The sequence below is a fragment of the Manacus candei genome, unplaced genomic scaffold (assembly GCF_025592945.1).
Source record: "Manacus candei isolate 608988 ecotype Guabito, Panama unplaced genomic scaffold, ASM2559294v1 h1tg000009l, whole genome shotgun sequence".
Classification (NCBI taxonomy): domain Eukaryota; kingdom Metazoa; phylum Chordata; class Aves; order Passeriformes; family Pipridae; genus Manacus; species Manacus candei.
In genome coordinates, this window is record NW_026138057.1 from 5292074 (window position 1) to 5436252 (window position 144179).

At 41.6% G+C, this 144179-nt stretch overlaps 2 protein-coding genes across 2 annotated transcripts in view; one reads left to right on the forward strand and one right to left on the reverse strand.

The window, feature by feature from the left end:
• Positions 1-2519: 2519 nt before the first annotated feature.
• ABTB2 (ankyrin repeat and BTB domain containing 2) lies at positions 2520-118737 on the reverse strand. Its single transcript, XM_051776621.1, has 17 exons — positions 117563-118737; positions 44672-44818; positions 41907-42117; positions 21636-21788; positions 18309-18474; positions 15096-15185; positions 14572-14673; positions 12890-12986; positions 12115-12250; positions 10386-10612; positions 9478-9656; positions 8798-8903; positions 8578-8680; positions 8029-8119; positions 6525-6593; positions 6014-6127; positions 2520-4729 (listed from the first exon to the last, which is right to left on the reverse strand). The coding sequence occupies exons 1-17, from the start codon at positions 118422-118424 to the stop codon at positions 4532-4534; spliced, it is 3051 nt and encodes a 1016-aa protein (XP_051632581.1). The 5' UTR covers positions 118425-118737; the 3' UTR covers positions 2520-4531.
• Positions 118738-133712: 14975 nt separating this feature from the next.
• The window catches only part of CAT (catalase), a 15623-nt gene continuing 5156 nt past the window's right edge, over positions 133713-144179 (forward strand). Inside the window, exons 1-8 of the mRNA XM_051776788.1 lie at positions 133713-134002; positions 138073-138244; positions 139158-139268; positions 140574-140704; positions 141351-141455; positions 141876-142001; positions 142454-142645; positions 143519-143671. Of these exons, the coding sequence (XP_051632748.1) occupies positions 133937-134002; positions 138073-138244; positions 139158-139268; positions 140574-140704; positions 141351-141455; positions 141876-142001; positions 142454-142645; positions 143519-143671 (1056 nt within the window). The 5' untranslated portion in view covers positions 133713-133936. The remainder of the gene's footprint in view (positions 134003-138072; positions 138245-139157; positions 139269-140573; positions 140705-141350; positions 141456-141875; positions 142002-142453; positions 142646-143518; positions 143672-144179) is intronic.

Consider the following 144179-nt stretch of genomic DNA (forward strand, 5'->3'; position numbering starts at 1 on the left):
CCCTTCGGGGGCTGCATTTTGCCAGTGCGATTTTCCCACTTTTCAGTAGACCAGGGATCACTTTCCAAGGTCCCCAGGACATTTCTGGAGCTGACCCATTACTGAGCACAGAGCACAGGACAAGGGAACCACAAAGTTTTTAGCACTTACCACATGACATTTTCTTTTCCCACAACAACTTGCTCCAGCTCTTCCCATCTCAGAAGATTGTCTTCGTTCAGCCTCCAAGGATTCTGTGAGGAGATTTCACACCCACAAATCAAGATCCCAAACCCAGAGGGCTGTCTGTGGAGGTGGAGCAGTGTTGGCTGCTCCAATGAACTTCCTCCACGGGCCCAACATAAAAATAATGACATCACTTCATAATCATCGTGGGCTGTACTGTAACAATGGAAAACTCCTTTTGCATGTCCACAGGCAGGAGATTGTCTTGGTACAGGCTGTGAGACCTTAAACTGCACATTTGTCTGGGGGGCTGTGACTGGGATTCCAGCAGAGAATGAACCTCCTTACACATAAAAACTCTTCCAGAGACCAGCACTGAAAAGGTTGGAAGCTGCTGCTTCACCCCATGGTGTCAGAAAAAGAGAGAAAACACAAAATGTGTTTCCCAAAATAATGATAAAATGATTCCTCCTGCTTTTAGTGGGACCAGGGATAACTGTGCTATGGAATGACAAAGAATTTCTCCCTCAGACCACCAGAGCCCCCTCCAAAAGCCAAACTGTAGCAGGTCAGGATGGCAGGGCACCTCTGCCTCATCTGTTAGGGACAGCACAGCTCCTGCTGGTCCCAAGGGCTGGGAATGTGGTGGGAGCCAAAAGCATCCTATCAGGCCAGAGGGTCTTTCCTAAAGCACCACCTCTGGGAAGCCAAGGGTTATGGAAGAAATGGAGTGGTGATTTACAACAAAACCAAGAAGAATAACAACAACAGTAATAATATTGGTGAACAGCAGCAAAGGGAGCAACTATAAGTCCAAGGGAGCAGGAGGGATGCTGAGCTTTAAATGGGGTTTGGGTGAGGCAGCATCTCCCAGGATTTCTGAAGCATAGCTCCAGCTCTGGAATTACATGATCAGTGCAAAGTCCTTCTGTCCACTCTCTGCATTTGCCTCCTGCCAGTGCTTGGCACCTCAGGCATGTTTTGGGTGAAAGTGCTCCAGTGCTGCTGCCTGAGGGACCAGGAAAATGGGCATTCAACCACTTCCCACAGGGCTGACTCTGAGCTCTGTGCCTTTGGCACCTCAGGCTTTTCAGTAAAACCAGTTTCCATCACTGTGAAAATACACTGAATAAACCCAGCATAGATAAATAACCTTTCTCCAGAAGGACAACCCCAGGGAATACACAACTATTCCTACACCTGGTCAAACACACCAGCAGCCAGTTCTTGGAGAGAGATTCCAGACTCTTGGCTCCCTCCCTGGCTGTAAAACACTTGCAGAAGCTTTGAAGTTCATACACGCATATCAGGATTTGGATACTTGGGCCTTAATTTAAATTCCATTGACACTGAGGAATTGGAAGTGTCCTAAAGGCACCTCCACTCATACTTTCCTTTTAAGCTTCTTTCTCCCACCCATGAATTTTGCTGTTCTTTTGTCAGGAACACTCCACCCTGCTTCTTTAGGCATCTCCATTTGGGAAATACAGTATATGTGGAAAAAGTTTGGAATGCTGCTTCCAACGACACCCTTTTATTTTAAGGCATCTCCAAGGGCTATTGCTTGGGATTTAATTCCTGTGAGGGAAGACTCCCTTGGCTTTAACACTGCTGCAGACCATGGAATGTTATTGTATTTTCCCCCAATATTTTGAGGTGCTGCCCTGAATTAGTTGATTTCTGCCTCCCTCCCAATGGTGTTTCCCAGCAGTCCCACGGCATCTCTTGGGCAATGCAGCTGCCAGAGGTCCCTCGGGACTGTGGGACAGGCAAAAACCCCACAGCAAAGGAGAACCTGGATTTGGGAGATAGAGAATTGAATGGCACCAGTTTGAGCTGTGCCAGTCCAGGGAATGCCAAAGGAAATAATTCCAAGACTCCTCCAGTGGGAGTGCTTTTCCTGGATGTGTGTAAACACAGGCACAGTTTTTTACTACAAAGTGAGTTACTGAGATTTGGGGTTGTTTTCTCAGTTCCTTCTGTAAGTTTTCCCTCTCTCAGCCCCACTGGCCAAACGGGAGGAGCAGCAGCAGCTCCAGGGCCGGAGCTGTTGGATGGGTTTGGGAGCCCAGATTCCCATCCTGGTGCAGATGTGTCCTGCAGCCTCCCGGGGGGATGTCCCTGCAGCAGCGCCCTGGGGAAGGGATGAGACATCTCCTGGCACTGCTGGTGCACAGGAACCCCACTGACTCCCACCTGGGGCACCCATTAATGATCATTAAACTTACTCCAGAAAGGGAAATGCAAGTTCAACCTATTACTTCAAAAAATGTTTGAGCCTAGAAGGGGGAAATGAATGACTCTTTATCCCTAAAATTAGGTGTATATAAACCAAAACAAATTTAAGATGCTTAAACTGCAACAGCCTTTTCCACTGAAGTGTGTATAAATACATGGGTTTTTTCTCATTGTTAGAAGAGCAGAATAAATAACAGCAACTGTGTATTTTAAAATTACATTGTTAATAAAATCCTGGTACATTTACATAAATGACAACATTAATGTACAATTAACAAAGCATTGTAATATTACAGCAACAAAAGAGGACCTACATATTTGTACAGGTAGCTGGAGCAGCTACTTGAAAATACTTTCCAAGATCAAGCCTTCTGTGGTATTTCTCAGGCAGACCAGTGATAATTTTGAACCCCCTGTATGGCTTTCTGCTAATAAATAGGGTTATTGGAGCTGGTGATGTTCAGAAGCAGATGTGTACCTAAAGCACAAAGGCAGTGTGCCCTGACCAACCTGTCAGCTGACTAAGCCTAGACTTATCCTTGCATGCAATTTGCCTCTTGTGTAAATCCTTTAGGACTGAGGCTGTGTCAGCTTTTGATGGATTTGTTGGGAGATGCTGTCGTTCCTTCTCCTTCCCTGCATCTACCTAAACAGTGTCTATACTGTGCTTTGGAGCTTGGGCCCAGCTGAGCTTCCTTCTTTTCCAGTGTGTTTAATTATAATATTGATTAATTGTTGAGTTTGTAAGAAGGAACAGTTCTCCACTGAAAACTTGGTTTCCTCCACCCATTTAAAATGAATGAAAGGGCCTTGGTGAATGCTTCTGGTGGGTGCAAGCAAAGCTCAGTGGGAATAGCTGGAGGTCTTTTCCTTAAATCTCTTGGTGAGAGTAAGGTCTGTGTTTTAACCTTCCTACAGTTGGGATTATTTAAAGTAAAAACACACACAAAAACCCATTGCTTTAGATTCAAAACTGTAGATTGAACTGTCTGCTTTTTCTTCTCCTAAGTCAGCTAGGATGAGGCCTTTTGGACCAGAAACATCTGTGAACAAAGGAAAAATGTGAATCTTGGGCATTTGAGTCGAGGCATCTTGTTTAAGGCTGCAGCCAACCCCCAGGTACCTGCCAGGTGTGCACTGTGCCCAGACCCCCTGAGGTAGCGTATCTGTGGAAACAGCAATCCAGGGATGAGGCTGTGGGAGTGGAGTATAGAGGTCAGAGCTGCTGATTCCAACTAGCTCCAGAAAGAGACCAAACCATGGAGCTCTGTGTTCCTCTTGGGTTCTTGGGGAGACTTTAATTGCTATTTATGCAACTGGGCAGTTTTTAGCATAGCTCCTATTACACCTGAGTCTTCTAGAAAGTGTCTTTTATGCTGTGAGGTCTCACAGATAATGTCCAGAAACAGGTTTTGAAGGTGAAAGCAACTGAGACTATCAGACCTTGACAAGTGAAAGGGCAGACAGTCTTTTTATATCTCCTCAAGATAAAACAAGATTAACAACTAGCACAGTGAAAACACACAACCCCCCAACTCTCCCCTCCCTGCCCCAGCTCGGTTCTTCATGTAAGGTTTAAAGAACGAGTAATTTCAGAGTTAATATTAGTTTCTACTCAGCTTTGAACATCCAAAATATCTCTTTCAAGGTGCAAACAGTTTTGGGGGAAAAGTTATGTGAGTCTCTTGCAGACACTGGTGGTGTTACTGAAGTAGTTTGTGGCACTGGCTCATCGGATGGGCAGTGGATCAGAAAACTCCTTCTATGCAGCCTTTTTACACGGAAAACATCTGTTTGTGTGTGAACTAGGTGGTGTGTAGACACTTAAACCTATGTATTAGGCATCAGGTCTAGGTAAAACTGCCTCTTTCTCTCCAGCCCTGCCTTGTGCTTGTGGAAAGGGCAGCGCTGATCTCTGCGGTTCAGGTTCTTCCCTTGCACCCTCAGCCCTTATTTGTGCTGTGCCAGGGGCGCTTCTGTGACAGCAGCAGCACAGAGAAGCCAAGCTCCCCCTCCCTCAGCACCCTGGCCTGGGGGTGGCTGCTGCAGGGGGCTTTCAGCGAGATCCAGGAGGCAAACAGGTCAGCCACAGCTTTCCTGGTGACGAATCCCAGTGCCTTGTCCCGCCTCACACCCTGGAGGTGACATACACGGAGTGCAGGCGCACAGCCAGGGCTGTCTGCAGGTCCCTCAGTGGGTCCAGGCCCTGCACTTTGCTGTTCCTGCTGTAGATGAGCTGTTTGAATGAGTCCTGCTCCAGGAGGGAGCTCATGTGCTTGAGGAAGAAGCCCTCGCAGAAAGAGGCCAGTTCGGGTGCGTTGTGAATCTGAGGGAGAGAGGATGATTTTTTTAGCCTTGAAGTCCTAAATTACATCCCTGAGTCTCTCTTTCTAATGCTTTTTCCTAAGACAGAAAAAGGACAGTGGGAAAGCACTGAAGGCAGGACCAGTGATGGCTGATAATTTCTCCTGGTGCTTTTTGTAGGCACAGGTGTGAGCAGGGAGGCATCCAGGCTTTTTTAATTCCTTCCCCTGCTGGCCTGCTGTTGGCAGAGCCCCTGGCCTGCACTCCAGCCTCCTGCTCTTCAAGGAGCAGAGCAGCTGGCTGATGAAGTGGCCAAGGTACCTGTTTAGCTGTGACACACAACACTGCACTGCCAGATGGTGAGCACAGCTCAGGGCAATCAGGATACGGTTCACAGGATGTGAGCCTTGCTCCTACAAAAAGGAGATGGATGTAGAAGAACAGGGATATTACACTTCTAAACCATACTGGGTGATTTCTGGCTGGGATCTTCCCTTTGCTTCAGAATCAGTCAGGTCAGTAATGAGAACAAAACTCAAGTTCAGCATTAAGAAGCTCTGTGCACATACAGCCTGTTCCTGGGAACTTTGTGCAAATACTATTTTAAGGAAAAGTACTAAAGGCCAGTAGGAAATGTTCTTTTTCCCCTCTCTACCACGGCATACTGTTAAATTTTAGATCCTGAAAGAAACCAGCCCAAGTTCCATGGGAAAAAAACCAGCCCAGTGTGAGAGTCAGGAATTGAAAAGCCTCAGTGTGACACACTGAACACAAAATAAAAAAGTCATGATCAGCTCTCTGTTTCTTTTGCTTAAGGGATTTGATCCTGCAAAATTCCAGGAATAGCAAAGTATTTATGATTTATTGATAACATGGGTTATTTGCTACAGAGGTGAATATCTGCCACACAACTGGGTTTATGTTAATTCTGGAACTGTAAGGAATATATTCCAGCAGTAGGGGTCCTAGGAAAGGGTTTATTTCGTAGCTGCTGTGCTGTGATCAATGGCCCCTGCTGCTCCCAGGATTTGAATCCCTTGGGCTTTGCTGATGTTTGCAGGATCAGCCTGCTCAGACAGCTCTCCCCTCCTCTGCAGGGATCCCCCCTCAATTTCCCACATGATTGCTTCAGACAGGAAAACACGTTTGGGCTGTGCAGGACTTTACAGACTCACTTTATGGTGGGGTAGAGTCACCTGCAGAGAGGTGCCCACCTGTGCCTGTGCTATTTACTTCCCAACAGGAGCCCATGGGAAGAATCCTGCTGTTTCATTGGGATTCTTAAACAAGGGGGGTTGGCATTTACCTTTGCATATTTATAGATGTTCACAGAGTTGTCCATGCTGATGGTCTGGGCACAGAGGATCTCACAGTGTCTCTGGAGGCCGTCCAGCTGGAACAGGCTGGCAGCCGACAGCAGCTATGGGGACAAGAGAGAAGCAGCTATTTGAGATCATGAGCCTTGAAAGGCCTAGGGAAGGCAAACAGAACGGATCATTTCCTCTCTGAACAGCCTCTGACTCCCTGTTTTAATGGCCAAGTCCTCATGAAAGAGCAGAAAGGCCACTCAATGCTAAAGTGATTGACAGACACACTTCCCGTCATAGCAAAGGCTCCTCACGCAGGAAATGTATTTGTGCTCCTTTCTGTCACAGAAGCACCAAGCAATGATGTTTTGAAACTTTTAAGCTCATTTCCAAGTGTTAAGTACACTCCTGGATTGGATGGGAGCTTGCTGTTAGCTCCCAGAGTTTGCCTTTCAGCTCTGTTTATGCCCCAGTGCACTTGGCAAGACTTAGAAGAAAATGCTCTCTCACCTCTAAGATATCAGTGGTGGGAATTTCCATAGATTCTGTTCCTCCATAGTATAAATACTGCATCAGCATCTAGAATTGGAAGAAGGCCAGGCATGAAGTTATCACTGAAGTCACAAGGGGCTGTTGATGGCTGTGCTCCCCTTCCTGAACAGACGGGAATCGTGTCCTATTCCAGCTCTCGCCTCCATTGGTGGCTTTTTTTTCCCCTAGCGTTGCAAATCTGCTGCTTTCTAACAGTCCTTTCTCTCTGGGGTTCTGAAACAAGGGCCCTGCTGAGGATTTTAGGCTGAGGGTGACAGTGTGTCTCTGGGCAACACCGCTGTCCTTGTAAAGCGGTGTCTCAGATCCGGCTTTGTAAAGCCTGGCCGGCTGGTCACGCGCGGAGCTGCCAGCGAGCCCAGCATGTGTGTCCCAGGGACCTCCCAGCCACTTGCCTTCCCTGCTGGGCTTCTAATCATCTTCCAGCCTCCCATCAGGGCCAGAGGAAAAGGCCTAATTGTTTTCAGAAAGAGCGAGAGGCAGCTTTTCTGTTCTTTGATGTGCATGCGCTCACCCCCAGCCCAAACGGTACCAGGGACAGGACTGGATTTGGTGTTGGGAGAGAAGTGTCCTGGGTACTGTGTAAGCAGGTGTGGGGCCTGCAAGCCATGCTTACCATGTCCCACAGGGATAGTAACAAACTAAGCTGCTATTTTTAAACATTTTCTAATTGTATATATTTGTATATATAACAATTACGGGAGAGCAAAGCTGCTTTCCAGTAGAACACTCAGATCTCTGGTGGCTCAGCATCCTCCACTGTAACTGAGATGGCATCTCCTTAACTCATCTGATTATATTTGCCATCAAATTGTTTAACTCTGTGAAGCATTTCACTGTTTCAATTCAATTCCCATCTCCCTGTTCTGTACCTTTCTTCCAAATCTGAAATGCAAGTCTGGAAATCTGGAATACCATAACTATCACATTTCACTGACTTGTTTTTTAACTTCGTTGTGTGTAACCCGCCTTCTCTCCATCATGAATAATCCTTCCTTAGGTCCATTAAATACATAAATGTCATAAAAGCAAAGTATAATTCTCAATTCTGACCCTTTCTTGACAGGAACGCCATTGATTTCTGATCACCTGATCTGAATGAATATGAAGCCTCGTAATCCACCTGCTATAAATAATTTACTTTTGTTTAGCACAGCATGAAAATGGTGCTTTAAAAAAGTATGAAAATGGTGTCTTAAAAGTATAAAATGACTTCAGTAGAAGGCTATTTTCTCCTGCTTAATGGAAGAGCCTACTAAGAAAATAAGACTACAGACTGGAGGATTCTGTTTTAAGGCTGGTCCTACCTGAGAACTTTGGAAAAAAGATCAGAATACTCCTGAAATTCAGATGTATTGAAAGGAACTCCATTTCTACTTGTAAATTACCTATGATATTACATCTTACCTTCCAAGTAGGTGAGAAGATGATAAAGAATAAAGCAAAAGTAAAATAAGTTACATACCTTGAAAATATTGTATTTCATATCACTGATTTCAACAGTCTTGCTGCCGTGGCTGTCGTGCTCTGTTTTATTGGTCATTAGTGTCTTAAACCTGGAAATTGTTTTAAAAGATTAAGTTTAATTACACTTTAGATTGCTGTGTTAGTGTGTCATATACTCATCAACTACTGACAAGCAGCCAAAGCAAGGGGAAAACAAAGATCCTTGTTCTTGTTTGCAAGTTGAAAATTGAAACATTTCTTTCAATTTAATGGTATTTAGTTAAGGGACAATTTAACCTACAAGTTGCTTGGGTCTGATCCAATCCCACCTTGTAATAGCTGGAAAAACCTGTTCCTATGCCAATAATAGAGAAAATAACTAATAAATCCAAGTGTACCAGGTCAGTGTACCAGGTGAGTGTGAGATTCCAGGAAAGCTGGAGCGAGTGTAGCTCTCACTGCAAACTCCGAGAGAAGGAAAGGGAATGGGTATGTAAAATCCCAACTACTGCACACATGTTTTAGGGATAATCAGGTTATTTAATTATATCCCTGGTTAGTGACTCACCTGTTAGATGCAGTAACCAGCAGGACTTTGTGTGCATAAAAGAGCTTTCCTTCTACTAAGAAAGTTACGTCGGACATTTCTTTGTTGTTCAGAAAGTGAGGATCTGTCGGGTGAGGGGAAAAAACAGGTGAATATTTTTTTTTAAACTGTGCATGTTTTTAAAAAATAAAAAAACCCAACCACAACCACAAGAACTTCCCTGTGTAGGTGAGCACCTTACCTAGGCGAGCTGGCAGTGTCTTCCGGATTTCAGGAATGCTGGGGATCGGGCTGCTCCCATAGCAGTGAGTGAAGATGGACGCAAGCTGCTGGTTGATGGAATCATTCTGTGAGGGGCATGGAACAGGTATTATCACTCTGTTTGAAGCAGGTTTCAAATGTGCTGTAACAGTTCACTTGAGGCTTAGAGCAACTGCGTAACAACAGGAATAACCTCCCCACAGAGGGACAAGGATCTGAGCAAGTGTGTTCTGACAGAATTCTCAGCAACAGAGAACAGCCTGTCAGCAGAAGCTCATGCCCTTCTCTGGAACAGATGAGCCCACAGGTGTGTCCTCAGCAAGGTCTGATTTACACTTAGCTCATGGTCAGATCCATTTGGTTCCCAGTCTGCAGTTGGTTTTAGTCAGCCAGTTACATCTCTTGCTTTTAATTTAAAGGAGAGTTACAACACATGTTGTAGTGACCAATTATGGAGGTATCAAGAGCTGGATCTGCTCCTCAGCTTCCCCCTGTCTGTGCATTTCAGGACTGCTTTGGGGGCTGTATATGCATTTAGATAAATGCTATCAGGGCTATTTCCATACCATAACTCCTTAGGGACTTTGCACTTGTTCTTGTGCACAACCTCGTACAACAACAAAAACACTGATTTTCACACTGTCACAAACTAATACTTACTTTGCTGGTTTTGAGGATATCAAACATGAGCTGCAAGCCTTCATTAACCAGTTCTTCATTGTAATCCTCCTCTTTAATAGTGACAAACTCCCTGAGGAGGGTCTGTACCACGGAGTAACGGGACTGGTAGAAGGTTGTCCGTAGGGATTCGATCCACACGTGGAGTTTCCAGGGAACCCCTGCAGCCACAGAAAAGGAACAGTGAAAGATGATTTGCTGAAGTACCTGTGAGTAATTGTCCTGCTGCTATTACTAACACTTGGCAGCACTGGAGTAGACCATTACATACAAGCCAACAGCACATACATTTTTGTTTGACATTGAAGGTGACTGAACTGGGTCACTGACAAATTGAGTTATCTACACAAGCAAAGGATTGGTACCAGGATCATAAATTGGAGCTTTATGCTGATTGTTAAGGACCACAGACTCCCTGTTTTGTTCTGAGCTTCATGATTAGTCAGAGCCACAAAATAAATTTGAACTGAACTTGTAAGAATACATAACCCTACGCAAACATGGTGTGAGGGGTCTTTTCTCCTGGTTACCTGTAATACGCAAGCTTTAAAACTTCTCTTTCCTACCTTTACATCAGGTTTGTTCTTTCACCTTTAACCATTTAATCTCTGATTTTATTTATGGTTTTGAGACCAGCCTGAATTTTAGATGTCAGTATCTGACAAAGGGATACGTCCCTTTGTTTTGATATGTGGGAACAGAGAATCCAGCCAAGAGTGAGGGACATCCCACATCAGGAATTTGTGAAGAGCCTTAAACACTTCTTTAATTTAAATTACACAGCCTGGGATAGCTTTGCAGTTGGAGTTAGTGCTCCTGCAAGTGGAAGGGGCAGAGGAAAGAGCTTTTTATGCCTTAAATTTGCACAATGGTTAAAAGGAAGAGCTTACCCAGTGCCCTGAGCTCCATGGTGATGTCCACGTAGCCGTGCTCAGCACTGTAGTACATGGCCTCCTGCAGAGCCTTCATCCTTGTCTTGCAGAGCTTGACCTGGCCCTCACTGGAGCTTCCCTGGCTGGAGGTGTCACTCTCCACCCCCTCAGCCAAAATCTCCTCCAGGGAGAGAACATCTCCCTTCACTTGCTGGGGCTGGGTCAGGAGCTTGCGCAGGACGTTCCTGAAGAGAAGGAGGAAGAGATTTCACTTATTAATAAGTGAAGTATCAATTCACACAGGACTGTGGTGATTTAGCTGTGGGGATTTGGCTTAGTAGATGATTTCCTTCCCAAAGACAGACAGCAGGCACTATGGAACAGCATTTAAACAACTTGTCTTTCCTTACCCCACATCCTCATGCCCTGTTTGTGCACATGGACCATACCCCTCATACGGTGGGTTTGTTTGGAATTTCACACAGCAGTTGCAAGTGAGAGACTTTCTTGTTTGTGTCCAGCCACTTTGGGAAGTTTGCATCATTGGTGTCCCTCAGCCAGCTGGAACCATCTGCTCTAGACATTCCCAATCCCAGCAAGGCCACCCAGCACTCGGCTGTGCTGCTGCATTGCCACTAGCTGGTGCTCTCCTTGCACCCACACCACTCCCTGTGGCTAAATCCAGTTAATTTGGGTCTTTAGGATGGGAGAACAAACCTTGAATTTCACAGTTTGCACGGTCAGAAAATGGTGGGAGGGGAACAGTGTTTGTGTAGTTTTACACTGTAAATAACTGCATTAGGCCATTCCAGCTTTGCAGAGTTTGAGCCTCATTTGATCTTGGAATACTTTTCTGGGTGTATCCAGATGTGAGATGTACCTGGAGGTGCAGTTTTGTCACTGTAAAGCTCAGCTGGGTTCAAGGGAGCTGTTATTTAACATGCCATGTTGTACAACCCTGTGGGTTTCTCTCAGCCCATCTCCATGGTTGTTCCAGGGTTGTTTTAATTGGCTTGTTACACTAACATTTTTCCCTGGGAACAGAAGGATTTCTGGAAGAGTTTGAAATTAATGACCTAGTTCTAAATAACTACCCTGCAAACAGGGTTGGAAAGCCCAGGCTGGCTGCTCAGCATCATAATGACTCATCTCTTGGTTGGCCATCCAAAAACCAGAGGTGCAGTCAACCAGATTCTGTTGCAGATTATTTTTGCCACCTTAACAAGATTAGATTCTGTCTCAGAACATGACCCAGGATCTCATAACCTCAATCTCATAACCTACCCTTAGGTGGAACTCAGTCTGCTCACACAGGCCCTACTACCAGCTCCTGCTCACTCCTAGTGCTGCAGAGCCAGACCAGCAAGTGACAGACTAAGAAAAAGCAAAGATCTCTGTTGTATTTTGTGCTTTTGACTAAAATATAATCCCTTTCTTTTATGAAAATTATAGTTGCTGAATAATGAAGTCTTGCATCAATTTTTTCTCATAGGGATGGAAAAAAGAGCAACAAGCAATTTAAAAATCATGCCTAAAAGGCATCAGAATAGATTGGGAAACTGTGGTTTCTCACCTCTAAAAATGGTTATCAGGAGTGTCCTAACACCATCTTCTGAGCCACACACCCTGCGATTTGGGTCACAAAGTCATGTATACCCATATATATATGGGTATATATATACACCATAGTGAAAAATACCCATAGTGCAAAAACCCCACCCTGTTCTGAACATAAACAGAGCCTTACCTGTGCCCGTGTGCTGCTGAGTGGCTGAAGCAATTCATGTCTTCGTGGAGAGATGAGGACATTCCATTGACTTCCAGCATGCTCAGGAGGGGATCTGCACCTCTGCTTAGCAGCAAACTGACCAACTCATAATTTCCTGGGGAAAAATGGACAGAAGCATTATGATGGTTCCTCTCTGGAAGCATAAAAATAGGAGTGGTAACAGGCAGGGCTCCTTTCTCTATCCTCATTAGATGGAGGAGTGAGTGGCAGGAGACTCAGCACAGTGAACATCAATATCCCTTCAATAAATGTTGGAGCAGAGCAAACCAGAGAGACTCATCATAAAAGCACAAAAATGAAGCGGAAACAAATCAAGGGAAAAAAAGTAAAACCAGTTAGAGGTGAAAAGTACTGAAAAACAACAACTAGCACAGACTTGTTCCCAGAATGCCCAACTCCTGACAGCCCTCTAGAAGAAATGCACAATTTTACTTGTACTTAATAAACTAATAAAACAAATTTCTTTACATAACAGTGATTTTTCCCCAGGCTGGATTTAAACTTGTTAATTTTTTTGCATCTGGATCTTACTTAGATCCATGACATGCCTGGACTAGGCAGGGCTGATTCATGTTTCTTGACAGTGCTTTGCAAAGGAGTTGGTGCCATCAGCTTTGCTGTGGTGGCCTCTGGGAGGAGGCAAGTGTGGGACTAATTGCAAAAGCAGATAATCAGGGCCCACCAGGCCTGTGGAAGCAAGAAATGGAGCATGCTGGGGTCACAAGGAGCTCACCTGCAGCCGAGGCAAGCTGGAGGGGTGTCTCGGCATAGTTGTCCTCTCCAGTGTTCACAGCAGAGCCCTCAACATGGGCACCAGCATCCAAGAGCAGCTGCAACAGGCACATGGAAGACAGGGAGGTGGGAAAAGAGCAATTCAGAAGGGCAAAACAGAAGGGGCTGTGTGTTAGGAAGGAAAACCAGTGGATTCACACTGAGAAGGGCACACACACAAAGGGCCTGCACACAAAGGCTACGGCAAAGTATTAGTTACGAAGCAAATTTCTCTTGCATTTCCTCACTCATTCCTCACCATGAATGGCAATTTACAGCTTTCTGTAAATTTTCTTTCGTTCACTGTGCTTTCAATATTTGAGTTTATTCTGGAAAGGGGCTCAGCTGGCAGCCTGGAGAACATCACCACCTATTTTTTATCTCCTTTATGGACGTGCCTTTGCAATTGTAATTTCCCAACTCCAAAGAGCTCTGCAATCAGAACTTCTCTTGAGCACAGGAAGTCCATCTTACTTAGTTTCATGCTGTGTGCAGGAAGCAGGGTTCCTCCAGGGAATTAGCCCTGGAGCTGGTCATGGCTCTCGATCTGTTGCCCTGTGGAGCCTGCTGAAAAAGGAGCTCTGGCAGCTGCAGTGATTTGTCACACAGAACTTGCTTTCATTGAACCACTGAGCTGCCTGTGAGGGAAGAACCCCCTCCCAGATGAAGGGGACAAGGTTACAAGGTGATGGGGATGTTTTATGGCCAGGTGGGGCTGGCAGATGGCACAGGGGGTGGGACAGGGCAGGGAGGACCAGCCTTGTCCATGTGTATCCACCAGGATATTCTAATTGTGGGTAGTGCAGTCCAGCAGGAGCTTTGATATACTTGGCTTCATGTCCTGGGAGAATCAAACTCATATCTTACATGTAAATTAAGGCTGCCCAGGCAATTTGCCAGGTGGAATCTAATCTTTATAATTATTTACAAATGTACACAAATGATGAGTGTGTGCAGCCTCCATTTACTTATATCTTTTTTTCTTTCCCTTTGAGCAGAAGGTAAATTAAATTCATCAGCAATTGACTATCTGCTGTGATCAGTTTGTAATTCCTATGGAAGTCTGTGTAGGATTTCCAGAACTCCACTCCATTTTGCTGCCCCTTAATTCCACAGAAAAGGGAGCAGGGAGGATGTGCAGGCTCAAATCCCACAACAGTGTAAGTCTTATTCATGCAATTTTCAAGGATTATAGAGAAAGTTACAGATGATTTGCTTCAATTAGAGCAGAAATCAGCACACACAGAATTTTTGCACATGTAAATTTATAAACCAATCAATATCTACTGTCAGAAAGCTCCTGATCAAGCAGTCAAGCTGTAACCACTCCACATGAAGCACTACTTTGTCTAATACTAAAGAAATGATTGTGCAACATTGTTCTTGAAGCAGTAAGACTTGGATCAATACTGAAACCAAAGAAAAATAAGGAAACACACTGTGTTTTGTTAGGAATTCCATCATCAATTTTCCTTCTCCTCATTTCCAAACATGCCGTTTTTCACTGTTTTTTTAGGAGGCTCCCACCAAACTGCAGGTGGAGCCTGGGCCAGATCTGTGCTCAGGAAGGCTGAGAGTCAGGGTCACAGTGCTGTACTTCAGCCCCTCCAGGCCTCCTGGAAGGATTCTCAACCAGAATCTTACCTGGACCACGGAGATGTGCCCATGTAGCACAGCAAAGGTGAGGGCAGTCCAGTGCCGGCTGTCAGGGTGCACCGAGGGGTAGCGTGGAGAGGTACTGGGAACCTGGCAGAAGGGAACCAGGCAGTCATTCCCCACTCTGTCTGTCTGCCACCATCTCTAGACTTGTACAGACCTGGCTTTTTCCTTTGTAAGTGACTTAGGCCACTTAGAGAACGCTGCTACCATCAGTCCCCTGAGCCTTTTTAATGGGCTTACTGGTTTCTCCTCATGGCAGCTCCTTCCCCTCCCCCCACCCCCGTGCCTATTAGACTTCCAATGCTAATCATAATTGTAGTCACTAAATTCTCCAAGAGGTTTGGAAGGTTTTCTCCCCCCTCCAAAATCCCTGAAGACATGGTTTCTGAAAGAAATTCCTTGCTTGAAGCTTCCAGATCTGAAGCCTTCAGTTTCTAGAAGGAATTTCATAGCTGCTCCTATTAGTTTACAGATGAATATTTATGGGGAGAGGGTCCTCTGTTACTCACTGGTATATCTAAATTTGCTCCAGCATCTATAAGCATTTGGACCATGGCTTCATCTCCAGCAGCACAGGCGTACATGAGGGGGGTCATACCCTTCAGAAAGAAAAAGAAAAGAAAAATCAAGTTATCTTTCTATATCTATCAACACTGACACTGTCACGGACACAGGGAGTTTGAATCTTGTGTGTAGGGACAGCATAACACGTTTTTAAAACAGTTTTCTATGCAGAGTGGGAACAACATACTGGTATTGGAAAGTGAGGTGGACAAAACACCAGGGGACAAGGCTGCAAGAATACAAAAGGCATCACTGAAAATCCTTGCTGTGTATTGCCCACAATTCTCGAGGTTTCTCAAGGCTGCCAACAAAGAAACAGCATTTCTTGGCTCATTTGTAGCCAAATGAACTGAAAGCAGAACACAACACAAAAATACAGAAGATGAATTTATTTGGCAACTTCTCCCCATTGCTAAAATCCTATTTGCCACAATATTTCAGAATTTCAATCCCATAAATCTCTCTCTCTCTACTTAACCAGCAAACCATGACGGCTCAGAGATGAATTATGAGAGAAATGAGCCTTACTTATGGAGTTCATTCCAGAAGTAGCTAGGACAGAAAGGAAATGGCCTAGTAAAATCCATTCCTGCTCAAATCCTATGACTTTCCTGCCCCCCCTTAATTATTGCAGGCATTTGAATTTTTCACAGGCAGTATCTCTGTTGCTTGGTGTGTAACAATAATACAGCTTCATCTTTACTGGGACCTGTATTGTAAAACAGAATTACATCTCTCACATAGGAGTTCTGCTCCTGAATTTGCAAGGCATCTTTTCCAAGATTCCAGGCACAATTCCAAGCTTCCTGCTTTGAGGTAGTTACATGTACAAGTCTTTAGAAAAAAATCTTCACAAAGGTATATCTGGGTGAGGGGGTTTGGGAGGATCCCCTCTCATGAGAGATAAGTAAACTGAGAATTCAAAACTCAGGTCTGCAGGTACAAGCCCATATTTACTGCTCCGGTCAGGGTTCTAAAATTATAGACTTACCTTTGCCTTTTTTTAAATTTTTAGTATTAGTTTTGCATTCCCTGCTTGTTCCTCACTATGCAAAGAGAAGGAGAGTGTTTTCCTAAAAATCTCAAATGCCATTAAACCAGAGTGCTGCTCAGTCCCCACTAGAAGGGAATAACAGGGTCCTGCTCCAAATTTGAGTTTCTGAGCACATGTTCTGAGTTCTTTCCAAAAATCTCCACACTCACAGATGGAGAATTGGGTCTGAACATGCTCACATTCTGGGAATGGTCAAAATTCAAACCTGGATCTAAAGCCTTCATGTTAAATTAGTCCAGCAGTCCTGTCTAAAGCTTTTGCTGCACATGGCAGGTGAGAGATGGTAACACCTGTCTGTGAGGCCTTGCAGGTGCTACCAACTGTGCAACCTGTTAAGGAGATGCATCCTGACCAAAAGAACCCAAATATATGAGCTTATACGGTCTATCTTATGACAGGACCTGTTTTATCTTGTCAGTTTTCCCAAGGCTGGGCATCTGCCTTTGACTTATTCCTTTCCAGGAAGGGCAAAACAAACTGGTGGCAAAATTCAGCTTTGGTTTCATACTCCAGCTGTGGCAGAGCTCGCTCCTAGAACTTGGATTTCACTCTGTCTGGGGTTGGCAGTGCCATGAAGGATCAAGTGGAGAATTTCCAGGCAACAATGTCTCCAGAGGGGGCCTGTCCTGCCCTCCTTGGCTGGTGTCAAAACACTCTCTGTGTGGCAAAGATGACAGAGCTGCCCCGCTCACAGTAGGGCTGGTGAGAGGATCCCATCAATAGGATGGCAATGAGACCATCAATCAGTGACAGCAGAAACTCCTCCAACTTCCAAGGAGCTGTTTACAAGGGTCTCCACACATACAAAAGCCAGACAGCTCCCAGTTTTCTGGCTGAATGAGAGGTAGGAAACACCCCCCAGCAAGAAGTGACAGCCTTGGCACCACTGTCTGTGGTGCTGGGGTAGTAAGGTTCACACAGCAAAATAATCTCTGAGAGAGTAAAAGGGCTACAGAAACAGGAACTGCAAAATTTATTTTAAAAAATTTAATACAGCAAGTGGAAAACCTTCATAATGTAAATCTGCCACCTTTGTCACTTTGACAGAGTGAATATAAGGTGCACCTATGAGGGGATACACACCTTTGTGACCACAAAGCTTGTGGTACTGGGTATGTAAATAAGGCAACTACATACCTAGATATATTTCTGCTCTATTTGTCTATACATCCACACTTCCTCTAAAACTGCAGAATGGTGGGAAGTACCAGAAAAGATGTGCCGGGTTCAGAATTCAGCAGTAAAATGCTGTCTGTAAGAAAACGTCTCTACCTGAACATAAACCCTTCCCACTGCTCAGTATCCTCTTGTTTCAGAGACATGACAGCTCATTCTCCTTGCTGTGACAGCTGTAACGAGTGTTTATTGGGGGGAAGTGTTTTTTTTTTTCCTTTTTAAATTAAAAGCTAATTCTATGCACTGAATGATGCCCCAGAGGACAGACTCTGCTGTTACTTGATGGGACTGACAGCATGAGCAAAAGCAGCCAGAGATTCCCAGGACTACCAAATCCCTATGGTTCAATGGAGCAGAGAACAGGTAAAAATGAATAAACAGACACATCAGCACGATGGACTTTGAGCAAATCTAGTACTGACTGATGACACCACTGGGGTTCTCAGTGCTGTTTCTTGTATTCCAAACTGTTCCGAGCCTGAAAACCATCAGACAGCAACACCTTTTGGTCACTCATCACTGCCCCAGGCTGGATTTGGGCTGTTGAAGCAGAAGAGAGTGTCAGTGGCAAAACCCACTTTGTCTTGACATCAGACTTTCCATTCACTGCCTGCGTATTAACCTGTCTGCCCTCAGTGCCTGAGACAGCCCATCCAAGGAACAGACCTACATTCCAGCTGATAAACGATTCATTCCAGCCTCTGATGGGCATTTTTGGAGGGGTGGCATGAGAATGGGGGGGGGAATTTGAGGGGTTATTTTTTTTATGGTTTCAGACTCCACTTTCAGACTAAAACATGCGGTAGAATTAGAAAAACCCTTGGAGAGGCAGCAAACACGACCTGGTGTATTGATTTGCCACATGGAAAGGAACATGGAAGTTGTTCATGCAGAGAATTTGTGGGTGTGTTTGTCTTCTGTGACATACCTGGTCATCCATGGTGTTAACCCCATCGGGTCCCAGTGCATCGATTGCTTGGTTGATCAGATCTGTCCTCCCGCAGTTCAGCATCCGGAAACCCAGATCCTGCTGGAATTTTTCAGTAGCAGCTTTAGCATCCAGTCTCCGGAAGGAACTAAAGCAGCATTCAGGTCTGTGGAAGACAAAATCATTCCTGGATGGTGCCCAAACCATGACAGGCACTGAGCAACCAGGGTTACTGCAGCAGGACTGAGGTTACTGTGCTGTGCAAACCTGCAACAACCAGGTCTCCTTAGTCCTACTTCTCAAAAAACCCTGTATTGTTTTAAATAATTATCTATATATTTTTTAAATATCGTATTTGTATTTTTCTACCTGTTATAGTCCATCAAACATACATAAAACATATTGCAAGGAGGAGAAAGAGGTGGAAAGTTTGTTTATTATACCAGTATCATTCTAGGATGAAATAATTTTGCTGCCTGCTTACCGGACTAGCTGTTATTTTGAAATAAAAGACATTTCTGAAAGAAAATAGATATCCCTTAGTCTTTTCTGGGGGGAAAAAAAATCAAAATTTTTTTAAAAATGAAATAAAAATGAAATTTAGACGGCAGAACACTCTCAACTCTTTTCCAACGAGGAAAGTGTGCTAACATTTCTACGAGGCTCTGCTAACTCCTTATCCTTCAGATGAGTATCAAACAACCTTTATCTCATCTGCATGGAGCCCAGGGATTACTGTAAAACCCTCTGGTTGTCTGCTCACAGACTCCTGAATCCAAACCTGGAAGTGTATCTCCTTCACTGAAGAAGCACTTTCGAACTGGAGATTTCCTATCTCAGCTGGGCACTGATATGGTCAGGCCTTTGATGTTATTTTGGGGTGATGCCTCCACCACACGCCTGGTTTCCAGCACAGCCTCTTGTGCAAGCTTTCAGTGAGTGAGATATCACCCTGCCAAGTTCCTCTGATAAATGAGATGCTTCCAGCACAGCTAAACCTCTTCTGGAAACTCTGGATGGCCTTGCCAGAGAAACAACACTCATCACTTCACATAGAAGATGCAGGATGAATCTTATTCACATTTTAGTTCAGCTGGTCATTTTTTTTCTGAGCTTGCATGGCTGGTGGATGACAAATGGTGAGCAGAAGCTGTGAGCAACGTGCTGAGCAGGCAAAGATCCCCCCACAGCCTGGGGACTGGTCACCCTTGTACCAGAGCAACCATCATCTCATCACAGCTGCTCTGAGAAAGGAACTGCAGCAGGGCACAATCTGGGGCAGAGTCAGCAGGGAACGGAGCCACTGGTTCTTTGGAGGTACAGCTGCAGTAAAACGTGCCTCTGTGGCAGCTGAGCTTTTGAAGGCAAGATCACTGAACTACTCAGATCCTAGATCAGGACACAGCACAGAGCAGAAGAGGACAGTGGGGTAAAAGGCCTAATATGCTGGACATATATAAGTCTTACAGCTGGGCTTTAATAACCCTGTTCTACTAAGGTGGTTGGTACAGTATCACGGTGCTACAATATTATGACTTTGTATAATAGTAAGAAGAAAGAGAAAAAGAAGAATTCTGTGAAAAAAGTGAAATAAAATGACACCTCTTGAAATCCAGTGAACTTCAGAAAATAAGAGTTTTTGAAGGGATGGCACTTGTCTTCACATATTTTTCCTGTTTTGCCAACAGGCATAATTCCACCCAGAGCTATTGTCAGGAGGAAGAACACTCACTGACAAGCCCTGCAGAGCCACCAGAGAAACAGAACAGAGGTGTCAGGGACCCTGGAAAAAAAGGGGGCTGTAGTTCTCAGTGTAGAGCTGCCAAGAGGCCAGTTGAGGCACAAGAATTTGAAGTTATAATGCGTGAGCTTTGCTGCTGGGGACCCACAGGCTCAGGCATGCAGAAGTTCCTGTTGTTCTAGAGCTGGACAGTGTGATTTTCTCTGATGGATGCAAAGGAATTTTTTTGGTTTAGAATGCGATAAAAAATCCTACAAGAGCTGGGGGGGAGAGCTCACTGCTCGCTGCTGAGCAGCAGCTGTAACCACAGCAGGATTTCCATGTGTGAGTTGTTATCCTGTGGAGAAGAGAGGGAAACCCTTGCACGCTTCCCAGAGTGAAGGCTGTGCTCCTGCAGCTGCCCAGAGAGCAGCTCCTGTGTCCAGGGAAGGGACTGAAGAACTGGAGGTGGGCTGGGAGGAATGAGGAAGGCAGAGCAGGGGATGGGATAGGGCTGAGGTGTCCTAGTTTGGGAAGGGATATTTTCAGAACAGAGCAGGAACCTGGTGTGCTCTTTGCATTCCATAAGCAGTAACTACTACTGGAACTACTGGAAACAAGTGGGTTAAACAACTACTAGAATTAGTGGTAGTAAGTGATTTAAACTACTACTAGAATTACTGGAAACAAGTGATTTAAATTTGCTCTACAGTGAGGAAAAATAATAATAAAAACATTGTGTGCTAATAATATTAACCTCCCCAACACTTATATTTAAGTAAGTGGAAGGGAAATACAGCTCTCTGAAATCTAACATTTCCCCACTTAGATTCTCATTTAACCAATAACAGGTGAGTGCTGAGGATGTTTATAAATAAATCATCTGGCAAACATAAAACAAGAGCATCCTATTAGAAGGCTTCATCCACTGAGACTCAGTTGTTGTGGAGGACTGTGGCAGAGAATAGATATTAGAGGTGTGAATTTTAGGTTATACTAATTATACTCTATTTTTCTGCACAACTTCTCTTTCAGGGATGTCAACATACCCTACCTGGTGCATCACCACTGCAAGGAACATCATTATTATTATTTAATAAACAGACTTTTAGCCTGTGCTTCATGAGGAAAAGGAAGTTTCAATTTGCCTACAGTCACGCAGCAAGCCAGGGATAAATCAATCAATCAATCAATCAATCAATCAGTTCTAAGATTTCCTTTCCCTCTAAATGTGCTGGATACAAAAGACTGCTTTAAAGGATCATATAAATGGCACTGGGAATGACGGATTCCTCTCTCTTTTTTCTGTTAGTTTAAATCTTTCATTCAAGGTATCCTAAAAAGCAAAGAATAATCTTGTAATTAAGGCATAAAAAAATCCCCCAAATCTTTGTTTTTCAGTCATTCTCTGTCTCATTCTTACTTTTGGCAAGACAAAAATCTCTGTTGAGTTTGGCCAAAGCTTCTTTACCTCTTGGAGTACCTAAAGGTTAAACAGGTGTCACCTGTGGAGTATCGTGAGCTCTGGCTCCCATGAAATGCAGTAAGAAGAATATTATAAGAGTCATACAATTACTGTAGGTGCTTATAAAGCTTAGGCCACGTACTTGAGCTGCCTGGGCTCACAGTCCAGCCCAGGTAGGAGCAGTCTGGCTGTCTGCCTGATGTCATCACTGTCCACGGTCAGGCTGCGCCGGTGCTCGGCGTAGGTGATGGCCACTCTCATCCACTCCATCAGCGGGGGCAGGAGCATGAAGGGGCTGTGAAAATGAGAAAAAGCCCATCATTTAACACTGCCTGATGCAGAAGGACACTTCATTGCCTGCAGGTCGGAGGCTGGCACGGGTAAAACCCACTTGTGGAGGCAAACTGTGCTCAGAGAGACTGGCAGGTCACAGCAGGAGGAAGGAGGTGGAACTGCTCAGCCTTGGTCATCTCAGCAGCTTCTTATCAAAACTAGGGCCATGATGGTCTCATTTTGTACTGAGCCTGAACAGAAGGGACCTCCTTCTGCTGTTCCTAGCTACAGGTCAGGCCCCTTTGAATCAGAGGGGTTCTCACCTCAGCATGCAGTTTATATAACAATTGTGTCCGCTCTAAATAATCCATACGTACAGGCTGCTCCACCACCAGGAACATGAAAAATATCCTTGATGGTTTGAAACTTCAGTTAAGCCAGGCTAATTCAGTCCTACCTCCATTAAGCTTTACATTACCACTATCTAATAGCTTTTCATATCCTACATTTCTCAGGACTCCATTTTTGCCCACCTGACCCTCTAGAGCACAGCAAAACTGGTGGAGCAGGGAGGTTTGACTCCATGTGAAGGGTTTCAAGGCAATAAAGGGATATAAATAAGGTAATAACAACAGCACTGGTGATGAGGCCCCCTCATTCCTACAAGAAGAATGAGCACAATACTGAGACTACACATTAATATATAGGTACCATAATACTCATACGCAACATATCTCATCCACCCTCTCAATAAACAGCCAGACCGATCTATTATTTGCTTGATTTTTCCCCAAGGATACCTGCCATCCCAGTGGAAGGCTTGGAAGTGCCAGCTCTCCCATTTCCAGTAATGACCTTATTAACGGTGTGAAAACAAAAAAGGCTTTTCCATTTAAGCATTCAAAAAAAATAGGGGAGAAAGTACCGATTTCTTTACAAAGTTCAGAGAGAAAAAAGATACAGATGAGGAAATATGAAGTGATTCGGGCATTAATGAGAGCAGCTGAAGCCATGAAAGGCATTTTCAAAGGTCTGTGTGTGTACATGTGCACTCTCATGTGAGAGCAGTTAAGAGTGAGCAGCACGGATCCCGTTAGAAACCATTTATCCATAATGGGATTTGCAAGCAGAACTCCCTTTGTTATGACTTTGAGCATCCTTGAAGGTGGAGTAACTCCACTCCGTAAAATAAGTGCGTTTTACCAGTTTCAGTGTGCACCCTAAAATGCTGCCATTGTCACTTTGCAAGCACATCCACTGTTTTTCCCCTCCTCTTCTTCTGAGTGGAGAAGCAGCATCTACAAAATCAAAGGTGTTTTAAGCACCTGATCCACCCTGGATTGCCAAGACAAAGGTGTTTTTAACAGGACTGTTGTTACCCTTCTATTTGATGTCAAAGAATGGGACTATCAGGGTTGCTACATTTATCACTTAGAAAATCACCCAGTAGCTCCTCTGAAAAGAACGGGATGGGATGAATCACTCCAGCCCAGCCAATTCAGAGCTGAATGACTTCCCTAAGCGAAGAGCAGCAATTGTCAATAGGCATTTGGGAGCTGCCTTTCAACAGCCTATTCCAGAGAACGTCGATCCTTATCAGGCCTGCAAATGAGGCATTTACACTTTTTAAATTCAGGTCCTTAAGGGAGGAGCCAAAACTAATTATTTGTACTTTCTATGTACTCTGAGAGTCCCTAGTATGGGATTCAAGCTCTGTAAAGGACAGAGAGGTAGGCAAGGGAGGCTAAAAGCACCAGAATTAAATACAGAATTAAATTAAAGTTAGATGGGGTGAAAAGCTCAGGAGCACTGGAAAAGCTCATCTTCCAAGCAATTATATCTGCCACTTTTTATGCTAGATAAAGATTTAGGCCACATCCCAGCGTCCCTGACACTCCCAATGATGGGAACACTGCTGGACAGAGAACCATGTGGATCCAGCCCTCATCATACCTTGGGAACTGTTACTCATGGCACTGGTCAGCCAACAGCAAATACCACGCAGTCTGCACCAGAAATAACACCTAAATTTCCATTCTGTAAAAAAATCCACATGTGCCAGGGTTATAAATGGCTTCCAAACAAGCCATTTGAATGTGGAAAAACCTGCTTGGGGAGGAATGGGAAAGAAAAAGGATTTCTTTTTTTGTTTCTTTTTTTAATCTCAACAGATTTTTCCAAAGGCTTTAAAAGTGACAGCTCAGACTGCCTGGTTACCCTGTGTCCAAAGGGAAACAGGCTTTGGATTGCAAAAGGCAGCGTCAGGAAGGATGTTCTCCTCATAATGCTCTTCTGATTTTCCAAACCCCACCACTGGTATTGCTGTGCAAGTTGGATAATTCATTCTTTATTATCCATTATTCTATCAGGGGTGACAATAATGATTCCAATTGCTATTTTGCTGTAAAAACTTTACTTCTCTCCCAAATTTCTAGCTTGAGGATGGGCTTTCTATTCCTCCCTCCACCCTTTTATCCAGCTATTTCCTTTCTCCATACTATAGGAACAGTTTTATCTTTGCTCACTGACACTCCACCAGCTAAGCAGCATTATCACAGGATCGAAGCAGAAAGAAGAAATACTGGATAAAACACCCGCACTGGGTCACATTGCACTAAGAAAATAAATGCAATTATTCATTTTTTAGAAAATAAAACACAATTCTCATCCCTGTGGCCCTTAACCTGGGCATCCATCTGCCTCCAGGGAATCACTGATCATTTCACAGTCTGAAAACACTGCAGGAGGGGAAGGGGAAAAACCTTCATGGAAAATTAACTGGGAGATGCTGCAAGCTAAAGAATTAATTTCTGTCTCTGCATTCCTGTCTGTGCCACATTCTGCAAAGTGCCATTTTCCTCTGGTCTTTCTGACATTTAGAAGCATTTGGCAGCTCATTAAATTCCACACATGAAGTGATCCAAGCCTTGGGAAACTGTCATATTCCAGCAGCAGCTCACTGGGGACACAGACTCCGTGATGTGTTACTGTCATGTGCTGTCAATATTCCATCCATAGGTTCTTTGAAATTCTCTCCATTTAGAACTGGACAGCCACTCCCTTCCCAAGGGGATCAGGCCAGAGCTGGGTGAGATGTGCTCTGAGAAAGGCTGGACTTCACTGTGGGCTTTTCCCCCTCATTTGAACTGAACCACACTGTTTTATTAGACATAACCAAGGAGGCCAAGCAGCACTTGGTAGAGATTTTATATCAATTTTATACTAGCTTTTTCCTGGAAAAAGGTACTGGCATGTGGAGATCACATGCAGCATCCTAGAGGAGAAGCTGTGGGATCACAGATCTCCTGGGTACCAGTTCCTCCTGGGGAGATTCTGCCTGGACACAAGAGGAAAACTTTCACAATGAGAACAGTCAGCCACTGGACCAATTTCCCAAGGGAAGTGGTGGATTCCTCAATATTGGACACTTTTAGATTTGTCTGGACGGGATGCTTGGCCAAGTTGCTTTTGCCAAAAAAGGTTGGACCAGGTGATCCTTGAGGTCCCTTCCAAGCTGGTGTTCTATGATTCATCCATCACAAGGAAACCAGCCCCCAAAGTGGGTTCTTCTGAAGGTTTTTAAGAGTGATGGGATCCAGGTATTTCTGGCAGAGGGAAGTTAATTGTATGCAAAAAGGAAAGAGCTCCAGAGGAGTCAGAAAATTATGTCATCCCTCCTCTGCACTGAATGCTGGGACAATGCTTTGGAGCTTCACTCTCAGAAGTGAGGAATATCTGCTACCTCAGGTGAAAACAGTCAGTTTTCCCAGAAAAAGCAGACATGCTGTCACATTCCTTCTTCCTCCCTGGGTCCCCAGGAGGGTCCTGTGATTAGGTTGCTGAAGAATCACAGAATAGTTTTGGGTTGGAAGGAACCTCAAAGATCATCTCATTCCAAATCCAGGAACACCTTCCACTAGACCAGGTGGCTCTAAGCCCCATCCAACCTGAAGGAAAAAAGAAGCAAGAAGGAGACATTTTCCCTGCAGCCACACCTCTTCTCTGTTGTTTTTCATTGCCTCCTGTTTTGCTCCAGCAAAACAAAGCAGGAGCCAACAGTGACAGCAACAGCAAGAGAGAAAAACCTTGTTCTTCTAAACAAAAGTCTCCTTCTTCTAAAGCAGGGAAGAAATGAGTGTCCTAATGGAAGCAGGTGAGAATGGCAAAATTCACCTCACTCTTGGCAGCCTGAGCAGGTCCTGAGTCACACATGCACAGTCTCCCATCCTGCCTGTCCTATGGTCTTCTAAATGCTCTGAGTGAAAACTTTCTCTTCCCTCCATCTGTAACTGCTGCTCTCTAAGTCCCTGATAACATTTTAAACACACACAAACTTTAGCATCACAAAACGTGTAAGCATCAGTACTTTCCAGAGTGGGGTAGTCCATGGTATATCCCCATATTTGATTTACTGGAAATATACAGATTCTACTGCAGAAAAGAACCCCAAATCTTTAAAGATCAGTGTGTGTTTTTGCAAGGGACTGAAAAAAAAAATAAAGAAAGGCTTTCAGTACACTAATGTTTGAGTTTAATGCTGGAACCAAGCTCTGTGGCTCAGTCCCACCTTGCCCTAAAATGAGAGAGCTCAAAGTGACTAAGACTTTGCACGAAGATGGAAAAATCCCCAGGATGGTAGCAGAGAGAAAAAGAAATCAGAGTGAAGTCTCATTAACTGGAGAAGGGAAAAGACTTTGAGGCAAGACAGAGTATCCAAAACCCAAACCAGGTCATGCTTATGTGGAAATCAGTGGCATATTTATAATTTGGAATCTCAAACACTTAAAACCCCTCTTCAGCCAGCAGGAAAAAAATAATATCTCAGAGTATATAATTACATGTGAATAGAACAACAACAGAAATGCTGATTTAGAAGAAACACAAAATCTTTGCTCCAAAATACAATCAGTCTCAGTCACAAGCCATTCCTCACAGATTTAAAAATATTTTACAGAATTTTAAAACTTCCCATATTTACAGAGAAAAGATAGGAATTACCATGCTGGATCCTACTCAAGGATCATCTCAACACATGCCACCACGTCTTTCAAAGCAGACAGTTTTCACATCTTCACAGAAAAGGAAGAAGAAATTCAATCACTTTCAACTGACCCAAAAGGTATTCTTCTGAATCCCCTTGAAACAATGGCTGGCTCCCATCTCAGAAGATAAGAGTTCTCAAATTTTAGTGGATCATTATCAAGTTACCAAGGTCTTGGCTTGGATATGCCATGAGTTTAGTGAGTCATCCTTCAGTCAGACACTGATGGAATGAAAACCATCTGGATAATATTATATTTATTTGGATCCTTTCTCCACTAAATCTGCATTCACAGCTTCCTCTGCTTAGAGAATATAAAATGGTACAAGAATAGTTTCAATCTAGAACCAGCAGCTCTGATCTCTTCTACCACTCCTCGTAACCACAGACAGAAATAACACCTTTTCCATCCTTTGCAAATCACACTTAAAAATAAGATGCAGCATCACACAGGTTTTACTTCATGCAAAACCAAGTCAAAACTAGATTTGAGCTCACTAAAAAAAGACATGAAGGGAATTCACTGGGAATCTTAAAAAAGACCCCCAAGTCTGTGGTTTATTTATTATAATCACATTTTACAAACTTTAACAACAGGGAAAAGATTCCATTTTCAGGCTGAAAACAAGCACTGGTGCTGCTCTGGAATGTACCATCAGGAAAACATGTTTGTAACATCTGTGTGCTGTGGCAGGAGGAAGGTTTCTAGAGGGATAGAAAATAATTAAAACCAACTTAAATTGTATATACTTGATGATCAGAGGCAGATATAGATACACATGATAGTTTAACTACAGCAATCTGGTCATAGTTATGTGGTCAAGGATGTGACTGACTCCCATCTGCCCCCCCAGCCCCACACGGAGCTGTTTGATCCCTGATGGACATTGTGAGTTGCCACCTCCTGCTCCTCTTGCTCCTCCCAACTCCTTGGTGTCCTAAAACTCTCCCTAAAGTGAAAACTACTGCAAACAGTTCAGGAGATGAACTGTTCTGAGTCTGGACCTAACTGCAGTCTTGACCTCAATTAACACAGAGCAATTCCAGAGATATGGAGGGAGTCCAGAGGAGGCCACGAAGATGTTCCACAGGCTGCAGCAGCTCTGCTCTGGAGGCAGGCTGGGAGAGCTCGGGGTGTTCAGCCTGCAGAAGAGAAGGATCCCAGGAGAACTTAAGAGCCCCTTCCAAAGCCTAAAGAGAGCTGGAGAAGGCCTGAAGTGACAGAACACAGGGAATGGCTTCCCACTGCCAGAGGGCAGGGTTAGATGGGATATTGGGAAGAAATTCCTGACTGTGAGGGTGGTGAGGCCCTGGCGCAGGTTGGCCAGAGAAGCTGTGGCTGCCCCATCCCTGGAAGTGTCTGAGGCTGGATGAGGTTTGGAGCAACCTGATCTAGTGGAAGGTGTCCCTGTCCATGGCAGGGGAGCTGAATGAGTTGGTCTTTAAGGTCCCTTCCAACACAAACCATTCCATGATGATTCCATGATTCTAACAGTGGCTCTGGCCAGGTCATCTACATCAGATCTATTAAGCCTCTCCCAGCTCTTACAAACAGGTGTCTACCCTGCTTTGCAAGCACAAAACACCCTCCCAGACAAGATCCAACAAGTCCAACACATGGAGTCCTGGTACTCAGGACCCATGCCAAGGAGACTGACCAAGGAAAACCTTGCCATGCACGACGATTCCTGCAGCAAAGGAAAACACTGGTCCATTTTGGAGCAGGACATGAATCCAAATGAGATGCATGACAGAAATGAGCTTGTAACAGCATGCTAGGTGATAGTCAGAGATAAACACGGGCACAGAGCCAGAGTGGGGTGTCTGCTATTCTTGGATTAGCCTTGATCCTGTGGGCAGAAAAACCAAGAGGTAACTCCTACAGTGAATTCCAGCAGCTCTGCTGGCAAACTAAAAAAACCAAAACCATTGGTCTCTCAAAGCAGATTATCAGGGGTCAGTGTGGTTCTTCACTATCCACTGCTGAGACTCCTTCCCCATTTTTTTTGCCCATTTTACTTAATTCCCAACAGCACGAGAAGGATTGAGATAACAGGCCTTTTAGTTATGACTTCAATCTGATTTGCCAACATGCATATGTTTAAAACATATGCTGATTCTCGAGCCAAGACCAATCTGCCAGATTCAATCACTGGACTCACTTTCAGGGCCCAGTTGTAAAATCCTGACACAGAGCGTTGCCACGCTCAGGAAAACTGCCTGAAGCTCCTGAGTTACAACTGTGGGAACAAAGAGCCAGAAAGATAAATATTTTTGTGTAGTTCTGGAAAACTGAAAGCTGTTTAATTAATTACAACTGAAAAAGTTTGCTCAGTCAAACACAAGACAATTCTCACCAAAGCAAAGGGTTTTCACAATGAATAGGGGAACGTTTCCCATTTACCTCCCAGCATAAGCCAAAACCTAATTAGTGTTTCAAAAGAGGAATTTTAAAACACAAAATACTGGTATCTAGAGGCAAAACATTTCAAGGTTAAAAAGATGATTCTTTCCTTTTCAGAACTGAGAAATAGTTGATCAAACTGTATTTTTTTAATAACTTTAATTGACATTACACTTGTGTGCCATGTCACGCTCCCATGAGCATGGACATTGTGTGGCGTCGCTCACCCCCTTGCTGATGTCAGTGCTTCCTTAATTAAAATCTAAGTAATCTTTTGGCTTTCCACATTCCCGCAATCCGAGATGTTCCAGAAACTAATTTAGCATGGAGGCACGAGGAACACACCAGTACATGCAGATGACAGGAATGGGTTTTGGAGCTCTCTTAGGTACAATTGTGCCATGTGTGCTCTGAAATCAGGTACCCACTCCACCCCCGCAGTGGAATTACACAACCCAATTTCTGGTTGCTCTCTTACAATCACAGAAGGTCTCACAAAAGAGCCAAAATTTAAGAGTCCACTTTCTTGAATAAAAGGCATTCAAGCCCACAGTGTGTGGCATTTGTGGATGAACAGGCAGAACTATACCAGTGCCAGGTAAGACACATCAAATCTGTCATAAATGAAAGTTCAGAAGGAGAAGTAACATCACTGCTGGATCAAATAATTTCTTAAATTATTATTTTTCAAGAAAGTAAGACTCTGTCCTAATGGCAAGCTGCTTAATGAACATATTTCACCTAAATCTTCAGGGAGTTTCTGTTCCTTAGTTCTTGTCTTAAAATATTGAAGAGTTGATGTGCAGGATGAAGAAGGTGCTCTGTTTGCTACCAGTGGTGAAGGGATTTGTTTCTGTTTTCTACCGGAAAGTATAATTAGATCAATGTTTGCATTTTGCCTTAGATAAATAAATAAATAGTGCCATGTAAAGGTACAGATATGAGAAATAAAAGCAACAGAAGTGTCCTGTTTAAAGAAAACTATCACTGCAGTGAAGTTCTTTTATGCCAGACTAGAAATCATCCCATCCTTCCCTTTTGTGTTTAATACTGTGAAATCTCCCAACTTCAAACTCTTTTTATGCTGCTATCCCTGTGATTTCCATGGTCCTATCAATGGGTATCGCAACCTAAATAACACTGGGAATGGCAGACACAACAGCTTAACTCTGGGATTCTGATAGGTGGATGGATTTAACTGGCCCAGCTCAAATTCCTTCTGTTTCCAAATATCCTAAATTTAGAGCACGCCTGCATTACATTTCAACATTTGGAGCTGCAGTGCTTCTCAGCAGATGCCACAAATTCCACTATTAAGTCTGCTTTCAGTACCAGCAGCGCTGCTGAGCAGTCTCTTGCTTTGCCTGTGTGTGAACTTTCACTGAATTTCAAATAAGAATAATTAAAGTAATAAAAATACCTCAATATATAGATCTTTCAGTAGATAAGTTTCGCCTAACATCTCATGTATTCTGAACAACAGAGTTGCAGATTTTATGCCAGGAGGGCAAATGATTGAATAAGACCCAGCAATGTTTGTTTATACCCAGGACACCTGCAGTCCAGGGAGATGAAAAAACCCGACTGTCCCACAAGTCTCCATATCAAGGTTATCTGTTACCCCATCTCTCTCTCTAAAAAGCCACACTTAAATAGCCTTATATTAACAGATTAGATAAAAATTCTAATGGGGGGTAAGAGAGTGAAGTTTTCTTATCCACACCCAAAACCTGTTCTTGCAACAAGCCCAACCTGGTTCATGCTGACCATTGCAGAGGGTGCAGCACTGTGGTTACCACAGGAACACAGAGGAGTTTCAAGCTCCAGCTGCCTCCTCAGCTAATGACCAGCATGACAAAATAATAACTTTTTGTTTCTAATACCAAATTACAAGGATTTTCTCTTTCTTTGCAGCCCCCTGCGGCCAGAAAGCAGATCTAAAACCACAGAAGCAGCAGTGATTGAGATGTTAAAAATGACAAAGCTGAAAGTGCATCAATTCTAATGCCAAGTACAATGTGCACAATTATTCTTTTCCAGCTTGTTGAGAAAAATATTTTCACTCAAAATCTTCATATGCTCTACACTTCAGCACCTGTTGCTTGAATAAACCTTTCTATCAGCACCCAGTGCTCTGCATTCCAAACACAAAAAAAAAGACGAGACATGGGAAACATCTTTCTTCCCAGAGTTTTTTCCTCAAAAAAACCTGAAGAAACAAAATTATTTGAGAAATAAATTGATTTTCATTTACCTTTCTTCACAGGAGGTACCTCTGAGCCCTGACTGTGTGGCTAAAGCTGTAAATAGCCAAAACTGTGCCACATCACTGTCCTGGGGCAAATGCCCTTTTGCTCTCAGATTAAGCCAGTTTGGCCACTTATCCTTAAGCATATTAAGTGTCTCAAAACAGACAGTTTAGCAGACTAAAAGTGGTCCCAAAGTGAGTTAATTAAACTATTGTAACTTCTTGTGTAAGGAAGAATGGCATGCCCAGATGGAAAGTCATTTAAAGGCACATATGTTTCTGTGATGTTCTAATGCACCAACTCTTCAGAGAGATCCTTCCTGAAGAATTTGGCAGCCCCAACAGAGAACTGAGCACTGACTACCTGGCACAGTGCAGAGCTGCACAGAGGGAACTCTTAATCACACAGTCTGGCTGCTCGGAGCAACGTAATTACAGCGAGATACAGGTTATGTTAGTTCCTGTTATAATTTCATGCTAATGTGCTCATGTTCCTCTCAACTAATTAACTATCCTGGACATGCATCATGGACAACTCATCCTTTCCTACTGAAAATGTCTATAGTTCTGCAGCACCTGTCTCAGAAGAGCCCCATGTTTCTCTGGCAGGATCTTTTCCATTTCTCAAGGAAGCCAAAGGGGTGAGGAATCATTAACTGAATTCCTTACAGTAGCAGAGAGTTTTCCAGGAATAAAACTTTCCAGCTCCTGTCTCCCCCTTCTATCCTCTAGCCATTATGATACACTTTCTAATCCATGGAAGAAAAACCTCCAGGTACAAACTCCTCAGTGGAACTCGTGTTGTCAGTGGTTTGGCTCCAGACTGAGAGTGCCCCTTTCAGCAGCATCACCCCAGATAAGCAGCAGCAAAGCACAGCTTGGTCTCTCCTCTCTCAGCAAACATGTCAGACCAGCACCCGTGGTATCAACACCAGGTGGTTTAGCCCCAGAAGAATCCATGAACCAGGGCTGAATCAGCTCAGACATGCAACTCATTTGAATAGGATTTGTCTTGCAGAGCAGACATGCTTTTTCAAACAGCCACTTCAGCAGTTACTGTAAAAACATGTGATTAAAACAGGGCAGTTGAGCTCCGTAAGTGACCGTAAGGTCATGGCAGCACAGGCACTCATAGGTATGGGACAGGGAACTGCAAATTGCCAGGGTCTCCTTTAAAAAGGAAACCAAGCAGAGACACACCAATCTAGGATTACCCCAGGGAAAGCTTAGTTCTAATCTCCACAAGGTCAGAGAAAAAGAATGATTGTTGCTATTATCATAAATTACACCCAGAAACATTTACTCTTCAGAGGAGCTTTGCTCTCAGCTCTGTGTTACAGAGATGTCAGGAACAATAACAGCAAAGCCACCAACAACCTGCCAGCCCTGGCTGCTGCACAGCAAAGACTCACAATTGTATTTATTTAGTGTGGCCTTTGTTAAAGCACCAGCTAACTCCTTCCTCAGGAAACAGGCAAGTTCTGCAAGGGAAGGGCTGTAATTTAGTCCAATAGGAAACAATATTAACTTCAATTAGAAACAGCAATTACTGAAAAAGGAGAAACTTGCTGGCTTGATACCATCATTGTTCTTTGCTACGTGCTCAGAACTTTTCATCCACTGAGTTGCTGCTTTTTAGATATATTAGTACAAAAGCATGATGTTGGTATCACAATACTGACAATTAAGGATCTATTCAAGGAAAAATGGAGACAGGCTCATAGGAAAACACAGCAAACCAGCAAGAATCAAGCAGAGAAATGTAGACTCTGTCAGTCCTCTACTCTATCAATAGGCACTCACTGTCCAAAAGGCGGAAAAAGAAGCCAGAAGACCTTGTCTTACTCATTTCTGTGTTTCTATAATGCTCAAACAGTTTCGTTTTAGGTTTCCCTGCATTATTTTCCCTTCATTTTTAATGCTGGGTTGCTGCTCATTCTTCTCATCATGAGCAGCAAACAACGAACAACACACAGCCCAGGGTGCCTGCAGGCACTGAGGATTCCTGGGTGCACCAGCCCTGAGAATCCAGGCAGCTGAATTGCCAGGCTCTCATTTTCTTACACCTTTTTTATCTGCACAGATGGAAACTCAAGAGCAGAAGCCAAGAGCTCGACGTGGGCATCTTTACAGTACAGTAATTACTGCAGCTGTAGTTACAGTAATTGCAGGGTGGTAGCACACACATACACAGTGGCTGTCATCTCTTCACTGCTAAACAAGACAGCCAGAGATCATCCATCCACTTTCCAAACACCTAGACAAACAGGGACTTTCAGCAGGAATGGCTTAGGTCGGTGCCAGTCTTTCTGGGGATTTCCACACACCACCGGAAAAATGTCAATGAAAGAAGAAAATGTTTTTTTCAAACAAATATTTGACTGAGAGGACAAAGGCTGTCAAATGCCTTATGCTTCTCTAGGTAGGTGGTGAGGACCAACAACTGCACTGTCTGTGAAGAACCAGTTTTAGGAAACAAGGTATTGATACCTGTGGATGAGAGGGAAGTTACCAAGAGGACAGAGGTACAACAACTTTAAGGACAAATATTGGAATTAGAACCACAGAAGTTGAGGTAGAAAGGCACTTCTGCAGATCATTCAGTCCAAACCCCTTGCTCAAAACCAAGGTCAGCTACAGCAGGTTGCCCAGGACCACGTGAAATGGGTAATCTTTCAGGTGACCTGTCCCACCTGCATCTGTGATACCTGAGACTTCTCAGACCATGAAAACCAGTGAATATGCAGCAGCAAGGTCCCAAGACAGCCCATTTTTGGCTCATGGCTCCACTACAGCCATTATCATCAAATTTTTGTTTCACTGTGCATTCTCTTTTTTACCTGTAATGCCTTCCCCATGTGTCAGGCCTGGTAGTGTCTTTATTCTCCACACACTCTGCTCTGTGCTGCTCCATTTCATACACAGAGAGATTCCTCTCCTTGCAGTTTTGCAGAGAATTTAAATAATCTGTGTTTGTACCCCACCCCTGCTCCAAAACAGCGAGATCAGAAGATATAGGAGCTACTTTGGAAACACAACAATAACACTACAAATTGCTTACAGCCAGTAATGTGGAAGAAAGGCTGGGCTGTCCCAGGTGTGAGATATGCAGAGTTAAAAAAAAATAAAATTGAGCAGTGTTTGTTTATACAAAAAACATAAAAGAGAAGGGGAAAATTATCTAATTCAGAGCATTGCCAGCTACAGCAGTTGCACTTGGATGAATTCGATCCTCAGGGTTTGCAATTAACTCCCTTCACTCCTGCCAAGGTCATCTCTCACATTCCAATTCTGCAATCTTTGAACTAGAAAGAAATAAACAATTAAAAAAATTATGAGCTGTAAAAATAGGTGATGCCAGGCAAAGGCAGGAATGTTCCAGGAACACAAACATAACTAGTGTCTGTCATCTACTGACTTCAGCCTGACTTGGTTTAATTCCATTCCCTTTAATATTCCATAAATACTTCATCCTGGATCTCTCTCCTCAGTCTTTCAGTTAAAATACCAGGAGCACATATAGAAGGAATCCCACTTGTGGGCTCTGTCAAGAAATCATTTTTTTCTATCTAAATGTTACTGAGATGTCCCATAAACAGCAGGAAGGTGAAAGTTGCTCATCAAAAATGTTGACAAATAAAGCTACTGACTCCTCTTTTTAAAATATGTTTCCGATTTTTAAAACTGTGGAAGATATTCAATGTATTGCAGCAATTTAGTACAGGTTCAGCAAACAGATTATCTCGTCTAAGGTCAGGAGCAGCACCGCCAATGAACAGTTAATTTCAGTCAATAGACACATGTTGATTGCAGCTTATTGGCCTCTGAAATAGGGCCATTCACTCCAACTTCCCTGTGAATGAGCATCTCAAAACCACAATTAAACCAGACATTAACTGGTCAAAGTCTGAAAAACACATGGTAACAGCTTCCCTCCTTAGTGCTGGTGGAGAAAGTTAACCTTATCTGTTTATAACTTTCTTATTCTTCTAATAAATCTACCAAGTTGATTTTTCATCAATAGCAAATAGTTGCTTTTTTTTGGTCCCCTCTGCACAACCAATGGTACAGTTCAATGTAAGGCTTCTGTTTCTCTATATTTAATCAGTATGTTTATATCAAAATAGCTTTGGGGGAAAAAAATAAAATCAATGGACTGTTGCATGGGGATGGGACTGGAATATGCTCATCACTGACACATCTTTCTGTAATCACCCTGTTGACTTCAGGGATATTCGGAGTGGATTTAAGTACTGTTAAATATGAGTGTATGATTGTGCTCTCTCAAGGCAAATAACTGGATCAGGGTTTACTTTTATTATTCCTATACACCTATTTTTGTCTGGTGAGGCAGCTGCAGACAGAATGGAAAGATACTCAGATCTCTCAGACAAGCGACCCCAGAACTTGTTTTATTGCAGACCTTTTCAAAGGCACAGCTCACTGAACTAAGTGTATCAAGTTCTGTCCCTGATACTGCATGGAAACAATAGGATATGGCTGTAAAATACAAGAATTCAGACATAAATACATTAAATTTGAATTAGGAAAGGCTAGGCCACAGATAAATCTAAAAGACAGACAATGATGTAGCTATTACACTTCATAAAATTCCATAAACCTGTAGTTAAAAAGAGTAGAGGGGGGAAAAAAACCTCATGACAGATCAGGGAGAGTCTGGAAACATCCAGCTGGAGAAGAGATTTGTCCTGGAAAGCCTTACCCAGTTCTGAAATCAGTGATACCTCTCGGTGATGTTGGCGATGAAGCTCAAACCCAGCCCTCAGCAGCAGGCTCTGCAGGTTATTCCTGATTTTCCTTCCTTTTCTGCCAGTTGGATGCCCGTGCAACACAGAGCAAGGCTTTTTGGAGGCAATTCACATTAATAACTGGGATATTAATATCCCTTTAATATGGATTAATACCGCTATATAAATTTGATCCATGTAGCCAAATCACTCCTGTCTCAAGCAATTCCAGAAGGAACATTTAGTTGTGCCAGGTATTTTCTGTACACAGGGGAAGAAGGCAGCAAAACATGAGGGAATGAGTTGAAGGCTCTAATTATTCCTAATGATGCACCTAGAAACCATCAAGTAAATAGGAACTAAGTAAGAACAAAGTAATGCTTTTTCAAAACATGAAATTTAGGAAATCTGATGAGATTCAGAAATAACCATAGCACAGGGGCTCTTTATTTGAATCAACCACTGCAAATCAATCAATTAATAAATAAATAAATCCTGCTTGGGCAGGATTTTGACAGAGAAGAATTAATTTAGGCCCAACTCTGGTTTCTGTGCCAGCCGAAGTAAGTTTAGATTTTACACAAGACAAAAAATATTAAGTGTTCCAGCCAATGATGATTTAAATCAAGAGCTCAAGTATTGGAAGAACAGAACATTTGAGCAGAGAGCACTCAAAAATTGCATGAAAGGGCTACAATCTTTTCTTCTTCCTTCAGAATCAGATGCATTTTTCATCCTTTCTCAATAAATAATGTCTCAGAGCTGACACTGCTGGAAATACTCCACAGAGAGAAAACCCAAGTAGATGGTTCAGCTCCTTCCTCCTCCTGCCCCAGAGGAGGAGGAGGCACAAGTCCATTTTTCCTGCTTGACTCTACTAAAAAATATGGTTTTCATGTTTATCCAAGGATCATGTGAGGTAACAGATGTAATGGGAAGACTCCTACTGGAAGTAGAAAAAAATTTAGGTCATTTTTCAACCTTGTAGGTAAGAGCAGGCATTGAGCTGAAAGCAGGATGAGCAGCAGCCTTCCAGCTAAAACCAGGATAAGCAGCAGCCTTCCTGAAGGATTATCTGTGGCAAGGAAGAAACTGAGTGAGCCCAGGTTTGTTTACAGTCACATCACAAAACAGACTTCTCCAAAAAAGCAGCAAATCTGGAGCCTGCACATGGCAAACAGCACGAGGTGGCCCCTGTGTGACTGCAGTTGGTTTCTTGCAGTGTCCACGGCTTTTCCAGCTGAAGAGCTGTGAATTTCCAGCAAATTGGCAAGCCTCAAATTTTACTGTTGTTGGCAGCTGACAAATCCTCCATCAGCTCTGGAATTTCCCTAGTGTTTTACTGGATTTTCACTGACAGAGTCAGATGGGTACAGTCTGGGTGCTTCTGCTGATGCAAATTGTTTTGTACTCACTGATGTTTGGAATAAAATAATGCCCCAGCAAACTCAGACAACATGTAGAACTTGGCACAGCTGCCACATGGATAGTCGGGAAAGGCCTGACATGGCTGGATCCACGAGCACTGATGGACAAGCCTGGAATTAGTTTTAGAATGTTCTGCAGACCAACAACAGAAAAACACAATTCAGAGTTTTTTTAAGGGGCAGCTGGAAGGGGAGGATAATCAGCTACACAAGGAAGCAGGATCCAACTTGTTTGCCTGTTCTTGAGTATTAGATCATGCTGACTTTCCTATAATAAATGCTGTAGGCACATGATAACCAAAAAGAGACAGGATGAGGACAGTCAGTGGTGTCTATTCCCAGCTTTAAGGCTGGACCACTATGCTGGCCAAGTCAATTTACCCAGGGCAGACAAGTCCACCCAGCTGTAAAATGAAACCATAATATTGACCTGGATTTGGGCTCTATGGGAGCAGACAAATACTCCCCAAGATAAGCATCACTGTGAGAGCATTCTTGCCTTGACATACCATTAAAAATAAAACAAAAGCTTTATGTTCCACTTAGGAAAAGTGAAAAAGGAGAAAGAAACTTTCTTTACCTTTGAATGGCTCTTGTCAAGTCACAGTATCTCAAACAATCCCAGTAAACATGATCTCAGGCTGTGGAGTGCTCCCAAGCTCAGCCAGCCTGACATAAGCAATGGGAAAAATCCCAGAGCAGGAACAGAGCAGAGAGTGGAGTGCCACGTGTCTGCTTGGTCCTTGTGCTCCAAAAACACATTGTTTGACCCCTGACACAACACAGACTAAGATTTCAGAGAAAATCAAAATATCTTATTGCCCAGCAGAGCCATTTTTTTGCAGCAGCACAGACAGGTGTGCTCTGATGACACCAAAAAGCTCTGAGCCTTCAGGCACCCAGGTGTATCCTCACTGAGCAAAGCAGCTTGTGCTCACCTCAGGGTCTAATTCCTTTGCCAAAATATTGCACAAGTGGCACTCTCTGTTTGCAAAATGCTTCCTCAGGTGGCCCATCTGACACCAAATAGCAGATGGTTTATTGTCCCTCCAGCAAATAAGGTCATTCTGGGGTTCTAAGTGGGCCATGGCTCGGTTATACAGCTGCATTCACTTTAATGTTTTGCTTAAGATACCTGTGTGCTTTCTCTCTAATTCTGCTTCCTCTACTCCTCTTGCTTCAACACCTTCATCTGGAGGTATCAGAACCAACATCACAACAAACTTTCCAGAGTTTCAGTGTATTGGGATCCATTCACATACTGGAGGCCGAAACAGAGAGCTCCTCTCTCTGCCAAACTAGAGGTAGCTTCACCGACCCTACTGCTGCAGGACTCTCCAGCTTTCTCACCTCAGGTCTTCTGCCACGGTGTTTAACATGGATAAACCCCACTTTAAACTGGTTTTGTTCACTGGGGTGCCTTAAATACCTTTCTGCAGCGTGTCTGTTTTCATACCTTATGAACTTTGCTGCAGGATACATTCAGAAGCTGAGCAAGATTTTTAAAGTCCTTTATGGCACGTGACAGCCCCCATTAGGTGTGGTTTCAGAGCTGAATTCTGTGCTTGCCTTCATGTTGAAGACCTTCCAGACCCTTAAGTGTTATGATTTGCACAGCACTTTCCATCACAGTGTGAAACACAGAAAGCTCACAGACAGCATAAAGCCAAAATAAACAGCAGATTGTCAGGTCTCTGGATGAACAACTGCAGTTCCTTCCACTGAATCAATGTGGCTCGTGGATTTTCCCAAAACAAGGTTCTACCAAGTTTGCAGCTCTAACAGCCATCCCTCTCTTTGCTAAATTTCACATCAATGTTCAACAGATTTATATATTTATACAGGAAACTGAAGCACAAGCAAACACAGAACAGCTCAGTGTTACTGTCCTGGTCTGTGACAGATTTTTCCAGCAGGAAACAAACTGGGATTGCTGTGCACAGAACAAGAATATTCCAGAGAGCCAGCACAAACACACAAAAGAGCAATGTCGAGTTTGCAGCTGACTTAGCACAGCTCAGGAAAGAATGAAAGGCTGCCCAGCCTTGCCAAGTCACACTAGGTGAATCAGTGCCCTCATCCCTCATGCCACGAGCCCAGCATCTCGCATGCAGCCTCCACTGTCCCTCCTCTTCAGCCAGGAATGAGTAAACCACCTCCTCTGCAAAGTGCCGCCAGCAATATTTATATAATAATAATATTTATATAAATAACTTGCCCAGAGCTCAACACATTAAGACACAGATAAATCCACCTTGGAGCAAATGAAAGGTAGGGTTGGATGTTCAATTCTGGTGTACCAAGCAATATTAATTTCATTCTCAGCTTTCATAAACTTCTCAAAACCAGTCCTTTAATCTGATAGTGCTCACTTCTGGTTGGTTTTTTTTTTCCTAATTTTATTTTTTTGCTCCATTTTAATATATCCTCTTTAATTTCCTTTACAGCTAAGTACCGGTCAGTAAAAAATGGCAGAAATTTCCCTTACACCAGCTGTCACAGGATCTAGTGAGGATTTTAAAGCAGAATAGAGTTGCAGCCCACATTCCAAAAAAACTCCGGTGAACCATGTGAAGAGCATTGTTTGCAAGCAATTGGAGAGATAACTGCACTCCTGATTTAACTCATTTATTGTCCTCAGTGTACAAAACAAGTAGCTGCAGTAACATCATCCCACTGAGAGTACTGAAAAGGACACAAAATAGAAAGCCTAATCTATATTTCTGGTACAAACTGTTCAGCAGCTTCAGCTGTACAATTGTTGTACCTGTAAACTGTTGTACCACAATACAGTGGTACAACTTTAGACAATGTGGCCTCATAGAAAGTAATTTTTTTACACAGAGTGCAAGCATGCACAATAAACAATCTTGCACTAGGTAGGGCATTTGACTAAAGCGAGTAAGCCCAAAAAACTGAGCTCCCAATGGGTTCTGAGTTATGCAGCTGCCTCTTTCTATTCCTGTTTTATTCAACTTCACTTAATTCCGCTTGATTCTTCATATGTGTACATCAGTTCCCTCTCTCGGTGTATTCCTGCTCCTTTTGAAAAGATTTTAGAGGAGGATCAAAGAAAAAGACAATTTTTTTTTACCTTTGTAATTATTTGTCTGTTACTATGATTTCACAGTAATTTTAGAAGGTGGGACTGAGCACAATGAAGCTCAAGATGGGAAGAAGAAACCATGTTATTTCCAAAGTTGCAGAGATGTTGTCCTTTCCTGTCCAATAAGCACCTTGCTTTTTTTGTTTTGTGAGTGTGGCCTCCCCTCCCAGGCTCCAATACCTCAATACACCATGGAACTTCCCACCCACTTTGCTTTTGGGAAGGGGCAGGATACAGCCTTCCCTCAACCCCGATGTCCAGCAGGCTAAATGACATCCAAAGAGCAAGCTAGCATAACTAATGGATAATCAGGAACCAGAATTTCCCATTTAAGATTTCTGAAATAAATAGGAACTCGTATATGCACTTGGAAATGGGGAACTGAGCCTGTAACAGCCTGGGTCTTCCTGCAGAATGCAACTGGGGAGCAGGAGCTGCCTGACCTGTCAAGGAACTCAGCTTGTGGCCAGGGCTGTGAGGGCTTCTCAGCTCTCCTCTTGCCACCAGCCTGTCAGGCAGACTGCCAAGGAGCTGGGCAGGAAGGAAACCAGGGAGGTTTCCAACAGAAAAAACGTCCCTCTGGAAAACTTCTGACCACTCTAATAATGGGCCTACTTTCAGAGTCAGTTACGGTGCTGGCAGGAGGCAGGGAGACCCACTGCATTCTCTGTTTAGTTATTGGCTTCCTATCCAAATTCCTTTCTGCACGAGACACAGGGCATCAACTGAAGTAATCCTTAGAAGGATGTTCATAAATCCCTCCAACCCCCTCCATGGCAAACGTGGTTTTTCCCCAGAACGATGACAATTGTTAATTGGTGCCATTCAGAAGGTAACATTTTCTTTGGTAAGGTCTTTACCGCTTCAGGCAACCACATGTACTTTTGGCAAGGTCTCCAGACAAGCCCTGTTGGCAGCACACAGCATGTGCCTCGCTCGGAAAGACTGCATGAAAAAACAGCTCACTTTCCAGTTCCAATTCCAAGGCTTCGTAAACTTGGCCACACAACCTGGACTGACTGCAGGAATAACTGATGCCTGATAGGTAGCATCCACAAAGCTGCCCACACAGTTACCCTACAGAAGGGTAAAAACCTAAAAAAGGGCAAAACCCCTTCTCAGCCTAATCCCACAACTACCGAGAGCGAGCTGACTGATTTACGTACCGCTCGTTGCTCAGGGTCATCCGTGGAGGGTCAAGGTTGGGGTTCTCCATGGACTCCATCTGGGGACAGCGTAGGAAGTAGTAGAGGGTGTGGAGAGCATCAGGGGACCAGGAGATGGGCTGCTGCTGCCGGGTTTGCCGCACGGGGCTCATCCCGGGGCGGATGGTGTTCAAGCACTGCATGTGGTGCATCGCTCGTGAGACCAAATCACCTGCACAGAGAGAGGAATAAAGTCCTTTTAAGTGCACTTTTTGACCTAAATAACACTTCTCTCAGCTAAGAGAAATGTCTTCTGTGTGCACACAATTTTCCTCCACAAAGGCCTGTCCTCAGGCTGCCACTCTGCAGGTTGTTGCATGGGAAATTTAACTTGCTTTCAAATGACAAGTTGTTACTTAGAAAACATTAAATGAAACTCAGTCCCCACACATTCAGAACAATAGCTTTACACTGAGTTTTCTGGTTTAGTGTTGGTTTTCACCTCTTTCCACTCACATACACCAGTTTCTTGCCTGCCTACAAAAACTACTGATGTCTTTGTAAAATGTCCTCTGTCCAACCTGGGAGCAACAGCTTTCACAAGGCAAAGCCTTCAGCACCAATACAAATACTTTACTCTCATTTCTGTCATGAGGTTGCTCCCATCTCTTCCAACTGGGTCATGCTGTTCTACCCTCCTGCCCAGGAACTTGAGACAAACCAATGACATTATGTTCAATACAGAAATTCCTTCTTTTAGGGATCTGCTGCTCTCATTCTTACTGTAGCTGCAGGTTTCTCCAGAATAACAAGACCTGACTATTGTATTAAAAAACCAATCTTTATCATGCTGCTTGTCACAAGCTGTGCCAGAAATTTGCTCCTGAGCTTAATCCAGGAACTTTCTGGGCTTCTCAATCCTCTTGGTCTTTGAACTCGAGCCACCTGCCTCTATGCTGGAGCATGGTGGACCTGAGGAGGTCTGGAAGAAGGTGACCTGTATTACACAGTTTCACTCAGAAAGGATTTTAAGACTGCAGATTTTCAAAAAGTTCACAAAGCAATGACCCCAAATCTGCTCTTTGTGTAATAACCTTGCTTTATGCACACCCTGGTTACTCTCCTCGTATTCTGGTGCATTACAAAATCTAAAAAACCTTTTAAAAGCTTCAGACATTACATCTCAGAGCAGGGTGACTACAGGGAGCTGAATTATTACTATAGATTACTATACTTAGCTAGGATCTATTTTTTCCTTGGGAGAATCCTCTATTGCTTTATGTTTAACAGTCCCCTAAAACTCTCACAGGAAACGTTACTCTATTGTGTCCAAAAGTCACAATACTGGGAAAGGATGGAACTGAAATAGTCGCCCCATCACAAAGCTGGTTCCTGAGAAGGCGCCCTGAGTTTAGTTGTGAATTAGTAACACCTCCCTCTGAAATCCTTAGGAAGTTGTTATTTGTTCATTAATATCTAACAGCAATACACTCAATTTGCCAACCAAACTCTGGCTGAACCCCTGGGCTTCTGCTGTTACACGGGAGAAACCCCTAAAAAGCTACTCTATGTCTAAACATGACGTTATCAATGGAGTATTAAAAATCTCACTTTGTAATCTAAAGCTGTGCCACTCGTTTGTTGTACAGTATGTTCAGGTTAAGGACCCACTTCAGAATTAAAAAAACCTTCTAACAACTCTGCCTTTCCACTCCAGTAGCCACAAGATCTGCGCATTTTATGAGAATATCATGAATCCTCCAGCACTGGTGCTAACACAGAAGTCTGTGCAGTTATAGCAGAAATGCATCTGGAATTCAAATATTCAGCTCAGAATAACATTCCTTCTCCTTTGCACACTCACTCTATTTTTCTGGCAATGTGCAGCAACATTTAAAAGAAAGAAAAAAAAAGTAGGCAACTGTATCAGGAGATCTATTCACTGGATGTACTGACCAAGTTGGCCAAGGCAGGGATGGGGGAAGAGAGGGAGAGAGGAAGCTGTATTCAATCTCAGGCCCTTGATACAAATGTTCTCTTGTGTTCCAGGATAAATAGAGGTGTGTTAAAGGAATTCGAAAACCTCAAATTAAGGCAGGTTGCAAAATAAATGGTGAAACCCACAAACTCCTTGCTGGCCCTGACATTCATTAGCATTCAGATGGTGCAGACTAAGAAAATGATGCCAGCAGAAACTTTGCAAGGGAAAAGTAGGACCAGGAAAACACAAATCATTTTTGTTTACTTTAAAGGGGCTTTGTGAGTACTCTAGGAATGAACATTTCATTTGCTTAGCACGAAAAAAGGAAGGGTTTGAACAACTTTTTGTTAGCCAAGTGCTCTCCGATTTTTTTTCCTCCACTTTTTGTTTTTTAAGTAACCAAAAAGCTTTTCCTTGAATATCCTGCACCCTTGACATTTCCACTGCAGAAACACTTAACAAAGAGAACCCTCTCTGCTATCTGAGGGAGGTGCTTCACAAATGTGCAAAAAATCCTCCACAGGCATCTAGGCAAGAGCATCCATCTTCAGTTGGCACTAACACCACTACCAAAAGGCTAGAAAAGCCACATCTTGTATATCTCCAGGTGAATTAAATTTAAAGCAGACTAATGAAACAAGTTGATTTTCATAAACAGCACCACGAGACAATTAAATCTTCCCCAATGTCAGCCAAATGCTGCTTGTGCTGTCAACAATGGCAAGGCTCCCACTGACCTCAGAGGAGGAACTGGCTCTCCTGCTTTGCTGAAAGAAACCTGTGGTTGATTGCAGCCAAAACTTACTCAGTTCAGAGATGCTTCCAACACATGTTGCCAGCAGGGACTGCTCCAGGGTCCGGAGTTCCAGCTGGGCGTACGCATCGGCCCGTCCATCGCTGCACACCGAGCCGTCGTTGTAGGGGCTGAAATAGGCAGGTAGGGACAGCACACCTGGGGCAAGAGCAGACAACAGACCTGTTAGAAGTGAAGCTACAGGTGTGCAAAAGCAAGTCCCTCTAAGAACTCAGCACCTTTCTTGGGGGACTTGAGGTCTTCTGACAAGTTCAAAGAAAATCAAACTGTGCCATAAATACCCTTGGAATGGTTGAAACAGGGGAATTGGGCCCTGGGGACTGAGTCTGGGTGTTTCTTCAGCCTTTAAAAGCTCAGAACAAATTGCAGTTGAGATATAACTACATGAAAAGCTTTGGTGAAGTCTCCACTCTTGTTTACACAACAGCTCTGCTGCACACACAGCTCAGCTTGCTGGGGAACAGCTGTATGCAGATTGTGGGATACAAGGGCCTGACCTGGAGATGTGGAATAGCCTCGAGTCCACCTCAGGTAGCTGAAATCTCTGCAACCCTGCAAACAAAACCATGGGCTGTGCCAGCCCTTTGAAGCTGCCACTGCAGTTTCAAATGCTCAGACTGTGGTTTCTACATGTGCAAAGATCTGGATAAGCCAAGCAACGCCCACGAGTTTTGAGGTTATATTTTCATCTCTATAAATGACCCCGTGCAAGAGACAGAGATTAGAAAGATAATTACATTGCACACATGCATTTACCACACACACACTCCTTCCATCTCCTCTTGCATGCATTACTATGCAATCATTAATGGATTTGCACTCAGTTTTGTTAGTTGTTGTTGGGACCCCATCCAACTTTGTGCATACTCCTACAACTCATTTGCATTACTAGCAAATTAGAGACCTTTTGGGTAAATTGGCTGGAATGGCAGTGAAGGGTATGCTACCAAGAACCCACACATTAAGGTGCAGGCAGTCTCTAACAGGGGCACTCATTCACTTTCCCCAAGTCACCTTTCTCACCCATTATCTTTGGCTGACCATGGCAGATCTGCAGCCACAAGGCAAGTCAGTGCAACATAAAGATCAAAAAAAACATGCCTTCCCTGCTTTCCTCCCAGAAATCCATTAGTTGAATAGTTTCTCTTCAAATTAGCCAGCTGAAATTTGTTGCCTTTTGGCCACAAGATTGTTCCATGTGGCACAGGGAAGGGGGAATGTGATCCCTGGAGCTGGTGTGAGACAGGGAGCTGGGTATGTGATGGGGGCTGGGGTGGGACAGTGACCCTGAGGTGGATCAGATGAAACCCAGAGTGACACTGCATCCACATGGCGAGTGGACTCCAAAAAGCTGCCTGCAGTCACTCAACCAGTGTTCCTGTGCCCTTGCTACTGCCACACCTTCAGCTGTGTTTGAGTGCTACCACAATTTTAATTACAGATCCATCCTGCAAATGCAGTAGCACCCCCAGCCCAACTTTTCCATGATTTCAGACAAGAATGCTAACAGCCACAACTGCCTGTGCTCTTACCCTGCGACATCCTGTATTTTTGCTTTTTAACTTTGATCCATGCACAGCCATACCAATCCATTTCAGCTTGGACCCACATTTCCTTCCACCCTTCACCTCCCGACCCCGGGTCAGTCTCAGATGTGGAGATACTTTGCTCCTGTGGCAATGACCTCCTGTCTCATTGGTGCTGTGTATTCTTGTTCAACAAAACCCTGCCAGAGGAACGGCAGCACATTGTACAAGACCTTTTGTTTCTTTGTCTTGATGTTTTCTTTTGAGATTTTATGCTGCATTGATCTCTCCTACCCTTTTCACATCCTCTTCACATCCTGCTTGGTGGTAAAGCCAAGGGCTGCATCAAAAACTTCCTGGACATTATGAGAATAAGGGAATGATTTATCCTGTTGTGCTTCTTCACTGTACATCACTGTTAGTTAATGGAGAACACTCTGCCAATGCCCTCTTAACCTGAATAATTAGGAAGTTGAGGCTTTAAGAGCTACCAGAAGTGATGTATGCAAACTAGAAAAGCTTGCTTTAAATACACTATACAGAGCCTAAGCCACTTCCTTTTCCATGCCAAAGCTATGAAAGGATGTTTGAAAGACATATGGATTGAATTTATGGCAGAGGGAGAATGAAAATAGACTGATTTGTCAAAACTTTCAAATAGAGGCACATAATTCCACAGAGGCGAAAACAGAAACTGGCAGTTACATTACCAGGAAAAAAATGGGGCACATTTTCTCTGTCAGCCGGTTCCAGTTGGTTCTGTTTTCTAACAAGGAATTAAAAATAAAGATTTGCAGAGGGATTGAAGTTGGCTCCCAGACACAACAACATTTTCTCAGTTTTTCAGTTAATGCTTCACCAGGTGGTGTGAGGAAACAGGGAGGATTTATTTACCTTTGGAAAAATGACTCACGCAGGATGGACGTGGATGAGATAAATGTTGTCATCTGCCTTGGTACAGCTGAGGAGCATCCTCTGTGTACCAGGGAGAAATAAGGAAGTTACCAAGACTTGGGCGATGCGCCAAACCCTGATGGTGCCACCGGGAATTTTCCCTGGGATCGGGAGGGGTATGAATCAGGCCCTCATGATATAAGGTTTCAAAGGCTCCTTGTGTCTGGCAGGCCTTGATAGATATGAGCAGTCCTGGGAATGAGGACACACCTCCCAACACTGATTTTGAGACAGGGAGAACAGTGACTAAACTCTATTTGTGGGGTAGAAACATACCCCACAATTATTATATCTTGCAGCACCCTCATCAGGATTTCCTCTCTGATACACTTCCAGTGGAGTTGGAAGAAGCATCATCTTTGCTCTTCAGATCAGAAATTCAGGCACAAAGACATTTGAAGTTGAGCTTTTCCCACTGGTATTATAATTAGGAACAGGACTCAATCATTTATATAGAATAAAAATAGTTGTTTGATAGCAGACAACTGCCTTGTGATGACTGTTTATACCCCAAACAGTGGTTCCTGCTCTCCTGCCTCTCAGGTCAAGGAATGTGCACTCAAAAGGTGTTATAATGGTAAACCACAGGGACGGTTTCTGTCTGGCATTCACATTCCTACATTTTTTGAATGTATAGAACTACTGCTTTTAATCACAACTGGCTAAATAAGCAAAACTGGAATTGAAATAAATCAATCCATGTCAAAACACTCTCTGTTTGAAATCACCTTCAGACTGCCCACTTGTTTCCTGACTTGCAAATATGCATTTCCCCCATAAAACAACAATGTGAAACAGCACATAATTACACTGCAGGAACGAACTGCTCTTACAGTATTTACTCTATGTTGCGTTTCCTACAAATCCCTGGTTTTATCCTGGAATTCTGGTCACTTTTTTTCAATTAACTAAGATTTTAAGTACAGGATCCAAGCCCAGATCCACTGAAGTTAGTGAGTTAGTTAACCAACTAATTTGAGCGTGGCTTAGCTCAAACCTCAGCAGAAGGAGCTAAGAATTCACCTCTCTAGAATGGTGTGATTCTAGATTAACAATTTGTTTCTCATATTTCCATAGCCTTTGAAACAGCAGCTGGAAATAAAGGCATATTTATTCTACCTCAGTTAAATATGAAACCTGCTCATGAGCACTTGCTGCCAACCATCTTAAAAGGCAGTCACGACTGGGTGAAATTCCAGTTAAGCAGTTCCTTAAATTCAAATTATTCTGCTTGCCTAAAGAGTTTGAAATTGTTGTCTGTAATTTGATGCTTTTTAATAGCAACTGAAAATGTTTCCAGTCTGAGCAAGATCCAGGGAAAAGTCTGTTCACACTCTTGGACATCTTTCTGCTTTAGGAGGTGCAGCAGTTCTGTGGAGAGCTTTGGCTGTAACGTGACAACTCCCACAGGTAGGACTGGGCAAACTCTTGCGTGGTTTCCAGCATGTGCTGGAGCTCCTCTGCTCTGGAGACAGGCTGGGAGAGCTAGGGGTGTTCAGCCTGCCGAAGAGAAGGCTCTGGGCAGACCTTAGAGTCCCTTCCAGTGCCTAAATGGGCTCCAACAGAGCTGGAGAGGGACTCTGGACAAGGGGGAAGGGTCTTAAGCTGAAGGAGGCCAGGTTTAGATTGGATATTAGGAAGACATTTCTTCGCTGGGAGGGTGGTGAGGCCCTGGCACAGGTTGCCCAGGGAGGTTGTGGATTCCCAATCCCTGGAGGCATCCAACACCAGGCTGGATGGGGCTCTGAGTAACCTGGTCTAATGGAAGGTGTCCCTGTCCATGGAAGGAGGGTTGGAACTGGATGATCTTTAAAGTCCCTTCCACCCCAAACCATTCCACGATTCTGTGATTCCCTGAGCTGGTTCTGCTCTTTTGGTATCACGACAAAGTAAATGCAGAATTTTACCTCAATTTTATTTTAAGATCTGAATGTTTAAAAATCTTATTTCAAATAACTTTCCAACTACCCATTGTATCTTCACGCTTCACATTGTTTGCATGTTACATTCATGGCAAAAGGACTCTCCATGATTTTTACCTTGCTGGAATGATTTTCTCTGGCCTTTCCCTCATCTGATTCCTTGATGTTGGCAGACAACCTCCCAGTGATTAACTCATCAGCCATTTGATGACTTTCAAACATTTCTCTGATGTCTAGAGGTTAAGATGGGGCCACTCACAAGTGGCAAAGGGCCAAGGAGACTTGGCTGGAAAGCACTTGAATTCTGCTGTCTGGGATTCCTCATGGAAATTGCCCAGGGTACTAAGTCCCTTATTTCAGAAATGCACTGGCTGTATTCATGACAGATTAGGCAAAGGATCAGGAATATAATTAGGACAGGGGTTTACACCATAAATTACTGACAGAGAAAAAGTCTTTTTTTTTTTTTAAATATACCAAGTAAAGTCTATGAGACAACACAATGTGTATTGATTTTTCCCTTTGGCCAGAATAAAACCAGGTTCTTTGGGCAAGGATTCTCTGTGCGTTGTGTTTTCATTGCACCTACATCAGTGGTGATTGTTACTGAACACTTCCATAATACAAATTACAACAGCAGGAACAAAAGTACCTATTTGGTCAAACCAACCAGAAAGCCCTTGGAAAATTCAGGATCACCTTCATACATTATAAATTGTTTCTAAAAGCCCCATATGTGAAATGAGAACTGCTGTGAGTATGCTTGAAAAATGTATTAGGGAACTGAGTAAGAAAAATTGGTCTCCAGCATAAGTGTGCTTTGCAATGTTTGGCTTGCGATACGTTCCACAAGGAACATTCCGTGGGGTGAGAATGGCAGTTGATCCCACTGAACTAAGCTGTGACTTGAAAGGTCAAAATTTTGAAGATGATGACCTGACCACACTGAAGTGAAACAGCCAAATCCCACTGATTCCAATGGAGCCATCCATTGCAACTGCAGTTCCCATGCTGGAATTTGGCCATGACATCAGAGTGGCTGTCACCTTGCACAAAGTCCTGCAATTCTTCATGGCAAGGAGCATTCAAGGCTCTCCTTGTTTTTTGTTCCCCATTCTACCACACAGCACAATGCCCTGCAGTTCCCCCTTGCCAATCAATTCCGAGCACAGAGCACCACCAGGAATTAATGCCAATTCCTGGAGCTCTGTTTTCTTCTTGCTGACCCACCACTGCTAGGAAAGCTCAACCCTCCTTTGTTTTATGAAATGAGACGGGATCATTTTGACAGAACATAAACATACTCTCCCCACCTCTCCATAAAACAGCAAGTAAAGTGTTCCTGATAGAACCCCCTGATAGAAAGTTGATTATAGGTTCTATAATCAACTCCAGTCATGCTACAGATTGTGAGAATGGCTTGTGATCAGGAAACAATGCAAGTAATTGCTAACATATAGGAAAATAATGTGGCTCCTTCTACAGAGCAGGCAGGCATCTCTCTCATTTTGTCAGCAGTAAGAAAAATCAAGCACAGTTGCTTATTTCTGTATCCACATTAAACAGTAATTGTGTAACTGAAACCAGGAGGAAAAGCAGAGAAGGGAGGAGCTTCAAGCAGGAGGGAAGATCTTTTAAATCTTTTGCAAGTGCTCAACTGATCTCTCCATCAAAGAGCTGATGTCCTCATGGGACACTTCTGGACTCCTCAGTCTTGATTGAACTGCTCAAATAGACAATGTCCTTTTCAGATTAACAAACTGCAGTTTGCCTGGACTTCAGGAATGTTATTAAAAACATTAATGCACACAGCCTGGTCCATCCTGTAGGTCAGTGTCAACAGGCACTGCTGGACTGAAGTACCAAAATACTCCAAAATGGAGTTATGAAGCACTCTCAAAATCCACTACCACTTCTTCCTGGAGTGCAGCACCTTGAGGTCCAAAAGCAGGGAAAGCAGTAGAGTTCAAAGCTCACAGTAACTGCCCTTCCAGGGAAAGAGCAGGAGCCCAGGAACACTCACTACAAATACTTAAATGCCTCCTTAGTCATAAATAACTCATTGTCCCTGTCTTTATCCCATACTTGGAAAGGTTCAACATTTTGCCTCCCTTTTGCTATGGAAATGGTGGAAGTTGGAGGAAAAAAGGTAGGAAGTGTCTGTATTATATTTGAATCCAGCTGTGATATATGGGATTGCAAATGACTACAAATGTAGGAGAAAGGCCTTGGTTTAGTACCGAGTCAGTGTTTCCTGAGTCATTAATCCCACTTCCATATCCCTGTGGTCTTCTGGACAACCACTAAGCTGGCTTGGTCCCAAGCACTTAATTGAACATAAGCACAAGGGAGCATATCCTTGGCTTACATTGTGATGGCTGCCAAAAAACACAGCACAATGACTGTCCTCATTCCCATTTCCTAGATGGAGAAACAGACAAAAGGAAAAGAAGCAATTACGAATTTTGTGCATCAGAACCAGCCCATTGCAAAGCCCAAACCTCCCAGTTCAGAATCTCTGTGCCATCAGGAACTGGCCAACCACGCTCCCACAACCTGGATCCACAGATTTGAAATAAATGGAATGATTATGAGGGTTTAGTTTAGTTTTGTAGAACTATGCTTCCTATTTTATATGTCATAATAAAAGACCTTTGAGATATAACCTGTAAATATGACCTGTAAATGCTTCCTGGGATTATGTCTACAAGTACTTTTGAAAAGGAGTATGTGAACCTAAAATTAGGTAGATCCATTAGAATTTGGCATGTGGTTTTCCAGGCATTGGATCTTCTACACAGGGTCCAAGGACAGGCAAAGACCCACACTACAATAATATCAGTATCAATAAATCCTGCAATTATCAACAAAACCATGTTTTTAGGGCTCTTGTTTTCAGGATCCAGTAACTAAAGAGAAAACCCCATACTATAAATATCAATGAAACAAAAACAGAGAAAGTTTTATGAGGCGCGGTATAAATAGATTATGAACACTGTGAAAGAAATACAAACCCAGAATCCTGTGCCAAAAAATGACTGTGGTCAAACAGGGGGAAGACTTAGAACTAACTAGTTGTGTAAACCTTGACCAGTTTATCTCCGTGTCCCATCTTATCTGGAAAATGGGGATATTGCTTCATTCCTGTTAAGGGTTCTTGCTTCATTTCTCATTCTCATCTTACTCTTTCACGCTGCTCAACATCTCAGCAGTGTCCCCATTTCCCAAGTGTGCCAATAGCACATTTTTTTGTCCCCTAGCAACAGTCCATCTTTCATTTACAAGGCCCTTTTTCCCTCCAGTAATCCCAAAACTCTCCCAGACACAGCTATTTCTGAGAGGAAAGGACACAATATTGTGACAGTATATAACTGCACCTCAGTGGAGCTTATACCAGAAGAGGACCTTTACCCAACTGAGAGGGTTAAGAATGGCAAAATGATTTGAGCCCAACAGAGATTTGGGACAGTTACTCTGAAAAACACAGAAGAAATTCCATGAGAAATTATAAAGAAGAAACAACACGTATATATAAGAAAGCTAAAAAATAAACCTTATTTTTTAAGGAGGGAGAGAGGTAGGGCAGGTAAACAGTGGCAATTCCAAGAGTCCTTCAATGGCATTGCTAAGGGGATTAGAAAGCTCAGGGAGAAGAATTTTATATCTCTTTCTCCATTCCCTTGGAATTCTTTAGAAGTCTCCAATTTAGGTGCTTACACAGTAAAAACAGCTTTATCTGGTGTAACCAGTGGGACTGAAGCAACTGCAGGCACCAGCTAGAGCCCTCGTAGCCTCTACAATACCCTCTTCTAATCCATTCCTTATTGTTCACTGTCCTTCCTGTAATATGGCCTTTGAATCATGCCCAGTTCCCCAGATGTGGTCTGACTAAGCCCTTTGTACATGCCATAATGACCTCTCTCTACTTGCCTTCAATTCTTCTATTTATACATCTCATGACTGTGTGCTTGCCAAACAAAGAGGAGAGTAAATTTATATCCTCTGTCACTCCCAGATCCTTTTCGTAGGGAACATCAAGATGGAGAATCTGGCCAGAGCAGTATTCCAGAATAATCCAATGCAATCCCTCCTCAGCTATTCCAGAGCAATCTTTTGGAAGACCTGTGCCCAGCAGCTTCTTTATACAGGTGAGCCCTTGCCCTGATGAAATCTCCTGGACATTACAAGAATAAGGCAATGATTTATCTCCTGGCTGCTGTAAACATGCCATTAAAACAGAATTTTAGAAGCTGTGGCCACTTAATAATAAACATCAAGACTGCAATTACATCAGTTAATGACTTAAAATATCAGAGTGTCATAAGAACTGCTTATTCTAAAAAAGCCAGGAGGAAACAGGAACTCAGCAGTAACCAACCTACCGCTCCTAAACGACTGGAATTCTTTAGGACTGTCTCCATTAGCCGTCAGCTAATGCACAGCTTGGATTTTGTCAGGGTGAAATATGCATCTGTCACTCAATATAAAATTGAAATTTTATCTAAGTGAAACACAGTGCAGCCATGAGACCATAAAGTGTGACCTCAGGAGGGCAGGGCTTGGAGGCTCACTAGGATGAGCACATCCATCCCCTGCCTGCAGACAGGTTTTGAGTCACCACCCAGACAACACAAAACTTTAGGTGGGTGTATCCTGGGTTGTTCACGAGAAAACAGACAGTATATTGTAGATTTGATACCCGGGGTTTAATCTCCAATATTATCATTGCAGAGCAGTGAATTGCTCACACCAGCATTTACGTGCATGAGTAATTAATGAATCACAAGCGCTGTCATTTCCCCCCCCAAATCTGCCTCGAGCCCAGTATTAGTCCAAGCTTTTGGGACAAGACAAACACAAACCTCCACCATACAGATAACAATGTTTGTGTTTGCCAAGCACCATTAGGCAGGGTTTGCTCTAGAGGAGTATTTTGATAGCACTAAAGACAAGCTATCCCAGGACAGAAGCTATTCCTCTTTTAATTTTCATTTCCTCAAACAAACACTTGGAAGTATTTGGCAGTTTTTTCCCCCAGAATACAGCAAATCAGTCTCTTACTAATGACAGTATTTCACAACTTTCTGCTTCCTCCCATCAAAGCATCCTAGAGATCTTGTCAACAATGACCAATTGTTTAGAGCTCAGAAGTGGAGTTGAGGAATTCCACTTAGTCACCAACTGCCCAATTTTGCCCTCTATCTTTGCAACACTTCAGCCCGTTTCTCACATCGTGTGTGGTACTAAAGGACCATCTCATACCATCTACTTGGCTTTCTTGGCTTCTAACACCTATTTTACTCCCTGCTCCTGCATTTGAATTCATCTTTCTTGTTCCACACCACCTACTTATTGTCATCGCAACTGCACTCAGGATTCAGCCTTTCAAGGCTCAACACCAGTCACAAACAAGATCTATTTTTGAATGCACCCTTTAGGGGTGGCAACACTGTAAGAATTTGGCACTGTTTGTAAAGTTGGAGGGGTTTTTTCTGCACTACAAGGCTCTGGCCTGTCTCTCTCGTTGCATAAGTGCCAAATGCATTTCAAAGTCTAAGTTCTCTTGGTTGTAGCCATTTATAGTTGGTATAAAAAACATAACTTGTACACTTCCATTAGAGCCCTAAATATAACTGCCCTGAGCAAGCATTCCCTGGTCAAACAGTACCTCTTTGAATTTTGTTTCCAAAAGAATCCTGTGGCCACTATATTATTTATAGACATTTACATTATGATCTGAATGCTTGGTGAGGAAACCACTCTAATTAATGGATCCCCAGCATTGTTTTATAACTCAGAAGAAAACCTAGTTGCCTATATTTTTATTCTAGAACAGTAATTTTTTTGCATAAGTATAAAAGCACCAATATTTACAGTGCTCAGACTGGATGGCCATGGTTCTTTGAAGAATTTGGGAACACTACCACGTTTCAGTTTTCAAATATAGCAGCTGTGTGGAGGATGAAAATTAGAATCTTAATCTTACATTTTATTTTAAAAATATATTTTGATATCTTTATTATACCCATGCACCAGATCTCTTCCATTGACAACAAATAACAGCTGGAAAAACTTTTTTTTTTTTTAATAAACTATCATAGTGTTACCTCTGTTTATAAAACTTATGTAGGCATTAGCATATAAACTAAACTTAATATTTGCTATTTTCTTGGTTCTGTGTTGGTCTCTATTGTGATTTTCTCTCTGATGGCAACATGCAGCATCTCCACTGCTGCAAGGCAGAGATGCACAACATGGAAGTACTTTTAAAGCAAAAGTCCATCCCACATAAATAATCCCATTCCACAGAAGTAATCACTTTTTGGATCCAGCTGTTTGTATGTAATCACTATATCCAAGCAATATTAATAGCTTTGATTACTGCCAAGAAAAAAAATGTCTTAGAAGGCTTCTAAAATTTATCATGGAATAAAGCAAAAGCCAGAATCATGGCAGAGGCAGATTTGGGGAAGCTCGACTATCTAAGAATACTTTTTTCTGTTCCTTTCACCAAATTATTGAACAGTTTGAATAAGACACTGTTCTGTTAAAACAGAACAAGCTGGTAAAGGCTAAAACCAGACTGCCCTGCAGCTCCACTTTGATAATTTCAAAATACAGATGGGAGTAAAGATTGGAATAGGAGACAGCGAGCATCACTTGGATTTGACACCCAGGTGGCTCCACAATGTAAAGTTATTTGGATTTCAAATTTTACTTTAGAACTATCTTTTTCCCCAAAGATATACAACAGTAAGAGGGTGGAGAAAGGAGCACACAGGAGACTCAGAGAGGCTGGAAATAGATACATGGAGGAAGGATGGTGGAAAAGAAACAGGAAAAAAAATAACCAAATATTCCGTGATGAAGAAATCAGTGAAAGAATGGGAGAGCCCCGGGAAACAGTCTAATAAGTAAGAGCCAATTCTGCACCCTCATCTTGGAAATATTTTATTTTTCCTAAAAGTTTTCAGGGTCTTTAGGAACACATAACACTCTATATCCTTTAGCCCCCAGTATCATTCGTCTCCCACTCACCTCATTCTCTGGGAAGTGGCACAACAAACAAAGGGTGATTGAGCAGAGCTGGACATGCCTCTGCTTAACACTGCTGGAACCGGATACCCACTGAGCTATCTGGGCAAAGCCATTCAGCTTCCATTGTACCTTAATTTCAAGATCACCATAATAAGATACAAATAGGAAGGAATCTATTTTTTAATACTGTGCTTTGAAACCTGAAGTTACTGGGGTTTATTTTTGCTTGTTTATGGTTCTTCAGGGTAGAATAATCAGACAAACAGAAAAATGCTACAGTCTCTTAACTACCAATTTTCAAGATGATCTTCACCTTCCTGCCCTATTCTTACTAATAAATCACTGATTCACTGTTAGGGCCCTGCAGGCCCCACCACTGCTTCTTCATCTCAGTGGGAGCCAAATGATGATTGAGATGCCAATATATTAGGCTGGCCTGATTCAAAGCAGGATAAGGAACAAAGCATTTGTGCAGAGCAAAGATAAATGAATATAAATCAAGTGCTGAACCATTTTCTGTGATGGATTAGCACCTTTCTTTGACCTAATAATGTCAAGGGGTCTCCATGCTGACAGCAACTAATGTGGAAATCTCTGTGTTGTGTGAAGCCAGGAGGAATCCTGATCTCCAGCTGCACTTTTACTGTACTTATATTTTGCTGGGTGCCTCACTAAGATGTGAGCAATCCATCTCCTTTATCTCACCTTTGAAACATCACTACAGTGCCCACCAAACTACCTCTAGAGTATAAAAGATTGCTTCCACTCTGTCTTTGAGTTTCTCCCTGTAAACCCATTTTTGCCAGTAAACCAGCATAGATAGTACTGACCTAGGCAAGGACTGGATGGAAAAGCTTTCTCAGTGTCTCATGGAATCATAGAATGGCCTGCATTGGAGGAATCATGTCATTCCACCCTGCTGCCCTGGGGGCAGGGGCACCTTCCATTAGAGCAGGTTGCTCCAAGCCCCGTCCAACCTGGTTTTAAACACTTCCAGGGATGGGGCAGCCACAGCTGCTCTGGGCAACCTGTGCCAGGGCCTCACCTCCCTCAAGGGAAGGATTTCTTCCCAATATCTAATCTAAAGCTGCTGTCTTTCACTTCAAAGCCATTTCCCCTTTTCCTGTCACTCCAGGTCCTTGTAGAAAGTCTCTCCCCATCTTCCTTGCAGGCTCACTTCAGGTCCTGTGAAGGCCACAGTTAGGTCACCCCAAAGCCTTCCCTCTGGTATCTGGTGATGTTGTCAAAGTATAAAACTATACAAAGCCAGCAGCAAAAAGCAGATGTTTGGATCAAACCTGGCAACTGCAGTTTTGCCAAAAACAGATGACAGCAAAAAAATTAGTACATGCTGAGAAAACTTTAGCGGAGTGGAGCCCAAACCTCTCAGTTTTGGCTGTGTGCAGTAGCCAGAGCTGTATTATATAGTGGTTAAAAACCCATTGCATCATTGACTGGTGGCAAAAGCTGCAGGTTTAGAGAGCAGGAAATACATCAGAGTCCTGCAGTTATTGTAGCCTCCACTATTGGCATTTTCCAGATGCAGAAGTTGTCTGTGACCTGTCCAAAAAAAGAAGAGAATGATATTTCTCCTGTGTTTGTGTTTGCAACATGAGCCCCTGTGGTACGTCTTAGATTCCTGGACACTTGGGTCAGTAAAAGCAAGGTTTTTGTGTCTGGGCTGTTCCCACAGCTCACTCTGGATCCTGGTGCAGACAGCCTGGGATGCTCAAATCACAGCTCTGCCATCAACCCACCCTGCAAGTGAGTGGCACTTGTCTAACCTGTTGGACTCCGAATCACATCTGACTCTCTCTGAAGAGCTGACCTGACGAAAGATCACCTCTATAACGTGCCTCAGGCCAGATTCCACCCCTGTGTCTCCACATTACCCATCCCATGCAGACTGACAGATAGGAGGCACTATCTCAAACAGACTTGAGGCACTAAAAATGAGCTGAGGGCTTGGTGTTACATTGTTTTAAACTTCCACTGAACTACTTCCAAGGTGAGAGAGCAGCTCTGCTCCTTCCTCACTCCTCTGACATGAACTTTGTGCTCCCAGTCTCTGCTTTTGTCGGAGTTGGAATCTCCTCCTCTCAATAGGCTCAGCTTTGGTAATATCGATTCCCCGCCTCAGCATCAGCACTGTAAAAACACATAAATGCAAATGCAGGTGTAAAAGGGGCAGTGGGCACATGTTTGGGAGCAAAAGGGGACGGGTGAAACTGCAGCACTCCCAATTCAGTTCAGCTTAAGCTGCCACAAAATCACACCCTGACAGTGCCACCATGTCTTGCAGAAATAACAGAAACTGCTAAAATACTGAAAACCATAAATTAAGTAGAACCTCCTAAATTTAATCTCCTGCTCTCAGAGAAAACAGTAAAGGACTTACTTTTAGAAATTAGTAGAAAACCTAATCCTCAGCTTTGGCCTTCTGAAATCAACTGAGTTTGCCAAGTGCAAGAAGTTGTTTATAAGAAAAGAAACAGAGAACTGGCAGTGGTTCCAGAAAATTTATTATGATCCACCTGACTGTAGCCAAGAATATTACATCAGCCTAGATAGCCTGAGAACTGGAGCAATATTGCTCTCAAATTAGCAACTTGCTTGGTACCACAGGCAGGGAGAAATGGTTTTGCAGGAGGTCTGGAGTTCTGTCCCCACCTCTGTGAGCGACAATGGGCAGATCTGCTTCTCTGCCTCTAAATTTACTCCCTGTAACCAGAAATAAAGGTATTTCTTCTCTTTACTCCTAAGGCTGTTTTTTGGCTGGTTGTTTTTGGTGGATTTGGGGGAAGGGGGTTTGTTTTTAAAAAATATTAAGATTCTTAGGACAGTGAGCATCTCTTACACTTCCAGAATGTCCTGTTCTTTCTCAGTTCATGCTTAAAGAGGGATTAATACAAGGTAACTTCAACCCAAAAGCCATAGAGAGCCAGTGGTGCTCATGGTGAGTTCGACTTAAGTATAGTCCCAGTATGCCAAGGAATTCTGTGTGTTGCCACATTAAAAAAGGAAAACAACACATGCAAAAAGATCAGCTGAGCTTAAACAATTCAAAGATCATAATTAGAGAACACCTTTTCAATACTTAGACAATTTCACTGCAAAATAAAACACAGCACTGAGTAGTTACAAAATGACAGCTCATCTAATAACCTTCTCTTCCCCACTGCAGCTGGAAGAGAATTTCTCTCATTTAGCATCACTGATAAATTACCTATTTTATGAGTGCCTAAGAAGACAAGACTCATAAACTCTCTGATGGAGCTGGCATGACATCATTAATTCTGAGACAGTGTTATCTGAAGTATCCAAAAGAACTTTCTTATACATTAAACAAGGTAGTTCATCGGCAGTGCTTCCTGGAAAGTGGAAATACAGCCACTTCTGGGTGAAATCAAAGAGAAAACAGTAGCTGCCCACACACAGCAATGCTGTCCTACCAATTAGGAAAACTACTGTCCACAGACACACAACACACTTGAATGTTCTTATGAACTACCTGGGGAATGCTGAGGAGTCAGGGCTGGACTATTCCAAGCCCAAAGCACTCACTCAGTGAAGCCCCGGCCCATTCAGGATCCCTCCTATCTGCTTCCACAGAAAAATCATCCCAGAGAGGTGGGAAGGATGGAAGAGCCTATGCCCATTGCCACAGTACAGGATGGGAGGCTTGGAATGCCAGAGGTAGCCCAACATCAAAGTGTGGTTATGACGATGCTCTGAGGGTCTTAGTGTTGGACTAAAAGACAGGGCAACCCCTATAGACCCTCTGCAGCGAGGCAGATGGCGGGAACACAACTCAGTCCGTGGGGACACAACCTGAAGTTTGTTCTTGTACCATCATTTTCAAATCAAAGTCAAAACCTTCATGTAACTGTGCAGACATGGGACTCATAGAAATGAGTTTTCATGCTTGTGAGTCAGCCTGGCCCTGAGGAGACATAACCCACAGGTTTTTTTCTCCCCAGTTTTGAACCATTAATTTATTTACTTTGCATAAAACATTCTCAGAGGTGCAACTGTTCAAGCTCACATTGCTTGTTGTCTGAAAGCTGAAATTTTAATCAAACACCCTGATACCATTTAACATGGACAGTATCTTCCCAATTGCTCTAATTCATTTAAATGCTGCAGAAATACAAACTTTACTGTTACATTACAGAAAAGAACCCAAACTTCTGCAATGGAGGAAAAGATGGTAGGAAATTCTCTGCTGTTTTTCTTCAAGATTTCTTCTTGTCTGTACCTAAATACATCTGGTAATATGTTTCTTCTTCACAAGAAGGATCTTTAGACAAATGTAGAAGGGATTTTTTTGGAAGACTTTTTCTCCCTTCTCCCTCTCTCCCTTCACACTGAGCATCCTGATGAAGGAAGGTCTGAAACGAGGTTCATCTTCTGAACATTCAGTTCTTACAATGGCAAATCCCCTTAAAGAGCTCCAGTAATCTCCCATTCATCTCCCACCAGGGTTAAAAGTCCGGGGTAAAAATATAACCATCTTATAATCCCCCTCTTGGGCTGGGGGAAGTGCCAGGATACAACACTGAACCAAAGGCATTTAGTCCCTGAGCTAAAGTTTTCAGTAAATCATCAAATATCCTCCCAGGACAAAGGGGCTCTCTCCAAGTTATCAGTCTATCCCTATCCTATACTTTCATGAATACCAAGGGCATTCCCAGGTGGAAAAACACAACTTCAGCAATCTCATGAGTTGACTTGAGTAAGAACCATGTTGCATATAACCACAAAGAGTTCAGTTCTTATAAGCTTGATCACATCATCCATAAGGCCCATGTTAGGTCTAAATCATACCATAGTTCATATTTTATAGATTTTTTTTTATCTGTACAGTACATAAACCTCATAAGCAAATAGCTAATGAAAAGCAGAACGCAGGAAATTTTACAGGGCAAGCAAAGGTCATCTGTTTCAAAGGGGTTATGTTGTCATTTTTATTTCAGCTGCCAAATGTCTTCTCCACAAATAAAAGTGCATTTGTTGCATCAGGTTTCATTCCTAACTTCTCCTTTTGAATTTTATAATGAAAGGAAATGCACTTTATATACATCAGCATTTCTCTTTTCCTCACCAAGCACCGAGGAGGAAAATGTTGGAGTTTAGGGGCTTTTTTGTTTGTTTGTACTGTTTATTTGTTTTTAATTTACACCTGCCTGAAATTGAGGTTTGGATTTCAAACTGTGACAAAAAGCTGTGAAGGAACACATTGGCCCACTACACAGACACAGTATATTTGTCAAAATTTGGTTCGGATTTAGACTTCAGTGAAGAAATCATCATCACTCCTTTTCCAAACATGGTTAAAGGTCTGAGGTTTGGGTCTAACTGGAGCAGTTCTGCTTCCAACTCTGCACTTCCTAGGTATGAAGGAAAAGGTCTCTCTGATTCTCTTCTCATCTAATAGACTGAAAAAACAAACTGGGAACTCCTCCTTTCTTCTGGAATGTGATGAATAGACCTAAACCACTCTTTGCAGGAACACTGATTTATGGATTTGAATGGACCTGGTTCTTCCTCCTTTTAAAGCAGTTTGAAACAATACCTATAGAACCCCTTTTTTTCAGTACAAAGAAAAGATCTATATCACTGTCTTTGTTTTTCAGCAGAAGAAAAGAGGCACAGGCACCAAGCCCTCGCTCAGCATCATTCCAGAACTGTGGTGGAGCAGTCCTGGAAGTCAGGCGTGCTCCAGGGAAAAGGGTGTGAGAATAGAAAGTGGTATCAATAATTCTTTTCCTGTTTGCACATTTATGGTGACCACAGGGCACCTGGTGCAGTGTCCAGGTGAAATCCATCTCCCTCAAGCAGATTTATGCAACACCCCACAGGGTACCTGGTTGACAGCCTAAAAGCTCAAGGCATTCCCATATGGATATGGTTTATTCAGTGTCTTCATCTGGGAAATATAACAAAAAAATAAATCACTTAAATGCTAGACTCTCTTTCAGTGTTGTTTTGGTTACCCTCTGGCTTGTTTTCCTTATGTTCCCTTTCTCCTAAGGGATAGTGCCAACAAGACCTGCACCACTACAAAAAAAGCATGGAACAGCCTAGAAGGAATGGACACATTAATTCTGCCACTCTCATATTTTCTCCCCTCGTTAAACAAGCACCACTGTTTTGTTTCATTGCTTCTGTGCACCGGACTAAGGGCTTCCAAGATTTTTCCACAACAACATCCAAAGCCTTGCTCCAGCCACAGTACTCTGGATGATTTTTCCAGTGCACACGTAATTCCCCCAGCTGACTTCTTTCATTTCCAAGTTATTGTACCATTAGAATGACAAGATGAGATTTATGACACCATAGACGTATCCTAAATAACCCAGAGAGGCGCTGACATTCCCAGCTCTGGATGGGGCCTGCGCAAACCCCTCTCTCCTGCTGGAAGGACAAGCTGAGATCAGATTGATGTGGAGCTTTTCAGCAGGGACTGATTAAAAATAAAAAACTGGGGAAGGGGAGGTATTTTGAAGAAAAACTTCTCTATTCTCAGAAGAAAAGGAAGACTATTTTGAGGCAGCTTTATAAACCATAAGCTGTGCCGAAACACAGTGGGAAAAGCCTTAGTAGGCTGTAAAGGCAACAGTAGGTTTAGTACATCGCTCATGGGACCCGGCAGCAGAAATACTGAATTTATTCCAGTCTGCCACTAAATCATGTGACTGAGGCATTTCCCTCAGCTTTCTCATCTGTTAAACAGTTAACAATCCTGCTTCCCACAGATGATGCCTCAGAGATGCTTGGAAAATGCTCTGAGATGCAGAGGAAGGAAGCGGCACAGCAGACAAAGCTCTCAGTCTTCCCAGGGAAAAGATCTGATCCTTGTGAACACTAAATCCATGATCCACTGAGACGAAGGGCTGCTGCTTCATATAAAATATAATGCTGTATATAAAACACATACTATATGTCAGCCTCTTCACAATTCTGTTTTTCCTCCAGAGAACTCTCGGGGGGGGGGGGGGGGGGAATAAACAACAAAGAGCAAGACAACCCTCAGCTAACAGTCAGGACAAAGTGAGCAGCTGCTTCAAGACAAGTATTAACCTGAAAAACAAGCAGTTTCTTGTCTATGGCAAGGCAAGTGTTGCTGAAATTACAGATTTCTGGTATTCACAATTAAAACTAATTCCCAACCTATGCAGGGGCAAGGCAGAGCCAGGGAACAGCCCAGAAGTTCTGTCCAGAACCACCACAAAAGCACAAGGGCTGTGTGTTGCCTCTGCATTTGTGGCAACATCTGTGCTCTGATGGAAATGCAATCTTTTTATATTGATAGAGAAGATTCCAAAACCAATTATTCAGCAAAGAAGCTGTTCTACAACAAATTATGAGATAAGGCTAAATCTATCTGTGCTCTCCCAGGGCCTTTAAAAGCCTGAAGGGAGATGAAAGACAAGCCAGGGCATGTCAGTGGGAGCAGGCAAATGACTTAAAGATCACCAGTTACACACAGAAAATTCCCTTTATTGCCAGTGTATGACTACACTGGAAAAAGGAAAGAAAGTAATTAAAAAATAAATCAATCTGTTGTGGTTAGACTAAAAGACACCCCGCTCCACCAGCCATCTTCACTTTGAGCTGCAAGACAAAGCTGCACTTTGTTTGACACTTGGAACCTTGCAGCAAGAGATGTCACAAGGTACAGTACAGAAGGGTGTTGTTACAGACCCAGGGCATTACACTTCTGGGATTACACCCCCCATTTGGGACATTTTCCACATCCAGGAACTGGGAAAAAATATGGTCATTTTTATGAAATATTCACATTTTCAATAGGGGAGAATATATATATGTGTAAGGCTCAGCTTCTCTCTGAGCAAAGACATTTTCTGTTTCAGATTTATACTGTTCCAGATGAGCCAGATAAAACAGGGAGAGGAAAATGAGGGTCCTGGGAGCAGGACCACCAGTGGATGAAGCAAGAGTGGGAGTGTGTCCCACAGGAGAACAGGTTCCTGCGGGTGCTCTGAGAGCAGAGGCTCCAGAAGGGACAGTTTCCCATAATTCTGCAGTGAGTAATGAATCCACACAGCTTCCAGCCAGAGCATGTGATCCATTTCACTTTCCAGAGGAGGAGAAGGCCTTTCCCGACTGGACTGTATCAACAGCTATTTAGGACCGAGCTCCACTCACGTGCTCCACCATCACCCTCTTGCATGGAGTCAATCCATACTGAAATTCCACTTATTCCCGACCTCACTTTGCCTGGGACTTAAGTTGTCATCTTGAAATGAGAGTTATTTCTTTCCTTGCAGTTTTCCACATTCCCTGCCTGGTTCTGAGCAACTCCAGCTTCATCTAACATTAATGACATGGCCCCTGTGGGGACCTGCTTGGAGCTGAATTGCAGAGAAGTTTGTGACAGGCAGAGCCATCCTTTCAGAGCAACAGAAAAAAAAAAAAAAGACTTATCATATAAAAGACTGATTTTTACTTTAATTCCAAACCAATCCCTTCCAAAAATAAAAGGCAAGTAAATGGTCAATTCAGCTTCTCTGCTGCCTTTCCCAAGGTCATGACTAAGGGCTGACAGGCTCAAAGCCAGGCTGTGAAATGGATAAATTTCCCTTCCCTACTCTCTTAAAAAGTGTAACATCTTGGCTCACCCTCATGCCTCTTTAATCTCTTTGCTGCATTCATACAACCTCCTGACCAACTAGATTGCAATTGCTGTTCCACAGCCTTTTTTTTAAAAACAAACAATCCTTGTTCATTTCATTCTTTAACATCATCTGATTCTGTGCTCTGGAAGCAGAGTGATTTTGGAATGCCCATAAATCACACCACAAACTAGACTAAAATAACTTTCTTTTTTTATTATTATTATTGATTTGTTTTACACTCTATTATTGCAACCAGCTTATCCTGTGTAAAGTCTGGACAGGTATCTGTTTTTAAAAAAAAAAAAACAAACCAAGAAGAAAACAACAGAAAACCCAGCTAATACCTGTAGCTGATACTATTGGAAGCAAAGGCTGAGGAAGCTGCAAGGAGTCAATCCTTGATGTCATTTCTACACTTACACCTTCACTGGAGTATTTCTGGCCAAGAATCCAAATCATGTTCTCACACAGTCTTTCACCACCTAAATTAAAGGGCTAAAGTGAGGTATTACAGCTAACAAAGAATGGGGGGAAAACCCTCCTCCCAAAAAAGCAGTTGCTGTATTTTGCTCACTAGATCCCATCACCTCTCACAGGTTTAGAGTCTCCTCTTGGACAAGAGCCTCACATTCCCTGGCCAGGTGACTCCAGTTGCACCAGTACCACCAGCCCCAGGGCCACAGCTCCAACTCAAAGTTGCCCTAATGCCTCCCAGGTGGCCGACTGAAGATAAGGAGTAGGATTCTGTCCCACAGGCAAGCAATATGCACAGCCTCAAACCCCAAGATAAGAGGAGGCAGACAACCTTCATGTTTAATTTCTGTGAGAAACCACCCCTCCCTGCTGCACAGGAATGACTGAGGATAAAGCTGGGATATGAGAGGAGCAGGGGCTATTTTAATGAACACACCGAGTCACTAATGTCACATCAGCCCACTCAGCATGGTGGCTTTTGAAGCTGGAAGAAGGAATGGCATTTTTTGCATGAGGAAGTTACAGAACATGCAGGAGACTTTATTTAGGTTGGTAGCTGAGAAAGAGAGGGAACAGCACAGGGATATAGTGTAATTGGATCCTGGCTTAGGAAGGAAAGACAAGGCTGTGCTCTGTGTGTACACACACACTGAGGAAAAGAGAAAGGAAAGCCAAAAAACCTTGTCAGAGTTGACCACACTTGCTTTCCACAACTGAGGTTTCCAGCCACTCTTTTTACTACAAAAGAAACAAAATAAATATAAACATAGAAGAGGATTTCTGTGAGCTCTGTGGGTGTGGGAGCAGGACATGTGTGACAAAAGCTGGTATGACAGCAGAGTTGTGAATCATATGGTAATGAAATGAGGAGTTCCTGCTCAAACAATGCACTCAGTGTTGGACTACAGGTCATGTAGGCAGCAGCCCTGAGCTGAGGGATCCGGAGCTAGAAAAGCCCATGTTGCTGACAAAAGGAAAGCCCCCAACAGACAGTGAACAGCAGAAAAATGGGCTCTGTAATGGTCACACTTTATCTCTGAGAACAGAAGAACCTCAAATCTACAGAGAAAACTTTGCCTCCTACTTCACCGTCTCTCTGATGAAAACTTGCCCCAGAGCTTGTAACAATGAATTAAATAAAAAAGACTTTAAGATCTCCTCAGATGTTTTCGAACGCCACCAAACCGATATTTTACTACATTAAACTCCTAAATTTGTTGTTTTCAGCCTTAGCCCCAACTAATCCTTTTAACAGCCTCTAAAGGCATCCTCTTTACCAGTTTCCCTTTAGCTTTCAATTACTAAATGCCAAAATCAGTGTGTTACCAGTATACGAAACACTGTTCAAAACCAGAAGACCCACCTTTCTTTTAGAAGGCTAAAAGTCCAATTTGAGGACTTTTTTAGCTTTAGAAAAGCAATGGCAACAAAAAAAGATGCAGCAAGAACTCTCAGTCAAGCAGGAGGTGCTGAGATGACCAAGATCCAATGCTGACCAAGATCTGGACAATCAGCGCCAAGAGCTCAGGAGAAAGACAAAGGCCTGAATGTCACCTAAAAATAATCCCACAGCTCCGAGAAAAGAAGTAACACAACAAAATGCAAAGAATATGCAAGCTTAACCAGTAAATGCCAGAGCAGAAGATGAAAATAAATCACAGCTGAAGCAAACCTAGTGAAAACCACAAGCGTAATAAAAAACAGACAGTAAAACACAACGTAGATGGATCACTAGCTACGAGTTTTCTCTGGTAATGTTTCCAGTAAGTCCCAGAAAATAAATCTCATTTTGGAAACGATAAGAACAGCCTTTCTGAGTTATAAGAGTATGCACAGATGCATGAAACTGAGGAGGAAACAGCATAGTCTATGATTTCTAAAGACCTGTGCAGTTGCAGTTTTTTCTGAAATAGCATCTGTGCACACCAAGGGAAGGTGGGAAGGAAATACACTCCTTAAAAACACGCTCCACTTCTTTTTACAAGAAAGCAAAACCACGTACACACTTCTGACTCTGTTAGCTCCTACTATGCAACCAGTTCTCTGTACATGCAGCCCCCCACTTCTCTTCTCCTTAGGTCATCTTCATTCACCTTTTTTTCCTTACTTCTCCTTCCTCAGCTGCTAAGTAGAGCTCATCTTAGATGGAAAGCTCTTTCAAAGGAGATAACACAGTGTCTTGCACTGTGAGTCTTAATATATAGAAACAGTGCCCAGAGGTGAGCTTTGGATTTGGGAGAAAGCTTTTGATAGGCTGGTTCTGCTCTGAGGGCTAAATAGCTCATCATATAACCAGTTAGAACCAAAGAATCATTCAGGTTGGAAAAGACCTCCAGGATCACTAAGACCAAATACCACTTTGCCCACTAAACCATACCATGAAGTCTACTTGTTTTTTGAATACTTCCAGGGATAGTATTCAATACTTCCCTGGGAAGCCTGCTCAAATGCTTCACTACTCTTTCAGTGAAGAAATTTTTCCTAATATCCCACCTCAACCTTCCCTGGAGGAACTTGAGGCTGTTTCCCCTCATCCTATTGTTAGTTACCTGGGAGAAGAGGGTGACCCCCAACTTGTCACAACCTCCTTTCAGGGAGTCAGAGAGCAAAAAGGTCTCTCCTGAGCCTTCTTTTCTCCAGACTAAACAACCCCAGTACCCTCAGCTGCTCTTCATAGGATTTATGTTCCAGACCCTTCAACAACACTTACTGTTGTTGTATGTAGCTAAACTACCAAGAGTCCCTTTTCCACTGTAGCAACTGAGCACACTGGCCTATTAAACATTCCAAACATGCCAAAACTATTCCAAATGGAACCATAGCCATGTTTAGGTAGCCCTATTAATTGCACTGAATTGCCACACTGAACACTGCAATGCTGAGGAGACTCTCACACGTAACAAAGGTCCCAAGGACCTGTTCCTCCTCTTGCCCACACCAGGATGTTGTGACGCCAGTGACTTACACAACTGATGTAACCAACAGTCACTATGAGTAAAAGAGCCTGAGACTCAGACACTGTTCTGGCAGATGAAAGGCTTTGCAAAAAAAGCCAGGCAATAGCTGAGCTATGCACACCACACCAGTATCTGCAGACATGCTTATTAAAGCTTGAGCAGCCTCCAGATCTCTTACCTTACAGAAACGACAGCAAGAACGTGCAATTTGGTAATTGTCAGTGGCCAGATAAAGTGAGGATGAGTTAAGGTTGCACTTTCCTCTCAAAACTGGTAGAGTCCCCCACTTCACTGTTCAACAAAAGGATAAGTACAGACACTCATCCCTCACTCACTGGGCACTCAGCCAGCGCTACACTCCTGGGTCAGGTATTGCCAGGTTGGTACATCACACTTGCTTTTGAAGGCCTGTATTCATTTCTGTCTTCCTTACACATTGCAACTTGGGAAAACCTCGGTGAAACCAAGCGAATTTCCCAGTAAACCATTTGCTCCTCGTGCAGAGACTGAGAGTCTGGGTTGTGTTCGTGGGAGGAAATGGGGAGAGCCTTGCAAAGCCAGCCTTGCATAACCTCCTGACATCAAAGGCCTGCCAGGGTTTTAAATCAGATCAAAATTTGACTGTGTAGCATTTGCACTAGAAACAATCAAAACTCAGATATCCTCAGAAGCAATTTTGGATTCGTGCTTGAATCTTAACCAAGAACTTTTCGTTGCAATCCCCGTTTCTTTATTTTTTCTAAAGCAGCCCAATTTAAGATAAGATTATTCATATTTAGTAAATCACTTTATGTGGCTTCCAGAGCAACTGCTTAAAACGTCTGAGCCCATGCAGAGAACACCAGAATACTAAACATCTGACAAATTCACTGAAGCATTTCTATAGAGAATTAAGAATAGATAAGAAGGGTATGAGGAAAGTGGATAAAGTGTAATCAGCAGAGGGAGGGGGGAATCCAACTTACTATTTGCTGGGTTTTTTGAGTCAAATAACTGACCTGAATGAAAACATAAATACCTGCTTTCTGCATTACATTTTGCATCATGAATAATACATACACCTCCCCTCTGTACTGAAAATAAAACTCACTTGAACTGTCACTGTGCAGCTGGAGACTGTCAAGATTAAATGACATCCTTAGGTTACAACTGGAAAACATGCAGTTGTGCTTTTAAGTGAAACAGTTTTGTATTTTAGCTGTTGTCCCAGTTCAAGAAAAGAATGGGAAATTCCCAGCATATGTGTAAAGGTAAAGCCATTTTATCGCAGAACAAAAATATATGTATTTTCGAGAAGCAGAAGTGATTGATACCCAGAGGATTAAAAGCATAGTTTAGTTGGGGTCACTTCTGCAGACAGGAGTCCATAGATACCTTTGTTCTTAGTCACTTAGGTAAGACAAATTTATTCAGATGGAACAGATATGAACAGTAACAAGGATTAATTACAACATAATTAATTAATGGTAACGTCTGGATGAAATGATAAACCAGTGGAAAGATTAAAAAAAAACAAAACTGAAGTGTGACATAGATCCTTAGTAAACAGATCCATTTATTGCCATTAATGCACAGAGGCAGCATTATTGTTTCTCTCTGTGCCATATAAAGTTATAATTAATTATGCAGCACAGCCATTGACACCTGAGATCGATTCAGGATCATTTATACTCTTCCAGGGCCAGACTTTGAGAGGAGAGAACTTTGGAGATACCTGATAGTGCCTCAGCATCTGTTACCTTGGCACAGTGTGTGCTGAGCAATGCCCTCCCCTGGCACAGTCCAGATGCAGGGAAAAACGAGGAAAGGGGTGTATTTAATTTAAAAATATGCACTTCAGGGTTTATCATGTGCATTTTATGGATAAATACACAGAGGTACAAGGAGCTCACTGACTCGTGGCAAACTTTGTGCCCTAGGTTTAGCATGAGCTTCCTTTTTGGATTGGAAAGTCCTGGAGTTTGTCAGACTGTGCTGCACAGCACTGACATGAGGCACTTTCTATAGTGGAAGATAGGACTTTCACCTCAGAGTCCCCAAAAGGAGTAATAAAAAGGGCTGTGAGATTAAATCAGCCCAAATCGATAATGAACTCCAGGTTTGTTTTGAACTGAGCTCACTCTTAAATGGTGTCCCCTCGACTAAGTGACTCAGGGGATTGGTTTGGAATTGGGAATGTTTTGAATTGCTGCGTTCTGGATTTCATTATTCCCCCCGGGCAAGTGGATGCATTTGAGAGCCTGAAACTTCATCTGTAGAAATCCTGCTATAGCTGGAAAAGCAGGAATCAAACCAACCAGGATGGGATACATGCTGATGCCTCTGAGTCAGCATTCAAATTCCTGCTCCACTGCAGCATTTACCAAGTCTGGAAAGAGAGAGAGGAAATAAAAAAGAAAAAAGAGACAAGAGGCTTTCCTTACACTACCAGCAGCACACAACCATGTGTGTGCTACAGGAAACAGTCTTGGTTTGCTTTTCAGAAACTTTTTTCTCCGTGAAGCAGCTCATTGTATATTATTACAATTCTATTCCTGTTCCTGGTTAACTCTGTGCCTCACCTTCCTACCAGCTGGTGGCTGTAACTGCTGCTCTCTCATCAGGTAGGGAAAGGTGAAGATGTTGCCTTTTGACAGGAGACTTGTTGCTGCAAGTCTGATATATTTAACATTCTTTCTACCTGGTTCATTTACTAACACACAATAATTAGCTTCCAGAAACAACTGGCGCAGCTCAAAGGGTTTGTTTGCTGAGATTCGTAACCAAAGCTTTGAGTATGAGCAAACGCAAAGGGAATAAAAAAATACAAAGAAAAACACAGTGTGTGTTCAAGATGAGACTTGAACCAAGGCCTCAGCCCAGTGCTGAACCCCGGGTGATAATAGTGAAGGAATGCACAGAAGCAGAAAGCTCAATCTGCAGTCCAAGTGGACTCAAATGTGATGGCAATTATGTAGAAGATGTGCTTCTGCTCCTCATAGCTGTTCCTTCCCTTGGCTCCCTCCCAGCAATTCTCAGAGGTTTTATGGGCAACTCATATTTGAGACCAAGAATTAATGGAGATACTGACCACACAGATATCATACAAAATTTGATTTAAAAGACAACAATTGGTGCTTTTCTTTCTACAGCTACCTGCCTTCCTGAGAAATACTCAGGAGACACCAACTAAATCACAACTTTATGATGCTTAAGGACTTAGAGTAAACAGACGTGTGTCATGGAATCACAGATTCCTAGAATGGTTTGGGTTGGGAGGGATCTAAAAGAGCATCTAATTCCAAACCCCTGCCACTAGACCAGGTTACTCAGAGCCCCATCCAACCTGGTCTTGAGCACTTCCAGGGATGGGGATGTCTGTCTTATTTAAAAACGGTTTTATTTTGGAAGGGGTGGATACAGTAAGAACATTCTCAAGTGTTCAAACGTGGGAAAAGGAGGTGCTGAGATGACTCCCAGGTCATAGTTTTGTACTGTAAAAGGCCAAAGCACTACAACAAAAACTCTGACAGGGATCACCATCAGGGCAGGTTCAAAGGAGAGATTTCAAAAAGTTCAAGCAAGGACAGGTCCTGCCTGGTTAGAGCTGTTAGTGCTGCTGGTGGATAGAGGAGCACTTTGAAGACAAAAGTTAAGATGATCTTGGGGTTCAAAGAACAGATTTAGAAGCAAGAGATCTTAGTCTTCTCCCCACTTCAGACACGGTTTCATCTCCCACCCCATCACTACTTGCTGAATTGTCAAAACTCCTTCCATACAGCACCTCACACTGAGAACAGTAAATGGCTGTTGAGAATCAAGAAATTCAAGATCTGGCTTTGTCTGGCACTTGGTGTTTTCATTTGTAAAGTGGAGGCAATAAACATCTCTGCTACTTCAAAGCAATGAAGTGCTTGTAGCAAAAACAGTAGGTACAGTTATGATCTGCAATGTGATCACTGTAGGAACAGTACAAGTCTGCTCTCTCAGATTTACAGCTCCTTTACAGACCATTCATTTTTTTTTTTTTTGTTACAACTGAAGGAGTTGATGACTAACTTACTGAATATAGAAATGCTACTGTACTCCTTGGAGTATTCCTTCCTGCAGCACTTTCCCCACCCCCAGACATATGTTAGTGGTTAGAATCAGCTTGCTGCAGCTCAAAAGTTTGACAGAGGAAGGGGAAAAAGGGGGAAAAGAATATATTTGTGTTTAGAACAAAACAGAATACCTCAAAAGACTGCCCTTGTCTCTCTGGCTACATACACACACGCTTCTTGCCTCTTTATAAGATTTTTAGTTAAGGTCAAGGCACAACAAACTGAAGTAGTAAATAATTGAAATGGTCCCCATTATTTATACCTATCCTTGAATAAAAATAATGATTCATTAATGAAAGAACTCAGATTTTACTAATGTACATACATTGTGCATTAGTCTGGATCAGAGGGAGTTATCCTTTAGCTTTAATCACAGAATATCCTGAGTTGGAAAGGACCCTCGAGGATCAAAGTCCAACTCCTGATGACAACATCAGCACAGTAACCATTACAGTTTATCCTGCCTTTATTGGTAGGATAATTCTCCAGAAATCATTAGCCCTGTATCCAAAGTAGAGCAACATTCCCTAACAGAATTCCTGAGGAGGAATGGGCAACACCACACAGGACTGGTAAACAGAAAAGAAGAGCAGCAAACCTGCTGCTAGAAATCCCCCAAAAACAATAAAAAGAGTTTTCATGCTTCTGATTTCCCTTATGCCAGAGACATGAAGAGGGCAGAAGGTAAAGGAGGAGGGAGAAGGAACACTGATCAGAAGCCAAAACAGAGGAAAGTGTGGCTGGTGGTGAACGTGTCACCCAGGCAGGGAATTCCAACCACCGCAAGTGCTCGTTCCAATTGCCATCGCTATGACACAGGAAAAACACCCCAGTGCTCAGCAGCCCCAGAGCACAGCCAGCCATATATGTTTATTAATACCCCTTTGGAGCCAGGAGGTGATGGGAACCACGGGAAGAGACGCCAGCTCGGTGCCTACTGGAAAAGGACTGGTGGTATCTCATTCCCAGCCCCAGCAGCACGTCGGTGACACACACCCCCAGCAGCGCTGGCACCCCGCCCAAAGAGCACTTACCCAGCCAATTCAATTAATGTTATCATTAAGTCACAATATATAATGAATGGGGCAGCCAAGTTCCTCCTCATTATCACAGCATTTCTCTCCGGAGCAGTGCTGGTGATGGGATGCAGGGAGCAGGCTCTGACATACAGGCAGCAGGGAGTGGATAAGGGAGGCTAAAACAGCCTGGGGAAATCAGCCACTCTGCTCCTGGGCCTGGGAATAGAATTGTCACCTGGGCTTTTATTTGCATAGGGCCCACACCAGACTTTCTCCTGCTAGGCAGCCAAGTCTGAAGTGAAGAGTTCAACAAAGCTAAAAATACTACGGCTTTTCAAATTTTCAATTTTTAATTAATCAGAATTACATCAGCACTCTAGAAGCTTTCACATGGCATATTTTTATTTTGAAAGAATTACATCTTTTCCCACATTTAGGTAAGTGCTTGGCAGGACACATCTGATAACAATGCTGTCTGTACCTGTTCATGTACTGGAGTTACCCAAAGCAGGAACAGCAGGGAATTCTTGGAGTTTCAGCAACATTAACAATCTCACTGTTTTCATTCCACCAGGACTGCCTTCTAAAAACCTAGTTATCTCCATGTTAAATACCCCAAAACAGAAGCCTCTTAAAAAAAAAGATTACATGAAAAGGCTGAAATTCCACACCCACATCTCTCTGGATTTTAGACTCTTCCCTCTCAGATGCCCTGAAGCTTCACCCACTGTCATAAATACAGTGTGCTGCTAAACATAAATGTAAAATGTTGTTCTGCTATGGCTGAGGCTTGGTCTGGCAGAAAGCTGCAGATAAGCAATGAAATGCTGACAGGGAAAAGGAACAGAACCAGAATTCCACTCCTGGACTACCACTGTATTACAGGTTGGGAAGAAAACCCTGCAGGGTTCATCAGCACAGGGAATGAGGCTTGGCAGAAGATCTCATGTGCTTCTATCACAGATGTAAAAAGAACACAGGATTTTGTGCTTCAGACTTTTTTCCCCCTAGAGATTTAGATGCTCCCAACTAAATGACCAACCTTGGTGTTTCCCATGCAACATGATTAAGGCTTCGTAGCTATAATTTCCCACATGTGGTTTCCAATGCACTGTTTTGTTTACAAAGGACAATTGGATCCAGTTCCCTGATCAAACCCAGTGTCTGGCAAGTTAAAAGCCAGGAGTGCTTCAGTTGACTTCTTTCTTATTCTACAGAATTTAGGATTTGCCTGATCTAAATAAAGTGCATGGACTGATTTTAGGACTCCAGCTTATTTAACTGGCAGAAATACTGATTTTTTTGCTGATGCTGTTTGCTGGAAAAAAGGCTTAGCTGACTGCTGAGTGTGGCAGAGATGCTTGTGATAAGTCTAAACAAGTTGGCTTAATCACTAGAAGGGCAGTAATTGCAATAGCACAGCACTAAATATGAGTTAATATACCCTGCTAGGACTCCCAGCGTAAATCTGCCTACAAGGAACTCCAGGGCACCACAGCTGTCCTTCCTCAAATATTCAGGTCAACTCTGTGCTGCAGCACAGGAACACCTGGAATCTGAGAGAAACAAAAATATTTCAGAAAGGGAAAAGATGTTCACAATTAACTAGGAAGTTAAACTAATTTTCCTGGAGTTTTCCTACTAATTTTCTCTGTAGTTTCTGAACATTCTAATAGCTTTTCTTACAATTACAGATCAGAAGGACCTTGGAAGCCTGGGACAGTGTTTTTGGGACTCAGGACTTCTTCCACATCTAGGAGACTTTAATGTTTCCAACACTGGGGCTTTCAGCACTTCCCTGCAAATCTGCTTGACAGAGCAACAGATCCACTGTCAGGAAATCCTTTGGTATTCAACTTGAGTTCCTTTTTGCATCCTCTTTCCTCTGCCAATTACCTCTCTGGAGCACACTAAGCAAATCCTTCAACATTTACATCTTTAAAGTAACATGGTATAATTAACTCCAGGGGAACAGCTTTCACCAAACTACATATATTTATCTCTTTTAATCTTGTGTTATTAATTTAACCCCTCTAGCCAGTCCCTGAGTTGTTTGGGTTGCTCTCCTGTGAGCTCATGCCAATTTGTTAGCTTTTTTCTGGTGACTCAAATGCATAAAGCTGAGAGCAACATGGTAGGTGTGGTCTTTGCTGAGCCACAGAGAGAAATCTCTATGGTTAAAAGTCCATCCTGAACCATGAAGAACGACACACATTAAAATACTTTGGAAATGGAAGCTAATTCCCACATGTCTCTCTGAGGAGGGGAAGTGTCTGACCTGTTCTACAGATTGAAAGCAACAAAACATTTTACCTCTGGCCACAAAGGGAGAGTCAGTGTGAAAACAGTGTCTGAAATTCAGCCTTTTCCTCTCAGTCTTCAGTTTAGACTATTTCCATTGCTCCATAAAACAAACTGAAGGAGCTCCAGAGGGCAAATTTTCAGAAAGAAGTGACTTAGTCCCAGTTGAGCTGTAATTCTGCTTCTGGCACTCTGCTCATATATTATTGTATTGGCTCTGCTACCAAGTACCATTTTGCTTCCCAGGGTTCAGACACTTATGATGCTTGACTTGCTTCCCTCATTCTCATCCATCTGAAACTGCAGCCTGAACCTACAACCCTCTGTAGGAGCCTGATCCACTTCAGCTTTGAAGCAAATGTCAGAACCCAGAACATCAAAGCGTGAGCCTGAGAACACACCACACCTCCAAAAAGCCACAACCTGAGCAAAAATGCTTCTCAAAAAACTCCGAGTCAGACGTGTAGATTTGTAAAACGAACTGAACATAAAGCAGTTCAGTGCAAGACCCTTCTATTTGGGGAAAAAAACCTCTAACATTATAAAGTGTTGGCACCGTTCAGCTTGTGCTTCATATATTTCAGCAGCGCCGTGTTGTTGTTGGTCTTGACAGACTGAGCAATGCCAAATCCTCAGGGAATGCTGCAAGGAAACTTGCATGCCTGGCTGGAGAAGGAGCAGCTGTAGAGTGAGACCATAGACTGAAGAGAACATGTTTCAGCTTGATTTTTAGTTTTTTAAAGCCATTTCTGCACCTTCCACACGTAGCTTGTTTCCTTTGCACTCTCACTCACACTCTGAGAAGGGCCCTTTCTGTGCCTGTTGGGTTTTTTTTTTTGTGCCATGGCTACTTCTGTAATCTGTCTTCTTCCAAAAAAAAAAAAAGCTCAGCAGAATCTTCTAAAAACAATACAATTATCACAGCCCTTCTGTCTCACCACATTAGTGGCAGCTGCAGACAATTCTGGTTTAATATACCTTTGATGTACTCAGTAGACAACCATATCTACGTGCTTGATAAGTAATTTTATTCAAATTCAGGATTTGAATATCCTGAAGCAGTTTATAAGGCATGTGTGCACTTCACAACCCCTGCCTGTAGTAATCTGAGAGCTCACAAACCACCTAAGGCTTCCAAAGCCAGCACTTCTCCATTCACACCCACTTCCAAAACTCATCTGCTACACCCAGAAGGTGGAGAGACACCAAGGGGTAGGATTTACACAGTGTTGACTCTGTTCTCTAGACAGAGTCTTGCACTGACTGTGGAAAAAATCTGCACCTTCCTCCAACATTACACATAAAGAGCTGTAAGAAAAAAAAAAATTAATGAGAGGAGGTGATTGAGAGATCTCAGAAGAAAATACCATCCAGAAGGGCAGAATCTTCCAATGACACAGCATTTTCAATGCATGCAAAAATAAGATACTTGTAGGGACATGTAAATTAGAGCAGAAGTGATAAATATTTTCAGTTCTGTTTCTTCACAGGTACTTGTCAGGCCTAGATCTGAGAAGGGAAGAACGTCATTTGAGGGGAGATTTCATTTATCCTGGAACTCAACCTTTCCCTGGGGACTCTCCTTCATGAACTTGAATACAATACCTCTATTCATTAACTTCTTTTTCTCTTCGTTGTTTTCCTTTAGGGGGGTCCCTTCCCTGCTCAGCCCTTTCCTCCCATTCCCCCTCCTCTTCCCTGCACTATCCCACACTTTGTGAGCCGTGTTACTCCCATTCTGTTATCCCTGCAATAGGGATTGGACGTGCTGGTGTCTGTTTAGATTAAAACCATGTTGTAATTCGGAGGAAAAACACACAAAGCCACGGCTGAGCGTGACAGAAGAAAGTTATTCCCAGTTTTGGAAGCTGTGGCATGTCCCTCCTGGGAATAACCCAGCACTGTGTTTATTACTTTAACCAAAAAGTGGGGAAATGGCTGAGTTTTCCTGGTCTTCCAGAGGCCAGAGCTCATCCCCCCTCCAGCTACGTGGGGTGAACATTTTACACATCCTCTCATTTCTGCTTAATGGTTCTTCCATCTTTCCAAAGAACTCTCTCCACTCTGGCAAGCACATGATTTATGGAAGCCCAGCAGGAACAAATGGATTACAGAGCTAATGAATGAATCCAAGGAACCCAAGAGGGGACATCTCATGATCAGCTGTGGTGGGACTGAGCTTTTAAATGGCACTTCTGCTACTTTAGGTCTTTGCACTTGGTTATACCAAGGTTTCAAAGAGCCAGAAACCAGACAGATACTGCATTGTTTAAAAAAGCATGGAATTTTTTCACGTGGATCTGCCCAGCATCGTCTCCATCCAAATTAGCTGCAACTGATGCAGAAAACCTCTCTGTGACAGCCTATAAAAAAACCTAGGGCAGAACAACTTTTGGAACATTCCCTCTCTCAAATATAGCTATGGCACTGGGCATTTCTAACAGGACACTTCTCTTGGAAAACATCCAGGGCAATGAAATTTAATCTGCTCAAATTTTAGTAGTAATAAAAATATAATAAATAATATTACTAATTTGTATATAAATATTTTAATATATTTGTATTTACATACTTAATATATTATTATTCATTATACATTATAATATATAATTATATACAGTATACATATCTTTTCATAATATATAATTATTAATATTATGTATTTGCTATATATAATTTCTTTATATATTATACATATACTATATAATATGTTTATAATATTGATTTATATATTATATTTTTATACTTATATATTTATATAAATAGAAATTAATAAATATTACCCTGAACTTCTAAGCTGGTTTGTACCCTAAGCATGGCCTGCAGAGGGTGGGATACCTGGAGACTCCAAGAGAAAGAGCAAAGTTTTGCTCCAAACTTCCATTCCAACAATGAAAAAAGCTTTGCCTTTCCACCAGCCTGAAGAAACTCTTTCAATATCATGGTCTATTATTTTGATTGAAAATTTCTTCAGCTTTTACACTAAATGCAAGCAAATTTAAAATTTTAATTCCTAGTGACATTAAAATCTTGGCCTTTTAAACCTAAAAGGCAAATGTTTTAAACTTTACAAATTTTAATCCTACTTGTTAGGCCCATGCTCTGAATTTGATGAATACCCATTCTGAGCTTAAAATTCAATTGCACTTTTGGGGAATGAACCATTTGATTAATAACTGCCTTGTGTTGTTCAGGATTTCTTCCCTTCTGCCAAAGAAAGGTCACCAGAGGGAATGAAGAGATTTAGCGGAGAATTAGTTTAAGATAATCATTATATAACTTTCAGGCTCTTTCTACAGACAGGAAAACAACTATTGCAGAAACAGAAGTTTGGTTTATTTAAGACTATATTTTGTAGAACAAGTGAAGCTCCCAAGTAGGATGTCATTCACTTATTTAGTAAATATGCGAATATATATTTAGCATATATTTATGCAGCAGCAGCTTAGAGTCATTCTTCCTTTACAGTGGGACATTATCCCATCTGGATGGTGCCTACAGACCTAAATTCATTAAATTTGTGGCTTTTTGGTTAATATTACGAAGAAATGCTCTCTTTGAGTGGTGCCTCAATACTTTCCAGGACTCATTTTTTCACTGCCCAAACACTACGTTGGTTTTACTCAACCAGTCTTGAGAGATTCAACATTTTGATGTTAATCATATTTACTGTGAGCTACCAGCACTGAAATGACAAAAACTGTTTCTATTCTTGGAGACTGATATAATTGATTGAACCCTGCTCTGCTCTTTACACCATATGGAAAAATAAGTGGCAAAGACTATTTCTCCCTTTCTCTCCACACAAAGGCTGACATTTCATTTTATCTGAGCCTTTTATTGGTTTTCACATCTGGATTATATAAATTTCAAGCCCAGTTTTCAATATCTGAGTTGCTTAAGGTTACAATATTTGACAAATCCTATTCGCCAGGCTGTCAAATTAAATTAACATGGGCAACGGAGGGGGAACAAAACGATAAAGAGGCTGGGTTTGATTCCCTTGTGTTTGGAAAGTGAGACAAAATTAACCCCCCTCTAAAGGAGAAGCATCAGCCCTGACAGACAAACCTGCCAAAGTGGCAACAGGCAACGTGACATAAATCCAGAAATTATGCTGGCTGCTATCCCAGAGATCAACTGGCTTTTTTGTTGGACCATCAGCTAAAGTTTTAACCACAAATCAACAGCAAACACACCAGGAAGGATCCATTTAATGCTTCTTTTGAGTGTTCTTTCTTGGATTCAGTGAGAAACACCTGAAAGATGCTGTAAACTCACCAGTGGGCCACAAAGATTAACTGGTCCCATGTTTTTTTTAGCTGATGAGAAGAGTGAAATCCCAAGGGATGCTCTTCACATCACTCCTTTGAAGATTCTTCACACACAGAACCTTTATCTGATGCTCCAAGGTGGGTTTTGGGGGGACACCCAACTTCAGCAGCCTTATGCTGTGGGGAGCACTTCCCAAGAGCCAACAAAAAGGCTCACAAAGTCCAGAAAAATAGTAAGGATAGAAGCAAAACTCAGGGACCTGGCCTGCATGAACCAGCTTAATTCCTAACAGATGCTTAAACCCAGTATAGTGCCGGTTCTTTATCTGCTAGGAGAAATCTTGGATCATAGTCTGCATCAATATGGCACTTGAAAGTCTCTGGAGCGGGGCAAGAGGGAGAATTCTTTCCTCAAAATTACCTGGGGGCTCTACAATTGCTGCTGTTTTCTGAGACAAACTTCTGTAGTCACATCCCAGAGTTGAAATCAGGCGGTCTCATCTTCACTCTTCCCACAATTGCATTTTTGCCCCCCCCCCCCCCCCGGTTCCTGCATCCCCCTCAGGTATGGATGGACAGACTCCATACACTTTCTTTCTGGGTGAAACTCTGCAATTCTTGTCCAAAACAGATATTAACTTCCACATTATCCACTAGGAGGGTTTCACTGAGAGCACATTCACAGCTATTATGGCATTTCTTCCTACTGTATCCAAGTAATTTGGGAGGAACTGACTGTTTAACTAATTCTTCTTAAGCTCTGGGCAAATCGGTATTAAACTTGAGTAACATCTTTGTGTTCACAGTACATACATTACATAAACTGCCTACTGAGCAGCCCCATTACACTGAGCAGGACTCAGATTTTAGGAAATTAAGAAAACCACATGGCCTGGTTATTAGGATTGGTTATCAGTATTTCTTGCCATTGCCATGCCTAAGGGCAATGATGATTTCTCCTTCCAGCTTAAATTTGGAATATGCTTTTGCTTATCTCAACTATCTGCTGACAGGAAACATGAATAAATGCGATCATCTAAATATACACATTAGTTTTTTTTTAAACCATCATTTTACAGCAAAACCAAGGGACTGACAGGCAGTAAAAGAGCAAACATGCCAGCAGTAACACTGTTCAAGACACAGTAAAGCAAGGCACATCTGTCATGAGATGAAGGATCACAAGTGTAACTCTTTTTTGTATGTGCAGATACACGTACATATATATTTGACACCACACTGACAGTGTTCAGCATTTTTATCTACAGTCACCATGATGTCAATGTGGTACCAAGGTTCTCCAGAAACTCTGAGAAGAACTGGCAGCTCTCCCAGTCAAAACCTACTCAGTCAAAGCTAGCCACTCCTTGGGGATTTGTTTAGGTTTATAATAGTGACATGAACTGATGAATCATCAAAACTCCTCAAGTTTCTGCTTTTACAAATAGTACATCACACTCCCACTGCCCCCAGACCTGTATGACACCGAGTCACCTGAAAACTGCAGCAAACCAACCAACACTCATTAAATCACTTTTTGTTGAGAAAATGGGTATCTAAAGATGACAAGATTCAGATAACACAATTCCAAATGGAGCAGTGATGGCTGAAATCACAGCAGCACAATGCCACCATCCACCTGCACCTCCAGGGCAGCTACCAGGAGTTGTTTTGTAACACCAACGTTTCACAAAAATATTTACCAAGGGTTTGTTTATGGGCAAAAGGTCACACCAAGGAAGAGACAAAGCCCAAAATAAAGCTGCAGTAGTCCAATACACGGTATTTGCAAGTATGTGGAAATAAGCTGTGAAAAGATAGAAGAAAGAGCCTTGAAGGAAGAACAGAACCTGAGCACAGAAAGAGGGATTAAGGAAGGTTTGGAGCTGTACTGAGGGAAGGCACTGAAGATTCCCAACTATGGAAAAGTGAGGCTGAAACGGAGGAGGAAGAGGGGAGAAGTTTGGAAGAGAACATCAGAAACAACCAGCAGGATATAAAGTATTATTGGATAACTTCTACCTCAAGAAGAGGCTTTTGGATAGTGTTTAATTTGTGCTTCCTCAGATTCCAAGCTTCAATTAGCACAGGCAACATTCTGAGGCCGAGGTATCAGATTAGATTTATTTCCCAATGGGAATATAAAGTTAAAAACAGACTTCAAAAAGAAACAAGATCCTGCTTATTTCCTTATCAGCAGTTTCTGAAGTAGTTTCTTATCTCTGCCAGAGGGAGTGGCTCTCCACCAGTGCTGCATTCTGAGCTCAGCAGCCCCTGCTATCACTGATCCTGCACTTCAGATGCCACAGCTTAAGTACCCGGCTGTCGAGTTTTGCTTTAGACCCGACTAAACACTCTCCTTTGAGCCTCTTCTAATAACCTTTTGTGCCAAGAGACGTTGCTCCAAATATCACAGAGTCTGAGAGACCTTGTGGACACAAGTAAGGATGGAATAAAGCAGTGGGGAAGTTGTTGAGCACTTATTTCTCTAAAGGATTGATTCTGACCAAGAATCTGAGCCATGAAGAGAAACCTTTCAAGCACCCACAGAAAACCAGCTGATTGATCAGTATCTGGAACCGTTGAGGATGTAAAACTCTATTGAATGAGGCAGATCACTCAAGCCAGATAAAATCAGAAGTTACTCCTACACTCTGGTGTGATGGCTAATGTTGAGCTTTAATGTTCCCCAGAACCCTTGTGTAACAATGTTCACTTATCTGTCCAGATCAGCAGTTCTTTAGGGGCATTACATTCTCTCATCAAGAGAGAATCTCCATCTCCACTAGATGTAGAGGAATGTAAAATAAGAACAGCAGCACATGGCAACACTCATACTTGTTTAGAAGGAAAGATTTAAAAAATGAGATTGTTTGAGGGATTATTTATTCTTGGACAATTTATTTTTCCATTAAAATCCGTTTTATCATAGATCCCTCATAGAGGAAATCAGCCTTTCTCAAAGCAATTTGAAAGTGCAGAAGCATAGAAAGCATTATGAATATTCAACAAGGGACTGGACAACACAATGACAATTATAAATTTCAAAACTTAAGAATAACTACAACCTCAACTGCTGGTCCTGAAAACTATTACATTGAAATTTGGAAAATAAAAACACCCACAATGGAAGAAAAAAAAAAAACCCACAACGCCCCAAACCAAGAACAATCTGAACTCCTACCTCTGAACATCAATATAAAAGCAGGGCCACGTGTCCTCACAGCTTCTCCTGTGTGTTCTCTTCCACACTATTATTGGTTCTGCAGTTACAGGATCATCAAGAGAAGGCAACATTCATCCTTACGTGGCTTCCAATCCCAAATGCTGCACATATGGCAAAGTACAGTAAATAAAAACCTGATCCCATTACCCTCTGTTTGAAATCAAAGGTTTTTTTTCCAAATCTGCTTTGTGTGGCTTGCTCTATTCCTGAGGGAAAACCAAGAAAATGCACATCCTGCAGGGGAAAAAAAAACCCCCAACCATATTTGATAGGGATTGAACCAGGAGAAGGAAGGTCAAAAATGCAGGGAACAATAGGAAATATTCCTGTATTCCTGCTTTTGAAATGATCCACATACCAGCTCTTTATCCTACAATGCACAGATGTCATGGAAGCAAAGTGCAACACCGTAAGGCATTGCACTTTTCTCCCAGCCATTCATTATTTAGACATCATTTCTCTTTTATGGCTTCCCTCGAAGGTCATGACAAATTTTCTCTCATCACCTCCAAGGCCCAGGTTGGTAATGAAACACCTCCCCACCAAAATAATTGCTGCATTATATGCTGTAATGCTCCATTTGAAAAGGGGAACACGAAATAGCTCTATCCTTCAGGGAGCAGGGCTTCCACTCACAACACCAAGGCCTCGCACATTTCTCTCATTTTTTGCCTTCCTGTTCTGCAATATCATGTATTTCTGGCCAGAGGTTACACTGAAAGATCAAAACAACTTTTCCTCTTTCTATCCTTTTCATCCATCAGGCCTGAAAAGTGTAAATTAAAGAACTGCAAGGAAAAAGGCTTATGAAACAGACACATTAAGGAAAAGTAGTTTTACAATAATTAGTAAGATTTTCTGAATGTTACAGTAAAATTCAGTACTAATAAGCAATACCCCAAATATTCTGGTGTATTCAAAGGACCAACCAGAATTATCCACCTGAATTTCCTGCTCTCTTTCCAGAGTCAAAGCACAGCCTCTGCTCTTGCTTACAGCGTTAATGTGACTAACTCCAATTTTCACTAAAAAGCCTCAAGTTTGACCTTCATATTTGCATTTGTTCCTTGTACATTAATAACGAATATTCTGTACCTGAACAAAACCAGGTAAGCACAAGGATTTGTACCACAGCCATAAGATATTTTTTTGCAAGGACACACTTTATACACCAAGCTGGGATCATTCATCTGATTTCCAATGGGTGGTTTACACTTGATAGCATGAGTTGCACATTATTCTACCAATTTTTACCACTATGTAGTTGCTCAGGCCAGTTAAAATGAGTGCTGTGGTGGAGGAAATGTGAATAGCTGGGAGGAGAGAATTTACTGGCAAAATTATTCCCTGCGAACTCCTGTTTGTCCTGCACAGCTGCAGGACTGGATTGTCCTCACAATAAACAGGGAAATGCTCAACTGGGACAGATGTAAGAACCACCTTCAAAGCAAAGTAACTTGATAAAGCCCTTTTTATTAGCAACTGTAATAAAGAACATTGATCTGCAGTGTACAAAGCAAAAGGAGTTTCTCTAACAGTCCCCTAATAATTTGCAAACATCTCCTAAGCGTGGCTTCACTCCTCCCAGGGATAAGAACTTCCAAGGGCAGTTGCTCACAGGGATAGAGACCTAGTAGGGCTATTGCTCTCCTGAAGGTAAAAAATTTATTTATTTTCTTGTCCACTGTCAAGGGGTGAGAGTGATACAGAGAGTATTTAGATCAGTCCCAAATTTTAATTGCTATGTTTGTTACTACATCCTATTTATACAGTATTTATTCCCACCTTAAATTTGGTCCAACAAACCACAATTTTCACTGATTTAAGGTTTGATTCTGCAGTGTGCATCCCACCAGACTACCTACAAGGATTACTTCCAAGAATAAAGTTAAAGGATAACATTATGCTTTGTAAATGCCTTGACTTCAAATGGAGTTACTGCTGATCTTTATCAGAGTGAATGGAAACACAGTGGATCAGATGAGACCAGATCCTGAATAAACCTTCTAAAAAAAGGAATTGGATCCACTACTTCATGTACTACTAATCAGGAAGATCAGATTAGTCCCCAGGAGATGAGAGGATAAAGCGTTTGTTTTCACACCGGAAACTGTAGTTTCCTGCTGGTTAAGTCAGTCAGCAGCTCTGAGAGCACAGCATTCACCCAGAACACTGACCTGGGCTTCTTCCTGCTTCTCTCACTCAAATAAAGGTGTTCAGAGATTTGTTCCACACCCTTACCAGAGGGAAGTTTCATGTTTATCTCCTTCTTCTCTAGGAAATCCCCATGATGTAAGAGCTGCTCAGGTACTGCAACTGGCAAGGAGTGAGTCAGTGGTACCAAGGAAGGGATATTTGCCTTCCAAATTCCACCCATTCCAGTGTTTCCACATGCAGTGCTAGAACCATACAGGGGAATTCACATCCAGTAACAGAACCAGGATCTCTCACCTGTAGGTGCCAACTCATTTTAAAACATCCTAAATAAGTATTCTCTATACTTCAACTAGATGGAATCAGAGTTTATAACTTAGGTTACAGCTTACATTGTGCTGGCTCCTGTTAAAAAGTGAAACCCTATTTTCTTCTTCCTCTAAGGTGCAGATTTCCCCCCTCAGTCTTGCACAGGCTTGTGTAGTTTTGTGTTTCAGGTCAATTCAATCCAATAGAAAATCCAATAGAAAATCTATTCAGTCAGCAAAGTGATCCAACTTGCCCACAACCAGAGTTGCCAGAGCAAACACAAAAGGTGGAAGCACATGGCTGGCCCAGGGAGAACAGGATCTCCTTTCACTGGCAACCCAAACTTAGGCCAAACTTGGTATAACACAAACTGCACCCTGAACTGTCTGTGAGGCTGTTTCCCAGCTGTTCACAGGATACTGAAGGGCATCTCTGGATAACTGTAAAGAGGTAGCTGTGCACGAGGCCGATTCCTCCTCCTCTCATTTAAGAAAACTAAAGAGATGTGAAGTATTTTGCCATAAGTGGTTACAGAGGTTGGCACAAAGCTCCCAGTGGATAAATAAAGGAATAATATATCCAGAAAGAAATCATGACGTTCTGGATGACACCTTGCCACAATGTACAAACATGATCTTATCTTCTCACATAAGCTAAAACTCAGTAAAAGATTTACCCAAATTATTAATTATAATTCCTAGAGTTATCCAAACTCCTCAGTCTTCAACACAAAGCCAAGTCTCCTTCAGTACAGTCAACAGTTGCCACTCTATTGCAAATCATGGAGTTTTCTCTGATTCTCCAGCACAACTCTCAGAGTTTTAGTATTAAATGAGCAGAACAATGTTCCTTAGAAAAAAAAAAAAAAGGGCAAACAAAACATCCATCCTTTTATTCTTCACAGATAAGGAAAAAACTTAAACACTGCAGGCTAAAAATACCAGAAAACAAACCTAACCAAAACAAAGGTATTTTGTTTTGTTTTAAAAACATGCTCTTAACTTTGAATAGCCAGGTCAGGATTAGGAAGACTGAAAGTGTGAGAAGAATCAAACCTTGATCCTGCAAATTATAACTCCTTAGTATTCCAGGATTACCTTCAATATCTAAACAATAAATAATGTATTTTCTGCTAGAAGGGCCCTTCTAAGTTAGTTGCCTTTGAAAGTCTTCAATAGTTTATATTAAGTTCTTTATATTAGTGCTCTTTTCTTTTGTGATTAATAACTTGAATAATAAGAGGATGACAATTATAAGCATTAAAACTTTTATACATAATCTCTTAATTTCTTATTTTTATTATTAATTTTGGTATTTTCATCCTATGCCAGTTCTGAGGAAAAAACTTGAAATTTAAGAATTCACTTAGAGTATTAGAATTTAAGAATTCATTGTAGTTATTTTGGTTTTGCCAGGCAGGTCTTCATTCAACTCTGTCCAGGAAACCAGCCTGGCTTCTGGCCAAACAGAACCTGCCTAGATTGAGTTAGGTGATCGTTTAAATTCAGGTTGGCCTCTTCAAAAGGTAAAACTGGTAAAGATGAACCTCAGTTTTCCAAGCACATCAGCATCAGCACACTCTGAACTGGAGCACTTTCCAAGGGCAGAAGGAATCCCAAATGGCAGCAGATGCTCATTGTTCAGATGTATCCTTCTGTTGTAGAATATTAAATATTCTTTTTTAAACTCAGTTTCTAAAGATGAAAAGAACTGTTAAGACTAGAAACAAACCAGTCAATGTGACAAGAGAGTCAGATTTGGAGGCTAATTCTAAAGGACAACATCCTTTAGCACACAAGCACATTTTACACAAGCTTTTTAAATGGCTTTCACATTTATTTTGCCTCTGCACCGCTGACAATACAATACAAAACTGCCTGAATTTAAAATATGCATTTAATTTCCACTACAATGGATATATCTTTCTAGCAGATGTTGTGTGGAGTACCTAGTGATTTCTAAAATGTCTTGATCTAAAGTGATGACTAAAATGTGCACCAATACCCCCCTTTCTCCGCTGAGACTGGTTTTTTGCAAATCCAGTTCCCATCATTTCACATGAAACCATTTGTGGGACAGCCTTAAAATTCCAGGCACCACCAGGAAGTGTCAACATCACCATATCCTAAAGAAATACTGATTAGAGAATGTTGTTTCTGATCTCCAGGCCGAGACTTCTCAGCATATCAGGTTTCCTTATTTTGAGGAATGGTTTATTTAGGAAACTGTAGCAATATTCCTCCTGGAAAACAAAGAAGGCAGTTGTTTGAAAAGCAGAAGCTGACCTGGATTATCAATGTCAGGGCAAGAACTTCAGCTGTTTGATGTAATTTTTAGTAAGCATGCCAGGAAAAATGCAGAGCATTTGTAATAATAAATGCACAAACACCCCTCTAAGTCGTTGTCTCCTTGGCTTTGAAAACCTCTACCTCAAAACTGAATGTTTGGAAGTGTAATGGAGATATTGTATCTTATCTGCACTGGCTACTCTTACAGTTTTGGTTAGTCCTGTATTCAGGATTATTGTTTCACTCTCAATTTTTCTTTCCAACTCATTTTCTTAGCCAAGTGATGGTTATTTGACTCCCCACACTCACATACCTGTAAATCTTATTCTGGTCTCTGCCATTATGCACTGTTCAGGAAGTGTGCTGCCTGTTCTTATAGAAATTAAAATTTCTTATAGAAATTAAAAACAGCTTAAATAGTTAGGAAAAGCAATTTGCCTTTTCTTAATAATTTTGGGATTTTCTGAGGAGTCTAATTGCTTTTTCTAGCAATGACTTGATGCTTCTGTGATAACTTATCTTTGTTCAGTGTTTAACAGCCCTCTTCAACAGACTGCAAAGGCTAAATAAATAAATAACTGTGAAATAAATCACACTCTTCTTTTGCAAGTTCAAAGTTACTTTAAAAAAAAATCAGACTGAAATCAGCTATAACCATGATCAGCATTAAATTAACTTCCATCAAGAACTGAACATCTGGATTTCAATTAAGCTCAGAGTTAATTGATAACTGTCTTAACTCCTGACCCATCAAAGAGTTAAAAGAAAAAAAAGAGAAGAGATCAGGCTTTGATGATCAGTCTGGAAGTTGCTGAGCTATTAATCAGTGGTTATCAGTTTGCCTTAGATGACTAAAACTCATTAATAGAAACGAGGAGCCTGAAAGGATCACATTAGAGTGTTATCAGGTCCATCATTTACAACACTGAACCAGCTACAAGAGTTAAGCCATCACACACTGCATGGAAGGATAATTTGGCATCATTAATTCTACTCTGCCATTTGCCAAACCTAATTGGGAATGATGGGGCTTGTAAATCTGAGTTCAGTGCCTGAATTTGTTCATTCTTAAAGGGGCTTTTACACTTTTGGCACACAAGGATTATTATGAAACGGGAGTAGTTTCTTTCCTGTTAGTTAAAAATGAAAATAAATATATATATATATAATTTTCAATTTCTCAACTCAAAAAGGAATACCCCAGGATTAATCTTGGAAGCAAAGAGAAAACAACAGTATGTACCTAGTCATCAAATGGTTAATGCACTAGCTCTTGAAAGCAGTAAAATAATTTCTTTTTTGTTAGCTCAGTTTGTGTATGAGCCCAATAGTGAGCAAAATGCACTCTTCTCAGCTTCACTGCCATTGCCTTTGAGGAAAAGCTTAGTATTTAGCTAGTTCATGAATAAAAAAATAATTAAAAGTAATCCATAAACATTAAACACGAGTAATTTAAATATTCAGATCCAACCCACCTCTGATTTCAGGCAAATATTTAGTTAGTTCAGGGAGAACAATCCTAAAGTAAAGTCAAGGGTGGAAATCCCTATTCTAATTAATCTTTGTTGCTGGTCATTTTAATCCCCCTAAAGGTATAAGGAAAGCTAAAAGACGGGTGTTCCAATTCCAGCTGTAGATGAATATGCTGGGTCAGGATTATGGTTATTTATTTACACTCAGCCTAAACTGAATTACCCTCAGCTGTAGCTGCATCCCTTGGATCCAAAAGGCTCCGCTAATTCCAAGGAATCATTCCCGATTTGAAGCACCATCAGGGAAGAACAAATCATACCTGTGCTTTCTAAAGAGATGTCACTCACTCCACAGAAGGAAAGCATTCATCTTTCCCCATTTTGTTACTCCCCAGATAATCCCTTTAGCCTTTGGGCTGTTGTACTTTATAGAAATTCAAAATAACCAGCCACCAGCCTTATTTCCTAGCACAGCCTTTTATGCAGCTCTTCAAAGAGCATTCATATTCCAAAGAGATAAGGGAGTTCTTTTGTCACATTGACATGGAGACTTTATTATCCTTTAATGGAAACTTCATCATCTGTGGCAGTTTTGAACCTTAAGGAGGTTGTGCTATTAAGACAAAATAGACGTGCTACTTTTAACCATTAAAAGTTATAACTCAAACAGTGGTTTCCACTTTTCTTGATATGTCATGATATTATATGACATTTTCTCTTCTCTTGCATTCACAAGAACACGCAAGTCACAGTCCTCATTCCAAAACTTTAGGTTTGTTTGGTTTCTTTCAATAAATTGTTTTGAAAAACTACTTTTAAAGGCAAAGGAAAAACAAGGGCTTCTCACAACTATGAGTCCTGAAACTTCATGTCATGAGTTCACTTCACACACTGAGAAATAACCATCTGCAAGCCAATAGAGAACTAAATCTAGAATGGAATGTACCTTAGGGGATGGTTCAAAGCATGAAGCTGATGGAAGAATACTTCTCCAAGCCAAAATTGCCCCTAGTGAATATTACTTTGGAGCCCCAGGTCAGTGGTGTTTATCCATTAAGAAATGTTGCCCAATAAAAGAAAAATTTACTTTACACTTGGAATCAGTTTCTGAGCTGTGCCTACTTCCTCCCCTCCAATTAACTCAGGGAGCCTTTTACTGCATCCAGCATCCTCAGGAGCCTTTGGAAAGTGGACACTGGTTTGTCAAAACTTTCAAGGGGTGGTGCATTTTCCTTCCTTTAAAAATACAACAGCAATATGATATTTACTCTCATTTCTTTTCAGCCCACCAGGTTACAACTCTATCCTTCAACTGGAAGGATTAATCATTAAATTTCTCCCTGTGATGTGAGGACCTTAAAGTTCATCCAGTTCCAATCCCCCTGTGCCATGGGCAGGGACACCTTCCACTATACCAGGTTGCTCCAAGCCTCCTTTTCTCCAGGCTGAGCCCCCTCAGCTGCTCCTGATGCTCCAGACCCTTCCCCAGCTCCATTCCCTTTTTTGGACTCACTCCAGCACCTCAATGTTTTTCTTGTGAGGGCCCCCAAACCGGACACAGTTTGTTTTTCTTGGGAGGGCCCCCAAACTGGACATAATCCTTTTCCATTGGCATGGATTATTCCTCAGGCAAAAGAAGTTCCCATTTGCTCAGTACTTACACAATCCATTCACAGCTTACATTAAAATATAAGATGTTAAGGAGGACCAAATTCTTTCCCAGGAATTCACCGATACTGAAGCTTTGTTAACCACAACCTTGGATTTACATAATCCCAGAGTCTGAAAAATGTGAATAAGTATTCACTACCAGGGGTATAAAAAGCATCCACTACAAGGGTGATGTTTGTGAAAGTATCCCAAGGGAATAATTTTGTAACCTGCTGACAAGGTGCAAACACAGGAGTCCTGGGGGACTTTTCCAAAACCTTTTGGGGCATTTTCACTCTGGCCAAGTAATGCTCACACCAAAACATCCCAGGGGGGCAACAGAAACACCCTTTATTGTTCTATTTTATATAAAAGAATGTTCATGTAGTGGTAGGAACAGATTGTTCCTTCCAGCAATAGGAGCTGCTCTAGTAGGAAAAAAATCAAACCAGTAATATTCCAACAGTAGCAGAAACTTTGTTTTCATTGTTTGTTTTAGAATCAAGGACAAATTTCATGTAACAGATTCTGGAGGACTCACAAAGTATTTTATTTTCATTAATATCACTGGCTGAAGTGTGAGGGGAATTATTCCCTTCAGAGCACTCACTGTTCGACATGGAGGAATTCAACTTCATCTCCCATTGACATTCCTGTGATGCCTCTACTCAAAACCTGCACCTTTGCCTGCTGCAGATACTAAGGATGGATTTCCAAGGATAAAAACAAACCTTACCAAACCTGATTTTAACCCAGCAGTGCTTTACAACCACACATGCACTTCAAGCCACAGTTTTACCTGATAAAGCATTGGCAGTAGAACTGTCAGGGTTAATGAAGAGGCTGAGAGAGAAGTGCTAATTACCATGGTATTGGAATGGTACCACACCCACTATTACTTTATGCAGCATGGCAATTCCTTATTTCTATCACCTCCAACACTGGATATTAACTAGTTTTTTCAAGTGAAAAATAAAGCTGGTCTACTGGAAGGTGTCCCTGCCCATGGCAGGGGGTTGGAACAAAATCATTCTTTTAAGGTCCCTTTCAACTCAAACCATTCTCCAGGTCTATGATGCTTTTTAAATAATCACCTTTTTTCCCTGCACTTGCAAAGCAGGTTTAACAGAATCTACACTTCTTGGCGCACATCCTATTATTTGAGAGGATCCAATTCCTGCAGGATGGCAACAGGCAGTGTGAAAAGTAAGATTAAGCCCTGCCATTGAAGCATAGAGGTTTTGACACACAGGGGGCAAAGTAAGGAGCATGTAAGCAGAAAAAATTAATAAAGATGGAACACTGTAAAGCAAGAGCTTCCAAGAGAAGCAGTCTCTGCTCCCAACACAGCCAAGTAAGTGGAGTCAGGGCACAGAGTGTAATGGTTTGCTACAGGTAAAGCCATTTAGGTTTGGGCTAAAACTCAAATGAGACCCAGAACCCAAATTTCACTGCTGCACTGCCCTGTGGCATTAGAGAACACAGTGACTCCCATTCTGCCAAATCAATCAGCTTAGCACAGATTCAAGTCAAGAGATGGCATCTAGGAATTGCTCACATGATGTGCCTCCAATTCTGCTCTGGTCATGTCAATGTAAGTCTGTTTGGAGTATAAATCCATTCTGGAAACGTACCTGATGATAAAAGATGACAGCATCTCTTTTAAAAGCAATTATTATTTGAAAGGTGCTCATTATTGCTAAAATGATTCCTCTTTGATAGGGCTCCTACCTGCAACACTCCTGGTATTCCACACTCCCAGGAGGGAGCAGCTCTCTCAACTGCTAATTAATGTGATAACACAATGGCTCCACTCAGATACACTGTAATTAAATTTAGGGTCTAGAAAGAACAAGCTCTCCCATCTGTGTGGGGAGGGAATGCTTTATTAGGACAGGGATTTTCTTTCCTCTCTTTAGCCCCCTCTAACAGGGGACTGTTTGCTGAGAACTTGAGCCCAATCTGTTTATGCTTATTTTTAGTCCCTGTTATGCCTCGTGGGAAATCTGTCGAGCTTTGTTTGCAAATTTCTCTCTATATTTTTTTAAAGCATTTGTGCCACTGTCCCACCCCCCCACCCCCAGCAGTTCTGAATAACTGATGCCTTTTTACAAATTTTGTAATTAAAAGACTTACTGGAGTTACTATAGTAACAGGGGCCCTTAGAAATCAATTGAATAAAACAAAAAAAGGGGGTTGTTTGGTTGGCTTTGATCTTTTCTCTTTGTTCACTGGTATTAAGAATATTCTGAAAGATCATATTTTTTTCTCAGCTGCAGAGTTCAGTTATATTTCATGGCTTACAGTGTGTAAACACCAATATTCACCATCAAGCCATGGCATAAACAGGGATAACTTTTGCTGTTTTCTTTCTGGGACCAACCCTAAAAAGTAAACTCCACTTATGCAGTTTTAAGACAGCCTTCTTGAATTTTTACACTGCTGCCTACTGTGCATGGAAATCCACACATGGAAAGACTCTTGACTATGATGCACATTTTAGGGAATATTCCTCTAAAAATAAAAGCCAGCTCAAGTTACAAGAACAAAACTCAGAGCTCCTTCATTTCAAAGCAAGGTCCAACTGGATGGTGTAGTAAACTTGTTTTATTGCAAGTGTTCTATTTGATTTTACTTCCACCAGCACCTGACCCTTCAGGTTTCTGTTTCAAGAGTGTTTCCACTTTGAAAAATTACTTTAAAACAATAACAAGCTCTTATACAACAGCTCTGTTCCTTCTCATGCTGTGAGCAGACCCAGATTATCAATTCTCTGGGCACAGATCAGGCCTCTCTTGCTTCTCTCTTTCCAGCAGTTCAAGAACCAACACAGAGACGAAGGTGTTTTTGGTAATCGTTATCTTTTAATTATGCTGACAGACAATGTACGTCCTTGTACACTAATATCAGAGTGTGTTACACCTTAGAGTAACTCCTGCAACACAGAATAGGAGTGGTAGTACCTGTGCAAGTCACTTTGTCTCATTGCTTCACCTAATTTAGTGCTTTAAGTCTCTCAACTTGTATCAAAGGAGAAAAATCACACCAGAAACTTTCACTAGGAAAAATATTCCACTAGCAGTCACAAATTAGAAGACCACAACAGGATCACAGGCACACGGAAAGGATGCGATGGCATTTCCCAAGTTCTACCCTGCTGCACAGGTGCTGCTTGCTTTGGGATACCAACCCACCATAAACACAGTGATGCAGCTGCCACCCACGTTGGAAGGGCATGATTCCCACTCCAGAACCTTTCCTGGGAAAGGTTCAGCTCAGCTCTCAGAGCCAAGTTTAGGCCTCTGTTGCAAGCAGCCACCTACAACATCTTCCATTTGCAGCCTTTCATTAAGCTCTTCATATTATTTATTGGCATTTGCTTGAAAAATACTTATTTTACAAATATCTCGTTTCCTTGCAGAATTAAGATGAAACTACAAATGTGAGTCTCAAAATATGGAACCTATTCCAAAGATACAGAACCTATCCTATTGGGGCATGGCCCTACTTGATCCTCACCATCAGTCCTGCCTAAACTCCAGACCAGGACCATTCCAGACACAACCTACCATCTTATTTTCCCAACTATGCAGCTGGAAACTCTACTGGAAACTCCCGTTTTCCTTAGAAAACTTGGTTGCCCAGGAAACCAGGTAGATTGAGGAGGAGGTGGAGAGATTCCCTCTCAAGTCCTGTCCTGCCTTGTGGTAGGATCATCAGAAGGTGTTAGACCAGATCTGCAAGGTACACCAGAGAGTAAATCCACCCCACAGCTTACGCAGAACCAGCAAGACCAACAATTTAAAAGGGTATTAAATCACTTTTCTCCAGAGGAAGAGACATCTTAGAACAAATTTAGCAACAAGGAAATTCAGCCACTCATAAATCAATAACATTTCCAGAGGTCTAACATGACTTATGTAAAATCTGTTCTTTAAAATGTCTAATTTAAGACTGTTGTAACAAGTTTACTAAACCAGATAAATTTATGGTCAGACACAGTTATGGAATGAGCCTAAATTTCCATGCAAAATTTGATTTTTACCTTAAATAACTAAGTTTAATAAATAACTAATTTTTATTGGTCTGAAGGGCCATTGCTTAAAACAGGTTTCTTTTCAGCCCAGATGCTCATTTCAGATACTCAGCTGCAGCTCAGATGAACACCAGATCCATTTGGTGAAGTCCAAGCCTGATTTGAAAGTAATAAATCACAATTTTTGTTTATATTTAAGTTATGCTAGCGAACTTCCTTTGGAATTTTATATTTGCAATTAAAAATGTAAAAAAAAATCACAACTGATTAGTGACAGAAGCTGTTTTTACATTAAAAAAGAACAGTTTTAGCACAGGTAACAGTAAATTGTGTTCCAAACCTAAAGTGAGTCATTAACACAATAAAGGATTGATTAGTTTTTTGATAAAGTTTTATAAAATAGACAGTAATGAGCTCTCTATGCAGGTACCATAAAAAAAAAAAAGAAAAATGCAGATGTATCCTCCTTTATCTTCAGCATCTACCACAGGGCTGGAATAGAAATAAAAACTCCTTCTGGGAAGAGCCAAATGGAAACAGACTGAGATTTCACTTTCAACATGGAAAGGAGTTTTGTAACCAAGTCATGTGGGATGCAAAGAGAATTGGCTCACTCTGAGAAGGCCCTTCTTGATTCAGCTGCAGGAACATCTTTCTCCAGCAAAATTCCTGCAAAACCTCTAACCAGAATAATTTATTAAAATTAATGGCCTAAGCATGGCACAACCTTTTGTCCCCAAGTCTCAAGCAGACCACCTTCTAATAACCACTCAGAAGGAATTTCAGGAAGACAGCACCCCCTTTCCTGTTTGGAGATGGGAGGAGATGCTGGAGATGCTTTGCTGTGTCGTGTCCACTGTTCGTGGACTATAAATACAAGCAGTGCTGGGGTTGCTCTGAAAAATTCTCCGCCTTCCTACAATCTCAGAGCACAGAAAAGCACATCCAGGACACATCTGTTTTGATCCTTGATGAGCTGGCACAGGCCCTAAACTAACAGCACATCTGGCCATTAGGTAGCACCACAATATCAACTCAGATTTCAGGATTTTCTTTCCAGTTTTGCCACTTTCGTGTGATTTTAAACAAAATCACCTCTGCATAACAATTCATATTTTCCTTTTTTTTTTAATGTTAAGGTTGCAGTATTTTTTTGCCTTCATAATAAATCTTATTTAGTAGTTGTAAAACACCACCGAAAATTACTTTATAAAAATCTAAAGTTATGCATTATAATAACAAGAAGCTTTCTAGCTGCTGACTTGATTCCTTGCAGCGTTTTGTAAGCAGGGTGTGAGGTAGAACCACCACACCGAAACTCTTGTGTGTCATCTCCTCCACAGGAGCTCCTCCACCTCTTATTACGCTGCCTGCAACGCTCAGGGACCTACACCAACACACAGTGAACTCACCCAACTTTTCCATATAGCTGAAGGGGAAAAGAGAGAGGATTTCCTCATGTGGATGGTATGCCCTAATTCTGCTCAGCTGGGGAAGATTTAAAAAGAGAACCATGACAAGCCTTCTGACGTACCCAGTGGGACTCATTGCGAATCCAAAAATAGATGACTCTGTGCCTCAGAAAGAAAAAGAAAGAGACCTTCCTGTAATTTGCACTGAGGAAACCACCTTAGCTTATCATAAAGCAGAAGTTGGATCATTGCTGGGCTGGGAGTTGTTTGTCACCAGATGGGTACATGGAGGTTGTTGCAGGGGAGCTGCACCAACATGTTCCATAATGAGCACACACAGTGGTTTGCCTTCCACAACATGGAAATGAGACCCAAATGTGGGTGACTGCACAGCAGGTATTCCTCAGAATATTCCACCAAGAGACACTAAATTTCAATTTGGCAGAATGCCACAGCTGGGCTGAATGGAAATCCTTGGAGTTCACTGCTCTCCTTCACGACTGGGGAGAAAACATCAGACGAGCAAGCTATTAAAAGAAGTTGTGGAATGTATTCCCAGTATCAGTGATTTTTACTGCAGTGAGGCCTTGCAGTTGTTATTGTCATGGAAGGCTTGATGCTCATGGTATAAAAATCACTGTTACAGAACCTCATCATCAACTGGTGCAACTTGTCCTCCAAAATCAGAAGCTTCAAAGTTACAGCTGGGCAGTGGAGGACAAAAAAACCCTCAGAACTTTGAACAGCCAGAACATCTAGAATTCAATCCCAACTCTAATACTGACTTGAAAGGTGGCCTCGGACAGTTAGTTGAAGTTTTGGTGCCATGCCAATACAATGGGTAGAGTGTTGTACTAACAAGCAACAATATTAAGATTAAATAAAGTCAAGCTTCACTAGGAAAAAAAAAAGATACTGGAATACAAGGAAATCTATCCCACAGGTGTTTTTATTTTCATAAAGGATCTGCTTTCCTTTTCCCACAGAACAACACCAGCAGGGAATGCAGGTCTCATGTTTTCAAGCCTCAGCTATACCTTGTCATATTTATTCTCCCACAATCTTCTATATATTCCTACATTCACTAGAATGGACAACATGGACAAACTTGGAGAGATTTGCAAACATTTTGATTGCACCCAATGATTAAGTATTAACAACAGACCAACTAGACACCATAAAAGCAGGAATAATATCTGATCCTTCATTTGGAAAGCAGGAGACATCCCTAATCCCCCCTGCTCACTGATGTGCTCCTCATGGGATGCTACTACAGAACTAACTACAGTAAATCCATTCAGTGCTGGCTTCCCCAATGTTTGCTCATAATTGTCATTCTTGGTCATCCTTCCCTTTTTTTTTGCATGAGAAGTGTGAAAGACAGGAAGAATTCTGAGCAATCTGTTTTACAATCACTACCTCCTTGGTTTCCCAACTGCACTATTCACCCACAGGTTTTCCACAACATCTAAGAGCAGACCATGTTTTCAGAAGAATTTATGTATCCATATTTTCTTCACAACAGAAAATTATATTTTCATATACATATGAATTCTTTTGTATTTACTAAGCACAAGTTTAAAGTTAAGCTGTTGTTTGTAGACTGTTACTGGTACCAGTGAAACAGGTTTGTAAGCATTGTAAAATGCTTTCCTATTGAAACCATTTAAAGCACACGTTATTACCAACTTCTTAATTTTGCTATTAATGATAAAACTGTAAAGATGAACCCCCTCGTTTTCAAAGTCAGAGCTAAAGGACATAACCAAATTCATGAGCTGTTGTGATTAAGAACAGCTGAACTGCAACAAAAAAAATTACAACAGAATGAAAAGTGTCAAACCAGATCAAAGACGTGATTGAAGAAGCCTGGAAAGACCTAGTTAGCTCAGAATCTAAACAGCTTCTCAGACAAATAACAAGAGATCCCACTCTGAACACAACATACCTTCATCCTAGTGCTGCATTTCTGCTATGAGGGCATTTCACAATTATCAGGATCCCTAAGGAATGGGAAGGGGGTATATTTTACACACAGTCATGGTCCCTGAGACCTTTAAAACCAGTTAGGTGTATAGCCACACTTAGGAGATCCTGGCTAAGCACCTCCTGCTCTGACCCCAAATCTCTCTAGCTACTGACTGTATTTGCAACCAAAATGTTTTAATCCCTTATTAATTTACTCTCATATTAATTTATTCTGAAATGCACAATAAAAGAATTTTTTCCTTTGCAATCCCACACTCCAGCCCCACTGCCTCAGCTTCATCCCTTCAATGTTTTGGGGAAGGCTTTTTGATATTTCTGCTTGTAGAAAAGACACCAGATACCCAGAGACACATTTTTGATCCTACTGCAGTTGTAAGTACACAGCGTGCTGGATAAAACCTGACAAATTCCCTCTTAATACTTGGGAAGGGAAGGGAATTAGCAGTAAGACTCAGTTCTGCAATGAGAAAGGTTTAATTAATAGGTGTCAGCATAATGCAAAGGTGGTTTCTCCATAATCCCTTTTGCTAAAGGCTGGGAACGGGAAAGACTGGGAAAAGTTCACTCCTTATGTCTGGCTTTACAAGCACAGTACCTGTGCAAACCAGCAGCTCCCAGCACAAATATCCCACCAGTAAATCCCAGGACACAGCTGACTGGGAGCTTGCATGGGGTTGTATTGCTTTATAAAAGGCTTTTACTAGCACACGTTTCAGATGACTTGAAAACTCGGTAGTGGCTTCCTGAATAATGTGCCTGGCTCAAACTCACACCAATAAAACTTTTATACTGGCCCAAACTGCCACCTAGTATTTTAACATCACACATTATGCAGGGAAGCTGTTTTAGAGAGCTTTAAATGCTGTATATTTGCTCCACTTCCTCACATCTCCAGTGATGCTGTAACTGCCAGGAGCAAATGGTACCCAGCTGTACAGTTGGAGACACAAACATAACATTTCCCAGGTCACTTTTAGGGAGGTAGTTATTAAACATAAAGATGAGAAGCACCGATGTGCTCTGTCTAGTCAGAAAAAAAGGCCATTTCTCGACCTGTGATGCACACAGGGCTTATCCGCGGCAAATGAAGCCGATTTCAGGGATGTGCTTCTAAATCAGCAGAGCTGGATCCAGCAGCACATCGGATCCCCGGCAAAGCTGGCGCTCAGCCACCTTCAGCTTCTGAATCCTTGTGTGCAAGGAATGAAAGAGCCGGTCACATCCGCCGAGTGGAATGAATTAGTTACTGACAAAAGATAACATTTTCTGCTCCCTGAATAAGAAAGCACTGAAAACGGCTGCGTTTCTGTAACGTGAGTGCGTGTTTAAGAGTCCCCTCTGGATAATCTGCATGTAAATGAGGCAACATTAGTTGCGAGTATCTCTGGAAACTTAAACTGGCTACACATTCTGAAAGTTAAGTAAAAACAGAGCCATGGGAGAGAACCCCTAATTACCACATAGCGAGGGGACTGATTAAAACCATCGGGGCAGGGATCCTGTGTTTCATTAAATAAATACACCAAGTCGAGCTTTATTATTATTTTAGCTGATGAAGGAAAAATAAAGTCTACCTCCAAATGCATGAAATTGCCTAAATTCAAAGTCTCACTAGTAACAGACTTCGAGCAGGGCAGGATTTTCTTTCCCCCTAATGTTTGTATTTAAGTAGCTCACTATGGCTACTTGGATTAATATGAAATACTGAAGGCACAATTAACCTCTGGCATTTCAGCATTCTGCATAGAGCCATTCCTTTGGATTTCACATGGCAGGGTGTAACTAATAAATTCAACATCAGAATACTATTTTAACCATTTTTTTAAGCTAAAAGCTGAGAAGAATTACAGAGCTTTTTGGTATAATAGACACCACCACCACCTCGTTTATTGTCCAGCTTATAGAGCCTTTTTCTGCTTTCTCAGTGTTGCATTAAGTATTCAAAACTGATTGCCAAGAGCTTGAGCAAACAGCCTCAGTGAGGTCATTTCTGGGTAGCAATTTCACAGGGGGTTTACTTCAATTAAAGAAAGACAGACATGAATTTGTATGTACGGGGCAAGTTTCCTCTTGCTACCATCGAACTCAATTTAGTTACACCGCTCCAGGCAGGAGAACATCCTTCTCTGGGCTATATTTGCAGCCTATACCTTGTTAGTCAGCATTATCTCTGCTGATGTTTCCAGAGGTTTTAAGTTAAAAAGAAGCCTCTACTCCTTTTCCATTAGTACTGACAGCCTCAAAGGAATTCCACATCCAGAACTGGTACTGCTGGTTAATGGGATCTAGCCCCTTTGAGGAAAGCTTCAGCATAATCCCAACATTTTCACAGGAGAGAAAGTTACAAATCTTATCAGTTGTTTTTACTAATCACTTGAAAAGCTCGAGTTTTGTCAAACGCTTTGTTCAAGGGTTGAACAAGTTAATACAGAGTAACTTTCAGTGTCATGCTCTCCATCCCACTCTCTCTTTTCAAGTTTATAGCCTCCGAGCAAAATAAAGGAAAGATGGAAGAAAAGCTGAAACTTGCACAGTCACCAGCATTGCTATTTTAATTGGCATAAAATTCTCTTCAACTGCTTACTTACGTATTATTAGTCTTAATTTTTATAGGTGACGTTCTGGTTTTTAAGGGTTACGTAAGACTAAGGTATAATCCTGTACCTGTTTTCCTGGGCAGCCAGCGTTTAAAGTCACATATTTACAAAGAAATACTGAATGAGTTTTTGGTTTGTGAAAGCTCCACAATGCAGTAGGTAGAGAAATTAAAATATTCTCGGTTCTCCACTTGCAGAGTGACTCAATTCTCCAAGTACCTTTAGGCACCATTCATGTAAGTGACTGTTATCACTGGATGCCCTTTTTAAGGTTACAAAGGACAACAAAACTGGGTCTCCTATAACCAACAGATCCTACTTGGCCATTTTCTAAGCTTAAAATGATCAGGCAGGTTATGCCTTTAACTCTGGGAAGGGGGACAGGAAAGAAAAGAAGAAAGAAAACAACCACTGAAACATGAGACCAGATCTCAGGCAGAGGCAAACCTCACAGCCAGACTTCAAACCCTTGATTTTGATAGTGTCTGGATAGTGAAAATACTGATATTGTCACACACTGACATACATCATGGTTCTAACTCAGTGGAGAGAGTCTGCAAGAAATGTGTAGTAATATTTGACTGCCACAAGGAAAACTTCAGGGATTTTTCTTGGGTTTTGGGGGAGTTTTTTGGTGGTTTTGCACTGGGGTGCTTTTTTCCCCTTTCTGTTTCGTTTCATTATTTTTAAACATCAGAAATAGTTTTGACTGTACCAACGGCTACAAGGCAACTCAAGAATCCTCGTTTGTGGTAGCAAGTAGCTCAGTCCCTAGGGATGAAGTAATTTCTCTCTGGAGACTCCCTAGAGCAAAGGGATGTCTCTGTTTCACACTCTGGCAGAATTAAAATTCTGCCTTTGAAACCTCTATTTTCCCATAGTTTTTTCACTGCACACAAAGCCACAACTTTGCTCACTGCAGTCTGTCGAGTGCAGGACTTTGCTGGAAAGGAACATGTCTTGGTATTGCCAGAGTCCATCAGTGGTCAGGCTGGACCCAGTTGGTCTGGGCTCATCCCTGCCTTTGCCACAGGGTTCTCATACAAATGTGGGATCACAGGTGATGTAACACTTGTTTGTGAAGTTCTTTCCTTCCCTGAACTTTAGAGACTCTACAAAATGTTAAAGGAAGCTACTGACACCTTTAAAATGTAAATTAAAAACAGAGACACAGAGAGGGAGAAAAATCACATGGCCCAGAAGTTATCCAGCAGCTCAGAACCACAGGAGTTAGAAGATGTGGGACTGCCAAACGCTTTGGAGAGGGCCTCTGGATTGCTGCCTCCTCCTCTCTGGAACTCGGCCACTGCTTCCCTGCAGCCACCTGGGCAGAATTCAACAGTTTCCACAACCAGAAAGGCCTTTCTGCACTCAAGGTGAGGCCAAGATCACAGTGCACCACATAATATGCGGGACTGTGTTGTGTGCACATTAATTGGGCAGAATGATAATGATCAGAGAAGGCAGCAGCTGATCCTGGGGTCCATATCGCTTAATAAAGCCCTAAACAGCCTCAGCAGGTTTGTGGGTAACACTATTTTAGGCTGCTCAGTTCAAGAGGGGTGTGTGTAAGCTGCAGAGAGAGCAGCAGATGGTCTCTGCCCAAAAATGGTCAGAGACCTGCAGATCAGGGCCTTCAAGGTGAGGGTGGGGGAGCTGGGCTTGTCGTGTCTGGCTTCGAGGACATGAAGGCCAATTTAAGAGAAACCTACAACTATTTGAAGGATAGCTACAAAAATTATGGAGTCAAATTCTTCTCAGGAGCAGCACACAATGCACCACAAACTCTGGTTTAGGAGTCTCAGGCTGGATATTAGGAGAAACTTCTTCACTAAAAAGCAAGCAGGTTGCTCAGATGGGCTTGTGAGATCTACCACATGAATGTTTCCCAGATTTAGAGATGCAAAGCCACCTCTTACCCGATCTAGTTCTGGCAGGAGCCCACATAGAGGTGGGAGATTGGACTAGGCAACCTCCAGGAGCTCATCCCAACCAGCATTTCAGTGATTCTAAGGTGACCAAGCAGCTATGCAATACAGCCAAGAGTTCCAGCTCCCAAAGTGTTCATTTATATTCCTCCTCCTACCCTTTCTTGTGTCTAATTCATAAGCTCACAGAGCTTTCACAATGAATGAATCAAAAATACCTAAAAATACCCAATAAACCCCAAAACTATCAAGCCCATGCAACTTCCCTGATGTCAGGGGGATGTTCAATATAACAGAGCATGTATCTAAAAACACCCTACAAGATAATCTACATAAAACACTCCATTCCTTTTTAAAGTGCTGCTTTTGTCTTAGCTTGTCATAAGCTGAGGAAAAGAGAGGGGCAAAGGCAGGGAAGAAGCACATAATTCCCCTCCCACAAAAATAAACCAAATATTCATTAAAGGCCTGAATATTTTCAGCAGACCCAAATACTCAAGCAATTCTTAATGCCTTCAACACCCCTGCCTGAATGTTGTTACTGATTACTTGCATTAGGAAGTCGAGGCCAAAGAATAATCTGTCCCAAAGCAGCCAATTGGGAAAGAAAATAATAATCAGTGAACAGCTGTGTGATTGCTGCACAACAGTTGTGGGAAAGGCAGTGCACCGAGGGCAGATCCGGACCCATTACATCAGTGCGGCTCAAGACAGAAGGAAAGCGTTAGAGATGTGAAGTAAGCTCAGAGTGCAGTCCACAATGTGCAGGACAGGCAGCAGAATGCAGCTCATTAGCATAGCTCCATGAATGCCATTATTCAACCAAAATTAAGACTACATTGCTCTCAGCTCCTCAGTGTGCCAAGCCAGGAGTGTTTTAAGAGGAGGCACAACTTGGAGCCCAAGAGATCTCATTCTGGTTCACCTCATGCTTCTACTCACCCTTCTAGCCAATTAAGGCTGCCAGTTTTATGAACTACTATATATTAACGACCACACAAAGCTGACTGTACCCTCCCAATAAAGTGAAAAATGCTGGTTGAGAACACTCCTTAAAAGCTGAATGAACCCTTGGTCCTGTGGTTATGATTCCATTTTGCTCTGCAGGAACAGAAAATTGTGTTATTAAATAATTACAGAGCAGGTTTCTCACCAGATCATTCAATCTTTTTGAGAAGTTATCTACTGATCCTTTCCTCCATCTCAAAACTAATCTAGGTTTTAATGGTTGATGCATTTGCTCACAGTACTCAGAAAATCTCTGCAACAAGTAGATGTGACTATAATGTAGTAAGTTCTCAAACCATTACAGCTACACAGAGGATATATAAGAAAGACATTGCCAAGGAACTCAGGAGTTTAAACACAGAATAAATTCTCTTGTAAAATAAGCACTGGGATTTGAGGGGAGAAAAGAAGGAGAAGCTGGTTTATGTACCTTACCCCCTCAAAAAGACTTTTAGGAAAGTGAGAACTTTTGTGTCGGCGAGATTGAACAAAGTGAAGAAGCCACTAGTCCAGGACAAAAATTTATACATGGCAACTGTGGAACACAATAAGAGTTCAGTTTTCCTTGTGCAGGTATTTATATACAGCCTCCTTCTACTCCTAAAAATGAATAAATAGAGCCAATACTTCAACAGGGATCCATTTTGCTTTACTCCTTATAACAACTTATTTTGATGCTCTTAACCTGTAGATCTGAATACATAACATACATCTCAGGATTCCTGGCCTTCTGAAATGCACAATAGATGCAGTAAGTTTTTTAAAATAATAACTGAAGGTCAAGCTCAGTGATTAATGGGTTCTTTAATGTGTTATGCTGATTTTGTTCCAAAATAAGCAGCTGCTTTATATGACCTGCTTAATTTCAACAGCAAAATCACAAAAAGTAGAAGAAATCACTCCCACATGAGTCTCCTAAAGCTCGTGCTGTTCATCACAGAACAAGCAGAGAATAACCTGCTGTCCCTGAACAACAGAAAAGTGTCCTCAGATGAACCAGTCCTATAAAATACTATATATTTTTACAGATATTCCCATAGCAAGCTCCTCAGTAGCAGCTGAGCAAGAAGCAAGGCTAGGAGAGCAGATGATTATTAATGCAGATCCATATTCAGATCCAAAAGTCAAACTAGAATGTGTCCATCAATCCCTAATTAAGATAAATCACATAAAACTCCTGTTGTCTTCTAGAAATCACTGTGGGTGACATTCAGCTGCAGCCAACCCATGCAAGCTCCATGAATATTTTAAAGAAATATTGTGTCTCTCCCTCCATAACTGGCTCAAGGGAGCTGACAACAAAAGATCTCGTACCTCCAAGCAAAATACAGATTGAAAATACAAGTGACAGTAGCTTCCCACCATTGTGGAATATCAGAAAGAGCTGTAAGCCACCCCAGATTGTTCCAATCAGCCTTACTCAATCACTCGAGCACTTCTTTGTTATGCACTCTCATCAGAGAAATACTTGGCAGTGTTCACATGGAAATCATCAGCAGCTTTTTGGATCACTTCTTTTACTGGAGAATCAGCCCAAACTTTTCAGAATGAGGATGTTTCACTAGAATGCTCTTTCAGAAATACAATGCTCTGCTGAGGATTCGGGCAGGTGGCTTGGCTGAGACAGTTTACCATTTGACAATTGTCTCCAATCAGATTGAAAGAAAATAAAAAATAAAAAAGCATCAAGTCTTTTTGAGATATTACACAGGGAAAAGCAGCAGTTACTAGAAGGTATGGGGTCATGGAATAGACTCCTCACTCACTGATCCCAGACCCAGGGTTAAATGCTACCCAAGTTATTTGATTTCTAAATGGGATTAATTGGTATCTCTAGTCTCCTTCTTGACAGACATCACCACTGCATCCAGCAATATTTGGCACTGTAGCCTTCACCTTCCTCCTGTTCACAGTTCCATTCTTTCAAGCAGCTGAAAAGGGACTACATAGCCAAAAAACAGCTATGGTTGGAAAATACCTGGAGAACAAACAACCCTCTTGTATGGTCCCCTTCAATCAGAATTAAAAACCACAGATGGGCCTGGGAGAAAAAGTTTTAAATCAGCTTTTTTTGCCACAAGAGGTTTGCTGAGCTCCTATTCTGTCCATCCTGAATATGTCCTCGGTATTGTTTTGTTATTATTTTTTAGTAAAGGAGCATCTTCTCTACAAAAATGAAATTGGAAACTGATGGAGAAATTCTCCAGTCCCCCTATATGTCAAGGGAGCATAAGCTGCCCAGTCAGACACTGCTCTTCAGACACACTGAGAGCTTTGCAAACTGTGCAGTTCATTACACACAGATTATTGTGCTTATCTCTCATAGACAGATAAGAAAACTGTTTGCTCTCCAAAGCAAATCACTCCAGTATCCCCTGTTTCAACCTAAGAAAATACATGGATAAGTGACCCTATGATCTAACCAGAGCTAAAAACTGAGCCAGCTCCACAAGCCAAACAGCTTCTGCATCCCTGTCACTTGGTGGATCATACACATACACTCTGAGCTCTAGATGTTTAACTAACACACAGAATCTGTGAAAATCCTCCCTGAAAATAAAACCAAACTCCCAAAATGAGCCCAGGGAAGCAGAGGCAGGAGGTGTTCTTTTGTCTGACATGCCCAAAGCTCTCTATGGTTCCTCCACATGTGCCAGGGACCCAGTTCTCTGCTGCTTTACTCTCCTTTTAGCCCAGCACAACCAATTAAGTGAGGGTTGAATCAGGCCCCTGGTATATAAATGGACCATTTGAAGTTACACACGTTACTTTACATGGAAAAAATTCCAGCTTTTAAAAAATGAGCATATAAAATATAAAAAGACATTGAAGGCACACACAAGGCAGCTTTGCTTTGCCCTGCCTGTTCAGGAGAACAGATAGCCTGTTCTCTGGCTCTCTTTTAACTGCAAACCTTATACTAGCTGTGTATATTTTGGACCCTTTCCCATCCTACCATGATTTCCTGTCTGAGTCTGCAGCCCATGGCAACAGCAGAAAATTGGAGTGTGGGCTCTGCAGACAGTGGAAGGCCAAATGCCCTGTGCCAGCTTAGTATCTTCTGCCATAACTTCTGCATTATCTAAGGCTTGGTTGTGTGGCAAGAATTACCTTCATGCTAATAAATTATATTCATTGGAATTTGTAAGTTGTGCTCGCCTTAGGGGAGCTCTGGCCTTCTGCAGTGAACGTGAAAAACCACAATCACACAGCCTTAACACATACTATAAAAGGAAAATGATCCTCTGAACTGCTGTGGAGGTAGAGAAAATTCACACAGTTTTATCACACAATTCCAGCAGGTCACTGAGACTGTTTAAAAACAACAGAACACAGTCCCCTCCCCAAATTTAGGGATGTGCAGCGTATACAACGTGGCACAAAACAACCTACAATGAAAGCTGCATTTCCACATGTCTGCAAAAAAACATGAGACCCAAGAATACACACACAGGGAAAAGGTGCCAGAAACAATTCCAGGGTTGTTTTCCATTGACAAACGTAGTGTTAAGCATGAATCTTCCTCGAGTGGCTTTAATAAGAGACTTTGCACCTGGCACTGCCCTGTGAGAACAGAGCTGGAGGGAGTGGCAGGAGGAAGGCCACACTTTTTCAAAGGAATAATATTAATAAAAGCACACCAGTCACCCTCCTCACACTCACCAGCACAGCTACAAAACTACCTCAGTGCACAGATGCTTTAAATCCCCCCTGCTCCCTCCCATATATGAGGACATTCAGGCTTTCCATGGAATGAAGGGTCACCATCAAAGCTTCTCCCACCTCAAGGTGTAAAGCTCCTAAATTTATTGCAAAGTACTAAAACAAAACTACCTCAGACAAACATGTGGCCTCAACCCAAGTGCTTTCAGACCAGGCAACTGCTTCAGAAAGAATCCGTGTTTTTTCTGATAAGCAATAACTGATCAGTCCCCTATTAAATCTAAGGGAAATTATTCCTTTGGCTCCAGCAAGGTTAAAACTTGAAGGTAAGCAGCACTTCCCATGTGGATTCTGAGCTTCTTTCAGTAACAGCATTGACAACAATTCCAACAAATTTTCTACTTGATGATCTTACTGTCATCACCCCCAAACATCTTTTCAGTTCAAACAAAACTGATACTCACTGAAGCCAAAATTTCCACATATACTGACAAAACAGAGAAATTTTCATAACACTTCCTGGAAAGAAACACTTTAAAAGTCTTTATATATTGACAATAGAATTAAATGGTTATTAAAACCAACAATAAAGATAATAATGTGTCTTGGTTGCTATTGTAGTTTCTGATCTTCTTCCCTCCCCTCTAAGTTAAAGTATCCCTTGAGTGAAAATATCCGAAGGCACCTTATAAATTTAATATAACAACTTAAAAGCACCAGAAACCATGCTAAGAACATAATAAAGCTGTATCAATTCAACTCTGGAGCGATTTTTATGATCTCTAGACTAAACAAAGCTGCCAGTGCAAGCTGAGCATTAAACAGGGTGGGGGGTGGAGGGAAGATAACATATATAATGAAATGTATTTCCTCTGTGGGGGTGGAGATATATATATATTTCTGCTCTTTGGTTGAATGTTATCTCTTATACTATTATAACAAGCATCCATCCTTAAGTGTTTTGGTTAGACCTGTGGTGTTATCTCAGGAAATTGCACAAAAATTGGGAAAGAAATAAAAAGGAACCTCACAACCTTTTAAGGACAAGTTTAGGGCATTCACCAGTCCATTAATCATGGAGTCATTGGATCATTTAGGTTGGAAAAGTCCTCCAAGATCAGAGTCCAACACTGCCAAGTGCACCATTTCTCATCACTCCTGTCACCGATTCTTCCCAAACTCAGCCCACAATAAAAAACACTCCAAAAAGACACCTCTGACGTCAACACTCTGGCTGATGGTACACAGAGGGTGCTCTCTACCTGCTACAAAACCACCACACCTGCTCCCATCCCTGCTCCTCCAGCCCCAGCAGCATCCCAGTACCATTTCCTCATCCATCAGGAAAGGCCAAAACCCTATTTCAGATTAAAAATCCAAGAGGAATCAAAGATGAGTTGACTGTCTAAAAGCAACTCAAAAATCAAGTTTGTGTTTTCGTCTACTAGTTTTGCCACACATGGAACACTGAGTAGCTATTTAAACAAAACATGCAAACAAGAAACTGCTACTAAATTCTATTAAAACATCAAAAATACAACCAGTTTGAAGAAAATATGAGGCAAAACTGGCCTGATTCCCTGCTTTAGCTGTTTGCCAACACTCAACTCTTGCCCTTCAGCTGAAACAGTCGTGTGCTTTATTCACAAACAATAAAATGTAAATATTAGAAGAAACTCTATTCACTGTCAACTTGGAACTAATCAAGAGAAAAACCAGAGCTATACAGGATCAAGAAAATAATAGATAATTATGCCTCTACATGTTTATTTTTTTAATGTACAAATCCCAGTGTAAACACACAGTCATATTCCCTTCTTTATTCTCCAGGACTCAGGCAACAGGCTGCAAATTGGGACAGAAATTCAAGGAACAGAATTACCCAACATGGACTGTAATGTTATAAACACTAAAGACTGGGACAAGCAGATTATGTCTTCTGTAGTGTTCCTTTCCTCTCATCCCTGAAAAATCATAAACAACATTTACTTTGATCTTTTACAGCCCCACAGAAAATTTATCAGTTGTTATAAATTTACATCCACGAACTGAAAAGCTGGTCTGAAATGTTTATTTGGCTTCAGTTCTTTGTCTCTATCCCATGATTATACCACAAACACTCCTAATCATCTCAAGCATTTTAGTGTCACTACACAAAACCTACAGAAATTGCTTAAGCACATTTTCCGCTGTTTTCCTCTTTTTTGCTTCTTCATTTTTGGACAGGGAGAGCAAAATGCAGCCCTGACAGGCCTCTCTGGCACTGCAGGAGCTGGTAGTTTGCTCAGTTCGGATGAGAAGCAGTTTAAGTAGCCCTGTGAACATCACACAGGTTTTAAGAAAGAAATGGTCCACGTGTAGTAACTAAACAACCAGAACAAGATGGACAAGTGCTCGGTGCACAACTGACCTATGAGTGTCTGGGTCAAACCCACACAAAGAACACCAAACACTTTTTGCTTGGTCCACAGGAAGGAGGGAAGTGCATTGACAGCAATCCCTGTGACCTGATTTAAAGATGCTCCCAAGGTTATGGTCCAAAGTCTCAGCTCTGTTGAACACCCTTTTCAAGGAAATGTTTCATGTTAAGGTCACAGCAAAGACCAATCCCAACAACTCCTCCACAAACAGCATCAGTTGGACTAGAGTTAATAAAATCACATCATTAAGTAACAGGTCTGGAGCAAATGAGGAGAAGTTTACAATTCTGAGGCTCTTTCATCTGCAAGTAACACATAACAAGGAGGTTTTAACAGACAAGGATTTTACAGCTCAGAATTCCATTTAACTCGAATTAAAACAACTGATCCCCTGTGTCCACTCCTGAAGACAGTACAGTCACAGCATTCCTTCTCCTCAGAAGTTACTTCCACACTATTAATTCCACCCCACATATCCCAGGCTCACAAAAGTGCAGCCACCACCCTTGCAGGGTACAGGCAGACACTTTAATTACAGGTTGACAAACCACCTCAGTTGTGCCCTGCCCATCACTGGTCTCTCCTTGCTCCCCTTGCCAAGCTCTCCAAGTCACCCTCTGCTCCCAAACATTTCCTGAGGACCAGGATGAGCTCCCAGATCCAGCCCAGCCTGTGAGCAGAGTCAGAAGGCAAGTCTGGATGTGTTGGGGTCAAAGGACCAAACCTTTCAGCATTTGGTGCATCTTCTTTCTATTATTGCTTTCTTGGCACAAGTCCTGCAACTCCACTTAAAAGGTTCTCTTCACTCAAATACTTGAAAGGTTGGACCAGATGAACCTTCCAACCTGGTATTCTGTGATAAATTCACAACCTGGAATCCTTAAATAGACTTAGATGCTCTCAAAGTCCACCACATATTAAATCTATCTCCTCTTCTGGAAGGAAAAGAATCAAGAGTTCTGTTGAAGTACTTTGGCCCCAATTTGTAAATTAAGAAAGCATGAATCCATCATTGTGCTGGATTTACTGTTGCCTCAGGCTTGCCTGGATTTAACCAAATGTCATGTTGGGCACTTAGGTTCAAAATAGCATGTAAATTAATCCCATTAAAACAAGAAAATCATCAGAAATGATTGTGTTCATTCTTTTGTTCGTCAGCCTAAATTCTCACTGCTCAACAAGAGCAAATGGACATTTTCTCCTGCTCTGGTGGAGCAGAACTTAGTCAGGGAGAGAGGTTTTCCTTAATGTCCAGTGTATAAAACTGCAAAGTCCTGCATCATAAACAATGGAAAAATGTTTATAAATATATACATTTTACATATATATTGACTTGAAAAGCTTAGCACTGACCAAATGCAAAACAAGAACTAAAATGTAAACAGATAATTATTCCTCTCTTGTTTCCAACCATTCAGAAGATAAAGACAGTGAGGGATTTGCTGGGCATTGTTGGGTATCCAGTGGGTTTATTGTGCTTAGAATCCTCTGTTTCTCCTCATTTGAATTCCACTGGCACAATGGGCAAATTGCTCAAGAAAAAGTAAAATGTATTGGTCTTTAAAAAAATACAACTTCGTGAAGATTACAAGATTAATGTTATCTTTGGATTTATTTTTCCATTTTCTTGCATTGTTGCAAAATGATTTCTTTTTAAAAACCTACTTCTAGTTCAACACTAAGATTTTTGGTATAAGCTCCCAAGTGCACTTTGGAGCTTCAGTTCTTTCTGAAGTTAATTAAGTGTTGAGTCCTAAGCCCAACTCTGCAACTTGGTAATTGTGTATTAAGTGAATTTTATAGTCCATTGTAAAGAAGTATTTCCAGGACTTTACTTATGTTTCCTGCAGAGGATTTTATAAACTTCAGTGTTTCCTCTGAGTTGTTGCAAACCATTACAACACCAAGTATGGGAGAGGGACAGAAAAAATCCAACAGATTAAAAAAAAACTTTAAGTGGACCCCTAACTGGAGGAATTGAATCATACCAGGTACATCAGCAGAAACAAGTATTACAACATGAAAACATTAATACCCAAACAAGATTTTTCAGAGTAAAAAGATCATCATTTCACCCCACTATCAAAACACAATTTATTCAAAATTTACCACTACCCTGTGTTACTGGTGCACTGAATTTTGGAATAGCCCCAAATTAGGTAGGATTAAGATGTCAAAACAGTCAAAATATATATGATATCCATGCTCTGGGTGAGTGCTGATCTCAAGGAAGAGGAGGCAGTGTGGAAAGCTAGAGATCCGTTAGGGAAGTTCATTGACAACCATCAACTCTCCCCAGATGAGTTTAGATTTCAAAAAATATTTTATTATTAAGAATATGAACACCCAGAGCTCATTCCTCATTTTCTGCTGACAGACACACACTAAACAACACGCCAGAGCACCCCAAATATCCAATCACTGCCAAAGTTTGAGCTAAAGTAGCATCATTTTTCATCTGAAAAATAAATAAACCAATGAGCCAAACACCAAAACTGTTATAACTTAGGGGTTTACACACCAAGGATAAAATCCTGTGCTGGTCCCAAAAGAATTCACTCAGTTCAAACCCTTGGCTTCGGCAGTAACAAGACACTTCAGTCTGGACACAACAGGTCACAGAGTTTTCTCTCCAAAAGATCCCTCACTCACAGGCCCAGCTCCTCAGTTTCATGGGGTTAAGCTGCCACCAACCCCAATTCCCCTAAAAATCCAAATATAATCAGCATTTGGTAATTATACACCAAGGGAGTTTCAGCTGTTTAGCCAACTGAATTGAAAGGACACAAATTTTATTGCCATGGAGTAATATCAGCAATATGAAGGATAAATTTATGACAGCACCATTACTTCATTAATGAAGTTTTCCTTTACTATCACTAAAAAAAAAAATATAGACACAGAAAACTGATTATAAGGGGGGAAAAAAATAGACATTTTAGCCTTACTTGAGCTATACCTTAACATAAAATGTACAACTAAAATACAGACAACTGCAAAGAAGCAACTGGTGGTTTGTGTCTGTAGGAGAGGTGAGCATTAATACTTAATCCCTGGGGGTTTGTGGATATAAATCCAAGCTCTTGACTGTGGAGGAGTGGAAGCACACAAGGTATTTGGGGGTCCACAGGTGGATGAAGCCATAATTTGAGTAGGATCATAGCTACAACCAGCTCATCCAACATGGAAATGTGGACAGAAGTCTATTACATTTCTGCCCAGGAATCCCAAAACTGCTTTAAGCTCCTGCTTCAGACACAGTAACAGAATGCAGAGTTATTTATTTTTTTCTTAAATAACTGGCAAGCCACCTGCAGTATCATTGTCCTAGCCCTCTATTTGTCCTCAGCTTGGTTTATTTTTTGCATTTACAGCTCTCTTCCCAAAAGTCCACCCATTCTACCATGTACTGCTTTCCTCAATAGTTGTGGAGCTGATAGCTTATTAAAATTGATGAGGCTCTTGATGAGCACACCAGTTTGTTCAGCTCCGATAACAAAAGGACATTCTACTTCTTGAAGTGTCATTATTTTTGCTCATGCTGGATTTCAGTACAATACCACAACTACGCTGAAATAACTTTATTTCAGACCATTTTGACAACTACAAAAAGGAATTTTTAGATTGGCATAGCTTTAAAAATCCTTAATTATTTATTTTTACTAATTACCCTCAATTTTAAAACTGGCTATAATTTTTAACCTGTATTAGTGCAATGAGAAATATAAAAGAAAGTGTGCTTAGTGACACTAAATCTCAAGTCCATGTTTGATGTGTGGCAACGTTTAGAGAAGAAAATTTAATTTTATTGAGTCCAACCCATTCCCTCTCACTCCAAGGAAATGTTACACGTTTCTCCCCTCAACCCCTTGCTAAGAAAAATGCCTTAAGACATAAATAGAGCTTATTTCAGGCTCATGTTTCTGCTCCTCGTCAGCTGAGCAGGCTTGTTTCTGGATTAGTTCATCCAGGGAGAACTTCAAGTGTTTAGGTTGAGAGGTACATGGACAAACAGTGTTATCAAATTAAATTCCAACCCCACCTTATTTTTTTTTTAGCAAAAACATCTGTCAACACTTGTATCTGCAGAGCACCAGGATGTGCTGATGCATTAAACAGCACAGCAGGTGTACTGGCAGTCACAGGGGTGTTTGGCCACAGCCAGATAGTTAAATACAATCTAAGTGCTCTAGTTAATAGGGCAATAATAGCAAAACGTATTTGCAGTGCTGATAGTTCAAATTCTAAAGAAACAAGCACCAAACATAAGCAGGGCAAGGAAAAAAATCGTGATTCCAAGGTAAGTTCATATTTCAACTCATCTCTCAACGAACATTTTAAATTAATAGACTAATATTCCAAACTAGCATGACTTAAAATCCCTGTGAAACTACTTGGGTGCATTCTCTACTTGAGCTGCATATTACACATCTCTATGTAATTAAAAATAGAAAATAAAATGTGTTTCAGTTTACACAAGTTTGGGGTTTTTTTACCTTCCAGTAGCCACATTCTTCAGTAGCTGCTTATAATTTTTGCTGCTTTTCTTTCATTTTCTTTCCAGCTTGCACTGCATTATTTTTGCATCAGCCCACCTAGACTCTGCCTAAAAAGACTTAGTCCTTGGAGACATCAACACACCCAGAGGCTTGGCAGAACTCCTTAAGGCCACAAGCTCAGAGAACATTCCTCGTTCCACAGAACTCACACTGACAGCACAAAACATCTCATAGAGGCAGCAGAAAGTTGATTAAAGAACAGCTTCACAGAAAGGGCAAATAAATAAGCGAGCCACAGATTATTATTTATTAAAAAAAATATTAAAATTCCCCCTTAAGCACCTAGAGTTTTAAACTTTACCCTTCACACACCAGGTGTTGATTAAAACACATTTGTTATAATACATAATATTACTCCAAAGCCTCGAGACCAGTGAGTGGACTCTGGTCTTTGATGGGAGATTAGTCACTGAAGAAACACAGGGCTAAAGCTCAGTCTCTTGAGAATTTAGGAAGATTTATGTATTTACTTACTATTTCTTTGACTCCAAAGCAGCAGGCTATCCTGATCTAATAATGAAAATGGTATTCCATAGATCATAATGCCAGAAATGTCCATTATGATAATCTCCTGCATAGGACACCGCCATGGATTTCATCCCAAGATTGCAATGCTTGACTGGAGTTAGACCTGAACCTCTTAAGTGCTCTTTATCTCTGACATCGAACTCAGGGCTATAAACAAAAACCCCAACACACACATGCCAAACATGCAATTTATGAGTCCTCCACTAAAATGCTCTTACTAGAAAAGAAGCAAAAGTGACAGCAAAGCAAGTTTTCCTGTCCTTAAACAGGAATAAATCCAGCTATTTCACCACCAGATCTACTTCAGATTCAAATTAATGTAAAAAGCAAGATCACTTGAAAGCACTGCAGAGAATGATGTGAATGCTACTCATTTACAATTCCTACAGGGAGAAGAAGAAAGAAGTTATTTCAAGCTTTTTTGCATCCATATAAAACCATTTGTGGCCTTACAACTGCAAGAAAAGCCATTTAGAAGATTCAGTGACTTGTGTCAGGTAAAATACTAGTGACAGACTGTCACAGAAAATCACAGGATGCCTTCATGTGCGGTTTTATTCAATTTCCAGACTTAAAAAATGCATCCAATTATTGACAGAATTGATCTGAAAGGCAGGAACAACAAAAGAGGCAACAGAAGCCAATCCTTCTGTGGCCACTGCCTGCCTGGCTTTGCACTGGAGGAGCGTTATCAGAACTGACCATTTGGTGTTTTGAATATTTATAAGCGTTTCCCTGCACAGTCACCCTTCTTTCCATTGAACACCAGCATCCATTCACTCCCTGCACTTTTTCCAAGGAGATTTCTCTTAAGAAATAAAAAAAAAAGGGACTGACTTTTCCTCTCCATTTTACACACAGAACTTGCGTGGCAAAAGCACTGAGCAGAGAACACCAAAAAAATGTATATTTTAGTTCACAGAAGCACAATATTTCACTCCAGCTTCCCTAAATAAGGGGAAACAAGTCCTCTTTTTGGACAGGTGACACACATTCCCAGGATAAACAAAGAATTACAAGTGTTTTGGCAGACAGGACATCCTCATACCTCTCTAGTCATCCCTGAGCTCGGAGTTAAAAATGTAGAGTCTCTGTTTGACTTTGAAAGTTACAGCTCTACCCTGAAACGGTGCCAAGAGAACATCCCAAAGGGCTCTTCACATTTATTTCACAAACATTTAGTGACACTGCCAGCGGAGGGAGGGCAGATAAAGTGCACAGGAGGGGTTTTGTGAGCACCCTTAACGGCAGGAGGTCTCTTACCTTGGAATTTGAGCCAGGGGACACTCACTGCACTTATCTACCCGTGATCTGAATCGCGACATTATTGCTTGGGTACGGGATAACCTCGGGAAATCAATGCACCCAGGGAGGAGAAGGTGAGTCAGCCCTGTTTCGACACTGTTTCCTTGCTAACACTCACCTAGGGGGTGTTGTCTCTCCTTCATTTGTCTCTCGCTATGAGATTATCTTCTGAAAAGACCAAGCCGCTTGGTTTTAGAGTTAAACCATTAAGGTGTTAAGCATGGAATAATCGACCATAAGGATGTGGCCAGAGAAAGTCCTGAAGCTGTGGGTGGTACTCTAAATAGCTTCCTAAAGTCCAAGTTTCCCTGAATTTTCCACAGAAAAACGTGGCATTCCTCAGTGTGACAGTGCAAAATAAACAGAACCGTCACAGTTAAGCCTTCCAAACTGCTCCTCGGTCTTGTAGGAAGATGCCAACATTCCTCTATCTGCTTATTTGCTTAAGTGCTCAAAACCTTTGCTTTCCAAAGAAATTACAGGGGTAAGTACCTTAACATCGTGTTATTCTCATTACTGAGGCACCGTCCTACATACTCACTTTGGCAAGCCAAGCACAAGCTCATGTTTACTGCACAAGACAACACAGCTCTGCTGAACTAGAAGGAAGCCCAAGTAACACGTAGTTACGAGTTTGAGCTCAGAAACTGAATTTTACTACTCCAAAGAAAAAAGATTGAATGTTGTTTTCCCTCTCCAGGCTGTATGTGGGAACGGCATCTTTAAGATGAAGCTGCAAGACACTCACTATAATAGAAATTTTATCTAAAAGCGACAGTGGTATTTTCTGAAGAGCAGCTTCTAGAGCACATTTCATCTTACGGTTACAGAGAAAGAGGTTTACACGCCAGTTAAGAGTAAAAAATGCTCAAAACAGCAGCTGGTAGAAAGTCAGATGTTTGTTAGGACAACAGGGTTTGGTTTCCCACAGCTTCTTGCCTTTTATAAGCTGGGACATCTTAAGAATAGAGCAGGATCATTCTTGCCTGGTAAAGCCGCCGTGCCCGCTTTGCGCACACACAAACCACGACCAAGATGCAATCCAGATGGCAAGAAAAGCCAAGGAAACCACTGAGTCCATAGAGATCAAGGATTTTACTGTAAAGTTCGCTGGTATGAAGACAACAAATCGTAAAAGCTGGGTCTTACCATTCGCGTTTTTCCCACAGATGAGATGCTCGTAAGGTTGCAACACTCCCCAAAGTTCCGCGTCGTTGTTGATAACCATCTCCAGGACTTCGGCCGAGATCTCCCCTCCACCATCCGGGCTCTGACTTGCCAAAACCCTACCCTTAATCTCTTCCACGAGGTTCTCCATGCAAGCCGTCAGGGAGATGGCCGCGTACTCGTGGATCCTCACCGAGATCCTCGTGTCCACCATCCACCTGAAAAACCTCCCCACCGAGAAGGTGAGGCCACACCTGGCAGACTTCCCTTTCCTCAGCCCGTCTCCTGCGCTCATGCTGTACAGGGACAGCGCCTTGACGGTGGCCAAGACGCAGCTTTCCGACAGGGACCAGCTCTGGATGAGCTTGATGGCGCTTTGCACCTCGAACCTGGTGCATTTGGAGTGCATCACGCTGAGCCGCTGAGCCTCCCTGGAGATCCTGATCAGGGCGCGCCGGAGCAGCTGCGAGAGCCTCCTGACAGCTTCCTGGGAAAAGGTCCTGCCATGGCCATCTCCCTTCCCTTTGCGAAGGATCCTGCCGATGTCTTCATCAGTCCACGGGTATTCCTCTAGATCCGGCAACTTAGGGCACTTGGAGAAGATATCTGCGACCTCGGGGTCCTCCGGCAGAACGGTGTTCACAGTATCCCAGCTGTTATTCCTACTGTTCATGGAGCCCGAGTAGTACCACCAGTTGCCTCTGTGCTGAGAAGAGGTGAAGGCTTGGGAGTTGGACTTGGAAGAGGAGAGACTAAGGGACCTGCAGGAATCCCCTGCCCCATAACCAGAGTCCAAAGTCAAATCCTCCAGGGTCTTCAGAGTAGAGCTGTATATCCCAGCCATAGGAAAAGACGGGTTAAAGCCAACCGGCAGCGCAGCGCGAAAGGTGAGGCTGGGGCAGAGCCCTATCGAGCCACCAGCGGCGCGGGAGGAGCGGCGGCAGAGCGGGAAGGAGCCCTCCTCGAGGGTCCGGCTACCTCCATCCCGGCGGGAGGCTGCGCTGGGGCATCTCCAGCCTCGGGAAGGGCTGCGGAGGGTCCGGCGGGGCGGGACGGGAGCGCGGCCGCGGCTCCGGCGCAACTTCCCCGGCGCGGCTGCACCGCCGCATGCAAATGAGGGTCGCGCGGAACCGCCAATCAGCGGCGGCGGCGGAGGCCGGCCGGCCAATGAGGTGATAGGTGGGCGGGGCGAGGGGAGGCCGGGACCGGGATCGGGACCCCCGTCCCGGCCCTCGGGCTCGGAGCCTGTTCGGTTCCCGGGCCGGGGGGCACCGCTCGAACCGGGGATTATACGGGGCGGCCGCGGAGCTCCCGAATTCCTCAAAGGAGCCTTTGTGTCCCATCGCGGAGCCCGGCACCAAGCCCAGGACCCCGGCTCGTCCCTGCGCGGTGCGAGGGCGCTCCCGCTCGGCCGCACCGGGGAGCGGCAGCGCAGGACGCGGGGTCTGCCCGGGTCTCTGTCTCAAGTCCTTTCAGACTACAGTGATTTAACTTTAAAATGAAACATAAATAATTACTAAATTAATTTAACTTTGAAATGCACTTTTCACAGCTTCCCACAAGGCGGGGCCCTCCCCCCCCAAAGATCCTGCCATCTACAGCCAGCCGAGCCAGGCACGCAAAGTAAAGCAGGAGAGAATGCACGTCCTTGAAAATGTGCATCCTTGATAATGTCGCAACTATGCCAAAACGTATAAAACTCAGAGGATTGGATTTTTATCTGTTGGTTCAAAAGGATTCCGAATTTTTCTTTCTATTCTTGCCATATGCTCACTCTTTGTAGGATGTAAGTGAAAAGATATTTGTTGAAGCCAAAAGAGTCAATTCAAGATTTCTCACAAATTATATCCCCCCCCCCCCAAACTATAGAGTGCATCTGTAGAACTTCACACGAAAATCTACAGATCTACATAGTCCTGTAACAAAATACATAGATCCTACACAGTCCTGTAACTTACCTACAGGTTTAAAAAAAACCATTGTATATCTTTTCCATAGTAATGTCCCTTACAAGATACAGCTTCCAAGTATTATCAGCTTCAATTCCTGGAGAATACCTTCCAAAACTTCCTTTTGTGTTTTTGTACTGCTCTATGTACATCACTTAGTGCCAGTAAGAAGTCCAACTGTAATTCATCTCTCTGCTTTTTCACAGCTTCTCCCCATGAAAGCATGAACATGGAGTAAAAGTTGTCTGATAAAACCAGACCTAATTCTCTCAAAGTCATTCCAATTTATTTGGAAATCTTAACACCTCAGCACCTCATTTTGTGCTCCACAATCAGCTCAGAAATAGATATTTTTACTACACAACTAATACCTCATTCAGGTGTTATTTTACAGATCAAAGCTAACTCTGCTATTTTGTCATTTTTTCAGGTTTGAGTTCTACTTTTAAGAGTTTCAAACCCAGTAAAGACACCAGAGCTGACAGTGCACATGGTAAATAAGTGTGACAAGGCATAATGGATTCAAACCACAGCTTTAAGTCTAATGCATTCAGTTAATACACTGATTTTTAAAAATAATATTTCCTCTCTTACATCTGCATTTAATCCTATATATTAGGTGCCATGGGCCACTGCAGGGCTCTTAAGTGTGACTTTTGTGGGGTGCCCATCTTTCTGTCCCCACATCTCTCCATTACATCCTCAAAATAAGGGGTTTTTTGGGTCTTGTTTTACAAAACTACCTGTTAATTCTTTAAAGATCATACACAGAAAACTCTTTGTTTTGTGTTGCCTCTTTGCAAATGCCTTCCCTAAAACTCATCCTGTTCCATCTACCCCTTGGGATTCATATCAATCTTAAAAAAACAAGGAATAATTGCCATTGAGAATCACTACTCAGTTAGCAACTGACATTATTTGGGAAAAATGCAGCTGTGAAATTACTTAGAACTTCCACAAATCATTTTTGTTCCTTCCCTTTATCACACTTCTTTCATACTCCCACACAGTTTGTTATTCCTTCCATTCTGTGCAATTTAACAGCACAAAAATCATCTGGCTTAACAAACAGTGCTTTCCCACTTCCCTCAGACAGCATTTTCTCATTGTGGGGAGTCACAATTTCACTTGTATTTCCTTATACAAAACCACTTTGTTGATAAATCCTTCTCTCTCTGTACTGCAAAAGTATGACCAGAGTTTTCCTCAGGCAAACAAACCTTGGAACAGAAGCCCCCAAGCACAGAAAGGATTTTCCTTACTGAAGATTTAAACCTCAAGCTCCAAGATATTGAACATAGCAAAGAATCCAAGTCATGCATCTAAACACCAATAAAAACAACTTACATTTCAGAATGTGTTAATTGGTAATTCAGATAAATTTGCTTGATAGCACCAATTAAAATTGAAAAAGAGAACATAGAATGTCATGAACGTAGAATTTTAGGTATAATACTACCCCTTGTGTAAACTTTTCAAGTAGGTAGAACTCACTGAAATCTTGTGCAGAGAGTACACTGAAGAAATCTTCAGGATTATTAGTAGTAAGTGGCTATTCTACCTTCTCCCTGCCTTGGTTTTATCTGTGTGATTTAGCACAAACTAAATCTACATTTTGCTGTTAACAATTCCACAGAAACACTCCTGCCTAACAAATCCTGCCTCATTTTTTTTCTACTCAAGTGATTAGTCTAATAAAAGACATTACTTGTCCTTACATAACTTGCCTCGCTGATATCCTTAGGCTGTCAATTAAAACACAATTTCTATTTAAAAAAGATCAGCCAGGTAAATTTGCTTAGCATAGGAAATCAGCCCAGATTAGCTCTACTGTTATTTGTGATGTGACAGATAAGGCAGAGCTTCTCAAAATTAATACTGTCAGGAAATGAGGGGTCATGTCTATCATGACTAATAGTGACTGTTAAGCAAAGACCTTTTAAAAAACATTAATTGCTGAAGATTTTATATAACAACCTGCTTCTGACACACATTTTCATGTATGGAAAGTATAAGAGCCACTGAGAATCTACGAAAATGATCCTTTCTACTTTCAAAAGCTGCCTTTTGTAGTAGACATAATTAAAGAGATAAGTAAGGTGGAGTGAATTCTCCTCTAGGGAGGAATAACCACCTGCATCACTATATGCTGGGGGCTCACCAGCTGGAAAACAACTTTGGATAACAATATGTGGTGGTCCTGTTGGAAAACAAGTCGGACATGAGCTGGCAGTACATCCTTGTGGCAAAAAAAAGCCAGTGGTATCCTGAACTGCACCAGGAAAAGCACTGCCAGCAGGTGGAGAAGGCGAACCTTCCCTCTGCTCAGCTCTGAGGAGACTCAGATGGAGTGTGGAGTCCAGCTCTGGGTGTTCCAGTACAAGACAGACACGGACAGACCGAGTTAGTCCATCAAAGGGACACAAAGATGGTTAAGGAAGTGGAGTTTCTGTCATTTATGCGAGGCTGAGATGCCTGGGGCTGTTCAGCCTGGACATCGTGACACAGTACTTTAGTATATAAATACGTGACAGGGGCAGAGTAAAAAAGAAAAAAGATTAATACAGAATACTCCATTTAAACATTAAAAATCCTCACTGGAACAGGTTTCCCAGGGAGGTTATGGAGTCTCCATCCTCAGGGATATTCAAAACTCAGCTAGAAACAATTCTGGACAAGCTGCTTTAGCTGATTGTGCTTTAGGGATTGGACTAAAAGATCTCCAGAGGTGCCTTCCAACCTCAATAAGAATTCTATGAATTTTGCTCTTTCCACTGTGAAGGACAGAGAGATGAACCATTTCCAGTACAACTTTCCCTTCCCAAAGTCAGGTTCTCTGCCTACATTTGGAAGCCTTCTCCTCACTGGCATTTCTAACACTGCTGCTGAATCCTCTGATCTTTAAACATTTCTGGTTAATTTAGTTTTTGATATCTCTTAATTCAGCACACATTTTATAGGTGAAACATCTTTAAATCAAACACTAAGATTGAAAGTAGTATTGAAGATGCTTCCTACACTTGTTAGATGCAGGAAATAGCCTCCTTCCTCAGCCACAGTTCCACTTGTAATGTATTTATTCTGTTTGTTTTGAAAACATTTTGAAGTAGAAAAAGCAAACTCATCTTGGAAATAACCAGTGACATTTTACCTAATTTAAAACGCAATCCTCAACAAACACTGGACATTTCTGTCCAGAAATTTGGATTGTATGAAGACAAGAGGTGACAACTTTACTGAGGCCTCTTCTCATTTCAGCGCTGACTATTAATTACAATTTTACAGTGCCTGCATTTTCTTTCTCATGCAGGGATGGAACAACTAGAACATTCTGAGATCCATTAGGCATTACCAAATAGCTACAAATAATGATGTTGTTCTTCAGCATTTAACAGCTACTAATTCATAACATGCAGCTATAAGGTTACAACAGGATAAACTTCCCCACTCTCCAAGATACTTAACCCTGATATAACACCAGGTCTGCCAAGTCTGTATGATTACCTACCAGTGTCAAATAACTCTTGGGAGGCACTTAAAATAATCTCAGTTATCATGGGGTCATACATCATGTTTCCACTACTATATCACAAACCTGCTGCAGCTCTGGGTGCCAAAATACTCACGTATTTGGAAGAACTTCATCTCAAAATTGCACTTATTACCATGGCTGTAATATTAACTTGTCTCATGAGGCACTTGATAGAGCAAATTAAATGTATTGATGGCATAGGATGTGTGTCATGTTTCCTGGGACGCGTGCACTGAAATAATGTTCATGTCCTCAACTCTCTCTTATTAGCCAGGGATACAGTCCTGGCAATAACATTATCAAGAGTCAGTCACTGTGATCACAGAGTCAATGGAAAGAATAGCCATAGTTAAATATTGTATTTTTCATAACCCTGAGCAGTCAGGAAATTGCCAGGAAGCCAAATAGAGTATTATCCTCTAACATATAAAGTGGATGATCCAAAAATTATGGGTCCATGCTGAGATTAGTGTTTATATACAATGACAAACAGTGCTGAAAAGAATTGAAGACAAATTATTAGGGGACATTCAAGGGCAAACCCCAAATCCTAATGTGTTCTGCCTTGCCTGGGATCATTCAGAGCTGCAGTGTTTACTGTGGTACTGACATGCAGGATCTCATTCCACGAGGTTCTTACCGGCTCTCACAAGAGCTACTACTCCATCATAGTCTACACTGGCCGTGTGCATAAATTCAGCTTCCCCCGGTTGTGCTTAGACCTTTGTTTTCCCAAGGAATAGGAAACTTTGCAGGATTAGGAGCTGTGCTTTACCGCAGTGACCCACTGTCTCCATCCTGTGGCCGGTCCTAGGTAATAGTGTAACAGCACCGAACGTAAACTGCTCCAGGTTATCTAAAAAACGTGAAGTAACTCAATTCCCGAAGAACGCTGAGGGGAAGGATGCAGAGCAGCTTTCCCGGCGCCGTGTGACCGGTGGCTGTGTGGCACTGCTCATGGAACGGGGGCAGAGCCGGGCACGTCCCGTGATGTGGCACCATCACAAGGCTCTTGCCTCACGGAGGGATCAACGTGAGCAACACCTCTCCTGTGTGACTGCTTGGAATAGCTGCAGGATTGCCCAGAGCAGCAGCTGAACTGCGTGGTAATGAAACCACCAACTTTCTATTTATATGACTAGGAAGAGATGTCTGCTTTCTTTCCTTATCCCGAGCCTAAAGCCTCTGGAATGGGGAGCACCCCTTTCTCTTCGCAATATGTTGGCAAAGCACGGTGCCCTGTTGCAGACACTTGCCCCACAAAGGCAAAACCTGAAATTCTGCACGAGGAGGAGATTTAAACCTTCTCATTTGCACATCACATTCCCAGCACCTGAGGAGGTGGCCCAGCACGACAAGGTGCTGTGCCTACCAACCCTGGCATCTCTCTGTGGAATAACGTATTCCTGAGTGAGAAAATGCAAGGAAAAAGGAAGAAAAAAGCAAATGAGACAGAGATGTGAAAACAGCATGAGGAGACAAATCAAGCTGACACATTTATGACCAGTGCAGTGTGGAAGTGGAACTTGCCTGCTGTACTTCTCTATTCTTCCCTCAGTGAGGAGTGAACCAAAAGCTTTGTGATGCTGCAGGTGCCTCACTTTGAATTGGAATATATTCTGTAATTCCTGGAGCATCCTCTTTTTCACATGTGCCCGTGGGTGGCAGGCCCATGGGAAGGTGTCTCCTGCATTTAGGAATCTCAGAGAGCAGTTGGCTGGGAAATGCATGTGAAAGCATCAATGGGAGAGGGCAAGAGGTGTGATGACTCTCCCTCCACCAGGATGATGTCACATCGTTTATATAAACTGCATTACAGGGTGGTGGTGATGTTGTTTCCATGGGAAGGATGGGTAGAAGGGGGTTTGCACCCAGGGAGTACTACTTTTTCTGGTTTACACTGAAAAGTTTTGTGTGAAAATCTACAATGAATCAGTACTTCCAGTAACAAAATAATTACTAAAAGAATGCCAAATATTTTAGAATTAGGGGCAAAACCCACAGAAAATATCTTTACTTGCAGAATTTTCTTTTCACTAAGAACTTCCTACTGTTTTATTTTGTGATCCCTAATTTTCTATTCTCTGATTTCTCTGGTAAACTCCAGAGTTTTTAACCCTTTCCACTATACACTAGAAAACCTTGCCTACCTGCACATAAATCCATAATAGAATGCTATAAATTTTTCAGTTTGAGGTATATTTCATATTGTTTAAATACCTCAGAGCCAAGAGCATGTAAAGTTAATTTAGTAAACAAATGAGTGGTTGTCCAAAATTAGGCTGAAATTTTAATAAACTTACATCTAAAATTTGTAAAGCCTATGTGAAAAGTGCTATATAACTCAGCTTGGGTTGGGGGTTTTTAATGAAATAAAAATAATTCCAGCAAACAAACCAACCAGAAAACAAAGCTTCGTAACACTAGTAGGCCACTAAAACATGAATATTTGAGACAGAGGAAAAATCTTTGTTTCTCTCTCAAAGATTCTGTAAGAGTTTCAAGGAGATCTTTTTATTTTTTTAATGTTATATAAATATTTACAATATTTACAATATACAGATATTTACAATATTTATGTTATTTATATAATATTGTAAGAGCACAGTAACTAGTTTTCTAGTATTTATCACCAAATTATATTGGCCTTATTACAGATTTTACAAACTTTCTTCAATGAGATTTAATCTCAGTATGTTGGGAGCAGGAATTTGTTTAGTTGGACATTTATTGCCCAAATGAGTGGACTAATTAATGAAAACTTTCTAAGTTAATATGACGGTCAGAAAGTAATTTATATAAAACAGTGTTCACTCTTTTTCAGGCTGTTTCTTCCTAGTTTTTATGTGGATGGACAGTGTTTTACCACCTCACTATTCTTGTGGAATGTGTATCCCATGGTTTTGCTACAGCAGAAGAGTATCCAACCCAAAAAGGAAAATCCTTGGAAAAAAAACATTAGGGAAACTATCCCATACTAAAGTTCCAAACCTCCTTGTCAGCTCATGGCACATGTTGTTAATTAGCATTGGTGGCTCAGGAGCCACCTCGTCTGAATAAATATAGCACCATCCGCCTCCTTGTATCCCTAATTCCAGGTATGACACAGGGCTGTTTGTTATCATAGAACCCAGGAGTATTTTTCCAACAAGGAGGCCACTGACACAGGCTAATTTGTCATTGCCACTTGGGATGAAACACATGCTGGAAGCGATGGGGACATAATTACCAACTCCCTTTTTTTCCACCTGCGTCATTGGGAAGGAATTCCCGTGACACATCACCTGTAATGGAAGGATCACAGTGCTATATAATGTGCATTGGTCCCCAAAAATATAGGAACAGTCTGTGGGATTCAGTAAAAGGGTGGGTATTACCAGGATTCTGAAGGATGGGATCCATCAGAGCTCAATAAAATGGTGTATCAGAAGTTGACAAAAAAATTAAATTAAATGAAGAATTGGAGGGTGGATGTTGTAGGATAAGTCATTAGGACTGGATAACAGCTAAAACCTCTACCTTCTGTACATTAAAATAGAGATGGATACACCAAAGCCTACCTCAAATCCATTGGGAATACTTAGAAGTTAAATCTCAAGTACAATGGAATGGAATATATTGATTACAATCCCTACAGGTGGTAAGGAGGAAAAGGAGAAAAGCATCAGTACAAAAGAAAATGATGAAAAGCCTCAGGAATCTCTAATGAAGCAGAAAACTAAGATATCTCAGCCTTTCATATCTTGAAATCTATTTTCAGATTTCAGGAATATTTATGAATAGAAACACGAAACAGAAGAGGGATTAGCATGCTCTGAAACCAAATAAAAAAACCCCCTACCATATTAACAACAACAAAAAAGGGAAAAAATGTAAGCTTCCAAAATGATAACCAGAGAACTACTGAAAAATAGCTGTTTTCACTCTGGGTGAATCAAAAGTAGTTGGTTGTCAAAAATAGGCCTAATTTTCATGACTAGTATCATGTAACTGTAAAAACGTATCAGATTGTTTTAGACTAAGAGTATTGAAAAAAGGAAGGCAGCATATCCAGTGAAAAATGTGTATTCCTCTTAAAATTGTTTGGAAGTCCATGTTTTGGATCAAGACCCAACTGTGCTGTTCAACTACTGCCCTCAATCCAAGAAAAATAGGAAATGCATATAAACAAAGCTGGACAGGAATGCTGATAGATCCTTGTAGATCTGCTCCAAAGGCTTTACTGTGTTTATAAGTTTGGTGGTTTTTAAGTTATTATCTGTATTTCATTTTTGTGCTTCCATCAGAAGTTTCTTGCAAATGTAAATGGCTTGTAAACCTCTCACAAATATCTTGTAAAGGGCCAGCTAGGGTGCAGGTAACAATTAGTAGCTAGAAAGAAACATATCAATTAACTTGGTAGCTTAATGTCAACCTCCAGGAAAAGAAAAACAAAACACATTAATTATTTGTCGTAGTTTCCAAATAAGTTTCACCTCTTGGTTGTCATGAAACAGCCAAGCTCTGTACTGATACGTCTAAATCTTTTTATCTCTTTTAGCAACTTTTATAGGGAAGATGCACATTTTTAAAAACAGAGCTCTGCATACACATAAAAAAATCTTTAAGATGTCTAAAATTGAATTCAATGTCTAGCTAAATGCTGTAGTTGTGGAATTATGTTGGGGTTTTTTTCTACTATATTAGATGCTTCTATAATTTCGCTTTACCTATTTGAGGCCATGAATTTTCTGTTAATGGAAAACCTTGGAAAAATGAGGTAAAATGTACAGAAGACAACTCTGGCTTCAAGAACAGCCACACCTAAATATGTGGAATAAAACCTGCTGTTTGTTTTCCAGGCATCTACCTGTGGCCAAAACACTCAAGGTCTTGTCCAGGGCTTTAATCCAGAAGCAGGTCCCTGGCAATTGTGTAAATCTTAAAGAAAACAATGGCCATCTTTGCAACCTATAATGATACATAACTAGGCAGGGTGAAAAACTGCTTTTAGCCAAGGACTGGAACAACAACTCCAATGGTGCCGTTACACAAGAGAGCTGGGGCAAAGGGCATCAGCCAGCTCCTGGCCATATGGCAGGCACTGGGCTGGATCAATTATTCCAGGCTGCAAATGCTATTTTATGTTTATTTAGTGTGCTACTAACTGTTATATTTCACTCTGACCATACACCTTGGTTCTTTGCATCTCCCAAGACCCCAGAACTTTTTGTAGTCTTTCTTATTGTCAAAAATAAGATATGTAAGCAGATGGCTTACAGATTTTTTTGCCACTGTTCCATCCTTAGATGCCTCCTATTATGATGTAAAATAGAGTGAGAGTGGCAGTTACTTCAAGGGAAAAAAAAGGCTAAAATATTCACACCAAAATAAAAACAGATTTTCAAAGGTACTGAGAGCCTGCAGCTCCCAGCAATTCAAGCAATACTAATTAGTGTGCTGGTGCCCTAGGATTAATTATTCCCTTGGTTCTATTTGCCACCATCTCAAGGGACAAGTCTTATGTCGATAACTGTTATTCCTCTTAAATGGGACAACTAAAGAGATGCCATAATTCATCTTCTAGAATAAAGTAGAGTTTTAAAACTGCATTTATTTCACAACTCATTGAAATTACCTTAAAAATATCGGAGTTATGTTCAGCATCTCTTAATTAATGAAAATGAATCAGTGATGAACTGCCATATTTTAAAGTGTGTGTGTTTTCAGGACAAAAAAAAAAGGTGTAAGAGAAACAATAGTAAACTACATTTGGATCATAAGCATATCAAACTTAGAAAATATTATCTTAATGGGATCCTGGCAGGCAATCTGAACACTGGGAATTAGCAGCAATTCCCTCCAGGTGATTCCATAGGAACTTGACCCATCAAGTCATCAGGGCAGATTATTATATATGTAAAGTGCTCTCTGAGACTGTGGCATCCAAATACCACGTGTCCCTGTTCCATTTGTCACATGCACTGGAAGAGGCTTTGATGTCTCTGTGCTTGCAGAGCTTCACATCTTTCACAACTGACACAAAAAATATAGATCCAGCCTTTTTTTAGACACCTAAACATCATTACCTGCCTGACTTAAATCCCTCAGATTTGCTTTAGTGACTAGAGCTATTTGCCTATTGGTTTCAAAAATAATGACATTTTTTCTTTTTGTACCTTGCAAACCTTCTTCTTTGTCTTTCCTTGTTTACCAACATCCATATTTGCTCTCATGACACAAATCCCTCCCATTTGTTGCCATTCCACTGACTGTTTTCTTTGGTTTTTTTTTCCCCATAAACTCCCTGTGATAACATTATAATCTCTTTCAGTCACCACCATGATCCATAAAAAAATTCAGAAATCACCATGGAAAAGAACAATGTGTAATCAGATGACAAATTTTACACTGTTTTAATACCAAAACTAACTGAAATTTGATGTTAGAACCATGCCTAAATCCATTCTAGCTGGTGTTATTCACTTCACAACCTAAATGTCAGTCATGCATTCAAAATTACACTAATTAGGGCTTTTCTTTCCCTGCTGGTAAATCTGTTGATATTGTAAAGTATATATGCCTACATCCAAATTTTTCAGAGGCACATATCTAATTTTTCATGGCAACGAAACAACAGCCTGATTTTCCAGTCCTGCTGGGCAGCCAACATTTTTAATTGCCTTTAATTTTCTGGAAATCCAATTGGTTTGAAAAACCAGTTCATTTAGGATTCTCTTCTTTCTAGAGAATTAGAACACATGAAATGACAGCTATTGTATCAAGGTATCTCTTGGATCAAACATCTATATTTATACATGCAAACACCCAGCATGCCAATTAAGCACTTGACTAATTTAAAGTACATGTGACTAAATCATACTAATGGTTGACCCATTTAAAAGCTTCAGAGCTTCTGATTCTAACAACTGGTCAAAATATTGCTGTGTTCAGCTGGAAATCTTTTGTTATGCAGAATGAAGCTTTTATGGGCAAAAACATGTTTCAAAACAGATGTTTTATTATTTATTAGGTAAATGCTTCAGATAATGCTGCTAATAATACAGAGGACAAATGCAGGAAAACATTCCTAACCTTATGGGTGCTCGAGCTTGAAAGGGAATCAAATAAAAAAAGCTACATTAACAAAAGAAAACTGTATGTGTACGATGTGAATTAATTTTAATAATGTAGTTTTAGGGAATAAAAACATAAATATCCAGGATGCCAAACACGTTTGAGTAACTCACCACTTGACAAGTGCTGTATTTCTTATTCTTTTCTTGTTCTTCTTTCACTTACCTCAAGGACTATATTGCAGCTGTCTTTCCAGCACTAAATATGAAACACAACTTCTTGATGATGATCATGAGTACTGTTTATGAAAATCAATAAATTATTGCACACCATTAACATAGATTAATTACATTCTAATTTTGGTAAAAAATACAGAAAAAATTATTTTGCTCTAGGGCTGGTGTATCTATCAGCATTTAGGAACCACAAAGTTTGAAGACATCTAGTGCAAAATCACTGAAGTCACTCTCATGTTTTCAATGTTTTCCACTAGATCTGATAACTGAAAATACAAAATTTAAAAGTCTACATATAGTCAAGCTACTGAATGATAAACTTATCACCATGATGGCTTAAGCTGTACATTGCTTTCAGACATACCCCACAGAGTACGTAGAGATGACCAGTTTATTATTACCTCTCTATCACCACAGACTATCTGTCACCACAGACTATGTCCAGCATCTCCTACATGCCACCCAGAGGTTGGAAGGCCTTTAAGAGCATGAAATTCATGTGTCTGTAATTGCAAGTTTGACATATAAAATTATTTTGGGTGTGTATTGTCAGCTTGAAATCAAGACAGACAATATGTTCTGTCTTCTGTATTACAATGGACATTAATCTGTTGTTTCTATTCATACGTCTCTGGGTTTTTTTCCAAAATATAATAGCAACCTTCTTTTTCTGTCTGTATTTGCCAGACTCAATCCTCTGTTGTGTGAGTAAACAGATAAATATTAGTCTATGTTGCTCTTTCAGTGATTTTTCTGGGCCCTGATATTTACACCACGTGTGACAGCAAAAGGATGGGTGGAAAAGTCATTTGCAGAGGTTCCTGAGGTGCTGTAAATATCCAAAGGTTGGCTACTGATTAAGGCCAATTACTGTTTCAAGTCTTGAGAATAGATTCATTGTATTACTTCACAACTGGAGTACAGGCGGTGCTGAATTTGTTTCACGACTGAAAACATACTCAGTAATATCAATTATATTTTTATTACGTGAGCCTAAACCAGAGTTTTTATGTTTTTCTTTCTGACCTTATTCCTTGTGGCAGAGGTAGAAAACGTATCCAAGCCTCACCTCTAGATACGTAGTTTGGATACTCAGGAAGATACAAGTTTGAACATATTTAGTGGAAGTGTCAAAAATTAGGTTGCCCAATCCTGTGATCACTGTTCTCATCAATAATCAACTTAATAAAGAAGTAGGCACTCTCTGCCTTGTGCTTCTCTTTTCTGGTCTTTTAGAATAAAATAAAGATTTGGATGCCTGTGTAATTTAATTAGCAAAGCAACAGGCACTGTGGACCTCCTACTCAACTAATTCCCTTGGGTGTAAAACACTGAATTATGTGTAGGTTTTATTTACAACACAATTGTGTATGTGTGTGTGAGTGACACTGACATTGCAGTTTTGTGTTTAAACTCACTTTAAATACAGAAAACAAAACACAAATGAAAAGCACCATGACTTTTAATCTCCCAAAATCTTAATTAAGGGTGAAGTGTGGTTTGGATTATGCCTCAGAAAGTCATGCAGCAACACAGAACCAGTCTCCCCAGGTAAATAAAGATGATTAATTCAGAATTGTTAATGGTTTGTTTACTTAACTCATGTATAACAGGAGGCTCACACAGGCAAATAAGACGCCGCAGGAAACAAATATCAAGATAGAAGGGCGGAAAAAAGGAAATAAATGAAGATACCATAGCAAGAAACCAGTGGGATTCAAACCAGTATTCACTGCTTTCTTGACTAAAAAGGTAAAAAATTAGAGCAAGGTGAGAGATAAATGTATTTGTGTCAGGCTTAGCTTTATATGACCTTTCTTATGAAACACAGTCACTTGGTTTTAGTTAAGCTGAAGTGCAAACACTGTTTGCAATACATGCCATTGATGTTGCCACCTGCTCTCCCTTGGGTTTTATTTTGGCTTTTGCATATTTCCTTGGTCAATATTTAATCTCTTCTTGTTTGTTTTTTTATGCAAACACACACGTATGTATATACACATATCTTTTTCTCTAGCATATAATAAGAAGGCTTGATGGGAGAGGAAAGAAGTAGTTTTTACAAGTTACTCTTATTTTGAAGCAGATTTGTGACCAGCAAGGTTATCTACACACCTTGACCAGCAACGTTAAACTTTAAAGGAAAAGCAAACAATAGCTTTTCATGAAAATGTCCACATTTTCCTCATGTTGCTGATTAAGCAAACTGAAATATCAATCACTGATTCAAAAAAAATCATGTGTGTGCAATCCTAGTAGTAAATCTAGATGGTATAGTCTGATGATGTATATTTTGTATAGAAATATCAGAAACATAGGTGATCTTCCTTGCTCTTTTTTATGATGTTGGTTATCATGTTAAGGAAAAAAAGATTATGAGACTCAGAGACATGAAAGAAATGTACCAAATAAGGCTGAAGCAGAAAAAAGGGAGTTTTCTGTTCTTAATTCTGAGGAAAATTAATGATATTCCCTGTGTAGTACAGACAGAGGTTTAACCCTCTAATTCTCAATAACATATACTAGATAAAGCAATTGTCAGATTGAAATAATGAGCTAGACAACTCTTTGTGTCTGTTAAGAGAAAAGAATGCAAACATAATCTCGTAAATAAGCATTTTAAGATAGAATATTCATGTTGCTCAAATGTTTTACCTCAGAATTAGGAAAAACAACCAGCTGTTAACCACTTTTATCAGCTGTGGTACATGAATTAGGCACAAAGCCAGATCCCCTTTAGCGTTACCAGTGCCTAATGGGAGAACAGTATTTATCTCATGATTCGTAAGCATAACTACATTATTAATTCAAAAGTGGGTTTTTTTAAGGGTATACATTCAGAGTTCTAAAGAAATACTCTTTACTATTGGGCACATACGATTATTACCAGTGTTAATGTATGACCTGTACCTCGTTTAAGGTACAAGAGCGAGCCTTTATATAGCTACACATTTATATAGTTTGTATAGTTGTATTTGGTCACTTTGATTTTGCAGTTTACAAACATCTTTTTCCTGCCGAAACCAACCCTGCCTCTGAAACTCCGTAAGCAAGTGCAGCCTTCACAGCGCCCTGAGCCTGTAATTTCTTAACAACACCTCCACCCTCAGCGGCTGTAGAAAGCTCCGGCATCTCAAAATTTAAATCCGAGCCGAAAAAAAGTACTTTCACAGCTCCGTATTAGTTAATTACACCGCAGCAAGGGAACGCCGCGGCCCCACCGCCCTCTCGGGGCGAGGCGGCGGGCGGTGCCTCGCAGGGTCTGATTGACGTGCCTGCTGGCCAATCACAGATCGATCTGGCAGCTGGCGGCGATTCTATTGGCTGAGAGGGTAGCGGGGGGCGGGCGCAGTGCCGGGGGTAGGAGCCGTGCGCGGGTTGCCTCCCGCTACCCGCTGGTGCTGCGGGTCCCCGAGGGTGACACTGTGACACGGTGACAGGGCGGTGACAAGGCGGCAGAGCGACCTCTCCGGCGCTGCCTCCTCGCTGGGCGCGAGCGCAGCCCCTCTGCTCCTGCTTTCCCGCAGCTCCCGCTTCCCTCCTCGCCGCCCTTCCTGCCTCGGGGGTCGCCCGCGATCGCAAAATGGCCGACGGGCGGGACGACGCCGCGGACCAGCTGAAGCAGTGGAAGAGCCACCGGGGCTCGCAGGTACTCGCCGGCACAGCCCGTTCCTCGCATCCCCGGGGGGAGCGGGCGAGCCCTGGAGCCGGAGGGTGCAGAGCCCGAGGCGTTCCGGGGGATGCGGGGCTCGCTGTGCGCGGGTGTCCCCGGGACACCGCCGGCGGGCGAGGCGCCCTCGCCCCGTTCCGCCCTCGCCCCCACGGGCTGGGGCCGTGCCCGGGAACAGCAGGCGCACGGAGGGCCGCGGAGCTGCCAGCTGGCCCCGAGCGATAAGGGCGGTCAGCGCTGCCTGGCCCCGGCATATTCCTTAGGCAGTAGTGGGGCTGCTCTGCGCCCAGGCCGGCAGGTCCTTGGGCAGAGATGTTGTTAATTTTTCTCGTCTCAAGTCAGATGCTTGCATTTCAGTTTGCTGTCACATTGGTAGAACCCAGTGAAATTGTAACCAGGGAATAACATAAAAGATAAAGTGTGTTCAGCGGTATGTGGGGACTTGCTGACCAGGTTGAAGTGAATTTTTTAGGAAAAAGTTCTTCCCTGAGAGGGTGGTGAGTCACTAGCACAGGTTGCCAGAGAAACTGTGGCTGCCCCATCCCTGGAAGTGTCCAAGGTTGGACGGCTCTTGACCAGCAACCTGGGATAGTGGAAGGTGTCACTGCCCATTATAGGGGGTTGGAAGTAAAGGGTCCTTTCCAACTCAAACCATTCTGGGATTCTGTGAAGTGAATTGACTGAAATCATAAGAACATGTAACCAACAGCATGGCACTCAGCCTTCTGAAGATACAGAATATTTCCAAAATATTTGGGTAAATATATAAATGCTGTAAGACTTGATTTCCCTCATTCTTCATCAAATCACCGTGACAGTTTCTGTATGTATTTTCTGACAGAAATGTGTATATTCCATTAAATACTCTTCCTGCTGGTTTTACTAAGCAGAAATCTTACAAGATGGAAGTGGATGCCTCAGTTCCCGCTGGCTATATCTATTAAGTCATCTTAATATTATTTTATTCTTCTCACTTCTAAAAGGTGCTGTGTGAGAACTACCTGCTGAATTGTGACTTCATCAAGCCCCAGTGTGTGTCATAATGGCTCCTTTTTATCCATGAGTAATACTTTTTGTAAGGATGTCGGCTTTTCTGTACCATAGCAGCATTTGAAAACAGGCCAAGGTTAATTTGAAGGTTTGGGAGGCAACCCATAGTCTGTGTTGCATAAGGAGTCATGAGACTTTAAGATAGAAAGTAGGTAGGACTTATTAGAATTTTAAAGTGAGTTGTATAAGGTACAAAGTATCAGTAATGCCTGGAAGTGTGTACTTTGATGTGTGGTGTTTACAACAGCAGTGACTAAAATTCTTCTGGCTTTGTTTCCCTTCTTTCTGTCATGGCAGGTTGGTGCTGTAATGAAATACAAATGCAGATTCATGAGTTCTTGTCATTTAAGGTTTGGACTGTATGCAGCTCCCAACCATATGAAAATACAGGCATCAAACAAGCTCAAGCCCAAAAGTAGTGTGAGAATTCTTCTTACAACTACTGTGTGGTTCTTTTCCTCTCCCTTCACACTGATAGAACTTATTTTGTGTGCTCCACAGGTTATCCTGAAACCAAAGTGAATATATCCTACCATTACAAAAGTAAATATTTTCAAATTCTAATGAGAATGGTAGAAAGGACCTTTCAGAAAGTCTACTTGCATAAACAAAAGAGACTGTACAGCCACAAAGCTGTTAATTTTTTTTATAGTCTTAGTTTCAACAAGCTGTGGTTTTAGCAACTACTTCTAGTAGTCCTAAATGTGATCATTAGAGATGAAGTGGGTTTTAGACCTGTTGAGCTGGGAAGGGCTGCGTTACCTCTTCAAACCTTCACTCTTTGTGGCATGGCTTACAACTAATATTCAAAGGTTTTTTCTACCCTTAAGATAATCTCACAGATATTTTAAAGGCACAGGTGAATCAAAAAGTCTCTTTAAGACTAAGGATACATTTCCTCCTCCATTCTGTCTTATACCAAGCTGTTGCAAGGTCTTTGCAGAGGAAAAGCTCATAGATGTAGTATATGCATTATAGTTCTGCCTCTGTGTGTTTAAACCTACTGGGCTGCTTAGAATTGATGAAGAATTCTGAGGTAGCGAGAGCTCTAATTCCACAGAATTTTTCTATGTTTCTCTGTGGACTGAGTGAAACTTGGTTGATGCTTCAAGATGACATACTCTTGCATATTTCCATTGACAAACCGTAGATAATGTTTTGATTTAAGCAGATGTTGCTTTGACTTACGATACTTTAAATACAGGAAAGTTCCCATTTCAGCTTTAAGTTTCTGAGCATCATGTGCCTGTTTGTTATACGTTGTCTTTTTAAATGTTTGTGCACATTTCAGTGTAGGTGAGAATTCCAGGCATCCTGAAGGAATTGAATTTATGCTTATGTCTTTATGCTAATGAAGTGGTGAATGAAGAATAAAGAACTTGGATATTTTGGGAATGCAAGCTAGCTGAAGGAGTGTGTGTTGCATATTAGCAAGAATGTAGTGGAAATGCAGTTATCCTGTCAAATGTCTTTTATGTGGTTATTCAGGTACCTGAGCTAAACAAAGTGTCTGTAGCTCCCTGTATTCTCTGCCTCATCCGGAGCTCTGGGCGTGGATGTGAATAATTGTTCTTTCCCTGCCTTTGGGGGTTGCCTCTTGGGGAAAAAAAGAAGTCTTCCATCAGAATTTTGTCTGTTTACCGTAATTAAACCCCTTAAAGCAGAACTTCCCTTGTCAGTGTGAAAATTGGAACCCCCTGAGTAGCTGATAAAAAAGTGAAGGCTTTTCTCCTCAAGAGTTGCTTTTTCCTTCTCTTCACCATCCCTTTCCATCTTTAGAACTTTAAAAGAAGGAGAACTAGTTATGAGGGGCTGAGTTTATGCTGGTGTGTCCTGTGGTCCAGGTAGGGTGGTGTGGATAGAGAGCCCATATGGATTCGTGGCAGTTTAGTGCAATGTGTGACTGGGTTTAGTGTTAATCTGTGACTTGGGTATTTGAACTCACGCCGTTGCAAACTTTTATTTTCTTTCCTTTGTACTAACTTCTGTTCTTCTGAGTCCTTTATATGCACTGTACTGGCTCTTGACAACAAATGTACTCCAGGAAGAACTGGCACCTGTGACCATCAGGTCTCTGGAGCTGATGGACCTTTCTTGCTGTGTTTTCTGCAGTACCCAGTAATATAGGAGTATTGCCTTAGAGGATTAATTGTATGACCCCATATGTGATGCAGAGAAAGTCCTTTCCACTAGGATTTTTTATGAGAAAATAGGAGTACACTCAATTGCGGTGCTACAGAGTTCCAGCAGGTGTTTCTTGAAGTTTCTTGGAGATTTTTTCAGTTACAGGATCATTCCTGCTGCTGCTCTAAGTAGCCTATAAAAACCTTAAACTCTTAAGTTAAGGTGTGAAAGGGAGGGGAAAAGGATGAGTGTGGGTTATCTTGGGCAGTTTCTTTATAGACAATAACAATGTTAGAAAAAAAAGAAAAGCTATGATTGCTGTCATTTTGACAGGACATTTCCTGGCAGTAGGGCTTGTGTTGATCTTGGTCCTTCCATGGTTCAGGAGTCAGAATGATGATTCCTCAGGTGTTCCTGTTATTTTCCATAGCTCTTCCACACCAATAGTAATCACAGATACCCCCTTTTATTCTTTATGCTGTGTGACTGTAGCTCTTTCCTTATGCCTCTGTCCCTGTACTGACATTACTTCCTCCTTCCTCTCCTTTCTTCCTTATTACTTTCCAGCAGCTTTTTTAGCTTTCTCTTCACATCCCAAATTTTTCTTGAAGCAAGATTAATAGTCTCAACAAGTGATATTTCTGAACCATGGAAAACATTCTTGGATTATACATGATTTGGACTCTTGTTCTTAAATAGCCTCAGACACAGCACTGGGATGCAGTTGACACATGTCTTTTCTGTAACTACTTCCAGAAACTTAAGTCATTTTGTCATATACTTGTTCATGTGACATGTAATGGTTGAACAGTCTGCACATTGTGTGATTAAAACACAGAGGGCTGAGTGTGATATTGACTGTCCCCTGCTTTCAGAAACCAGATGTCTTGACCACTGGTGCTGGGAACCCCATAGCGGATAAGCTGAATATTCTGACGGTGGGGCCACGTGGACCTCTCCTTGTCCAAGATGTTGTTTTCACTGATGAGATGGCTCATTTTGACAGAGAGAGGATTCCTGAAAGAGTTGTGCATGCAAAAGGGGCAGGTATGTTTAAACCTACGTATTTTCTTTGTGTAGAATTAGAGTTAAAAGCTTTGCAGGTAACACGTAGATTGTGACAATAAATTACATTATGTTATCTATAATTTAGTGTTATCAGTTATAATAAATCTATATGAACAACAGTGCTAGGGCCTGGTTTAAAAAAAATCTCAGTGCCAAAACTTGAAGCACTGAAAAATTGTTTAAAAAAATTAAGTAGAAAAAATGTAGTTATTTGATTTTTACTGCATTTTCTGCAATCTCTGCTTCCTCTGCTTGTTCTTCCATAGTATCCCATTCCTCTGGAAGGGGAAACCTATCATCTCTATTTTAATGTTTGTTTTCATGTTATTTAATAGAGAATCTTGGCTTTGTCTTCCAATGTATCTGTCTGCCAAAGCAAGCTGATGATATAATATTTAATTTAAAACCCTAAATAATTTAAAAATTTATTATTAATCTTAGAAGGGTAGAACTATCACCTCTGATTTTTGTTATGTGTTGCCTTAGAAGGAGCAGCATATGAATTTATAACATGGGAAAAGTTGCTCTGTGGGAGTGGAAAAAGTTTTGTTACTTCATCCAGCTTGCAAGTGGACCAAAAATTCTGCAACACATAGCAGGATTAAAGAAATAATAAAGATAAATACACAGATCATGGCAGAAGAGCATCTTCTGTACTGCTACTGGGAGCTGTTAACAATCAGTTAAGGAGCAGAGAGGGAGCACTGTGCAAATAGAGTGTTAAGTTTCATTTTGTGAAAATAGATGGAGTGCTTAGTGCATGGAAATGAACTGTGTTTAAACTGCTGTATGTTTGCTTTTGGCTTGAAGTTGTATGTTGGACCACAGTAGAATAACAGATGAGTGGAACGAAGGTACCTAGAGCTGATCTTTTGGAATTCCTGTTCTTCAGGAGCCTTTGGCTATTTTGAAGTCACTCATGATATCACCCAGTATTGCAAGGCAAAAGTGTTTGAGCACGTTGGGAAAAGAACTCCTCTTGCTATTCGATTCTCCACTGTTGGTAAGACTTTAAAATTACTGTGTACCCTCTCCTATGTGTGCCTTGGTTCCTGTGAGAGCAGTATGGAGCGCTTAAAGTAGTTTCAAATGCTTTTTGCTAACCCAGTCCTCCTCTGAATTTAAATTAATTTAAATTAATTAATTAAATGAATCGTGTGTAAGACCTTCAGCACCTTCTGCCTCTTTCTGTCAGAGCTCTCAGGAGACACTTTTCTGACTGAAATGCGAGAGGGAGGGTGACCTGCACTGTTTTTTTCTAACAGAAAATCTACTTTGTTTCTGGTTGGATCAAAATCAACACTTGCACACTGCAGCTTAACACTTGGAAGTTAAATACTTGTAATCTCTTATGCCCTGGGAATGTTTCGGGGATGAACGATGTAACCTAAATACTGGGCAAAGGAAAAGAAACAATCTTCCAGAAATAAACTCCAATTTTTTTAAAGAGTTGAATACGTAAACTAGCAAAATCTTAAATGCTATAAGCTAAAACATGCATTTAGATCAATATCTTGTCTGATAGAAAAAAAATTATAATTCATAATGTGTATGTTACTACTTTATCTATATTTAAAAGAAATCCTAATGAGGATTTGGTTCTGTAAGTATTGGAGAGAAAAAAGTAGTTCAAGAAGGCTGTGTCAGCAAAAATTAAGGGGTCCTGATAGAGAGTAAAGACATGGAGCTGAGTTTGACTTTCCCTTCCTCTTCCCCTTCCCCCTGTTTGAACACGTTCTGTAGAAGACAGTTTTTATAATGAGAGGATGAGTGTCCTGCTTATTTCATCAGGATGTTCTGAACACTTCTGGAACACTTCTGCTCAGCTGTTGTGCTTGGCACTTCTGCCCTGGTAGAATTTACCCATTGAAAACTCTGTCCTGGATGAAGCAGGAGGAATTTAAAGGATTACAATCCTTCCATAATATTTTATTAGTCACGCTGGTTAGATTGCTACCTTCTACATGAGAGCTTTAACACTGGGATTTGATGCACAGAAACAAATGTGCCTTTAGATGATTCAGCCTTATAATCTGATGATGTCTCTGTTAGTGATAATGCAGATTCCACTCTGAATTGGTTCATGTGGATGTACTTGTTTTTCTTTCTTTTAACTTTAATGTTCGGGTGGGTTTCTGTTCGCACTTTGAAGTACTGTTAAAAATATGCCTAAAATTCCTTGGTATAGAAAAGACTTCAATGCCCTTTTAGGATATTATGGCCTAATTTCAAGTTATATGGGGTTTTGCTTACAATTTGTATGCATTTCCCCTCCTAAGACTTCTGTATGTCCATGTGTTTCTTCAAGCTGGAGAAGCTGGGTCAGCTGATACAGTTCGTGACCCTCGAGGCTTTGCAATGAAATTCTACACAGAAGATGGGAATTGGGATCTTGTGGGAAATAATACTCCCATCTTCTTTATTCGGGATGCAATCCTGGTAAGCACCAGGGATGAGGGTACTTTGGGAAAGACTCCAAAAGTTCATTCACATCTTATTCTTGCCTCACTGAGAAGTAAAACCTGTTAAACTTTGTTACATGCTCTGAACATTTTTGACTTGAAAAGATGTTACTAAAAAAAAGTGAATTTGAGAACTAATGGTTGATTACTTATGCGATTTCATACTTTTCACTCTAAATTTTCACTTTAAAACCTTCTTGCAAATTCTTTGTATTAAGTCTGATTTTTTTTGTCTTTTAGTAAGCTTAATAGCTCTTTGTAAGATGGTTTCTAGTGTCTTTGCATTTGTTTATAAGTCAGATCAGATACTCAGTAAAGTTTCACAGATTTGAAAAGATTTACCTCTCACCTTATCCATCACAGAATGAAAACAGACTTTATCTCTGAGCAACCTGTTTACCCTAATTGTAAATGCTTGACTTTACCCTAATTTTGCAGTTACATTTGTGAATGAATTGGTTGCAGGAGGGATGTGACAGTAGAAGATTTTTCTTACAGCTTTGTCTCAGTTTTCAATATGCTGTTCTTTCATTGTGACACATATTGAAAAATTGTTTGTCTTGTTCTTGATCTCATATAATTTCCTTTTTTTTTTTTTCCTCCTCCACTTCTGGACAAATTAGTTTCCATCCTTTATCCATAGCCAAAAGAGGAACCCTCAGACTCATTTGAAGGATCCAGACATGGTGTGGGACTTCTGGAGTCTTCGCCCTGAGTCTTTGCATCAAGTGAGCTTCTCCTTTGACTTTATTTAGTAAAATCATGCTATGAAGCATGTTTTTAACTATCTCTTCTCCATGTTTGATCTAGAAGTCTATGTAGTCTTAGTTATATTTGTAATTTAAATTATCCGTGCTTACCTGTTCCATGCTTATGGGGAAGATCATAACATTACCACGAGGTTTATGTCTACTTCTTGTGGGCATAAAACTTCACATAGGTTTAATTCCCAGTTTTCCTTTGTGCAAAACCAAAGCAGTTTTTTCATTAGCACTCTTAAAACTTAAACTGGAAATTCCTCAAGGAATTCCTAACATTAACATAACTTCCAGTGATATAGATTAATGCAATAAACAAACTTAGTCTTGAATGATCACTTTATCTTTGATCTGATGAGCCCTTTAATATTGTTTCATCCTTCACTTTAGGTGTCTTTCCTGTTCAGTGATCGTGGAATTCCCGATGGTTATCGCCACATGAATGGATATGGATCACATACTTTTAAACTGGTTAATGCTGAGGGAAGAGCAGTTTATTGCAAATTCCATGCCAAGGTATTGATCTTTTCTTTTTTTTTTCCATTTATATATTAGAGCTATATACCATGTTGGATTAAAACCATAGAAGTGTTCAGTGACTTTTCAAGTTTAAATCAGAGACAACTTTTTAGTGCTTGGACTCAAAAGGTGTGTGGTGTCCTTGTTTAATATCAGTAGCATACCTTTAATCAATATAGTGGGTCATTGTTCTTGCTAACACAGCAGTCATTTACTAGACTATAAAGAACTCTTCTTTGGGGAACTGTTTCTTGTTGTTGGAGCACTATCAATGAACTGATTTTTATTTGAAAGGCAACTGTTGAATGTACTGTAAATCTGAACTCAAATTGTTGCAAGTTGGAACATGGGCAGTCTCACTCTTGGATTACAAATCTTGTTAAAATTCATTCTGATTAATGATTTCTGTAATACTTTGTAACTGGTGCTGTTGCTTTTATTGCTTTTAGACTGACCAGGGCATCAAAAACCTCTCTGTAGAAGAAGCAGGAAGACTGGCTTCTACTGATCCTGACTATGCCATACGTGATCTTTACAACGCCATTGCCAAGGGGGACTATCCCTCATGGTCTTTCTACATTCAAGTTATGACCTTTGAAGAAGCAGAGAAGTTTCCATTTAATCCTTTTGATGTAACTAAGGTATATCTGATCCTGTTGTGAATATTCCATTTCAACTGGTTTAAGAAAGGTCAGGAGATAACGTAGCAAGTGCCAGAACCAAGCTTATCTGTAAAAAAAGTGTAACAGTTTCTGTGGAGTAGCACTGTTCTCTTACTAGTTCCTATCAATAAAGTTAGTCTGGCCTTTTTATTCTTCCCTTCTAGTTTTTAAGTGTACTCTTCATTATATAGCCATGATGAGTCATATTCTGGAGATGAAATTGCGGTGATGTTGTATCTGATGTTACTCTTCCTCAGTGAAATAGGGATAGGGCTTGATTCCAGAACTGGATATCACTTCAGAATTGTGATCTCAGATCAGAGGGTCACACCCTGAGCTCTGTTGGTCTAATTTTGTCAGACTTCCAATAGCTGTTCCTAGGAATGGCCTGTTGGAAAATCCTCACAAAAACTTGTACTACTCTTTTTTCCCCTCTAATATTGCTCTCCCCAAATGGCTGAAGACTTTTTGAACTTGAAAATAATGGCTCAAGTGACAAAGACAAGGCCAGTTAAGCTAGTTAAGCATTTTGAAGTAGCTGAAAACAATTGTGCCACCAGTTCCACCTACGAGGTGCATTCCTAGGCAGTTTTTCAAGCCCCTGCGGGTATTTGATTTAAGTACTCAAGAGCTGAGATTATCCTGGGATGATGAAATAAGTTGCATTAATACTCTGTATTAGTTGCAAAAGACTTCTTAAAATAAGACATTTCTCAATGTTTGTTAGCAAAAAAGAAATGCAGTAATGAATTTTCTCAATCAGGGCTTAAATCAGGCAAACGCTGCCTGGCAATTAAGCTAGATAATACTATAATAATGTTGGTTTTAATGTATGTGTGTTATGTCTTATAGGTTTGGCCACATGGTGACTATCCTCTCCAACCTGTGGGGAAGCTGGTCTTGAACAGGAATCCTGTAAACTACTTTGCAGAGGTGGAACAGATGGCATATGATCCAAGCAACATGCCACCTGGGATTGAACCTAGCCCTGATAAAATGCTGCAGGTAAACTGCAATGTGTATGAGATTTGACCTGGTGAGCATTGTTTGCTTTGCTGTTTATGAAAACATTCCTATCCCTGTTCGTGTAGCAGCAGTAAACCTGATGGATCAAAAGCAAATGATTTTTTTATTTATTTTTTCTGTGGTGGTGGTTTATTGATCACCATTTGATGTGCTCATGCAGAATTGAAATATAAAGAGAACAGGACAGAACTAAAGGAAGAGAAAATCTGGACTTTAGAGGGCATCTGCAACAATTACCAAAGTTGTCAGTCTGGGATGGATGAAGCCATGGCAGCAATGCACATTTATTCATGTTTTTACAGCATTTCTCAGAATTCTAAATTCTTATGAGTAAGAGGTGAACTTTGGTGCTCTAAAATACAGATATAACTAATTCCTGATACAAACCGCAAGACTATTCTTTAGGAGTAGTATCGGATTTCTTACAGCTCACAGCATTTGATAAGGCTCGTTGCAGTCATCGATGTTTGCATGCTATGGTTTTTCA

Bases quoted from the DNA above. Each gene is read 5' to 3' on its own strand.
- ABTB2 (XM_051776621.1), bottom strand. From the start codon at position 118,424: ATGGCTGGGATATACAGCTCTACTCTGAAGACCCTGGAGGATTTGACT. The intron at 8,904-9,477 runs GTAAGTATTAGT...TGCCCCTCACAG, and splicing joins ATATCCTCAAAACCAGCAAA to AATGATTCCATCAACCAGCA. The intron at 8,120-8,577 runs GTGAGTCACTAA...AACAATTTCCAG, and splicing joins CTGGTTACTGCATCTAACAG to GTTTAAGACACTAATGACCA.